The following is a 143,236-nucleotide window of genomic DNA, read 5'->3' as shown; positions in this document are numbered from 1 at the left end:
GAGGACATTGGATGGTATATTAAGGACTTCCATGACTTTGAAAGGGCATAAGAACAACTTTTACGACCGTTTCAGGGACATTATGTGGCTGCACTACAAAATCATAAATGGGTGGTTTGATGTCATTCTAGGGAAATTCAGATGGTGCGAAACACCCATGCATTATAAGTCGTGTCGCATCCCATGATGGTTTTCGGAGAAAAATATGATCGGGTCCGGTGGAGCCATAAAACGGTCAAAATTATGTTTGTATGGGTCTTGTAGGACCCGTCCCAGACCCAACCCATATCATCCCTATTGTAGAGGACATAATGTTTTTTCGGGCTCTGAAATGTTATTGGATCACAATTCTAAATTTGGCCAGGCAACGGTTACTAATGAGCTTAGAGGAAGGAAAAAATTTGGCTTTGTTATTTTGGATTTACATTCAGTTTCAATTCAGTTTACTTCATTTTAGTCCAGTTAAGTCTTGTCTAATATTTTAATTATTATATTTGTTTTCAATATTACTATTAATATTGTTATTATTATTAGTATTAATTTGTTAATTACAATAACAATAATTTTTTTTATTTTCATTATTAGTATTATTTTATTTCATTTCAATTGAATTCAACCCCGTTCAGTCCAAAAAAAAGGCACCTTAGGAAGGACTAAGGGAAAATTAGGAAATTCAATTTCCAAAGGGATTTTCGTTTGAAAAGGTATCTGGTCCCTAGGAATAAGATTCTGGTTTTGTCAATCATGAACACGCAAACAATAACTAGCTTTAAACCATATTCCTATAACACGCCAACAACAGGCAAAAGATTCCTATTATTATCAAAATTTATGACCATATTCAATATTTAGTGGAGCAACAAGTGATAGCCTAATGGTGTTGACTTCACCTTCGATCCTAAATATTCTAAGATCATGTCTCACCCCTTACAAGTAGGGATCTCTAATTTCCCCCCTTTACTTGTAAGGGACTTAATCTTACCTTAAAAAAAATATATTCAATAATTAGTAGATACATATAACGTATAATTTGTAAGTGAGAGCTTATATTATATTAATTGGTAGTTCGTAATCGATTACATTAGCTATACTCATTAGAGATCTACTCATACGAATACTAGATACCTCTTATCTCCAATTGTTAAGCTGTCCAAGAATTATTTCAATCTTTAAATTCTATGTTCATATTCCACAGGCAAAAGAATTTTTCGGATATAACAAAACATCATACCATGTACAAAAATGACCAATTGTTGTGTAAGGCTGTAAGCTAATGAGATACTCCAAGTTAAGTGGATATATGCATCTTAGGGTGCGTTCTGTTCAACTTAAAAAATTAAGTTTCAGGTCCAATAAGTTTAGATAAGTTCTGATAAGTTCAGATAAGTTCAGATAAGTTGCAATAAGGTCTAATAAGGGCAATAAGTTCCAATAAGGTCTAATAAAGTCCAATTAGTTTCAATCAGGTGCAATAAGTTCCAATCAGATGCAATAAGTTTCAATCAGGTCTAATAAGGTCTAATAAGTTCCAATCAGGTCTAATAAGGTCCAATAAGGTCCAAATAGTCAATGTTTAATAAACATTTGTTTTATTGTCCATAATTTTGTTATTCATAATTTCATATCACTGTTAGCTGATTATGTTATTATTAGAATTTTAATTAAATACCACAATGATTATATAGTATTATACTTGTATTAGTGTCTATTATTTTATTATTTATTTGTATTATGTCTATTATTTTATTATTTATTTGTATTATTTCTATTATTTTATTATTCATATTACTATTAGCTGATTATGTTATTATTAGAATTTTTTATTAAAGTACCACAATGTATAGTATTATATTTGTATTATTGTCTATTATTTGATTATTCATATTGTTATTAAATATATTATAATCATGGTCAAATAATTAAGGTTAACAATAATAATAATAATAATAATTATAATATTTTGCAATTAAATAACTAGAGATAACATGTTAAATATATAAATAGTAAATTTTTTTTGTTAAATTAATTATCATAAGAGATAATTAATAATAATTTTTTTAAAGGATGAATTTTATTAATTATTACTTCATAATAAATTTTGAGGGGTAGTATTTACGTTAGGGGTAATATTTATATTACTAATAGTCAATTTTTTTCTCTAATAATGTCAAATAAGTTTCAATCAGGTCTAATAAGTTTCAATCAGGGCCAATAAGGTCTAATAAATTTCAATAAGGTCAATAAGTTCCAATAAGGTCCAATAAGTTCCAATCAGGTTCAATCAGGTCCAATAAGTTGAATCAGGTCCAATCAGGTTTAATAAGTTCCAATAAGTTCAGTTCAGGTTCAATAAATTCAGTTCAGATAAGGTCCAATAAGTTCAGGCAATAAGTTGAATAGAACGCACCCTTAATTATACACCCCAAAACTTATCCTTGATTAATTGCATGATTTGCAAAAATAAAACCTCAAATAGTCGTGTTATGCATTACATGTTTTTTAATGGCTAGCAAATACTTATTCAATTTATTGATCGGACACATTCATAATTTTGTTCGAAAGGAGGATTTCGTAATTTTGCCCTTTCTTCCTACCCCTCACAATAACTAAATGTAATTGGATTCGGTCATTGCCATCCCCAAAACTTTGCATGGATTTTCTTGAATTCTTTGCCAAATGCAGCCATTTAAAATAATCATTTTGTTAATTGCAGTCCTTTCATTTAAATCTCTTCAATTGCAGTTTCAAAGACGCTTTTAAGTTACAGCTCAAATCCAACCTATCTTCACACATTTTGGATTGCAATTGAAGAGATTGAAATGAAAAGACACTAATTAACAAAGTGAACACTTTAAAAAGCTGTATTTGGTAAAAGACAACCCTTGTTATTGCAAATTTGAGGCGCTGCTAGGAGCAATATTGAACTATGTTCTCCCAACTCCATTCACATTTTCTTATCTGAAATGCTAAACATCGCCTCAAAATTCTTCCGTCCTAGTCCAACCAAACATTTTCAACTTGACCCTTCCTTTTTTTTTTTTCTTTTCTTTTCTACAATCATCACCTTCGTCCCCACAAGTCCACAACTACCACCAAGGCACCAAGGCCAAGCATACCACCAACAAGACCCAAAAAAAATTTAGTCTCGTTCACCAAGAAATGTCCGACTAGAGGAAATATTTAATAGGATCGGAACGATTTCAAGTAATTTTAAGGACAGGTTTAACAATTCTCGTATACCATAATTTGTGACGTACTTTTCCCAAAAAGTATAATGTGCAAATATAAAATAGTAAAAAAAGTAAAATGTGCAAATATAAAATAGTAAAATAGCAAATATTTGTCTAACCCTCATCAGCATTCAGCAGTGTACCAGTATTTTGCTCTCGGCTCTCGCGCACAGTGCCATAGTCGCAGACTCCACTGACTACTGTATTGAAACTCTTGAAGAATTTTGGTAATTTTTTGCTTTCATTTCCCAATTTATTTAGTAATGCTTGGATAGTTGGATGAATTAGAATTTACAAATTGAATGATTGAAATACCTGGATAGTTGGATGAATTACAAATGTACAAATTGAATTATTGAGATGCTTGGATTATTGATTGCCATGAGATTAGTTGGGACTTTCAATTTTGTTGGGTGAATTTGCTTATTGAAGTTTGATTTGGATTTTGGGTAATGGTTATTGAAGTTTATTTTGCTCAATTTAATTATTCGTCATTAGAGTATAATTTAGTGGTGCCAATTGCCAAGAAAGTTGGTTAATTTAAAGTAAATCTGTCAAGGATCGATGAAAAATTTGGAACATTTTTGGAATTATCAAAAGTCATCTGCTTGTTTTTCACCAAATACAAGGGAGTCTCCAACTGAAGATGATGAACTTCAGTCCATCTCCCTGGCCCTAGTTAGAATGATTTTTTTAGTTTTTTTTTCCTTTCTTGTGATTTAACAAGTTATTTCCGTAGTTATCGGTTGTAATTCCAAACTTGAATTGATGTATTTTGTTTTCTAATCAATTTGAATTGGTCTTTTTTTGTTTAACGTCTCCTTGATTCCGAACCCACGTGGGTGAAATCCTGGATGCGCCATTAGGATACCTATTGGAATCAGTTTCTCTTGATTCGATATTCATGCTTAAACCCTAATTTGTATAGTTGATTAATGATTAATAAGGATTTTTGATAATATTTGTTATTTCAATGAAATCTTACTACCAGAATTATGGGTTCAAGACAGGATTGTATATTAAGTGCTCAGTGCTTATAGTTTTGATAGGGAGAAATGAAATTAGGGAGCAGAGAGAATAAAGCGAATGAGAATACTTAGCTGACTTATATCAAAATGGTGTTTATTTAACTAAAAATAGTTTTGGATTGCAGAGTGTCCTCTACCTTGTTTGTTGCTGTTATAGTGATGGAGAAATTTCAAATTTCTGGGAACATCTCATGACTTTGGGTTATAAATCTTCCTGGTAATATAACCCATTATTTTCCTCCTTTCACCTTCTTTGCTTGTTTTTCTTGGGTTCCATTGTTTCTCCTCCTTTTCCTAGTGCTACTGTGACCACCTGGTCTTTTGATATTTCTATGAGTTGATATTTCTTCTGCGAAGATTTAGTTTCTGCTGGCTGCTATTGTCAAGTTTATAGAAGCTTGAATTGTTCTGGTGTAAGATTATTTATAAGACATTTTCCAGTTCTTTGTAGGTTTAGTTTTGGATACCATGTGCAACGATGGCTTGTTTTAAGCCCTCCAGTGTGCATTGTGGATAAATTTCTCCAACTTCTATGATGAATTCAGTTATAAAAGATTAAAAATGTACTAAAGAGGTATCTATGACTTAAAAGTTGTCAAATCTCAGAAAAAATCAGGTTAAAGTTACCATACTTGAAGAATAAGAAATAAATCCTACCTCTATGATAGTAGGTACTACTCTTAGCTCTTCCGTCTTACGAAGTGACCCCTAATCATACAAAATACTATTAGTACAATATTAATGCAGGAGATCCTAGATTTATCTTATACTCAATATGTCCCAAAATTAGTTTTACACTTTCATTTTTGGGATGCTCGAAAATAAACCTCATACCTAAATTTCAAGTAAACTTTCCAAATTAGAAGTTTATAGCTTCATTTCTCTATCTTAGTCTGAATAAATCTTTTTTCTGTGGTATGCATCCTACAATTCAGAAATATTTTGTTCGCTTTTAACAACCTTGAAGTATCTTCTTGCCAAACCAATGTTTGAAGTTTATTTTGGGATGGAGAAAGTATTTCCTCTCCTAGTAATCTGTATATTTCCCCCTTTTGTTGTCCTGTATACGCCTCCCCTTTATTCATTTGGTGATTTACAACCCTTTCATGTGATTTTTCAGGAATTGCTTAAGAAACTTGACAAGCAAACTTCAGTTCTCTCAAAGGTAAATATTGTTATTGGCTGATACTTAATTTTAGTTCCATATTTTGATTGCTTTCCTAAACACCTTTTCTTAACTTATGAACTTCAAGTCAAAATCTAAGTTTCAACTGCAGAAGATAGTTATCTGTATTTTGCTTAATTTTTTTTTTTTAGCATATGGAATATCACATAATTTCTTTATATTATCTTCCCGAGTCGAGCTAAGTCACACACAACGTCTTTCTTCATTATTTTTTCTTTTGCTTTTATTTGTTTGATTTTAGACACTCATAATTCTATACTCTGTATCACGGTTGTAAACTTGTAACTGACTTTTTGAAAATTGGTGTTTGACCTTTTGATTTTATTGGTTCCATTTCACACATGACATCCATCAAGGTAAATGAACTGGATGCATATTTTGTTCTAGACATGTGCATTTTTTGTTGTTATTAATGTCTCTTGTGCACTCTATCACTGCATGCCTGAAGGGATGTTATTTCTCGAGGTTTAATCATAATCTGTTCTTGGGCTTGTGCAACATGTCAAAAGAAATAACATATGGGGCTAACATGCCATTTTATTACACTGTCATCTATGTTAATAGTCTATATATATGGCTTTTAATTGTGGGGCTTCTAGGCTTCTTAGTTTGTGTGTTTACCTCATTTTCTATTAGATCTAATGCCTTTGTATTAGTTATCTAAATTTTGCTACCTGGCTCTGTTAGTTGTGTTTATTATTGATATAATTTATGAGGCTAAATATTCTTCTGCAACAAAGCTGCCAACCCTTGTTGGTTTGTTGATACTATTCCTTTCTTTGCCTTAGTTAGACTTCGCATGTGATCCATCACAAGGTACCTTTTTTCCGTCTATAAATTTAAATGACCTAGCATGTGTCCTAATGATAAGTTTGAAGTCAGCTTTTCTACTGCTTGGTGTTGTACTACTGTATCCTTGTATACTGGTGATTTATGTGTTCTATTGCTGTCCCACTTTAAGTTAATACACACTCTTGATAAATTGTGTTATGTGCTACCAATTTTGTTTTCTCTATGTAGATTTTCCCGCCAATAAGTTAATTGAACTGATCTTTGTTTTTTTTTAAGCTGCATGTTGACTGTAGTTATTTTTACTCTGATGTCTTTCTTCATAAATACGTGCTGATTTTTCATCATGGCAAACTTTGAATATAATGTGTACACAAATATACCTTTATCTGTCTATATTAATTTTATCATACTATCTTTTAACAAGTTCTCCAATCTATTATGAGAAAAATTATTGGTCTATTTATGACCTTTGTCAATGCTTAGTGTTCATACAAGATTTCTCTATGTTCATCACAATCATACAGTTAAGTACCTTAATTGGTCAATTGGTCCATCCTGTTATCACTGCTGCTTTTTCTTAATGATCTGGTAACTTGGATGGTTACGTTAGCGGCTTGTTTGGTTACCGATAATAAATGTGGGTAATGTAGTGAATTTGTATTTAATTTCGTGAGAAAAACACTGGTCTGATGTAGTTCTTTGTCTTTTTCTTTTTTCTTCTTCTTGTGAACAGTTTCTGTACGATTTCTGCTAAGAACATGGCGGAGGGTAGTAAAAGCTTTGTGAGGAGGGATCGCCTTCTAGAGATTGAGTTAAAGGTCCAGACCTGGTGGGATCAACATGATGTATTTGTGTCCGAGCCTGGAGAGCAGCCACCTGGTGATGGAGAGAAGTTCTTCGGGAACTTTCCATTTCCATATATGAATGGGTATTTGCATCTTGGACATGCATTTTCGATTTCTAAGGTAGAATTTGCTGCAGCCTACCACAGACTGAGAGGCGCCAATGTACTCTTTCCTTTTGGATTTCATTGCACTGGAATGCCCATCAAGGCTGCAGCTGATAAACTGGCAAGAGAAATTCAGCAGTTTGGAAATCCGCCTGAGTTTCCATCTGCCGAGGAAGAAGAAGCTACCCAGGCATCAGTGCAAGAGGTCGCAAATGCAGAATCGCAGCCAGCTCCTGATAAATTCAAGGGCAAGAAGTCCAAAGTTGCGGCCAAAACTGGCACACAGCTGTACCAGTGGCAGATCATGCGAAGTTTTGGCCTTACGGATGAAGAAATCTCAAAGTTTCAGGATCCATCTATGTGGCTGACCTATTTTCCACCTTTAGCAGTTGAAGACCTTAAAGCTTTTGGCTTAGGTGTCGACTGGAGGCGCTCTTTTGTCACTACAGACATTAATCCGTACTTTGATTCTTTTGTGAGGTGGCAAATGAGGAAGCTTAAAGCAGCTGGTAAGATCGTGAAAGATAAAAGGTACGCAATCTTCTCTCCACTCGATGGCCAACCGTGTGCAGATCATGACAGGGCTTCTGGTGAAGGGGTCCAGCCTCAAGAATACACTATAATCAAGATGGAAGTTGTTTCACCATTTCCTGCGAAATTGAGCGCTTTAGAGGGGAGGAAAGTTTTTCTTGCTGCTGCTACATTGAGGCCGGAGACCATGTATGGCCAAACAAATGCTTGGGTATTGCCTGAAGGAAAATATGGGGCCTTCGAAATTAATGAGACAGATGTTTTTGTAGTCACTGAGAGGGCAGCCCTTAATCTTGCATATCAGAACTACTCAAGGATCCCAGAGAAGCCTACTTGCTTGGTAGAGCTTACTGGTTACGACTTGATTGGTTTACCTCTGAAGTCTCCGCTTGCCCAAAATGAAATTATTTACACTCTCCCTATGTTAACTATCTTGACAGATAAAGGTACTGGGGTTGTTACCAGTGTCCCTAGTGATGCACCTGATGACTACATGGCCCTGCATGACTTGAAAGCAAAACCTGCTCTGCGGGCGAAATTTGGTGTTAAAGATGAATGGGTACTTCCCTTTGAAATCATACCCATCATTAATATCCCCGAGTTTGGGGATAAGCCTGCTGAGAAGGTTTGTACTGATCTGAAGATCAAGAGCCAAAATGAAAAAGACAAGCTTGCAGAAGCGAAGAGACTAACTTATCTGAAGGGTTTCACTGAAGGAACAATGCTTGTTGGTGAATTTGCTGGGGAAAAGGTCCAGGATGCAAAGCCAAAAGTCAGATGTAATCTTTTGGAAACAGGTGAAGCCATTATGTATAGTGAGCCTGAGAAAAAGGTAATGTCTAGATCAGGTGATGAATGTGTTGTGGCTTTAACAGACCAGTGGTACATCACTTATGGTGAATCTGAATGGAAGAAGTTAACTAAGGAGTGCTTGGATAATATGAATTGCTACTCTGATGAAACTCGCCATGGTTTTGAACACACCTTGGGTTGGCTTAATCAATGGGCCTGCTCAAGGTCGTTTGGCCTTGGGACTCGCATCCCGTGGGACGAGCAGTACCTTGTGGAGTCCCTCTCTGATTCTACCATATATATGGCCTATTACACAGTTGTCCATTTTCTGCAAAACGGGGACATGTATGGAAGCCACACTGGTTCGATAAAGCCAGAACAGATGACTGATGAAGTTTGGGATTTCCTATTCTGTGACGGTCCATATCCACAGTCATCAGATATTAATTCAACTATGCTAAGTCAGATGAAGAAGGAATTTGAATACTGGTATCCTTTTGATCTTCGAGTGTCTGGCAAAGACCTCATCCAGAACCATCTGACATTTAGTATTTACAATCACACAGCAATTATGGACAAGCACCACTGGCCTCGTGGATTCAGATGTAATGGACATATTTTGCTAAATTCTGAAAAGATGTCCAAGTCCACTGGGAACTTCAGGACTTTGCGTCAGGCTATTGAGGAATTCTCTGCAGATGCCACACGTTTTGCTCTTGCTGATGCTGGTGATGGTGTTGATGATGCAAATTTTGTGTTCGAAACTGCAAATGCGGCCATTCTGCGCCTCACAAAAGAGATCGCATGGATGGAAGAAGTTCTTGCTGCAGACACAACATTAAGATCAGGCGAGCCATCTACCTATGCTGATCGGGTGTTTGAGAATGAGATTAATTTGGCAGTAAAGCTGACTGAGCAAAACTACCAGAACTATATGTTCCGAGAAGCTCTCAAGACTGGCTTTTACGACTTGCAAACTGCGAGGGATGAATATAGATTCTCTTGTGGTGCTGGTGGCATGAATAGGCATTTGGTGCAGCGTTTTATGGACATTCAGACACGACTCCTTACTCCGATCTGCCCTCATTATGGAGAGTACATTTGGAGGGAGCTTTTGAAGAAGGAAGGATTTGCTATAAAAGCTGGATGGCCTGTTGCTGATGCACCTAATTTAATCCTCAAGAGTGCCAACAAGTATTTACAAGATTCAATAGTTTTGATGAGAAAACTACTTCAGAAGCAAATTATGGGTTCAAAGAAGGGTAACAAGAAGGGAGCCCCTGTTCAACAGCTTACAGAGGACAAGCAATTAGTTGGCTTGATTTACGTGAATGAGACATATGATGGATGGAAGGAAGTGTGCTTGAAAATACTCAAAAGCAAATTTGACTCAGAAACTCGCACCTTTGGCCCGGATAGTGAAGTTATGGCAGCACTGCAGAAGAGTGAGGCTGTGCAGGCTACTGATTTCAAACAAATCCAGAAGCACTGCATGCCATTCTTGAGGTTCAAGAAGGATGAGACTCTGACACTGGGCCCACATGCTTTGGAGTTGAAGCTTCCGTTTGGTGAAATGGAGGTCCTTTCAGAGAACGTGGATTTGATCAAGAGGCAGATTGCAGTCGAGCATTTGGAGATCTTGTCGTTTCGAGATAGCAATGCTGTGTCTAAGGCTGGATCACTAATGTCGGTGCTAAATCAAAATCCTCCAACCCCTGGTAATCCTACTGCCATCTTTTTAACAAGATGATGGAAAGTGGAATATATGTGGTTTTGTTGTTTTGGCGTTTTTTGACTTTTTGTTGTGCAACTTCTTGAATCCATCATTGACTGTACAAACTTCCTGAAGTACATTGGTTTCTTACTTTTGAGTTCTTATGAAGTTTTATTTAGTTTCGACGACGGATCTACCTTTAATAGTAACATGGTTTCTCCCCGTCCAAAAGAGCAGGACCTAAATACACTATATTACATCTTGTATTACAAAATTTTGCAAGTAACATAAACAACACGTACTTCCTATTCGCCTAAAAAAAAGTTCTTGTTCATAGGCGGGAATAAATAGATTGGGGGATTATCTATAAGCAGTTTGCATAGAAGTGTTGAAGAGAAATTTGGTAATTTCTAACAATGTGAGTGTAAGAAATGACCAATAGAAACTGATATATAACAAGTCTTATTTGGTCAATAACATATATTCATATGGTGAGTCAATAACAGGGGAATTTGACATACAAATATCAAATAATTAAAATAACATTTACACCAATAATATCATAGACAATGATTTAGCATTTATGTACGTAACTTGATGATACATACGAATATAGTATATATTCTTAAATTAGATGCAAAATGATACATATTTTAGCTCGAACTTTTGGACCACATAATGACCTAGTAGGATATTTCACGAGAAGTTGTGGTAATAAATCCTTGGGAGCACTTAAACGTGTAGAACTAGAGCTGGCAAAAAGGTCGTTTTTGTGTTGTAGTCGTGTTTGTGTTATATATAAGCGGGTTGGAAAACCCTTAAAACTAACCCAATTTATTTAAGAAACGTGTTGTGTTGTGTTGGGCTATTCAATTAAACATGTTGAAATACCTCAACAGTAATCTGTTTTTTTCGTGTTTGGTTCGTGTCGTGTTAAGCCACTTTTTGGTAATTCAAAACGATTTTTCTATATAAATATCCAATATTTGTGTAGCAATTGCGTTAAGCGGGTTCAAACGTGTCATTCTTCGTATTGAAAACCTTAATAATAATTAACCCAACCCAATTAACAAGACAAGCTCAATTGTGTTGACTGTGGACTCGTCCAACTAAACGGGTTAAAAATCCTCAAAACTAAACCAAAGCTAAACCATTTTTCCGTACCCGAGTAGAGATTACAGAGTTTTATTTTATTTTATTTTATTGTCTTTTTTTTTGGGTGATTCCATAAAAAATATCTCTAATTGAGTGTGGAGTTAAGTGGGTCAAACAAAAATTATCTCTAATCAACCATTTTTTCCATCACTTTTCTTTATTCTATACTAGTCTTGTATGCACGCGATGCGTGCGAAAACAAACAAAAGGTCAATTGCGTAATAATATATACGAAAAATTGTTTATAAAATTCATTGAATATTTTTCTTCTGTTTTTAGAAAACCAATAAATCAAGAATGATGTAAATATTTTGTTAATTGAGGGTGTAATGGTAAAAAGATGGTGAATCTGTATTTTAGTACTTATTAAGGGTATAAAAGGGTTTATCATTGTTGGTGTCCCCCTCCTCTTCCCTTATATAATAGAGATTTACATTACTTTCATCTCGACCCCATTGTAAATCCGATAAAACACTGACTAGGTCAAACTTAGCTTCTTCAATAAGCTACTCCTATTTTTCTTTCCTAATAAAAAAAAACTCATAACTTTAGGCTATGTTTAGTTCACCTGAAATTTTCTGATCTGAACTTATCTGATCTGATCTTATTTTTTCTGATCTGATCTGAACTTATTTTTTTTTATTACAAGATATTATCTTTTAGATTTTTCTCAATATATAAGAAAAAATATAGTCATGTGTGGTCTTGTTTGATTCGTCTCAATGAGTACTTTATTAATATTCAATTATTATAATTTTTTACTAATATGTAATGAAAGATATAATGATTTTTAAGTATAAGCATGATCTGAACTTATTTTTTCTGATCTGATCTGATCTGAAATAAGCAAAAATAAGTGAACAGAACATAGCCTTATACAAATTATACTATATAAATATTTATTGAGATTGTGAATTGTGAATTGTGATTTGTGATCCATATAACCAACACTTATTAATCAATTATCATTAAATTACTATACAAACAATTTCCCCGCCTTCTTTCCTTTAACTTTCTAAAAAGCCGACCCCATTAACAAAACATATCATTAATACTTTATACTCCTAATACTAATACTAATACCATTCAATCTCTTAACAAGATTCACACCCTAATTAGCAAAAGATTAATATAATCTGATAATCCCCAAAATTATATCCACATGACCAAGTTTAATTAATCAAAACAAGTAAGTTTAACTTCTTTTTTTTATCAAACCCAAAAAAATATCTTATTTTAAAACGCAACTTCCTTCTCCTATCTCTACGCTATCATCACTGTTTATGCAACTAAACAAAATTCTACTAACATCACACTTTTTCACCCTTATTATTCTCCTTCTTTTTTATTATTCCATATTTTAGCATCGTTTCACCACAAAAGTTCACTCCATAAAAATCATTACTTTTTCTTATAAATTCCCAAACCAAATTTAAAGTGAAGAAATTTCACAAACCCATCATTAAAAAACAAAAACAACAAAAACCCAGAAAAAAAGACTTGTTTTTTCTGTCTTGTTGAAGTAATGGGTGCTTTGATTGATCATTGATCTTTAAAAAAAAACCCAGAAAAAAAAATCATGGATTTTGATGTTGGAACTTCTCGATGTCGTATAGTGGGTGATTATATAATCGGGCCGAAAATCGGGTCGGGTTCATTTGCAGTAGTTTGGAAGTCAAAGCATCGTGTTTTGGGTACTGAGTTTGCTATTAAAGAGATTGATAAGAAGCATTTTAATGAAAATTTAAGGAAGGAGATTTCTATTCTTAGAAATATCACACATCCCAATATAATTCGTCTTTTTGAAGCAATTGAGGTTGTGATCTTTGTTTTATACTTTAATTTTCTGTCAAAAGATTGAATTTTTTTGTAAATTTTTGATGGGTTTTTGTTTTTGTAGACAGAGGAAAGGATTTTCTTGGTGTTGGAGTATTGTGAAGGTGGTGACCTTGGAGCTTATATTCATAGACATGGAAGAGTGTCAGAAGATGTTGCTAGGCACTTCATCAAGCAGCTGGGTAAATTTTTTTTTTTGGCATTTTTTGTTCTTAATTTATTCTATTTTTACTTTGAATTTTACCATTGTAATCATTATTTAGTTTGGTTTTACTTTGAATTTTGTTATGTTTTCAAATGTGTATATAGTCAGTTTTGAATAACTATCATCAGATGCTGTGAATTATGATAATTATTGGGTTGAATAGAAAGAGAGGCAAATAATAGTAATTAACATTGCTGAGATTAGATTGTAATAGGATAATGTTTGTGTGAGTTGGGTGTATATAATAAGACGATTCGAGTGATTGTTAATATCATGATTAATCATCCTAATTCCTAATATTTTTAATGTCACCCATCAAATACATATGGCCACCCTAGTCTTCTAGCTGCAGGATTGCAGGTGCTGGCTTACAGTGAACCAAAGTTAATCTGTTAAAATTGCCAATGTAAAGGTTATTTATGTTTATTCTCTGATATCGAAATTGTGGTTGTCGGTTCAGCTGCAGGATTGCAAGTGCTTCGTGAGAACAATCTTATCCATAGAGATTTAAAACCTCAGGTATTAAATGCAAAAAATCTCAATCTATTAATGCCCATTACATCTTTGTAAAGATATGGAACAATTTAACAACTTGTCCTAGTTATAACTTGCCATCATCTATGATCTATTTATTATGCAATGGCAAGATTTGGTGGAGCTAATTGTTCTGGTTCTACACTCCGAATTGTTCAATTCGTTTCCATTATCGGAGATGCTGTCTTTATGATATGGGCTGAAAACTTTCCACATTCATTGCCATGAAGTCCTATATGTTCTGATTCTAAAATAAGATATTTTTATACTTGCAGAACCTACTATTGTCTGGAAGGGAGGTAACTCCATTGCTGAAGATAGGTGACTTTGGCTTTGCTAGGTAGGATGTTTGTACTGAACTACTGGCTTTTGGAAGCATTTATTGCATATCTCCTTTTCTTCAACAGCTGGCGGCAGGAACTTTGATAGTTTGATGTGTTCTTTTACTTCACATGTTCATGTATGACTTGTGCACTTTTCTTGTACTGCACGGACACAAGAATTGTATTACTTGACATACTTGTCCCATGCAATTGCTGCTCAAATGAGCATTATTGCACTAAAGATTACTTTGATTTAATTGACTGCATCCCTTTAGTCCTGCGTTTTGTAGGTATATGATGGCTATATGCTTGGGAAACATTTTAAGATTTCCATGAATGCTCATGTTCACGCTGTCAATCCTTTATCCTTGCACCATTTGCATTTTACTCCCTCCTATGAGTCCTACCTATTAATAATCCCATATTAAGTTCGTGTCTTACACGTACCTGTTTTTGGTTTTAACTTGGGCAACTTTTTTATGCTTTGTCTTTTTAGCTTATTTCCATTGCTGTTGTTACTACTACTTTGTTGTTTACTGATAAATTAACTTTTATTAACCTTATTATTGCTGTAATTTTCTGCCTTCCTTGGCACTGTGTTTTTGGAATAACTGATTTTGAGGAAGTGTTTATCTTGTAGATATTTGACTCCTCAAGGCTTGGCTGATACACTTTGTGGTTCACCACTGTATATGGCTCCTGAGATAATTCAGAACCAGAAATATGATGCGAGAGTATGCAAGTGATTCTAATGACATTAAGTTGCAGAATTCTTTGCCATTTCTATAAATAATGTAATAATGTTGTTTTTCCAGGCTGACTTATGGAGTGTTGGAGCAATATGTTATCAGCTTGTGGTCGGAAAACCACCATTTGACGGCAATAGTCAGCTGCAGGTATCACTGTATTACTATGGTGCATATCACATTGATCTTATATTCTTATCTATTGACTGGGTGTTGTATAACCTCTGGGAGGTCATCTTCTCAAAATAATATAGTTCCCTGCTACAATTAAATTGAGTTAGGAATTTTTTTCAATGTACAGCTTTTTCAGAATGTTTTGAGAGCCAAAGAGCTGCAATTCCCGGAGGGCTCTCTTCAGGTTCTGCATCCTGACTATGTGGAATTCTGCAGAAGCCTCTTGCGTCGAAATCCAGGTATCAATGTGCAAAATCAAACGACTAACCAATTTGTGAAGCTATTTCTATTTTAGCATCCTTTCATTTTAACAAAGAAACTTTTCAAATCCTAAGTATGGAAATGAATACAGAAATTAAATGACAAAAGATATAGTTTGTATGTGCACAATGCAATATGCATGACGACTTTTCCAGTTAGAAGGGAAATTTTCTTTATGATTGTAATGTTTTTAATTAGAAGTGTAGCTTGTAGCTGTAGGTTTTGTGAAGAGGAGCTATGAAAATTGGGACTTGTGGGATAGTTTATCATTGTTGTTTGGAGCTGGACACTGCAGAAACAAGAGCACTACATTTGGGTCTCTAGACAAAGGAAAGGCGGTATGAAGTGCCTGCAAGATGATTTAGGTTTTTTATGTGTTGAAGAGCTGACAAAGAACTGGGCTCTAATTCTTTTTACGAGGCTGAAAATTCACCGACTAGTTGCAGTATCCTGTCTGTCATAAACTCATGATCTAAAATTGTTTACTTACTGCATTCTCCTAAGCTGAGGTGGAAATTTTACTGGGTTGTGGTTGTGTTGTGTTTTATCTTAAAAAAAGCATTGTGCTATTCTTCCCCTAAAAAAAAAAAGAAAGCATAGTGGTCTTCCGATTAGGTGTCTTATCCTTGATTTCAAACTATTTAGCATCTCTGCTGATGAGGTCAAATTTGGTTAAAGTTATTGGTTATGCTAGGGATCATAGGCTACTATGGTGGATGGTCATGACATCAGGGCTTTTGTTTGCCACAAGTATTTGGTTCCTCAAAAGTTTTCAGAGAAATTGATGTACTAAGTTTCTTTTGAGAGAATTGTAGCATCTTACAACTCTCACTATCTGTAACAGTACATTTGGACTGTAAGGCTGAACTGCACCATTAAGAAGATATAAGAAGAAACTACTCGGAGTTAGGTCTTTCTCTCAGGAGAACTGGATGTCTGAAGTTATTCAGAAAAACCCGACCGAATGGAGCTTGAACAACCCAAATTCGATTCAATTCGACCCATTTTTCACATTGTGCTATTATTATATAGCGTTTTTACGTAATTTTTTATATATTTTGAGCATAACTCGAAATTGGCTCAAAAACAAACCCGAACCCGAGCCATTAATCTGAACTGCCAATTCTAGTCTAGATGTGAATCTCTTAGAGTAACTGGAGACTGGAGTATGAGTGGACATGGTTTTTTAGCATCAATCTCTCATTCACTTTAAGGGAGCAAACATTTTGGTGTTATGATTGTGATTCTTACACCCTCGCATAGCCCTTTTTTGGTGTTACTATGTTACTCAGACATGGTTGAGTGTCAAGTATTTGTATATCAAAACATCGGGGCATAAAAGATCTTATAAGGAAACACTGTCTTTAGTTTGGACATGTGTCCAGGGAAACGCTTTGTTGATAAAACATACATCTGTTTTAACAAGCGGTCTTTGTGTGCTTTTCATGCTACATTTTCTTGATTTAGAAAGTCAAAATAACACATCCTTGTCTCTCTTTTTTTAAAAGATAAGTTCAACTTGCAATTTCTTATTAGCAGCGTCACAGCAAGTTTGTTATGATCTATTGCTGGGTATATTGCTTGCTGGCTTATAAGTTCATATTATTACTACCAGAGCTTCATTCCTGGAAGCGGCTCCCTATCAACTAAGATGTCTGAATGACTGTGACTGTATGTGTTGGGGAACGTCTCCATTTAATTGAATTTTTAAAACTCTTTAAGCATATATGGTGCAATTAGCAATTGTTTCTTGTTCTAAAAAGTTTATATAACTTGCTAAATCCTGAATTGTAGTGCTGTTTGTGGAATTTCTTCATTTTCTGCTCTCTATTCTCTTTGCAAAGTTGGACTTTGTAAAGGGTGGGGGGAGAAATAATGTACTTATAGTTAGTGTAATTGGCATGTGCTTGCAGTTGAAAGACTAACATTCGGTGAATTTTTCAATCACAAGTTCTTGATGGTTCCCAGGTAATTTTCTTGGTGTGAACTTATAACTCCCCTTTACCCCTTTTTCTGTTTCTAGAGTTTAATTTATTAATATTATTAAGTAACTTCTCAGAAGCTGGGTCTGGGGAGGTTCACATTATGCAGCCTTACGGCCTTATCCCTACTAGTCGGAAGGCTGTTAAAAGTTATAAATCTGATTCAATTGCAAGAGGCTGTAACTCTACTATTTAAATAAGATGCAAGTTTCTGTTCATGGATAGTGAGATGAGTAATCTTCTAACTATCTGCAGGGTTGGGGTCAAAGCAGATTCGTCTTCTCAGATTTCTCAAGTTGAACCTCTGGTTCGAGGTGATGATCAGGGTCCTCGTTTGCATCATGAAGATGTAGTGAAAGCACCTGAAGAGAGTGTGAAACGGGGTTGTTCTTTGAATGATGAGAATAGGGAATTTGGCAAGGATCATTGTAGTACATCTCGTGGTAAAGATGTCTCCGAAGTTGTGCCTGATATCTCTACTGATAAAATTAGGCACTCTGTTGAGGATGGCTCACACTCATTGGGTCAGACTCGAGGTCAGTGTCTGAAGCTTGCTCAATTTACTTCCCTTGTTTCAGTCCGTTGATTATTTTTCTTCTCTGTTCAGTTGCTTATTCATTGGATTCTATTGAAGGAGAATATGTTCTCGTTCATTCTAATTTTGCTTCAATGGAAATTCTCACTTCTTCTCTGGGAATTTCCCTGAAAGAAGGTTCAGCTATCAAAGCTTCTGACTTCGGACCAAAGAATAATGACAAGCACTTGCCTACCATGCCAGAGATGAACGAATTGACTTCCAAACTTGTTGGTGGCTCTGACAATAGTTTACAAAGTGAAATGAATTTATTAACTACAAGTGGTGCACCTTGCTTATTAGGGGAAGCACAAGAACTACCTATATTACATCCTTCAACGAGGCTGCAACTTATACACCAGTATGTGGGTGCTCTTTCAGATCTTGCACGAGAGAAGGTGATAGCTTGATTTATATTTACTTTGCTCTGTATTCATGTCACAGTAAGTGGATGTTAGTGATATTGTCATGTACACATTAACCAAGTGACCTTACAAATTGTAATTTCTGCAACATAATCTTAAACAGACTAATATTAATCAAAAAGAATTAGTATACATCATATTGCTCGACATATCATGAAATATATATGTGCTATTTGTGTATTTCTGATTTAGAATATAGCTAAACTTTTGGAAACCTCTTGTTGCAGTTCAATGCAGAATTCTTTCTGGAATCATTTTCAGTTGAATTGGTAGTTTTGGCTCTGTGGAAGAAGGCATTACGAATTTGCAACTCTTGGATGCTACAAAGTGGTCTATCTGATAGCTCTTCAGGAAAGAAGTCCGCTGGTGAAGGAGCTGCAAGTTCTTCCTCAAAAACGGAAGACACCACAGACTTCATGAATCCTTCCTCGGTATCTATCTGGGCCGAGCAAGGCTTTATTGATGCATATGATGGAACAGAAAAATTATCCAAGTATCTGCAGGATGTTGATGGTAAGATGGCTAGACTTTTTGTGACTTGCAAACATTTATCAGTTTTATGTCAACTTCAAGTTGAGATAGCATCCTAAACTCACTTGCTCTTTCTCTTTCTTCTCTTTCTTTCTTGTATATACAAGGTGGGGAGGAGATGCCAGATGCTATGGAGATTATATTTCAAACAGCTATTGCTGCGGGGAAAGATGGAGCAGTATGGAAAATATATCTTATATACTTCCTTTTCTAACCCCTGTTTCATTATTTGTTACTAAATATGACGTGATGCTTGTTCCATGTATATTTGTTTCAGGCAGATGAATTTGTTGGGAATCGAGATAGTGCTGCAGTGATGTACACCAGAGCTCTGCTTTTGTTTTCTTTCATTGTTACAGAAGCTCCATCTTTACCACTGAATCCTCCATTTTCTCTAGCTCCGGACTGTAATCAACGCGTCCTCAAATATATTAAGAGCTTAGAGTATCATCTGAGTCACTCACGGGTCTCAGGCGTCGGAATTAAGTAAATACAAGATAATGTACAGAAATTCTTAGACTAACATTGGACAGGTTGCTGACTCCTGACATGATTTCAGAAGGCCATGACCAAAGAAGGTTACAGAGTCATAAGAAGTTTGGTAATGACATCACACAAGAGATGCCACATTTTTGCTCTTTTTAATCAGAGTAAAACATAGGAGCGCATGTACATATTGACTGTCTATTCTTTACCTGGACTGTAAATATCAGCAGCAGGATTATGTGTATATTTGGATTTACATGCAAAGTATGGATTTGTACTTTCATTGAAATAAAGAGGGTAAAAGCTGACCTGTCATTGTTTAAGACGCATCTATTATCGTGATCAAGAAAAAACTCCAAAGCTTACTATTATTTGTTGTTTTCACTGCATAATAACACATATTAGAATGATACCTTTAGCTGTTTTGCAATTTACTAGTGGAAGACTGCATAATACCGGGCCACTGAAGCAGCAGAATGTATGGTATTTGCACTCTGATGAGAAACCTTAAATAAGTTTATTTTAATATGAGATTCAGAATTTATAAGCACAATGATTTTAAGTCTATTCTTGGAGATTGCAAACATCTGAGGAAGTCTGAGATATGAAATAGAGGAATGTAGTCTTTTATAGTACAAACACGAAAAGTCTCGTGAACATTTTAGGACTGAAATTAAGCTAAATGGAATAAAGAACTTGATAACTGGGGAGCACTTGTAGTGAGCAAGGTTTCCCTTACAGAAATGGCTTGCATCATTAAACATCAAATTGAAGCCTCCCCTTCAAGGCGCAATCTTTTCGAACATTTTTCTTGCTCCGGAGCACTGGAGTTCATCACCCTGCTCTCTCTAGCCTCCATAGAACACCTCTTGTATGGCTTAAAACCTGTTCTATTAGTCTTCAGCTTCCCTTGCTCATAACTAAATATCAGGAGTCCATTTTTGCAACTGTCCTCTTGTCTTGTATCATTTTTCTCTATGCCTTGATTAACGGAGCAAGATTCCCATGTGTTACTGTTGAGATCTAACTGTGACACATCATTACTTCTCTCTACAATTTGCCTATTCCCCTCAATACATAGTTTCTTATCTAACATCTCAACATTACCATTTTGTGGCGGTGAAAAACTTTGGGGCAACACCTCTCTGGAGAAAAGTGCTTGAAATGCCAGACGACCCTGAAATGTAAATTACACGACATACATTAACAAATGAACAAATGACAATCGAAAGAGGGTCTTCCCTTTATGGTTTAACATAGATTTTTTTGGAAAAGGAAAGATGCAATTACCCCCTCGGAAACCTCCTTCCACGAGTCATATATGTTGCAAACGACTCGATTGCGGCGACTATTAGGTTCACTAGTAGGACGATTTATATCAGGTTCTTTGGCTTCTTCTTCTACTTTATCATTCTTTCCCAGAGCATCAGTCTCAATATCACTACCTGAAGGTGTGTTGGAACCACAAGATGAGCGATCCACTTGTTTCTTGCTCTTCCCTTTGCTTGTGTCCTTTAGCTCACTTGAAGCAGGGATCTTGTTCTCATTATTGTTGGCTGCCACTCCAGTATCCATTTTTGCACTAGATGTGTTACCAGAGTCAGACGATGATGCTGCTGAAGATTTCGATGCTAAATGCTCCTGATGTAAAGCTTCAGATAGTTCTTGATTGGGTTGCTGAACTTGTGATCCATGCCTTTGGAAATTTTTCTCTTCCTTCTCTTCATTAGCAACCTGAGTTTGGGAAACATTAGCTAATGGAGTAGTCCCTGAGGCAGGCGGAAAAGAGTAGCCGGCATGTAGTGGAGCACACAAGGGCAGCAGTCCATGTGCTGCCCACCAAGCAGTAGCAGCTGCTACGGTAGCAGCAGCAATTGCTGCCACACTTGGAGCTGGGTTCATTGGTCGAGGTGGGAGACCTCCACTGGATACTGCAGGAGAATTGGCTGAATTTTCTAGATTCCCACAAGGCCAAAATGAAGCTGCAAAAGTTGCTGCGGCATGTGCACCTGGATTCTGCAAAAGAGCAGAGATAATCATGCTTGAAAAGGTCGAGGACATCTGCAGAAACGAAGAGTAGTCTTCTTGAGTGTTAGGGTATGGACTAAATGGAGGATGGAAACTTGGGAACATTTGGTGATTAGTGGATCTTGAAGTGCTAGTTTGGCTTTCTACAGCAGCAGAAACTGTTGGATTGCTAAATAACGCAGGCAGGCTTGGGATCCCCATTTGATGAAATACAGGTTCTTGATATGATACATCTGAAGAAAGACCCTGACTGCATGATACCAAACTCCCATCAAGAATCTGAACGGGAGCATGCTTGGGAAATGTTTTAGCTGCATTTTTTTCATTTTCTGGCATAGACCAACACTATCAGATTCTTGTTCTAAACATTAGCAATTTTTTACCATGTTAGATTAGTTAAAAATCAAAATCTCACCTGAATCATTTTGAACCATCTCCACAACATCAGGTTTCTCGGGCTTCTGATTTCTGTTATGTACGTCAGCAGCATCAAATCCTCCTGTATCATCGTTGACCGGCTTCTTCATTGGCATAAACTCCTTGAAGTTAGATAACTTTCTTGCTGATCCCACAGTTGTGGAGGGAAATTCACTAGAAGGTACTCCCAAAGCAGATGGCTTTTCTTTGAAAAGTGTGAAGGCTTCAGTGCACTTGTCACCACCATCAGTTTCATCAGGGTTTGAATCCCCATCATCACAACCAGATTTCTGAAAATTTAACAGCCACTTTTATTATATTAAGCAAAATATGTGAATGTCAGGAAACTAACATGTCATGACAGGAAGGTGCTGAATAAAACATACCTCAAGAAGTTGCTCCTTCTCCAAATCTACAACTTGTTCTGTTGCATGTGTATGTGGTATTTGCTTCCCATCCTTTGTGCTGACTTGCGTATTTGGGGAACTTATAGACCCAGTCTTGCGAGGATAAGGATTGCTCGGTTTTCTCTTAGGGCGTGGAGGAGGAATTTCTATGTCAATTGCTTGCGCTATTGGAACACCTTTCACAAGAGCCTCCTTTTCCAACTGAATACATAATACACAAACATTTCAATAAAAGACCATCTCAGTTGAACCAATAAAAGAAAAGTACATGTGTCAAATATGTCCTGTTTTCAATTGAATAGATATTTAAATATATCCAAACCATTGTAGAAGCATATAATATTTTTAGACCAAGATATCAGCTTTTAAAACATAAGATATTGCAACGCCTTGATCATTTTGTCCATGTATTACCATAACCAAAACCCCTTCTAAAAAACCTTCTAAATATCCAAATTCCAAAAAATACTTGATATATTTAAAACAAAAGGAATAGTTAAGTTTGCAATCAAATACAGGAAGAAAATACAGATATGAAGTTAGGTATCATGTCGCAACTAGCAAGATAAAGAAGTTGAAGATAAGTTTGATACTTGAAAGAAGGATCCTTCTGGGTCATGTCCAATATTAGCATAGATGGTGCAAGTCAGGTACTTGTACACAAATCCCCTAAGTGCAGTATGATATTTGGGATCTCCTATATGTGGCCCTTAAATATTTGTTACACACTGTCATCTGGTGAACTAACAAATATGTCAAACAAGATGATGATGCCATGAATAGCATCTATGTCAAATAACTGTGTGGGAGGTGCACATTGCGTAATATTATACTATTATCCCTCCAACTTCAAGAGATGATACAAGCTTTTCATCCATTCACATGTACTTCCGAGTATTATTAAACTAGTATCAGGCATTTTCTTAGCCTTATCTTTTTCTTTGTAAGCCTAATAACCATAGGAGACAAATTTAACTCATGTACCATGTCTGCTCATCAGCACTTTCCCAGTTTCCTGCTTATTGTAGCTAGATAAACAAATTTCGCCTAGAATTTTAAATCTTCAGTTCTCCAAATAAAACTGGTAACTAATTCCCATTTTCAGTCCATTCCTTACATATAGCATCCAAGGACATCAAGAAGTAATGTGATTTTGAGCTTATTACAGGAAATCAGATAAAAACAAAGGGAAAACTCCACTATTAGAAGAAAAAAAAGAGCTAGACTGAGACAAATCCGCATACATAAATCCCATGAATGTATCATCTTTGAGCTTTATCCAAACAAAAAAAAGGGGACTGGTTTGACCAAGCTATAAGAGCTCAGCCAAACCAGCCCCCTTCTTAGTTTGTAATGGAAAACTATTGATTAATGCATAAGATGTTTTTGCTAATATCCAGTAGTTAGATGCCATACATAAATTCTTAACAGGGAAGAGGAACTGCATATTCAGTAGCATAGGACTCAGCTACCTAGAAACTCAGACTAACACCTGAAATTTCCAACGCTGGGCTGCTGAGTAGGAAAAGATTCTCTCTCTTTTCAGTTGGGCTCAATATCTGGGTCAACATATCCATCAAAAGATTTTCAAACATCCATGTTTGGGAAGCAGAACTAAACAGCCAGCTTAAAGAAACAAAAATTGACAAACAAGGAATTACATTACTAAATACAAAGAAACTAATTTTGAAAATGACACATGGATTTGACCATAAAAAAAACAACACAAATTGTCCCTTATTAAAACAGTGTCCTTCAATCTCAAAAAGACCTCTACACCAAGGAGTTGCATAACAGCAAGCAAAGTTTTGAAAATTATACTCCAACTAATAAAAGCACAAGTATTTCTATCTATCCGCAGTCTTTTTCTTCAGATATCATGCACTGAGATCCTAGTGGTGCAGTACTTCAAAAGTTGCTAGTAAAAGTCCAGTGCTTAAACATAAATCAACTATCAGCTACCTCACCCATGCAAACAACTTTCGTAACGTGCAAGCAGTTACTGCCAGACAAGAAACCATGAAACAAAAGGGAATGAAAAAAAGAACCTTATTGTCATTTTCAAGAAGCATATATCTTGTAGAGGACATAGAGTATAGTTTTCATGAGCTTTAACCTATTTCCCGACATGTTGAAATGGATCAAACATCATAAATTCTATCTAGCATCAGAATATAACATTCATTAATCCTAATTGCAACAATGAATCCAACTTCTGAACGACATATATAAATTGGATAACTATATATTTCTATTAGTTGCCTACTCAGTAAACCAAAGACCCCATAAAGAGTTCCAAATACAAAAAAATATCACAAATCTTATGGGCTACATCCTACAGCTTGCAAAAACTTAAATGGTAGATTGATTCAAAATTGTGAAAGTCAAAACCCTTGTTATGTCGTATTTTAAAGACAATCTTGTCTGCTAGAGCATAATCTTCTACAAAATTATTTGTTTAAAATGCGCCTAAAATATCAGAAAATTTGAGGGGTAGCATGAATTAGGAAATTAAGTGATTCTTCTCTTCCATTACCTCCTCAGTGGGGCTCATCAACACATATCTGAGGTGATGTGGACTACTTGTAAGATTCTTTGGGCTAGATAGTGTCTTCCCAAATTCCCTGGCTTTCCCAGACCCTAGAGTAGACTATAGTTCACCCACCTCCAGACCAGCCTAGAATAAACATTTGAGCTAGCATGCAACAGATCAGAAAAGTATAGGTCACTCAAAAACCATCTGCAACTCTGTCCCATATATGAATAAACGCCCAGATAAAGGTCAACTAGATGGGGTCTAAGTTGTTATGCCCTCCATTGCAAGATTCAAAACTCATTTAGCTAGAAAATCCACAACGCTTTTAAAAGAGTGTACCATCAATCTCCACATCGCATTAGCATAAAAAGGCATCTCAAGAACTTCTTGTATTTAATGTACCCTATTGAATCTCATTGATCACCACATGTGAGTGCCCTACATTGGAGAAAGAGAGAGACTTAACCACTTTATAAGCTTAGGAGTTACTCCTCCTATCACCAATTGGTTTTAGGATGGAACCTCCTTGGGCTTGTAAGTGGGCTTAAACTCTCCTTCTCTCTTATTGGGTTACCTAGGCCCATTTCATATAATCTGAAAATTAACATACCCTTTGTGTCATAGTGATGTTCCTAGTTCATTTTCACAAAGATAAAAAAACTAGAGAGAATCAACTAGAATGACCTTACATATAGGGCACTACATGCTTAAAGCCTAGCGAAATAGGCAGTCAACAAAATATCCCATTGAACTCTATTCTCGCATTCCCTCTTTCATTAATCTTTGCTCTCTTTGGAAATCCCTTTACTTAATAGGTAGTTCTAAGTTCGCATAACGATTTTCACGCAACAATAGCCAAATAACCAATATATAGATCGAGGGCCACGCAAATTAGGCTTTTGCTAACCAAAAAAAAAATTGAATTTCAAAAGGCTTCCCCTTGGATCCACCACCACCAATTCTAATATCCTAAAAAACAATTAACATTTCAAAAAAATCTATGCCCAACTATTAGGAATCATGAGCATTACAATCCTAATTGGGGCATAATTATATGTTAAGACTTCAGAAACAAAGGAGAATAGAGAAGCATTGAGTTTGGAAAAAGGTTTCATGAAGGTGTCACCAATGAAGCAGGGCAATGGCTTAATAGTGTGCTAAAGACAAGAGCCTTGACTGAAGCCGCAAACATAATGTTGCATGTTTCTTAGCATATTCATATAGAATAAGATATTTTTTTAACTACACTATGTATATAAGATGGAATGCACGTCACTGTCTTGTAATGTATCTTTTGAAGAGGTCGTGGATAGCATATCAAAAAAAAAGTTTACAATAAGACCAAGAACAAGAGTAATAATGTCATCTATGTGCTACAACAATGGCCCTCCCTTACTAGGACTTTTGAAATGGCCTAAGTGAGCATTATGTGCATTAACATGCCATAAAGAGGGCATTGACATGCCAATATGTTTCCTTAACAAAGTTAGAGACATGCCATGGTTAAGTGCCAACAAAACATGTACTGATGCAATTGCCTTAAGTAAGCATAATTATATGTGCACAATCATGTCACAAAAAGTGAATAAACAAGTTAATATATTTCCTTAATAAAGTTAGGGTTAAGTCACGGATAAATACCAAGGAGACCATGGACATGCTTTCAACTAGACCATGGCATGTCCATGGCCACAAAATTGGTCCCAAAAAGAGGTGGTAATTCTTAGATCCAACCTTAACTTAATAATCCCCACCCAACAAGGTTATTGGTGCATTTGCCTCAAACCTTAACAATATGATCAAAACATATTGGGAAAATCAAACATTAAGGGCAGCATGTCACTCCTAAGGTAAGGTCATGGAGTAACTTCCAAAAAACCTCAATAAGTGAAGCAAAAACACAAGTCTGTGAGTATTACATAAGTCAATGGAGGAGTTTGTTGTGCACAAGTATTAATTGAACCATGAATTAGCCCAAACATAGAAGGTGCGCTCTAATGGGCTTGACATAATACGTATCAAGGCCGGGAGGCCACAGACCACCTATGTGTAGGAACTAGGAACCGATATATGGGTTTGTATATTTATGCTTCTATGAATAGGATAGATCATAAATGTGATATATGGGCAGCCACTGGTTAGAAACTAGGGCTTAAACAATGTTTCTGCCTAGAAACTAGTTAAAACAGTTATGTGTTTAAGGTGAGAGTCAATTCCCGGGTTAGGTTATAATCCCGAGTCCTGTAACTGCCAATCCTGCAAAACAAGGAAAAACTGGCCCGGGAGTGTTCCCAGAAAAGCCCCTCCGACGCTCAAGTCAATTGAGATTGAGGTAGAGAGAGAAAGTAAGCAAGTCTATAAAGAGATGCTTTGTTTAGTTAGGTGAGAATTGAATACAAGTTCATTGATGAGACTGTTGGTATTTATAGTGTTGGGAACCCCCCAGATAGGAAACCCTTTTGGGGAGCATCCCAATCCCAAGGAAAGCTGTCACCTTTTTGAGGTAAAACTTTTTTACTTATAAAAAGCATATGGGCCCTTTTGGTCCCAAGGACCTAGACCTTGGGAGGGGTGTCTTCCGATAATTATTGGGCCCAACACCTAGTCCAAACAATTAGCCCCAAGCCAAGTAATCGGAGTCGGATCCTTGATTCAGGACACGGTTAGTTGGCGGAAGTTGAATGTACCTCAAACTTGCCCTTGGGCCATAATCCTGAGTTGGCCTGGGGTTTGCAATGGACATGCCATGTAGTCAGCGTGGGCCTTTCTCGACTCGAATCCCGACGTGAGAGTACCGCAACCCGACTTGGTCAGGGCCATGAATGGAGGATCTCAAGCCAGACCCCGAGAAAGTTGGGAGTTCGCGGTGGCGACCCCGACAGCTCCTGCAATGGGCCTCCGCAGTCCCGGCCCGAGAGGGTTCGGAACATTAGGCAGCGACCCCAACATGCCTCGAGGTGGGCTTCTTTAACCATGACCCCGAGATGGTTGGAGGCTCCAGGGAGGAACCCCGACAGCTCCTTCAATGGGCCTCCGTAACCCCGGCTCGAGAAGGTTCGGAACATTAGGCAGCGACCCCGACATGCCTCGAGGGGGCTTCTTTAATCCCGATCCCGAGAGGGTTGGAAGCTCCGGGGAGGGACCCCGACAGCTCCTTCATAACTCTAAGCCACGATCCTGCAGCACCCAAGGTGCACTCCCGTTATTCTAACCCCGACAGCTCCTTCAATGGGCCTCCGTAGCCCCGGCTCGAGAAGGTTCGGAACATTAGGCAGCGACCCCGACATGCCTCGAGGGGGCTTCTTTAATCCCGATCCCGAGAGGGTTGGAAGCTCCAGGGAGGGACCCCGACAGCTCCTTCATAACTCTAAGCCACGATCCTGCAGCACCCAAGGTGCACTCCCGTTATTCTAACCCCGATAGGGGTATTTCGGTCTTTAAGCGGCGATCCCGACAGCGCCAAGGACGTGTATTCGTGGCCTCGACCTTGGCACTTTGGATGCATGGTCAGGTCCCAAGGATTTTAGAAATCCTTGATGGCGTAGGCCCGTTCCCGAGAATGTTGGATAGGCTCAAGAGCCAATGGATCTCTTGGCCTGACCCGGTAGTTGGGGTCCGACCCGGGGGTGCCTAACTCGGGGGCTAATGAGTCCTTCCCATGTGATCTCGAGTTGTTCATGAGTGTGCTTAACTATTTTTTAGCCAAGTGTTAAAGCCCCTTGGATTGACCAAGAAGGGGTGCCCAACTCGGGGGCTAATGAGCCCTTCCCATGTGATCCCGAGTTGGTCATGAGTGTGCTTAGCTATTTTTTAGCTAAGTGTTGAGCCCCTTGGATTGACCAAGAAGGGGTGCCCAACTCGGGGGATAATGAGTCTTCCCATGTGATCTTGAGTTAGTCCTGAGTAGACTTAGCCATTTTTTTAGCTAAGTGTTGAGCCTCTTGGATTGACCAAGGAGGAGGGCCCAACTCGGAAAGGATTGGGGGTGATCGAGATTTTGGTCAGTGAAGAGCAATGGGTCATTAACTTTGGACTGTTGACCAGGGTCCTTTGTCCGTTGACCTTTGACTATCCTCTTGCTGGACTTTTGGGCCTCAAGCTAAGCTGGGCCTTGTTCCCTGAATTGTCTTTGGGACTTTTCCCTTTTGGCCTAGACCTTTTAGGACGCATTACGTGGTCCAGAGGTTGTCGCGACGCGGAGGGTAAGAAAGCGACTACATATAGAGGAGAGAGAGATGATTTTCGTACCCCAAATTATTTGCAATCTCTCTCTCTACAATCTCCTCTTTCTCTCTCTCTTTCATCGCCCTCTCTGTTCCCGAGTCTTCCGAGCGCCCGCACAAGTTCCGTTCCCTGACTGTGATTTTTCGAGAAGGTACGCCTCTTAGTAATCACCTCTTGTTCCTATTTCTTTATTTACTTTTAGGTTTCTAGGATGGATCCCGAGATGGATCCTGAGATGGACCCTGCCGTCCCCGCCTCCCCTCCTATTAGACTGTCCGAAGAAATTCGAGGGTAGACGGTTTTTTAGTCAGCACCCGGGTGCCGTGTGAGGACCCATCTAGCGTTCCTGAGGATGTTCCCCCTCCCTAGCCCTTCAGATTCTTTGAGTGAGGAGGATGAGGGAGTGGATCCCGGGCCTTTTGAAGTCTCGTTGGCGCACAAACCTTGTAGTTCGAGTTATTTGGACCGACTCCTCTCAGACAGGGTGATTACGGTGTCTGAGGAGGCCGAGGACGAAGCTCCTACCACCTTGGGACAAGAGTTCCCTCCTCTAGATCCCGAGGGTGGTCCTCATTCTTATTATCCCGACACTACTTTCATGAACTATATGGAGAGGAATGCCAAGTATGTTGGCACTAAGTTTTTGGTCCAGGATCCCTTTTTTGTTGTCCGGGCCAAGAACGTTGAATCTGTGCTGACCCCTCCAATCGGGTGCGTCTCCGTCTATCACCAGAGCATTCAAATGGGTTTAAGGTTTCCATTGCACCCTTTTATTAAAGACCTCCTTAATGGGTATTAACTGACCCTCACTAACCTTCGCCTTCTCTTCTCGGGAATGTTCGATGTATCGATTTAGCTTTCCTTGATCAGCTAAGTGATCCAAGGCCTTCTTCAATTCCCGACAGTCTTTTGTGGTATGATCGCACTCCCGATGGTACTCGCACCATAGCATCTGATCTCGCCTGTCTTTTGAGGTTCTTATGGGTGGAGGGATGGGCAATACCGACTTGTGTTTAAGATCTAAGTAGATCTCTCGCCGGTTTCGGTTAAAACGGGGGTCATTCCCATTATCCGCTGCTCTCGAGAGGAGTTGTTGGGTGTTCCTCGCGTTCTTGTTTGATTCCCGATAAGGGATCTCTTCCTTCTTCTTCTTGAATTTCTCCCCGACAGGCTTACATATGTCGGAGGCTTGGATGAACTTCTGAGCTCGACTCATAGCTTCAGTAAAAGTTGTGACCTCGTTTTCCAGCGAGAGACCACATAAATTTTCCCGGCCATAACCCTGACATCAAGGCGGTAAATGCTACTCCATCCTGAAGATCTGAAATCTTCAATGATTTCTCGTTGAACCTCTTGATGTAATCAGCGAGGCTCTCGTGCTCTTTTTGTTTGACTGACATTAGATGAATGTTGGTCTTCTTGTTCCTACTCCCAGCTATAAAGTGTTGATGGAACAAAGTTTCCAGAACTGAGAAATTGATGATGATGTTGGGTGACAAGCCCGAGAACCAACTGAGCGCTAACCCTTAGAGGGTTGTCTGGAAGTAGCGACACCATGTGGCCTCACATCCCGTTTGTACACTAATCTGGGTCTTGTAGGCTGCCATATGGTCCTCAGGGTCACTCCTACCCGAGTACTGCTCGACGGAGGAAACCTTGATCTTTCCCGGGTTATGGACATCTCATTCAGCTGTCGAGCTATCCTTTCTATTTCCGCCATTGTGACGGGAGTTGGTTCCTCCCGGGGAACAGATGGTTCGTCGTTTCGGGGGGTCGATCCCTCATCATCTATTGCTAGGGATTCAACAAAGACAAGGGGTTGCTGAGATTGGAGGGGTGTTGGTTGGCCAGATAGTGAACCTCGGGTTGTTTTCCTTCGGGGTGCAATGTTACTCTCGGTATGTGACTTTGAGATGTAGTATCCCCACAGACGGCGCCAAGAAAAAAAAAAGTTCTCATCTTTGAAACTGCTTCAAGTGACATTAGATTCACTAGGCTAAAACATTATGAAACGTTACTCCCTCTTACTTCTTCACACTTCTCCATATAAAAGTCTACATTTCTTGTTTGGGGAAAGAGATCCCAATTCCATTTCCAACCCTTACCGAGCATTGTTTAATTATATTTGCAATGATATGGTCGAAAACTATAACAATTAACAACAATACCATAAGTCTACAACAATTCAATTTCATAGGAAAATATTTCATGATTGAAAACAAATAATATAGTTTAAATGTTTAATTAAGAAAGCTTAACAAGTGTAGAAATACTTAGCATACAAATCTTATACTACTATATCTTTGAAAAAAAAATATTATTTTCAAAAAATTATCTAATTGATCTCTCGTTTATTTCTGGAAAAAAAAGAAAGATTTCCGGTGTTCTTCCTCCTGAAAAATATATATCAATTGCACATATGAACACTCACTCTCCCTCCAAAATACATACATAACTACATAAGATTCAATGAGGTACATCATTATGAGTTGTGTCTACAATGTTATTGTATGCATTAGAGTTTTGGGACATATGTCGATTAATAATGTGTACTGCAGTCTGCATGTATGTAAATTTGATTTAGGGTGCATTCTGAACTTGACTTATTTAAAATTAACTTGTATTGCAAGTACACAACTTTCAGATTGCAGTTACATATTTTCTTAAAAATTAACCACCAGAAAAACAACCCATCAGCTCACTTAAAGTTCTTTTCTTGAAACGTCATCAATTTTATCAAAAAAGGCTTACCCCCATTGAGCAAACAAACCAGGCTCCGGCTATGCAGATCTGATGACAACTCATGACACCTTCTGAAACACTTTCTAGTTTCTAGTCACCGAACCAAAAGAGAGGTATCAAAGCTCTCAAGCAGCCTGACCAATCTTCGGGAATGAGCGACATGAGGGAGAAACTAGTTTCCCATACATGGGGAAGACTAGTCTTTACTCTTTACGTTACAGGTTAGCTCTAATCTTCAAGAGGTTCCAATTGTTGTCTCTAGATATGCCCACTATTTCTTAGTCACTTAGGAAAATCATTTGACAAGACAAAAAAGTGACAAGCACCCCCTCACAAGAAATGATCTTATTCTGCTCTAATGCTAAATGACAGCTTTATAACGAGCTACCAGGGGCCAGGGGCCAGGGAGCAGTGATATCATTACAGAAATATAGCTTGCCATGTACGTTCTACACAGACTAGCTTCAAGTTCTCAAGTTCTCTATTAGTCTCTAGAATATTAAACTAGTGGCAAGAGTAGATAGAACTTTATCAAAGCATGAGACGAGAGATACCGATGGACCTTTGAAAAGAACTTCTGTGCATGGCTTCTTATCTGGACAGCGGTCTTTGTCCCGATATGTTCTGCACACCACCAAACAGAAAATAGAAAAAAAGAAGAGAGGGAGCACCTCTTCAAGTAAGATAAACTATAAGAAAAAATAGCACTACGAGCCCATTTGGCGAGGCAGAGAACAGAACTGAATAGATATGAGGCCAAACTGAAAGCAATTCCACTGTTTGGCAAACACTACTTCCAAACCAAATTTGTTTTGGTAAAGGTTGAAACGTCTTATCACGGATGCAACTAAATCAAAGGCCTAGTAGCTTCATTCATAGCAGCACTCTCCTCCTCTATACCACACCACTCAATATCTAGAACATTGAAGGATCAGTTAAATGAGGAAAAGTGGAAAACATAGCCACGGCTTAAGATCTAGAGGGACCGTATTTTAATAGTAACAATGGTTTTGGTGTGAGCCAAACAACAGAATTGTCGAAGAATTTCAATTCAATTCTATTCAAATACTATACTCAAAATCCTCATTTGAGAGAATGCCAAGTGGACTGCTATGCTCTTTGGCAACAACACACAGCAAAGAAACTCAAAATTACATACCAAATTCTAATCAACCTTTCTTAAATTAAAAATCTATTTTAGGGGTAAAGATTTCAGCTTTGTTTTATAACATCCAATACTATTCATGAGTTGTAAAGTAATAAAGATGATTCAATTTAGTAACACAACCTAATGTAAGACTAACCTCATATAAACATAACTCAACAAGTAACAAAGGGTAAGTTCAAAGCAAAGTAATACCTTCAATACGCTGCCAAGCTCGACCATAAAGTTTCAAGGCCTCAAGAAATCTATTGTGTTCCTCCTCGGTCCATCGTTCACGTTGCTTTGTGATAGTGTAAGGTTTTCTAGTCTTCGACATCCCAACAAAATTTAATTAGCAAAAAAAAAAAATCTCTCTCAAAACCATATACCCCTTGTGATCCAAAATATAAGTTGTTATAGTCCTTTTCTTTTTGTACCAGACTACAAATCCGCCTACAATATCAATAAAAAATCATATGAGAGTTCATAATTTCAATCAAACATCATGTAATTCAATCCATAATGTCCATACAACATTAAATTCCACTTACAAGTTACAAATACAAAAGCAATTAGATTTAGATTCGAGCTCGCAATATATACCAAAACAGCTCTATTAACTTTACATTTTGGATCAAATGGAGTAAAATCTGTTGAACAAATAATGTAAGAGGAAGGTAACAAGCACCTTAACAATTGGTTCTTCACCAGAAGAATAATTGTCCATTTAACAACGGACAACAACAAGCGGTATACCGCCGCTTTCGGATCCTATCTCACAACAACCAATTGATACTCAAAACCTCCTGTCATCTTCCCACACAGTAGTTATATGAAACACACTCAGCTGAACACCTGGGTAAGTAATATACTACTGCACAAACACAACCAAGTACCAAAAAAACAACAACTATATTCAAAGATAATCCGCCTTTCTCTATACCAATTTAAATTACAAATTCTTAAAACAAAATCAAACATAATTCACAGTATAAACAAATAAACTTCCTTTTTCTCCCATTTTCATCTCCTTAATTTTATTTTCCTTACAATCACAAGTTCACAAAATTCTCACCGGAATAATCGCGTCTTTGCACACCTGCATAATCCAAACAACAACAAAATCAAAATCAAAATCAAAATCAAATCAAACTTTAAAACCTCAAGATTCAAAAAAATGGAGATTTAATTTACCTGTTGAAGACGCCATAGAAGATGAAGATAATCTTTTACCCCATTGATTTGAGGAAAAAATGAATAAAATTAAAATCTATGATAAAAGAATGAATAAAAATGATTGAATTTAGTTGGAAAAAACTTATAGGAGAAAGACTATATAGTGAGATTAAAGAGATAAGTGATAGAAGAAGAAAAGAGGAGAGAGAAAATAGAAGGTGAAATTTAGGTAGGAGAGAGAAAGAGAGAAAAACACAGAGTTTGGTGTGAGAAGACAGCACATACAGAGGAAGGAAGAAGAAGAAGGAAGAAGATGAACAAGGAGGCCAAACTTTTTGTTTTTTTTTTTTTTTTTTTTTTGGAGGGGAGATGTCAAATTGAAAGCAAGAGAAACCAAGAGTTTTTGAGAATGAATATGAGCCACAAATTTTTTTTGTGGATTTGATTAATTATATGTTTTGAAAATAATTTTTTTGAGGGAGGAGAGAGAAGAGAGTATAGGATGTTGACAAGTGGCGAGAATTTAGTGGGTGATGTTGAGACTTGGTAGTGTGATTTCAAATACTGCGTTTTAACTAGTACTCCCTCCGTCCCAAAATATAGTTTCCATTTCCCATTTTTTACGATAATTTATGCAAGTAGAATATAAGAGGGATAATAAAGATTTTTTGTTTATTTAAATAAATGTTGTATGGGAAAAGATGATTTTAGGAGAGAGAATGGAGAATAATTGGTGAAAGAACATTAATTGTAACATTTTGGTTGAATAAACAAAGGAAAAAAACAAAATTCAAGAAGCAAATAAATGATGGGACACGGTTTTTCTAGATAAAATACGGAAAAATGTGGAACTAAATATGGAAATGGGAACTATATTTTGGGACACCCAAAATGGAAATGGGAAATATATTTTGGGACGGAGGGAGTACAAGGCTACTAGCCTGTAGGAAACACCAATACATTGGCTGGTAAGGCATGCTACAGAAATACCCAGCATAATGCTGGGGTAAGGATCGAACCCCCCGACCGTAAGGGTCAAGGGGGAGCGCTTTACCCACTCGAGCTAACTCCTATTCTTATGAAATATGACCTTACGGACGTTCTAAAAATATGAAATTAAAGTTTATGATAATCTGTAAAAATTGAAGTAGAATATTATTTTATAAGTGTTGTTATTAAAGTTTGTTTAGAGTAAATCCTTATTTTTTAGGTACAATTTCGATTCGATTTAACTCATTTCAGTTCAATTTAACTATTTTCGCTTATAGTCCATTTCACTTAAAAAAAAAAAACAAGATCTAAGATGTAGAGTTGAGACTTGGATTAATATTTAAGAGGACTAATGTTTGATATGAGTCACAAATGTGGATAAGAGTGAATGAAACTAAAAAAAAAAAAGTATTATAAAATAAATAAATATTTTAGGGAGGAGAAGAAAGGAGGCAAATGATGATGCCAAGTGGCAAAATATTATTGGGTAAAGTTGAGACCTACCATTGCACTTTTTGGTATAGTTTAACTGAAGGGGGGAGAAAAGTGCTTGAATCTTAGCCACAAACTCGGAGGTGAGTTGACTCAGGAAACTCGAAAGTGGTGAAGCACAAAAGCAAGTTACACGAAGGCAGTGGGTCCCATAAGAGACTATTGTGGAACTTGTGGTGATTATTTGTTGAGGGAAAAAGAGCACCATCGGATTCTCCCAACGTGGCAAAAGTGTATGCTACGTGGCACATTTTTAGGAGATCTTGCCATCTTATGTTTTTTTGGCTTCTGTTTTTTTTTTTTTTTTTTTAACTTAGGGGCTTTTTTAATCATATTAAGACATGTTCTTCCTGGTTTATTATCAATTCAGTTCAGTTTAACTCTGGACAATATTTTTACTCTCACATATCACTAATCATTTCAGTTCAATTCGTCTCAATTCAATTCAGTTTTATTTAGTTCAACTGTTTTATGTCGAAGAGAACAAGCCCTAACTAGACTGAACTCTGGAGCAATGTCTAGTATCATCTATATATATATATATATATATATATATATATATATAAAGCTAGAAAAATTTGCCTATGTGTCAAGCTATTACTCATTTCGCCACATGTCATCACTATACTTATTCTCATTTTTTTAGTGCCATGTGTAAAATGGATCAATTACAATCTTATAAATTTGGTAAGTTTCACTCAGCAAATGGAAGTACTTTACAATCATATTATTTCGTATATAATTCCAGCACAATTGCTAACTAATAATAAACAATGTTAATATTGATGTAACTTACCATTTTACATTACCATTTACGTAACTTACCCGTAGTCGTAGATTTTGATTTATAATGTAGACAATTTATTTTGGAATTGCGGGATTGATAATTTTCACAACTTTTTATATTGCTTAATTATTACTCCAGTAAGAATACATTATTATTAGATATTATTGTAGTATACAATAATTATCTTTACGTGTCATTTGTCTATATTAATAATGTAGGGTAGCAATAAGTTCGAGTTGGATTTATTTCAAGTTCACCTGATTTCTATTTCGGGTCACTTACCCCTAATCCAAACTTGACTTGATTCTGATTTCAGGTCGAAAATTAGAATTTGAACCCGACCTTTCGTTCATTTCAGGTTGACCCGAAACCAACCCAAAATGACATGATTTTAAATTTAATCACTGCAATAATTCAACATATTGAGTGAGTCTTGAATTCAAATGCCAACTTAATCAAATTTAGAATATTCAAGAAACGAGTTTGGTCTAATACAAGTTAGATAAACATAGGTTGCCTGCCTTGAATTTGACCCCACTTCAAAGCAGATATTCGGATTGTTTTGAGGTTCAAAAATTCAACCTGAACCTAACCCATTATTTTTTCTGGTCGGGTTGGGCTGACCCATCTTTTTTTTCAGGTTGAAAATTTTAACCCAAATCCGAAATTTTCAGGTTAGATTCGAGATAGGTTATCATATTGGATCAGCTTTAATTTTGACAGCCCTAATGAAAAGATTATATCATGAAATATAAATTTACAATTTATAATCTTTCAATTTTAAATGTAGTCATTCCAATAATTTTGGAATTAAAAAAACTATTTGAGAACTAAAAAAAATCCATGTGCATTATGCACGGCCGATAATCTTAATATAAATTATTTCTCAAATAGTCAAGATGTAAATTATTTCGCAAGTCAATAGTAACAAATTTTAAAAGCCATCTAATCTTTTTTTCTCATTATATCTTTCTTAAATTATTTCAATATTTAGTTGTGTATGATCACTTCATGATTCTAATGTAAATATCACAAAATATTCAATTTCTAAATTGAAATATTTTGGGTTTTCATATTTTTTCTTAGATATATGTTATTAATATTAATTATCAGCACATATTTTGCTGACCCGCAAATGAAACCATGCTATCTAGGGGGAATAGATATTTTTTTTAATATGTAACAATATTGATATAAACAATTAGATTCATTGTAAGAAAATTTATGTGAGCTTAAAGCGAGTTTGAACAAGTTTGACCACTAAATGTTACTCAAAGTTAATTAAATTAACCTAAGCAATGTATGTGCTATTAACTTAGTACCATTTAATCATTTATATGGATAATAATAATAATAATAATATATATATATATATATAGATAATTTATATTTCAGTATAGTGCATCGCACGGGTTGTAAGCCAATTTTAGACTATTCTTAATACAATATTATATCATTTTAGATAACAAGCCCATTTAGTTATTTTGTTTAAGGTTAAACCCATTTTAATTTATACAATTCTCATTACAAGATCATAATATCGTGTAGGATATTTCTATATTCATTTCTTAGGTATATATTAGAAGAAAAATTTATACATTACAATAATATTTCATTTATATATTACAATATACATGAAATTTTTTGTATAATAATATTATGATTAAATGGGTTAAACGGTAATTCGTTTATCAAATAGGTCGGGTCAGGGTTGAGTATTTCAACCTGTTTATTAAATATTTAGTAAACCCAACGCAAATCCAACCAAACCTGAATGATTGCCAGCCCAACTTGGTTGCCTACTCTACTTTTATGTTTATACTATTTCATTACATATTTATATAAATATATATACCATGATTTCAAGGGACGTATTATATAATTTTAAATATATATTGTCATATCAAGAGTTATTAGCAAAAAGGGTTTGATGAACATTAATAACTGATATTTCTATATTCATTTCTTAGGTATATATTAGAAGAAAAATTTATACATTACAATATATATTTCATTTATATATTACAATATATATGAAATTTATTGTCTATTTGATAAGATGAGTTACATGTTATTTTTTTAATAAATAAATTGAAAAATGTATTTTCTCTTTAATTTTTTTGTTAATTTACATTTACTATACAGTGTAGATTATAATGTCACTACTTTATGTAGGGTTTGCAAAAGCTAACTCAATACGAAATATGACACGAACCTAACCCAAAATAAGCAGGTTAGGGTTGGAACTTTGACCGATTTTCTAACCCATTGATTAAACAGGTAGGTTGAGGTTGACATTTTGACTCGAAATTGACATGCTTTGACTTTATTAACTTACATATATGTAGAAAATTCTCGAAAAATATATTGATAAACTAAAATTTGGTTAAAAAAGTAAATATTGCTAAAATTGGTCACAATTATTATAAGAAATATTAAACATGCATACTTTCAAGTTAACAGTGAACTCTCTCATATATACTTTTAAGAAAATAATTAATTTTGTATAATACTAATTATATTAAATGGGTTCAACGGGTAATTCGCTTATCAAATAGGTCGGGTCAGGGTTGAGTTTTCAACCTGTTTATTAAATGTGTAGTAAACCCAAAGCAAATCCAACCAAACTTGAACTAGTTGCCAGCCCAACTTGCTGGTTGCCTGCTCTACTTTTATGTTTATACTATTTCATTACATATTTATATAAATATAGATACACCATGATTTCAAGGGACGTATTATATAATTTTAAATATATATTTCATATCAAGAGTTATTAGCAAAAAGGGTTTGAAAAACATTAATAGCTGATAAAGAACGTGAAAATCAAATGTTACCACAAATGTATAGTACAAAGACGTGGTTCAAAATGTTTTTAAAATACTCTTATTATTATTGTCATTTAATAATTCATTTGTGATGTTCATTCACTTCGTTGAGATAAAAGGGTTTTTTCGTGTTTCCTCTTCAATAAATGCTACATGCAAACCTGCTGTGTTTTATTACCATGTATAACATAATATATACACATTCTTATTTGATATTAAAAATTAAATCAAAAAAATAAACTTCCCGTGCATTTTTGCATGGGTGGAAAACTAGTTTGTTAATATAAATTTAAAGTTTTAAGTCAAACACTTGACGGAAGTGAAAAAATAATGTTATAGATATTGGATTATCATAATTAGATGGTGCTTGATTAAATCTTAGCCACTTGACTGATGTAATTAAATGGTGAGATAGTATTAATCATTAAAATTATATCGTACCACCTAGGAATTATTTTTCTTGTCCAATCAAAGTACCTACATTACTAATAATGGATTAATGGTATCCAAATTTTTTTTTCTTGAAAATGAGAAATAAAATAAAAAATAGAGTTAATTTTATGCGAGTCTGAACAGTAAAAAGTTAGTGTAAATTTGATGTAGTATGGTCTTTAACTTAGAAGATAAGAGTTTTGTCTTGTAAGAGACCACCTACTTTTAAATTTAAATTAGACAATGATAAACTCAATATTAAAAAGAAAATTAGTCCAATAGACTAGGTTAACTAGTTTAATACATTTATTGAATATGTTTACTTTTATATTAAAATTAGACCTAATATGAAGGATAAATATACCCTTAAAGATAACCACATCTTTTTACTTTTACACCCAATACATTTGATGATTTAATTCCACTTCTTTTCTCTCTTCTACTAATTCCAATCAAAATTTCAAATAGAAAATTCAACCCAATAAAACAAACAAATCAGAACAAAAGAAGTATATTTTGTTTGAGAGACATTTCATCCAATTCAATGAACATTGAGGCGAGGACTATTTTTGACGCGTGCAACAATCCTCAAAAATTTGAGGATTACATCTAATCAATTGATAAATGAAATTTAACATTGTGAAGTACTCCTATAAGTGTATAACTAAGGGTCAGCTTATCCCTCAAACTCAACATTACACTTCAGACTCTGCCACATTAGTTTTTCACTAATTCAGACTCACATCATACTCTTTATATTTTTATACTTTATCCTAAGACTCTAATCAAGACTCACTTATTCATCAAAACATAATCTGATTTTTTTTATATATATACTCCCTCCGTTTTCTAAAGATCTTCCCACTTATTGTTACTACAGATACCAAGGAAAATCAAGTTGTGTGGGGCATGGTGTGAGTAAAGTAGGAGAGAGAAATGGGTTAAGATAAATAAACAAATAAAAAGGGGTTAAAGTAGGAGAGAGAAACGGAGTAAATTGAATTAATAATGTAATGGTGGACCATATGATAGTGACATGAGAGGGTAAATAGGGAAATTTGTTTTGTCAAATAAGGAATAAAGCAAAAGAGGGAAGATCTTTTGGAAACACCCTTAAACGGAAAGAGGGAACATATTTAGGAAACGGAAGGAGTATATAATTGGTTTGATATTTTAAAAAAACTCACCCGATCAATATTTGACATTTGGCAAGGGTGAGTCTTAAGTTGGGTTTTGGAAAACAAAACTCAACTCAAGACTCTCCCTAGTCTTGCATTAGTTTATCCCTAAGACCCATGAAAAACTTGTCTCAAGACTCCCTCAAGATTCCCCCTAAGACTAGGGATATTCACACCCTAAGTGTAAAGTTAGAAATCAAAAGTTAACGGAGTCAAGAATATTTTTAACAAATTTATAAAAAAAATTATCTTTACTCATTGAACAAAATATATCTTAAAAACCTATAAGGACCGCTATAAATATATATGGACTGAACGTTGCCCATGAGTGGCCCTACCAGTTCCCCTTGTAGCTTCACTCTTGTATATACTCCCTCAGTCCCTCTGTTCTAAAATACAAAGCATTCACGCTTTATGAAAAGTTTTTGGTAAAAAAAATATTACTCGCAATATAATAAATAGAAATTATAGAAATTATACATTAGATTCGTCTTGAAACTATAATAACATTATTTTAGAAATTTTCTATCAACATAAATTTAGAGTAATTAACTGTTAAAGTTCAACCTCGAACATCGTGCGCGTCTTATATTTTAAAATGGAGGAATAACTTGTTTTCTATGAATTACAAAAGGAAAAAAACAAAACAAAACAGGTAATGTTCCATATTAAGTTTTTTACTTATTATATGTGGTCTTTGAGACCTTGTACTGCCAGTACTGGTGAACGGTGATGATAGGAGAAGACCCCACAAAATCACTTCCATGATACTAATGGTCGACGCTTAAAATAATTTTCGCACAATTGAAATGGGTCATTGATAGACAGGATTTCATTGGGCTTGACCCGTAAATTTTCACGCCCATGAATCCAAGATGGATATGGTACTCAAGTTGGATCCTAGGAGACTCATGCATCAGGCCCACACCACGATTCAGGCCCGTCTTTCATAATAATGTTAAGTATGATTAGTCAATTTTTATTTTTTTTGGTAGAGAGAATTACAAGAACGATTGATGTAAACGATATTAATTTTAGGTTTTGGACGTCATTTTTTACCACTTTAACTAACTAAACTAGTTGGCACAAGTATAACTAGTATACAAGTATGTAGTAATTTTATGGATTATATTATAGAACAAGATATTATGGGTGATATATTTTCAAAATGATCCACAGATCTATGATAATGGGGTATTTTATATGGTGATATGTGAAGAAAAAAAATAGAAGATTTCCCGTATAGTAACTCCATCACGTGATAATAAGACAGGTTTACAATCTATAGGAAAATTAGAAGAAATCTTCTTGATCTACAAAAATAATATATAGATTTTTGGAATTTTTAAAATTGGTTGAAAATAATTAATTGTATTATATAAATAATCTGCATCTTTATACATAATTTATGTTGTTAGCGATTCAGCATGTGTATTACACAAGTCATCCATATGAAGTACTACGAGTCTATACAGTGCATGTGTTGCAAAATATGGCTCAGAGATCGCTCTAGGACTATTTTTTCAAGTATCCTTATTATTAAGGGTGTGTTCGACAATAATAACTGCAATAATCAATTTTAGTTGTGAGAGTTTTTGAAAGTTATGCTAGTAGCTATTAGTGATTGGTGTGTAGCTGTTAGCTGTCCTACTAGTTGTATAAGATATTGATGTTCGGTAAAAGAAATTGTTAAAGTAGTTGTTTACTAAATTAAATAACTAATCAAAAACTCAAACGAAATTGTAATGAATAATTTATACACTACTAAAATCTACTAAAAACACTAGTTATACCACTACCTAACCAAACACTAAGTTTTTATCTTAATTAGTGTAAAGCTACTTCAAAAGCTTGTGGCGAGCACGCCCTAAATCAATTACTACGCATACAATTTTTCTTTAAAAAACTATCTATACTCCGTTAGTTCTGAAATAAATGACACATTTTTCTCTTTAATATGAGAATTTTTTGAGAGAAATATTTCACTTATTTCAAAAACTTAAACCATTAATATCTTTAGTTATTGAAAAACAAAAATATAAGAACATTTATGATATACAAAAACAAATCTAATGAAATCTTGCTTCTTCATATTTTTCCTTACATATATATTACAAATGATGGTCAAATTAAACTATAACATATGAATACAGGTGTAAAAAATATAGAGATTAATATGAAAAAGGAAGAAGACCATGTTCTTTTGAGTACAATATTAATTAAATTCAGTTCAACTACTTTTCTTTTACCGTTTTACTTTAATTCAATTCAATTTAATTTAGTTCTATCCAAATAAAAGGACTAAAGTGCTACATATTATCAGTTTAATGCTATTATAGTTTTTTTTTACTATAATGTTATTATAGTTTTTTCCTATCATAGAATTGGTTTGGGCCCACCAAAATATTGTACTCCCTCTGTCCCACCAATTTAGTTGCCACATTTGTTTTATCACAGTTTACGAGATGCAACTTCAAACACGAATATCTTGAGTTACATATATGAAAAAAATTTAAAAATTATATATTCGAAAAATACAAATTGGGACGAATCAAACAAGATCAAACATAACCATGTTTTTTCTTATGTATATGGAGTAAGAGATAGTCAAAGTTATGACATAAATAATACCTACGTTTAAAATGTAACAACTAAATTGAAACGGAAGGAGTACTCCCTCCGTCCCATAATATAGTGCTCATTTCTCATTTTTCACAAAAATTAAGGACAATAGAAAGAGTTTTAGGATTTCACAAGAATTTAAGTACATGTTTATTGGGTATTTTTATCTTGGAACTAGTTATTTTCCTCTTTTTCCTTTAAAATAAAATGAAAGAGCAATAAATATATCTTGGAATGGTGTAAAACAATAAATAGGGGCACATATTTTAAAAGAAAGTAAGAGTATTTTGGAAAGTTTTAGGTAGAAATGAAGGATAATTTAGTCCAAACAAATTGATAAAAAAAGAAATAGGTACAATATTTTGAGACACCTAAAAAGGAATGCAAGCACTATATTATGGGACGAAAGGAGTACTTAATAAGGATCAAACCACACACTCGTGACTCGACACGCAGTGCGCAAGGATAACAAGGTGAAGATTAGTGTCTTGGTGATTCATCCTCCCAAGTCCCAAGTCCCAAGTCCCAAGTCCCAAGTCCCAAGTCCCATCATCCCATGCATAATGCATTCATTGCCAGTTTGCCACATACTTTTCCGTTACATTCCACACATGCGGCGCCATTAAACGTAAAAAACATAAGTAAACATGTTGAGTGTTGACTATAGTACTCCCTTGGTATTTTTTATCTTTTTTATTTTGACTTTGTACGTTTATCAATGCACTTATTCTATTAGTAAAAATTATAATGATTGAATATTAATAAAGTACTCGTTGGAACGAATCAAACAAAACCCCCACATGATTATATATTTTTTTTGTATATTGAGAAAAATCTAAAAGATTCTCTCTAATTGTGAATATTATCAAGATTCTAAGTGAGAACGATGAAAAAAAAATACAAAGAGAGTATTATTGTTTTTTTTCTTTTAACCAAGACTTGTATGTGGATATATTAAAGATTCATTATTATTTTTTTATATATATTTTCTTCATCTTATAATATTTGAAACATTACCTTTTCAAGGGCTTAATCTCTTCCACATAAAATAATGGAACTGACTTGAACTGATTGCAATTGAATTGAATTAAATTATACTCCATAGTGATGATAATAAATAATTTAGGAATCGAATCGAACTGAATTGATTGAAATTAAAATAAAGTAAATTAAACTAATTACAACTGAATTGAACTGAATTAAAAATAGGTGAAAATAAAATGTGAGAACTTAACTATCAACCCACAACAATTTCAATGTTTAATATTCAACGTCTTATAATTATATCTAACTATCTAACTATAAACACTTAGACAAGCTTTTTGATGTATAATATTTCAATTAAGTAATAACATTCTCTCACTCCGATTCCGTTGAAATTATTATTTTATCCCAATTTCTTTAAGGTGTTTTCTCAATATGCCATAACACCTATTTTTTTTTTTTTGGGTACATAATGAAAATTAGGACACCTTTCTCTCAAAAGAGACTCCTAACAAATCAAGCAGAACTAATTTATTTAACAAAGGTTCTACCTATTTTTCTATTTAACACTAAATAAAAAATTACGAAAAGCTAATAAAATCACTTATAAATTTATGAATAGAACACTAACCCATGACATTACCCCTGTCAAAATGCTAGTTCTAGTATAAATTGTGTTATATCCTACAGACACTGGCTTTCTGGCTATACCTCAATAGAGAGATCATAAGACAAACTAAGAAGTGCGCAAGCTAGGAAGATTAACTAATGGCAAAGAGCACGAAAGATGCACATACACCCGCAAGCCTGAAAGAAAGCGAAACAATTATAGCAGATACGGAGCCTGTTAAAGGAGGCAAGATTGCTGAATCTGAGCCAGTTGATTTCTTCTCAAGTTCCCACAACATTGACATGGCTCAGCAGCAACAACAACAACAAAAACAACCAACACCACCTAATGAAGGCGGAGGCGAAACCGGTTCTTCGCAAGCGCCGCCTGATTTGTCTAAGTCTAACACCCGGAATCCTTAAGCCCGTCAACAAGGCCACTGGCCTGGAAATCCTGCGGATGGATTTTACCTTCACTTGTAGAGTTTATAGTTAGCTATATTACTATATATGTTAGGCATGCATGCAATAGTTGAAGTGTATTTTATGAGTTTGTGCGATTAATCCTTCCACTATCTCAATAAAATGAATTGCCAATCTTCATTAAGTAGGAGATTGCAAAATATAGTACTATAGGTTCGATCTAGTAAATTCTACTTCTTTCGTTTTTTTGGGAAAAGCTACATGCAGTCCTAAGAGCTGTATATAACAAACTAAAAATGGAAATAAATTGCATTAATTGATCATTTATTACATCGGTTGATGCAAATTTTTTCCATAAATTCACAACTTATTTCCATTTTAAGGAGTGTATTTATCTCTATCATATAAGGGAAGGGGGAGCAATGGTGTCCTTTTTTGAAATGCCTATTTTGCCCCCCTTCCCTTTCTAAATTACAGAAGGAATGTCAAAATTAAAATCGACACTCAAAGAAAACTACCGAAAATTAATTTACAACACTCACTCACAAATCACTTAAAAAAAGAAATTTTACAAATCACCCATACAATTGAGAAAATCACGTTATAAAAATCACGCAAATCACTCAAATAATCAGGAAACATTATTAAAACTTAAAATTTACATACAAACTAAAACTAATAACTTAGAACGCCAATACATACAAAAACATTTACAAAACCTTACTTACAAATCACTATTCTCAAGAACCATTCACAAAATGGTGGGTCATGATAAAAATTAGAGGTGTATTTGTAGTGAAATCAGAATTTAGAAGTTAGACAAGAAAAAACATTATTTACTTTTTTATAGTGTTTCCTATATATAATGAAACTTTTACATATATTTGGACCTATCTTTTTCTATTATATGATAGCAATTAATTATCAAGGTAAAAAGGTTTATGTAAAATATCATTCAAGAATTAAAGTACAACATATTTCTATTATATACGGGAATGGGGGAGCTATGGTGTCCCCAAATAAAGAGACTATGTTACGCCCTTCCCATTCTAAATTACAAATTCACTTACAAATCAAAAGGGGCTTAAAATACCAAAAAGATAATTATAACAATCACTCACAAGTCAACTAAAATCATAAAATTGCATAATTTGCGTTATGCAAATCACTAAAATGAGGAAGCTTTACAAAAGCTTAAGAAAATTCACTTACAAACTATAACCTATGAAAAAGTTAACTTGAAATCAAAGTGTCCACTTTCCTTACAATTTTATGAAGTACTGTACTTAATTCAAAAATCAACTAAAAAATTATTATAATATTAGAAATCATAAATAAATTCAATAAAACATGTATTTTGTTCATAGAATTTAACTTTGAAAAGTAAAAAAAAAACAAAAAACAAAAAACAAAAAGAATGGTGAGAGACTTAAGTGACAGAAACTAAATCAATCAAATTTCGCAACGTAAAACAATTATACTTCGTATGTCTTATGTTTAAATTTTGACTCTTATGCCGAAGAAAATCGAGTTTCTGTTTCGAAAAAAATTCAAGCACGCATCGCGTGCAAAAAATTCTAGTGTCTTATATGCAACCCTAAGGGCTGCATATAGCATAACCCTTTTTTTAAAGATGTCACATGGAATTCTTCACATTTGTCGAAACATAATTTTGGTCGATAATATCTTTAATTTTATAAAAGTAAAAATTATAAAATTTATATATTTAGAAAGTGTATATCGTGATGAATCAAACAATATCCCATATGATTATGTTTTTTTTAATATATATAAATAATTATTAATGGTCAAAGTATATAAGATAAATAGTTCCAAAAATAATATGTTATATCTATAAAATGAAAGGAGTACTTAATAAATGATGTTTAAATGAAGTTGCATTTTTTTCTACACTCTTCATATATAGAGGCTATATTTGTTTCTTACTAAATTACTAGTGGTTTTTTTTTTTGGTCTAAATGAAGTATTTTACTTCAACTATTAAGTGTTGTGGCTTGGGATGGCTATTAGCTATTTTAATATTGTGTTAATTGTTCAATATTATGAATTATTGGTATTTGGAAACTGGTGAGACTAGTGGCCCTTAACCAATCAAACCTGTGTTTCTTAACCTCAACCAATGTGGAATACAAAAGAGGAGGTGAGAAAAGCTCCGTAAGTTTCTCTGATCTTTCATAAAGCAATAAATGACGCATAAACACTAGTACAATACTCTATCGTTTCAAAATATAATACATTCACGTTTTACGAAAATTTGTTTTGACTATAAATATCTCTCGCAATATGATAAATAAAATTATAAAAATCATACTATGAGATTCGACTTGAAAAATACTATAATAACATTATTTTTTAATTCTATCAATATAAATTAGAGTAATTAACGGTCAAAGTCTTATATTTTAAAACGAAGGAAGTAACCAACTTACAATAAAAATTAAGCAATAATAAAAAGATAGTGGTGAAACTTGAGCATTTTCACTAACCCACTATCTGCTTCTTACTCAACAATAAAAAAACACATGCTAACCTTCGTTTTTTTGTATAAGTGACGTTTCCTTTTAGGGAACACAAACTTTTATATGAGGCGGGCCACACCTTCAACTAATGGTGTGGCCACCCCCCTTCCTCTAACTAACCCCTCCCCTTCTCTCATGTTGTCACGCCCCCTTTCCCTTTTTCTCTCATTTTTTTTAAAAACTCTTTTTTTTTTCTTTTTTATTCTCTTTGATGTGTCTTGCATTTTGTCCTTTTTTTTGCCTCATTTTCTCTCTCCTCTTTTTTCCCCTATTTTTTTCCTATTTTCTCTCTCCTCTTATTTCCTTTAGAATTTTACCATTAATTCTGCTCCCCTCCTCTCAAGCACGCCCCCCCTTCTCTCATTTTTTTTAACTCTTTTTTTTTTCTCTTTAATGTCTCTCATTTTTCCTATTTTTTTGCCTCATTTTCTCTCTCCTCTTATTTCCCCTATTTTTTTTCCTATTTTCTCTCTCCTCTTATTTCCCCTATTTTTTTTTTCCTATTTTATGATACGAGAAACCCGTTACTTCATAATAAGTAATTATTATTATTTGTACCCTTATTTTATCATACGAGTAACTCATTTATTCTACAAGTAACCCTCATATATATTTTCAAATGACCCATTATATTATAAAAGTAACCTCATTAGTTAATAAAAGTAACCTTAATTAAATGTATGAGTAATCTTATTTATTTGTTCGAGTGACATCATATGTTCACAAAAGTAACCCAATTATTATATAATAGCTTGAAATATTTATAAAAATAACCATAATAAATGTACAAGTAACCTCTTAGTTCATAAAAAGTAACCCCATTATATATTTAAAGTAATCTAATTTATTCGTAAAAAGTAAAACGCGTTACTTTCCAATGCTAAGGTGTTACTTTTAGTGAATTATAGATTACTTTATCGAATTTTAAGGGGTTACTTTACTGACACTAGGGATTACTTTTTATAATGTTAAGGGGTTACTTTATTGAAAGTATAGTTACTTTTTGTAACTATAAGGGGTTACTTTTTTATAATAAAGGGTTACTTTTACTATAAATAGGGTTACTTTTACTGAAAGTATGGTTACTTTTGCTATAACTAGGGTTACTTTTACAAAAGTATAGGTTACTTTTGTAATTGTAAGGGGTTACTTTTGCTATAATAGGGATTACTTTTACTGAAAGTATAAGTTACTTTTTGTAACTGTAAGGGGGTTAGTTTTACTATAAATAGGGGTTACTTTTACTTAAAGTGTAGGTTACTTTTTTGTAATATAATGGGTTACTTTTATTGAAACTAGGGGTTACTTTTTGTAATTATTAGAGATTACTTTTGTAATTATAAGGGGTTATTTTTATTTTCATAAAAAAAGTAACCCTATTATATATTTAAAGTAATTTCATTTATTTATAAAAAGTAAAACGCGTTGCTTTCCAATGCTAAGGTGTTACTTTTAGTGAAACTAAGAATTACTTTTTCGAATACCAAGGGGTTACTTTACAGAAACTATGAATTACTTTTTATAATGCTAACGGGTTACTTTACTAGAAAGTATGGGTTACGTTTTGTAATTATAAGAAGTTACTTTTTGTAATTATAAGGAGTTATTTTTTGTAATTATAAAGGATTACTTTTGTAATTATAAAGAGTTACTTTTACTAAAAAAAGGGGTTACTTTTCTGAAACTATGAGCTACTTTTTCTGAAATTAAGAATTACTTTTTATAATTATAAGGTGTTACTTTTATTGAACTTACGGGTTACTTTTTCTGAAATTCGTTCAATATGATATTGTAAGCATGTGATCATATTATTCGGCTTTTTTTAGTGTGTATGTAAGTCAAATTAAGGAAAAAAAAAAGTAAGAAAATGTATATATTTAAGAGTTTTCTAGTGAGTTGTAAATATAGTATACTAAAATTAACTAGTCAAATTGTATACGTATACTAAAACAAATGACAAACTTCTTCTAAAGTCTTTACTCACTCTGTTTTTCATTTTTCTTCTTGTTCTTTGTTGCAACCTCCAAATCATCCAATCCAGTCTAAGAAAAAAAACAAGAAAATGCGAACCGGATGTTGTAGTATACAACAATCTCTTACACCGGAGGCGGCTACCATTGTTAAGCAGGCAATAAACCGACTTCCAACCACCACTACAACACCAATCCTAGGTCCAATCTCTCATTATCCCGCTCTTGCTAACTCCCTAATGGCCGCCTTCAAGCGAGCCCAAGCCCACATGCGGCGCACGTGAGAGAAGTGGGGTCCAGTGGGTTTGCTGTGGGTTTTGGTGTTTTCGCGAAGAGGAATTGGGGCGGTAGGAGGGAGGAAGGAGGAACGAAGGAGATGGTGGTTGCCGTTGGACTTTTCGCGAAGAGGAATTGGGGCGGGAGGAGAGAGAAAATAAAAAATGTAAGGGAAGGAGGAAATGGGCGGGGAAGAGGAAGCAGTATACTAGTATGGCCGCACGATTTGAGTTTTGTGTGGCGGGTTGCACCAAAAACGCTTTGTTTAGGGAAATGTCACAATAAGTGACATGTCGCTCAAAATGGTAACAAATACTTCACATTTTTGGCCATGGGGAGTTTACACCACGAGCTGCGCATGGGGATATATTGATATATTTAATCTACTCGTACACAAAAGAGTGAAAGACCATATATGGCCTTGCTTAAAATACTCTCCCACCCCACTAAACTAATACACACCAAACACCTCTATCAAACCCCTTCAGTTCTCAAATCTTTTATTTTACAACAATGGCTGACTCATCTTCTCCTGATATCAAAATCAATAAAGTTACTACATCTACCATTCTTGGTAATCCTAAACTTGAAATTGTTGATGATGATGATGATGCACATTTCCTAGCAGCAGCACAAATTATGCAGTCAGGAGTACTACCTATGGCGTTAAAGGCTGCTGTGGAGCTCAACATCTTCAAAATTATGGCAAAGGCAGGCCCTGATCGCCTGCTTTCGCCAAAGGAGATTGCTGCTGAGCTCCCAGCCTCTCACAACCCCGACGCCTCGTCAATGCTAGACCGAGTACTCCGCCTGTTGGCTTGTCATTCCGTCGTCAGCTGCTCTTTCGAGCACACCGCCACTGTTGGTGGCGGTGTCGAAAGGCGGTATGGGTTGAGTCCTATATCCAAGCTGTTTGTTGGAGATGAAAATGGGATTAGCCTTGGCCCCTTCTTGTCCTTGGTTGAAGACCCTATCGTCCGTGCTAGCTGGTTAGTTGTTAGTTCCCTAAAACAAGGATAATTACACTCGATTTGGTAGGGCGTAAAATATTTTTTTAAAAGATTATTTTCCTCTATTTTCAATTATACATTGTTTGGTTTGCAAAGGAGTGTAAGATCATTTTTCCTTGGAGTAAAATTGCTCTATCAATAATGGAAAAAACCATTTTCCTTCCAAAATGAAGGGAAAACTGTTTTTCTTATCTCTCTTGATTCTTGTACACTCCTCTCACTATCTCCTTACTTTCCCTTTCATTTTACTCTCTCTTTATCATTTTTCTTACATGCAACCAACACAACGGAAAACTAATTTTGGAAATGTGTTTTCCATTGTAAATTGTTTTGTACGAAAATCATTTTACACTGAAAATGTTTTACGCTCCACCAAACGGAACCTTAATAATTGATATTCTGAATACGAAAAATATAGTTGATACTCGGAAAATGAATTTGGGACTATTAGAATATTACTGATAATAAAAATATGATAAAATACACTACAAGAAAAGGCCAAAACAACGACGGCTTCACTGCGACGGTTCTAAAAACGGTTGTTATTCTTGTAGTCAGCGACGGTTTAAAACGGTCGTTGCCACCGACGGCTTTTAGAGTGATCAGCGACGGATAAACCGTCGTTGTTTATCAACGACCGTTTAGAACAGTCGTTAGTTTTATTATTATAATTTTTAGATTTTTTCAATTTAAGGAACTGTGTTAAACGGTCGCTGATGAGTGATGACAAAACAAAGTTTCGTGTTCTTCAGATCTGCTCTCTCTCTCCTCATTCCTCCCTCTCCTTACTCAACCGGTCAACCCTAATCCCTCATCTCTCTCCTCTTCAGATCTGCTCCTTCCTCCTCCCTCTCAATCCAACAGAGCAACGAACGCTTATTGAAGAGATAGAGACTGAGGAGAGAGAAAGTGAAACGGAAAAAAGAGAATCCAAAAAAAGGGTTTCAACTCCATCTCTAAGAAGGTAAGGGATTTTGATTTCAAGTTTTTATTTTATTTTTCATCGTCTTTTTTTTAATTTCTCGAGTTCTAGGGTTTCCAATTTTCGATTTTTTTGGGTACTGATCTGAAAATCTGTCACATTGTCGGCGGAGAAATCGAAGAGATCTACTCTTGTTCTTGAGTTGAAATTGTAGTACGTTTTTGTTTTTTCACTAATTTGATTTTCTTGTTGCTATTTTATCATGTTCCTTTACGTTTAGTTTTGATTTTTTTTTTTAGAAATTTTCGATTGTTTATTTTTTCAGGGTTTAGGTGGGAAATTCATGAGTCCCTCGGCTGTGAAAATGGAGGAATCAAAGCCTGCAATTTTGAACAGTGAGAACGGTTGTGAAATCGGAGCTCGATTCACTGAAATCTGCAATGTTCAATGTCTTCTTATCGACAGCACCACCTGACCATCTCACCAAGTAATTTTTTTCTTTCTCTTGTATCCAAATCTCCCACTTTGAAGTGCAATTCAAACAAATTATCGTTACTTACAGAAAATACACTATATCTATATCTCTTTTGTTAATTCATTTGTTCCTACAATTTTAGATTATACTTGCTCACTTGTTCTTGTTGTCAAATCTACAAATTGATAAATACTCTGCTTTATGGTATTGAAATTAGAAGCAACTCACGCTCAATGTCTCTATCACGCTGAACTGCTAGTTTAGAATTGGAGAATACCTCTAGTTGTGAGAAGTAGAAACATGAAACATACACAAGCTGATTTCTTTTCCACTCAAAACAAGATTTGAAAAAAATGATATTTCTGATCTTTGAAAAAATGCAATGGAAGTGACTTTATGTGCTGAAATGAGTTATAAACTAGCAGCATTTTGCTCTGTGGAATCTGAATTACTTTTAAATGCTTTAAATTGATACATGCATTGTTAAGTCATATTTTATGCATTGATCTTGTGGCTTGGGAGGGTCTGGAGTTTGGCCTATGAATTGAGGAGTGACTGTAGTGTATAATGGGTTTTTTTTTTCCTACCTCTCTCTTTTGGATTGACAAATGGTGATAATATCCTCGCAGTATTGGTGGATTTGTTCCAGTAAATTTTAAAAGTGAAGGGACTTCTATTATCTTTTACATCTAGAACTTGTTTTGTAATAGACTAGGCCTATCTTACTTATCCAGAATGTTGGGTTGCTTCAGTACTAAATGTCCAGATGCTCGAATGGAATGGTTTAGTAAGATTACCACTCTTTTTTCATTCAAGTCAATTTTGCGATAGTCTATAAGATAATATATATTTTGTGCTGCATTAGTAGTTCACTAACCAAACTAAACCAAGCATCAATTATTTCTGATAAGGTTAAGGCTCCTACAAAAGTATATTGCTCATTTTACGTTTTTTCTCATTAACTTTTTATGCTCATTTTAACTTGTGTTGTCATAATTCCCAAATTCGGTTATGTGCTTGAATGTGATTTGTTACCGATTTATTGATGGTTTGACTTATGCGATAAACTCATCGGATGATTTCAACTTTGACAGGTTGTACATACACAAGCCCATTATTTATCTGATGATGCAGCAAGCCATCAAGGAAGGAAGTTAGTCCCTGCTGCAAAACATTTTTGTAATTTATGAGAGTTAGAATATGTGAAGAAATGTGACTTTGAAGCTTTTGTTGTCACAACATACTTATGATCTTTGTGGTCATCTTCAATCTTGCGTCTTCTGACTTTTAGGGTTTTTGTGTAAATTAGTTATTTAGTTTATAAAGTACTTTGACCATACTGTGGAATGGCAAAAAAATTATGTCTACAATTTTGCTTTGTGATATTAATTTGTTCTTCCATCCTTTTCTTCTTGGTTGAAATAATTTCAGTGAGTTGAATTCTCTAATTGAATGGTTATTCAATTGTTATTCTTCATTCTTTTCTATTCTCAAGTTTCTTCCATTGCATCTTATTCTTTGTGATATTAATTTGTTATTCTTTAGCCTGCATTATAAAAACTTGAATTAACGACCGCTTTAAGCAGACGTTAAACAATCAACGACTGTTTTAAACCGTCGCTGATTTAACTACTGTTATAAACCGTCGTTGATTTAACGACAACTTAAAGCGATCGTTGGAATGAAGTCAACGACGGCTTCAGGACGCAGTCGGTGATTGGGTGCAGAACGGTCGGTGATACTTCACCGACGGCCGAACCGTCGTTGATTACTTAATCACCGACCATTTCTCCAACGTCCGACTTTCAACGACGGCTGGCCGTCGTTGATCATAATAGCGACGGCTTTTTTCTCATTAGCGACGGCTTTAAGCGGTCGTTGTTGACGTATTTTCTTGTAGTGATATATCTTTAGGATACATTAGTATGTTAGGATATATTATTGGAAGGATTCCTAACATATTAATATATCCTAACGACATTATTATTATTAAATTTTTATTATCCGTAATATTTCTGATAGGAGTAGGGACAATGCTTTCCCAAAAGAAAAAAAAAAATAAAGCAGGAAACTCTATGATTTACCTAGTTTATGCACTTGGTGCAGGGGAAAGTTCAATGAAGCTATATTAGAGGGAGGGATACCCTTCAATAAGGTCTATGGAGTACATGCATTTGATTATCCCGGATTAGACCCAAGATTCAATGAAATTTTTAATGCAGCAATGTTTAATTACACAACAATTATCACCAAGAAGATCCTCCAAAAATACATGGGTTTTGAGGGCATCAAACAACTTGTTGATGTAGGTGGTGGTCTTGGACATACTCTCCATGCTATAACCTCAATGTACTCTTTTATACGAGGCATCAATTTTGACTTGCCTCATGTTATTTGCGATGCTCAGTCTTACCCTGGTATGCATTTTTTGAATCACTTTATGATTTGTCCTCAATTTTATAATCCCTACTATAAATGATACGTAGTGGTTTCAATTATGTTATTATTACTAAATTTAGTTATCACTAATAGGGGATAATGAGCCTGACAAGCTCGCGAGTAGATCAATCTCGGCTCGGTCAAAGCTCGGTCTCTCGTTGAAGCTCGGCTCGAGTATTAAACGAGCCGAGCCGAGTTAGGCAAAGCTCGTGAACAACTTGATTATTATTTTATACTAAAGCAATATTTTATGATAAAAAAATATTTTATATTAAAAAATATTTTATATTAAAAAATTGTTTATATATTCAAAAATTATTTATATATATTAAAAATTATATTAAGCCGAGCCTGAGCCTAAACGAGCTCACGAGTCGAGCCTAAACGAGCTCACGAGCCGAGCTCGAGCCGCAAATTCTAATCACGAGCTCGGCTACCCAAGCTCGGCGAGCTCACGAGCCGAGCCCAGTGTTATTCGGGCTCGGCTCGCTCGATAAGCACCCCTAGTCAATAATTCTAATCATAATATCAACATGATTTTAATTTCAGGGTGTTTAGCTATAGGTTTTGTAACAAATTTTTTGGGATCCAATAATCAACCACCAACACCGTTTAATATATAAGTATAACATATATATGATTTCGGTATGAAACAACACCTTTTGATTAACTCATGAACCATATAAATATTGTAGGCATAGAGCATGTTGGTGGAGACATGTTTGAAAGCGTTCCTCAAGGTGATGCAATTTTCATGAAGGTAAATATAGTTTTCTCATAATATCATTTCTTATGCAATATCGGCCTAATTGGTACACGGTTATAAACTATAGATTTGCTAATGATTTCCAGTATACTTTTGTTAAGAGAACTCCCATGCATGTTAAATTTTGCTATAATACATTTCCTAATGCGATTAATCTTATTAACTATGGTAATGAACATGTGTTAGTTGATGGATGTATAAATTATTTATAATCGCTGGTATAATTCTGCAGTGGATTCTTCATGATTGGAGTGATGATCATTGTTTAACAGTATTGAAAAATTGCCATAAAGCAATACCTGAGAATGGAAAGGTGATTGTTGTGGAATCAATTGTCACAGAAGAACATGAAACTACAGTTATTGCAAAAACAGTCAGCCAAATGGATGTGTACATGATGAATAAGAATCCAGGAGGGAAGGAAAGAACTCAAAAGGATTTCATAGCTTTGGCAAATGCAGCTGGTTTTACTGAGATTAAATTTGTTTGTCGAGTTTGTCAATTTTGGGTGATGGAATTTCACAAGTAACTGGACATCTTTAGATCCAGTACAAGTGGTAAATTCTTGATATACCATTTGATATATATACTTCTTAGTTTCTAATAAATGCATCATATTGACTTTTTACAGCGTAGATCAGAGCTGATCATTTTGGTCTGGCTCGACTCGTTTTTTTGCTTTAGGCGGGCTTTGGGCAAGCAAAAAATGACTTTCTAGTCTATTTTTTTGCCATGCCTGATTTTTGCCCGAAATAGCGGGCTTTGGGCACAAAATTTTGGCCCGCCCATGATCACCTCTACAATGTATGTATATGTCAACTTTGACCATCTTTACTTACTAATCTAAAAAGATAAATGACATAATTTTGATCGTTGACAGGTTAATCTCAATGTATATTTTCAAAATATTATTTTTCATAATTGTCAAAAAAAGTACATCGACAAGTGTGCCATTCAATCTTTAATAAGTATATAAATATTTTTAATTTTCATTTATTTAAGTACAACTTTAATGTAATAGTTGTATATAAAAGGACTCAGAACATCACCCTCTCACAGCTCACATGAGGATGGGGTCAAGTACGTATAAAGAGACATATCTTTATTCTTTATATAATTAAAGCCATTAATAATTAGAACAATAATTACTTGTGAAATTCCATAATCCAAAGTTGACAAACTCGACAAACAAATTTAATCTCAGTAAAACCAGCTGCATTTGCCAAAGCTATGAACTCCTTTTGAGTTCTTTCCTTCCCTCCCGGATAATTCATCATACACACATCCATTAGGCTAATTGTTTTTGCAATAGCTGTAGTCTCATGCTGTTCTGTGACAATGTAATCCACAACAATCACCTTCCCATTCTCAGGTATTGCTTTATGGCAATTCTTCAATACACTTAAACAATGATCATCGCTCCAATCATGAAGAATCCACTGCACAATACCATAAATTATATCAACCTTTCGTCAACAAATGTTAGACGATAAATCAAAAATTATTAAAAAAGACGGTTTACTTTTAGTATAAAAGTAGACCTAATTACTAAATAGATTAATTAAACTAATTCCCAAAAGAAATTAATCTAATCATTGTTGAACTAATTCTCTTTTTAATATTGAGCCTAACATTGCCTAATTTTAATTTAAAAGTAGGCGGTCTCTTACAAGACAAACTCTAGATAAATTAACGAAGTTGGCATAAAATCATATAATTATGTCAATGTTCATGATAATGAAGGTCCCATGCAAAATATGTGTGTTTTTATATTTTTATGAACTTTCATTAAACACCCGTTAATATTTCCCATATCATATCATAATGAAACCTTTAAAATAAACAAAATATATAGTTGTTTGAAGTACATAAGCATCACAAATAATAAATTATTCATGATGAATATTAACATGAACTTATTTACAAAATTACACTGAAATTCATTAACATTGTTATTACTACTTATTATACATGTACCAATTGGGATGTAATTACAATAGAAATAAGATTGTGATAAAGTTTATGTTACCCTCATGAATATGGCATCGCCTTGAGGAACGCTTCGAAACATGTCTCCACCAATATGTTCTATGCCTGTAATACGATCCATGAATATATATTCGAAAATATAATTTATTTTTAACAAAAAAATAAGTCTGAGTTAATGACCAAATAATCCATACCAGGGTAAGACTTAGCATTGCAAATGACATGAGGCAAGTCAAAATTGATGCCTTTAATGAAAGGATACATTGAAGTAATAGCATGGAGACTATGTCCAAGACCACCACCTACATCAACAAGTTGCTTGATATCCCCAAAACCTTTGTATTTTTGTAGGATTTTTTTGATGATAATAGTTGTGTGATTAAACATTGCTGAGTTGAAAACTTCATTGAATCTTGGATCTGATCGAGGGTAATCAAATGCATGTACTCCATAGACCTTGTTGAAGGAGATCCCTCCTTCTAATATTACTTCGTTGAACTTACTCCTGCATTCAGTCAGTTTCATCTGCTAAGTTTAGGTAACTTTGAGGACTTGTGCATGTGAAGGAATTGTACTGTGTAAGTGTAATTACTATTGTGACTTGCATTGTGAGGTAATTTCATAGTTACATGGAGCTAGGCAGCTAGCAATAATAGTTCTTTGTAATATCTTTATGCTCTCATAATTTATCTTTAACTCATACCAACTAAGTCATTACACTTCATCCGTTTTTCACTACAGTCTACACATCCTCCGTTTTTCTTTAGGAATACCATTTTTACTTTTTGAACCATTTTTTTTATCCATATGAGTTACGAAGGCAGTATAAAAAAGGGGAAGGGAGATTCAAACCTGCGATCTATTGTTCACAGCACCTCAATTTTAACCACTAGGTCAAGACATCCTTGGTTACTTTTTGAACCGTACCATTAGCGTATACTTAATTAACTTTGCTAATATTATATTATTAGAAAAATAATTATATGAGATCTTATTTAATTCTTCTCAAGATATATCATTAAATTTGTTTATAAATACACTTTGCCTTTAAATGAAACAAAATAAGAGTGTAATAATTAGGTCCAACCAATCCCATCTCAGTACACTTCTATTCCTAAGACCAAAATTTAGATTCATAAACGAGTCAAAATTATCAAAACTGCTCAAATCAATCCCACCTCAAGAACATTTTGGATTTTATTCCTTCAAAAAACAATTCGGGATTTTATTAATAATAATTATAATTAAGGAACTAACCAGCTTGCACGAACAATAGGGTCTTCAGCCAAGGACAAGTAGGGACCAAGGCTGAACCCATTCTCATCTCCAACAAACAACTTGGACATACTTCCTCCGTGTTTTTATTCTTGCTACATAGAGAAAGTGGGGGGTTTTTAAGAATGGTAGAGACCAAGTAAGTGTTGGCCTAGTGGTGATGGGGACTGCCTTTGGTAGGACGGACTCGTGTTCGAATCCCCGCAACACCCTTGGGAGATGAATGGAACCTAACCACCCCGAACTTGGCCTCGATCCGGATGTAACCCGAAGGGTGAACCGGGTGCAAACACCAAAAAAAAAAAAAAGAATGGTAGAGAGAGAAAGTAGGGGACCACCACTTTTTGAATAAAAAAACATTTGTTAAGGAAAAAGTATGAGTATTTTAAAAGAGAAGGTGGGGACCACCAACTTTTTAATAGTATTTTAAGATTTTTATGGTGAAAAGTAATCCATTTATGGTATGTAGCATCTATTATGACATTTCCATTTAAGGGAAATGTAGCATCTATAAAAAAACGGAGGAAGTAGGACTCAACCCATACCGCCTTTCGACACCGCCGCCAACAGCGGCGGTGTTCTCGAAAGAGCAGCTGACGACGGAATGACAAGCCAACAGGCGCAGCACCCGGTCCAGCATTGACGCTGCGTCGGGGTTTTGTGAGGCCGGGAGCTCAGCAACAATCTCCTTAGGCGAAAGCAGGCGATCAGGGCCTGCTTTCGCCATAATGTCGAAGATGTTGAGCTCCACGGCCGCCTTTAACGCCATTGATAGTGTTCCTGATTGCATAATCTGATAGAATATGTCAATATTCCCATATTTTGTGTAACTAATATTGTTGTAATCTTCCTGTAATCTTGCCTTTTGGTTAGTTAGTTTCCTATTTTCTAGCTTTGAGTATTGTATAAAGTTAGGGCTGTACAATCTCTTTATTCAAGGAATGAATCCTCTATTATGGTATCAGAGCCTAGGTTTTCTTTTTCTCTCTCAACCTAGCCGTCCCTACCTCTCGTCCCCTACCTTCGTTCGGCCACCATGACCAACGAAGCAGAAGCTTCTAAACCGCCTACCATTCTGCCCTCTCCCTCAATATCAAACAACATCTTCCCCTTATTCTAAGCATGGACAACAATACTACTCCTCCTGGGCCGAGCTCTTTAAAATCACCGCCCGTGCCAATCAAGTGCTTCATCAATCATACCTCCTGCGACAAACCCGCCATTAAAGACACTGAACTATGGGGACGTCTTGATGCCGTCGTCCTTCAATGGATATATGGGACTATCCACGAGGATCTCCTCCTCACTATACTCGAACCAGACTCCACGGCCCAACAAGCGTGGGAACGTCTGCGTGACATATTCCAGGATAACAAACATTCGCGTGCTGTGTACCTCGAAAATCAATTCTCCAACACCCACCTTGAAAATTTCAAAGATATTTCACCTACTGTCAACGGTTGAAGATGCTCTCGGACCAGCTCGCCGGCGTCGGGTCTCCGGTGTCCGACCAACGCCTGGTACTGCAACTTGTCGCTGGCTCACCGATGCATATGACAACGTTGCATCGCTTATCAACAACGGGATCCTCTGCCGCCCTTCTACACCGCCCGCTCCATGCTCACACTCGAAGAATCCCGTAAGTCACAGCAGCTTGGTTCTCCTCTAATGTCTTCTAGCCTCCACCGACTCCCTCCTTGGCGAGTCCCATGATGATTCAGCGGCAAAATCGTCTCCTCCACCGCGGCACAGCCAACCGCCGCCTTCCCGCGGTCGTGGCCGTGGTGGCCGTAGCGGCCGGCACACTGGCGCACGGGGTCGAGGTCGCGGCCGCGCCCAGCCACAGCACTCGGTTTCTCTCCCCCTCGGTATGGGCCTCCTCCTCCATATTATTACGGGCCACACTACCTTCTTACGGCACTGCTTACGGGACCCTCCACCCTACGGGTACCCCCGCCCTGGAGTCCCGGCGCCTGCCCGTATCCCACAGCCTCTCCCAGGGCCAGCCCGCGGCCACCTGCCACGCCTGGTCTCCTTGGGCCGCGACCTGTTCAAGCGTATGCCGCCTCTGTGGAGCCCAGCCCCGCACCTTATGAGCTCACTGATATTGATTCTGCCATGCACACTATGACTCTTGCTCGCCTGATGAATAATGGTACATGGACACGGTGCCACATTCATATGACGGGTGATTCAGGTACTCTCTCGTCCTTTTTAATTCTGGCATTAGTAAAAATATTTTGTTGGTAATGGTAATACTATTCCTGTTCATGGTCATGGTCACACAATTATTCCTAGTACATCTTCCCCCTTAACCTCAAACATGTGCTTCATGCCCCTCAAATTATCAAAAATCTCATTTCTGTGCGAAAATTTACCAGACAATAATGTTTCTGTGGAATTTGATCCGTTTGGTTTTCAGTGAAGGACCTTCTGACGGGGACTATTATTCTGAGATGTGATAGCACAGGCGATTTATATCCTATCTCTTCTCCTGTCCCCCCTGCACAAGCTTTTGCTGCTATCTCCACCACCACTTGGCACAACCGTCTCGGCCATCCTGGGGCCCCCATTCTTAATTCTTTAAAATCCACTAATGTTATATCTTGTACTTCTGATAGTGGTGTTTGTTTTTGTCATGGTTGTCAACTTGGAAAACATATTAAGTTGCCCTTTTCCCCTTCTAATAATGCAACTATTGCTCCTTTTGATATTGTGCATAGTGATCTTTGGACCTCTCCTACCTTGAGTTCCTTGGGTCATCGCTATTATGTTTTATTTTTGGATGATTATACCAATTTCTTATGGACCTTCCCTCTCAAAAACAAATCTCAAGTTCTATCTACATTTATCACTTTTCGCGATTTCATTCAAACTCAATTTGAACGGAAAATTAAAAGTTTTCAATGTGATAATGGTCGTGAATTTGATAACTTACCCTTTCATAAACAATGTGCTCAACACGGCATGTATTTCCGTTTCTCTTGCCCATACACTTCCTCTCAAAATGGTAAAGCGGAACGCAAAATCCGCTCTATCAACAACATCACCCGCACTCTCCTTCTTCATGCCTCGGTCCCTTCTTCTTACTGGCCTCACGCCCTTCAAATGGCTACCTACCTCCACAACATTCTCCCTTGTAAGGGTCTCTCCCTTCAATCCCCCATGCAAGCTCTTTACCACCGCCTCCCTTCCTACTCTCACCTACGCACCTTTGGGTGCCTCTGCTACCCTCATCTTCCCTCCACCACTATAAACAAACTCCAAGCCCGCTCCACTCCATGTGTCTTCCTTGGTTATCCCTCTAACCACCGTGGCTACAAATGTCTTGACCTTAGTTCACATAAAATCTATATCTCCCGCCATGTCACCTTCAATGAGCAAGTCTATCCTTTTGCCACTCTTCATTCCCCTAAACCCCACACCTACTCATTCTTGGACTCCTTCACAAACCTTCCGCTCGCACCCCTTCCGCTCGCCCAATCTACCTCTCCACCTCCTCTTACTCCTCACGCCCAGCCCACATCCCCTATCCCTCGCCCCCCACCTCACGGCCCAGATAATCCCGCCCCGTCTCCCCCACCCAACCCACCTCTCTCTTCCCCTACGGCCCAAACCCTCTCTCCTACTCCCTCATCTCCCTCTCTCGTCCAACCTCCCTCCCCTCCCACCTCCTCCCATATGTCGCCCAGCGTGCCCCGCGCGCCCATCCCCCTCTCTCCGCCTCGCCAGTCCACACCCTCCCCTCCTCCACCCCCTCCTCCTCCCGTCTCTCATGCCCGCACACGTGCTAGCAATGGCATTTTCAAAATAAAACGGCCTCTCAACCTCTCGGCCACTACTACATCCCCTCCTCTCTCTCCTCTCCCTAAATCCCCCCTTCTTGCTCTCCATGACCCTAATTGGAAAGTTGCCATGACTGATGAGTTTAATGCTTTAATTAAAAATGAGACATGGGAGCTTGTTCCCCGCCCCCCTGATGTTAATATTGTTCGCTGCATGTGGCTTTTTAAACATAAGTTTCGATCTGATGGTTCTCTTGAGCGGCACAAAGCTCGTCTTGTTGCTAATGGCAGGTCTCAGCAAGTTGGCATTGATTGCAGGAGACTTTCAGCCCCGTGGTCAAACCAGCTACTATCCGCACTGTTCTTTCACTGGCTCTCAGTAAGTCATGGTCTATTCGCCAGCTTGATGTTAAAAATGCTTTCCTTCATGGCCACCTTCAGGAAACAGTTTACATGCACCAACCGCCTGGTTTTCGGGATCGCACTAATCCTGACTATGCTGTCGTCTCCGAAAATCTCTCTATGGCCTCAAACAAGCTCCTCGAGCTTGGTATCAGCGGTTTGCCACCTATCTGTCATCTTTTGGGTTTCAGCATAGCCAGTCTGATCACTCCCTTTTTATCTATCATCATGGCTCTGACATTGCTTATTTATTGTTATATGTGGATGATATCATCTTGACTGCTTCCTCAGACACTTTGCGTACCACTATTATGTCTCATCTCAGTGCTGAGTTTGCTATGACTGATCTGGGTCCTTTGAGCTATTTTCTTGGCATTGCTGTTACTAAACATGCAGGTGGCTTATTTCTCTCACAACGAAAGTACGCCGAGGAAATCCTGGCCCGTGCTAACATGTCCTCCTGCAAGCCCTCTGCTACTCCCGTTGATACTAAGGCCAAACTCAGCGCCTCCTCTGGCCCTTCTGTTGCTGATCCTACACTATATCGCAGTTTGGCCGGTGCTCTCCAGTACCTCACTTTCACCAGACCTGATCTTGCCTATGCTGTCAACCAGATTTGTCTCTTCATGCATGACCCACGGGAATCACATTTTCATGCCCTTAAACGCATTCTCCGATACGTTCAGGGCACTCTACACTTGGGTCTTCATCTTTACTCCAGTCCCTCCTCTAGACTGGTCTCCTACACTGATGCTGATTGGGTGGGTGCCCCGACACCCGTCGCTCTACTTCGGTTACTGTGTTTTTTTGATAATCTCATCTCCTGGTCCTCCAAGCGCCAGGCACACTATCTCGCTCCGTGCCGAATCTGAATACCGTGGTGTAGCAAATTTGTTGCCGAAACCTGCTGGCTTCGCAACTTCTCTTGGAATTACATTGTCCCGTGCGCCGTGCTACTCTAGTATATTGTGACAATGTCAGTCCGTCTATCTGTCTGGTAACCCGTTCAACATCAGCGCACAAAACATATCGAGATGGACATTCACTTTGTACGGGAAAAGGTTACCCAAGGCCTTGTTCGGGTCCTTCATGTTCCCTCCCGGTTTCAGTACGCTGATATTTTTACAAAAGGCCTTCCGCGCCCACTTTTTGAAGAATTCCGGTCCAGTCTCAGCGTCCTCCCTAATCCCGCTTCAACTGCGGGGGTGTGATAGAATATGTCAATATTCCCATATTTTGTGTAACTAATATTGTTGTAATCTTCCTGTAATCTTGCCTTTTGGTTAGTTAGTTTCCTATTTTCTAGCTTTGAGTATTGTATAAAGTTAGGGCTGTACAATCTCTTTATTCAAGGAATGAATCCTCTATTATAATCAGTGCTGCTGCTACAAAGTTTGCATCATCATCTTCTTCAACTTCAAACTTAGTGTTATTATCAACAATACTAGTAGTAGCAATTTCATTCACTTTCATCTTAGGTGAAGATGAGTTAGGCGTTGTATATCCATTGACTTTGATCTCACATGAAGAAGAGTTAGCCATTGTTGACGATATTCAATTCCTTTATTATAGTTAGGAGCTACAAAAAGATTTGCAAAGCTTAATGATTTCATACTAACCAGAAACTAATAAGACTATATTTATAGGCTACGTACACATGACTAAGCAGGCTAAACTAGCAACAAGATTTCATCAAAATAAAGTATTTTTTTGTTCCAAACTACCTTTAACTTTTAAGTTATTGCGAGAAACTAACTTATAAAGAATGTGTTGTCTAACAAATTACCTAACTTTTGTCATTTTGTTGCTTACATCTATTTTATGCCGAATTCTGGCATCACTTCTAATTTTTTCAGTTTTTTTAGTGTAACATAATATTACTTGACCTCTTCAAAGTTCAAATCCTTTTTCTTCCATTTTCCTCACTCTATTTTTCCTATTTTCCTTGTGCACACTCTCTCTATATTTAAGTCGATATTTAATCCACCATTAAATTCCTCTTCTACTTAAACTAAAATTAAAACAATCACTCTCTTAATTATTTAGTCTTCCTTGAATCTCAAGCAATTTCCACAAACATAATTTTTTTTCTCCCACAATTTTGAACTGAAAAAAAAAGTTAACGCCAAAAACTGGCATTATTAGATAGTTGTCAACAACAAAATGGAATAAGTAAAATAGCTTGGGACAACAAATTATTCATAAGGTAGTTTCGCGCAAAAACTTGAAAGTTAAAATTAATTTGTAATAAAAAAAAATAATTCAACAGGATTTTATTGGGGAATGATAATTAAGGGTAGACATTGCAGATTAAGAGAATCATGTAAGATTTTTCGTGTAATTAGATTTTGAAATGCAAACCTTTTGTATAATGATATCTTATATAAAATTTGTTTTTTTCTTTTAATTTAGAAGAGGAGAAGATCTCCAACAAAGAAAAAAAACAAACTAGAAGAAAAAATAATCAACCAAACTACTCTACATAAGGACCAAGCGTGATAAAGCCACACCCCTACAATCCTTCTCTAAAATACGACCAAGTTCTTAAGGAATACTGTTTAATATAAAAATATGGTTCAATTGTGATACACCGTGGTTAGTAAGTCAATCTATCGCCCTTGTCACCTACGCTTATGGGAATTTGTTGGTGCTTCTTAAATCTTAACTAAAGCTTTTGGTATTAGAAAAACCTTTATAAAAATTAGAAAAAGATCATTTCCTAACCAGATTCGTTGCCTAACAAATGAAAAGATAATTTCCTAACATGAATGATATTTGCCCAACAAGAAAGACATTTACCTGACCTACAAGTGTAAAGGCATCTAAGGATGAATGCACAACTGATAAGTTAACTGAAACTGATAAGATAAAGTTAAAACTGATAAGGTGCTAGAACATATTAGGTAACTGATTAGTTTAATTGTTTGGCAAAATTAGTTGATTAAATTGATAAATTATTTTAGCAAAATTACTTGTTGTCAAAATTTTGAAAAGATTTTCCAAAATTTTAGTCACCTAATTTGAAAAGGTAAATTTTTTAACTTATAATTTAAGTCATTTTAGCCACCTAAAATTTTATTTTAGGTGCTCCCTAAACACTACTAATTATTTTAGCACCTTAAATATGTTAGCACCTTATCATTTAAGATAGCTAAAATGCTTCCCCAAACAGCGACAATAAAGTAAAAATAGCAAAAGAGTATTTCCTAAGAAGAAATACACTCCTACTAGCTACTAACTTACAGTTGTTGGACAAAGCTAGCTGTATAAAAACAATTTTGGTTTATAAGCTAGCTGTATAAAAACAATTTTGGTTTATAAGCTCGCTGTATGTGACCAAGCTAAGGTTCATTGTTAAATAATAGTGCCTTATGGAATTTCAATGTAGAGAGGAACTCTAAGTGAGATATGTTTGGCTGGGGCCCTGGGGGTAAAAGTTTTTCCTAAAAAGTTTTTTTTTCATGTTCATTTTTTTGTTTTGTAAAGGATGGAAAACTAAAAACTTATACGAATTCGGTGCACACTAATTAGTGTACACCCAATAGATGTTATGTAGGTTGTAATAATTACAATTTTTATTATTTTGTCTTTTTATCTCCTCAAATTTTCTTGTCTTCTCATTTTCTCTCTTATAACCGCTTCATTTTTTCTCTCTTCAAGTTCTTATTCAGTTTTTTTTCAGTTTTTGTGATATAGTTGATTGTACAATTGAGCCTATTATAGAAGATTAATATTGTATTGTCAGTTTCGATATAGTGTGTTTGTGTAGTATAGTGTGTTTCTCTGTGTTATAGTAAGTTGTGATAGTGTTTCTTTATGCTATAGTGTGTTTGTTTGTGGTATAATGTATTTCTTTCTGATATATAGTTTATCTGTTTGTGATATAGTGTTGTTTCTGTGTATTATAGTTGATTGTACAAATTGAACCTGTCATATAAGATTATATTGTCAGTTTTAATATACTATATGTTTGCATGTTGTATAGTATATTTCTCTCTTATATAGTGTATCCGTTTGTAATATAGTAGGAGTATGTGTATTAGATTAGCGCGTGTCCCCAATCATCTGTGTGAGCCTGTTGTGCACTAATTTCACTAAAAACCATATCCACATAAGTCAGATTGGAAAAACTGATGATAAATAAAATTCCTTATGGTGGAAAATATTTCCCTTGTCACAGGAAAGGAAACCAAAATTGTTTTTTTACTTACACTTGTAGGTCAGGTAAATGCCTGTCTTGTTAGGCAACACTAGGGGAAAAAACATAAAGGGCTGCGCAGGAAGGGCTGCGCTTTTCGTAAAAGCGCAGCCCTACTAGTGAAGGGCTGCGCTTTTTTAAAAAAGCGCAACCCTTCACTAGTAGGGCTGCGCTTTTTTAAATAAGCGCAGCCCTTCTGTAGGTAAGAAGGGCTGCGCTTTTAAAAAAGCGCAGCCCTACTTAGTGAAGGGCTGCGCTTTTTTAAAAAGCGCATCCCTTCTGCTTAGTAGGGCTGCGCTTTTTTAAAAAAGCGCAGCCCTTCCTGAAAAAATTTGAAATTTCGGAATCGCGGGCTTTGAAATATTGAGCGGGGATTCGTCAAATATATTATCCCTCATTCTCTCTCCTCTCTCACGTCCCTCATTATTCCTTTCCTCCTTCTCTCTCATCCTCTCTTCTCTCTCAAAAACTCCCATAAACATTTGCGACAAAAACCTTGAAATGATTTGCACTAAACATGGCGACGGAGTCCGATTGCCTATTGTGATACCATTTCGGAAGCGGAACGAGCCAACGAGTCAAACTCACGGCTATGCCGTGATGTTTAGGCTTTTTAAGCCATCCGAGTTCGTTTAAGCCTCCAAATACCCATTTTAAGTTTTTCCGAAATTTTTTTTTCCTTTAAATTATGTATTTGGGTTTTGTTTTATGTATTTAAACATTATTAGGTTGTAGTTCTTGTATTTTTTCAGATCTATAATGTTCTTGCATACTTCTCTTTGTTTATATATTTTGATTAATGTTCTTGTATACTTCTCTTTGTTTTGATTAATGTTCTTGCTTGTATACTTCTCTTTGTTTTGATTAATGTTGTATACTTCTCTTTGTTTTGAATGTTATTCTTGTATACTTCTCTTTGTTTATTTTGATTAATGTTATTCTTGTATACTTCTCTTTGTTTATTTTGATTAATGTTCTTGTATACTTATTGTATACTTCTCTTTGTATATTAGTTTTTGTTCCTTTTTTTCATTTTCGTTTCATTCTTTTTATTGTTTTGGGTTTAGTATTTTCGTTTCGTTTCTCTTCTCTTCTGTTTAATTTCAGAAAATGTGAGATTATGAGTAAAAAAATGACAAAAAAATTTTTTTTTTTTTTTTTTTTTTTGGTAGGAAGGGCTGCGCTAGTTAGGAAAAAGCGCAGCCCTTCTAGCCCAGAAGGGCTGCGCTTTTTCCTAACTAGCGCAGCCCTTCTGGGCTAGAAGGGCTGCGCTTTTTCCTAACTAGCGCAGCCCTTCTAGCTTAAGGGCTGCGCTTTTCTAGCGCAGCCCTACTTAAAAAGTGAAGGGCTGCTACTGAAAGGGCTGCTGTCAAAAAGCGCAGCCTACATGCCTTTTTTAGCGCAGCCCTTCTTCATTTTTCCACTAGTGCAAATATCATTCATGTTAGAGGACCAGAAAAAGGGGATACCTGGTTCCAGACCCGGAACCAATTGAATTCGATGGGTCTGAAACTGAAACTGGTCCTATTGGGATCGGGTCTGGGATACCAAATCTAAGGACGATTGCAAGTGATTCCATTTATGAGTAGTAAAATTTTGGATAAGGTACCCACTGGTTACCCAATAAATGTAGATAATTGATGAAATCAGGTCTCGGACTAAGTACCTAATGAAATTTATTGATCTATGATGACTAATCTAGTCTTAAAACTTATTAGCTCGTCAATAGCAGTTTGGTCGAAGTTATATCAAGGGATACTAATACATATATGTTATGTTTCTTATTTTAGTTTTTATTAAGCTTAAGAATATATAAAACAATTTAGCTTTTAAATCTCATTGGGTACATGATACCCAATACTAAAATCGGTTCCTACCGATTTCAAAACCAATTCAGATTGTCAGCTTCAGTCAAAATCGACATTACATCACACTTACAGAGAACTGGGTACCCGGTGTTGAAATTGATATCGACTGGCCAATACCAATTCCAGAAAATGAGGACCTGGTCCAACCAATTTTAGTTCCGGTTCCAAATTTCAGGAACCGGTTACAATTGGGTCCGATTTTCGGTATTTTTACTGGGTACCCGGTTGTGCTCACCCCTAATTCATGTTAGGAAATTATCTTTTCCTTTGTTGGGCAACATATCTTTTGTAATCCCCCACATTTTTAAAGGATTTTCATAAATATATTAAGTTATTTATGTAATTATATTAAATCCAAATGAGTTTGGAAAATGATTTGACTTTTGAAAAGGGTTGACTATTTTAAAAGTCAACTAAAAATATTTTTCTTAGTTTAATAAAGTTTGTAATATTTTAATTAAGCGTGTTTTAAATAAGAGTTTAATTATTAAAAGCATGTTTGAAAAGAAACTTAATGGAATCGAAAGCCCAAAAGGAAATAAAAAGGGAAAGGATAATTTGATGACTAAAGTCCTAACAAGCCCATCTTGTTAGTCATCAAAGGTTTTAATTATTGAATTCCTTTTCCTAAGCCCAATAGGATTAGCCTATTGTTTTAATTATTGAATTCCTTTTCCTAAACCCAATAGGATTAGCCTATTTAAATATCCTAAAACCCAAAAATTTTGCCCTACACTTTATTTTCTCTCTCCTCCCTTGCACGTGATCTTTGAGCCTCCTCTTCCACTCGACATTTTCTCTCTCCTCTTCCTCTTAAGCGTGACTTTCATTATTTCTCTCAAAAATCGTTTCTTCTTCGCTAAGTAACGTTTCTTGTTGAACAAGAAACGTCACAAACCTTTTCTTGAAGCCGAAAAACGTGATTTCCGCCGGTCCTTGCTGCTGTCCAGCCTCGGCGCCCTCTTTCCTCCTCTTATTTTGGTTGTTTTCTTTACTTCTCCTTTAAGATTCCATTAAAGTTCTAATTTTTATTGTTATTTTATTATTATTTGCATGATTTCGATTTGAGTTATTATTTTTATTATGAAATATGTATTTTTCGGATCATATGTATAAAAGAAAAATTTCAGATTTATTATTTTTAGTTTTAATCATGAAAGATGTGATTTTTAGGGTTTTAAATCACTAGAAATCGTATATTTAAAATATGAATATGAATTTTGATTGGAATACGATTTTTATATTCATTTAAAATATTTTCAGAAGGTTTAGAAAATTTTATAGTTGCTGGAAATTCAGAAAGTTAATATTTTAAGGTTTTTAATGGTTTTTAATCACTAGAATAGTTGATCTATACTAGGGATTAAAAATAATGAGAGTTTAAATTAAAAAACGATTTTTAAAGAAGTTTAAAAGGGTTTGGGACGTTTTAAAGTTGCTGTTTTTTTTAGTACAAGTATTTACTCGATTTCTTGGTTGTTTTAGGCGGAGATTCATGTAGGGGACTTTTAGTGCTTAAAAGTGGCCTACCGTTACGTTTATACGAGGTACGTACATAGTCTACGTGCTAAATGGTTAGAAACATGCTCTAGGGATGTTTTTAATTTGTAGTATCATGTATAGGACCTTGTAGTTCATATATATGATTACTGAGATGCTTTACATGTTATTTGCTTGTATGCTACATGTAAACTAAGAATATGTATAAGTAGATTGTTTGTATGGAAGTTTGATGCAAGCAATAAGTTTAGTTTGGTATTAATTCGTGAGTGAATTAATGTAAGTAAATTGGAATCATGGATTCCTTGAGATTATCTATTTATCTTATAAGAACCGAGGATCTTATTTGGTAATTTTGAGTTATACCTATAAAGGTACAGATTACTGTTGGCTAGGTTCAACAGGCAAGTTAGTAAAGAATAAAAGAAGTTAAAAGAGTCTTGAATGCTAAGTTGTGAACACTTATTGATTCTAAGATTAAAAAGGAGTTTTGTGATGTTATGTGATTATTAGTTGTGAGTATTATGTGCTTGGTTGGTGTCAACACAAGTATAAAATGAATGCAACGTAAAGTGAAACGAGAATAGGTTATAGACTTTAGACTGGTGCACGTCTAGAGTTGGACACTAAGGGTTGGAGTACATGGTGGTAGCCCATGGCTTTCCTAGGATTGGATTGATCACCTTTCCTTTTTAGCTCAAAAGTTCCTCGATATCGCAGGTCAATTGGAATATGTGGTAGCTCTCATATCTCCTACTTCAGTAAAGTCAACTCGTCCCAATAACTATTCCATTTAAAGAAGAAATAAAAGTTAGAGTCTAGTTCAGTAAGAGTCATCTGCAGTTGTTATGTTATTATTAATTTATTCTACAAGTTGTGTTGTAGTATCATGTTTAGGATTATTGTTGTCTGATATGTAGTACTCAGCTTTGCTGATTACGTGCTTGTCTGTGTTTGTGATCATGGCTTTGCCTATTGATCCTGTGGTGATCCTTCGGGGGAGCAGAGTCGAGAAAGCATTGACATTACAGGTTCGGAGATGCATACCATTGGGGAATCTGGAATGGAGAGGCTTTTGTGACACTAGTATCATTTAAGTTGTTTCTAGGAATTTATATTTTCAGATTTTAGCTTTAAGTTAGTGTGTTTCAGTTCAAACTTTGTTTGACTCAGATTTCATAAGTTTAATAAAGTTGGTTTTGTTTTAGTAAGTTTTCCGCTGCAAAATTCTGAGTAAGCCGAAACGTTATCACACGGGCGATAATGCCTGGGTAATTCTCTAAGTTTTATATTATAAAGTATTTTCTAGAAAGAGAGAATTATCGGGGTGTTACATCTTTCTTGTTAGGAAATGATATTTTTTTAATTTTTATAAGGATTTTTATAACTTATACCACAAAGCATAGGTTAAGGAACATCAACAAATTCCTATACTACAAGGCATAGGTAACAGGACGGCGGATTGATTTGAGAACCGTGATTTTTATATTTGATAGTATTCACTTATAACTTGGTCGTATTTTAGAGGAGGATTATAAGGGTGTGGCTTTACCATGCTTTTGGTCCCTTCGTAGAGTAGTTTGGTTGTTTAATTTTTGCTTCTAGTTTGTTTCTTTTCTTTGTTGGAGCTCTTTTCCTTTTCTCAATAAAAAAAATTCCTATGTAAAATATTATTAAACTTATTTCGTTTTTTTTACATGTTACACTTTTTAAAAATTACGGTTACCTAGGGAAAAAATTGATCGGGGATTAAGTAAACGTAAGGGTGGGGGATTAAAGGAGTGGGGACCACCAGTGAGCCACCACCACCACCAAATGGATCACCAGTGAGCCACCGCTGTGACCACCACAAGCAATTAACACCACCAATTTGACACCACACACCATCAAATCGACCACCAACACCCTCCCTTTCCCCTTCCCCTTCCCATTCCTTTGTTGTCGCACAACCTAGTAGACAATTTTGAGGGGCGGGTGGGGTTTTCGAGGGATGGGGTAGGGTTTTCGGCAGGTGGGGTGAGGCTTTCAAGGGCTGGGCGAGATTTTCGATGGGTGGGGTTTTCGAAGGGCGGGGTAGGATTTTCGAGGGTTGGGTGGGCTTTTCGGCGGGTGGGGTACTGGTGTGTTCGAGGACTGGGTGGGATTTTCGGCAGGTGCGGTGGTGTTTTCGAGGGCATGGGTGGGGTTTCGACAAGTTGGGTTAGGTGGGATGCGGTGGTAGGCGGGGGTGGGGGAAAGGGGTTGCGGGGGAGAAGGGAAGGGATTGGGCTGCTGGGGTGGATGGGGGAAGGGTGGTGGTTAATTGTTAATTGTTAATATGGTTAAATTAAGTAGGTTTAATATTGGTTTTTATTATAAGTAAGGGTAAATTGGTAATTTAACAGGTCAAAACTTGCCAATTTGGAAAAGAAAAAAGTGTTACATATATTTTGCACCATTTCGTTTAAAGAAAGTGTAACATGTAATAAAAAAAGGGGAAAAAGTATAAAAAAATTCCCCTTTCAAAACCTAATCACATGAAATATCTTACATTCTTTTTCATTTTTTTTTTTCATTTTTTTTTGATAAGGAGAACAAGCTTAGACTAACACCTTAGTCCGGGGGCCAGCCTAAAACATCCTTTCGGATGATAAGGGAGAAATCCATACAATAAGGAGGAAACCAATATAACAGGGAAGGGAAGTCATGCGCCTTCCTAGCCATGAAATCAGCAGCCTTGTTAACTTCACGAAAGCAGTGACGAAACTCGCACATTTGGAACCGAAGAGCATCCATACCTGCATCTTTAACAATGTTAGAAATCTCCCACGGAATACGCCAAGAATTTTTCATAGAATTGATGACTCCTAAATTATCGCCTTCTACAATGAGCTGAGAGATATTAAGGAAAGAGGCTCCCTTAATACCTTCACTAAGAGCCCAAGCCTCAGCTTGGATAATAGAAACGTGAGACCCCAAAGACTTGGCACCAGCTAGAAGAACTTCTCCATCACTATTTCTAATCACAAAGCCCAAAGAGGCATTACCATTACTAAGCTTAGAATCATCAAAATTTAGCTTGCAAAAATTGGAAGGAGGGGGGGACCAGATGAGATTAGTTCCCGCTCGAGAAATGGGGGGAGGATTATTCTTGAGAGAGGAAGAATAAATAGAGGATGAGTCGCCTACATCAAGGTCCACTCTAGACCACTGAACAAAAAAACTATTAATTTCGAAACTAGCACGACGAGGGAAAATGCCTTCATCATTAAAAATCACTCTATTAAAGAACCAGATAAACCACCACACAAAAGAAAACTTTTTGATTACTTCCAAAGAGAGCTCAGAATGACAATAATCTAACCAATAGCGAAAAGAAAATTGACTAGAAAAGTTAATCTCTTGAGGGAGATTTGGCCAAGCACCATTGTCATGAAGACATTCAAAAACATCTAAAGTAAAGGGACATCCAAAACAAAGGTGAGAAAGGGATTCAGGAGCATTACTACATAAAACACATTGTTGAGGAAGAAAAACCTTACACTTTTCAAGTCTATCCTTTGTAGGAAGACCATCATGACAAGCTTTCCATAGAAAATTTTTTATTTTGGAAGGAACATGAAGCTTCCAAAGCCAAGCAAATTCAACTTTTTCAAAGTTCGGGTTATGAAGACCCTGAGCCAAAATGGACCCTGACTTGACTGAATACTCCCCATCAGCTGTCAGACCCCACACAAGAGAATCTGGCTGAGGATTAGAAGGAAGGAAAGAAGAACAAATAATTGAAGCTATATGGGGAGGGACAAGAGAAGCAATTTTCTCCCGATCCCAAAGCCCATGATCATCAATCACATCACTCACTTTCAAGTGCTCCGACTCATAAGTGGGAACAATAATTTTTCTAAGGGGGTATTGGAAGATCCAATTATCATCCCAAAATTTGATCTTTGTTCCGTTCCCTACTTGCCATCTCAATCCCTGCCTAAACAGGGGTCTAAGGGACATAAGTTTTTTCCACTGCCAAGAGGCTACTGAAGAGACTTTATGAGATAGAATATCCTGATTTTTACTATACTTTTTCTTAACTAAATTACCCAAAATTGTCTTTTTTTGTATAACAATTTTCCAAGAAGTTTCATTTGAAGAGCAATATTATTAACATTGCCTTTAATTCCTAAGCCCCCATATTGCTTGGCAACAAATTTTATCAACCTATCAAATTAGCTGTTTTATTTAGATTATCTTTATTCCAAAAGAAATTCCTATAGGTTTTATCTAAACTAGAAAGGATTTGATTGGGAAGATGAAAACTTTGCATTGGTAATTGGCTTTAGTAGCCAAATTAGCTTGAATTAAAACCATTCTACCAGCTTGCGAAAGAGAATTGGCTTTCCATTTAGGGAGTTGATTAACAGCCATACTATATACTTTTCCAAAAGTTTTTTTAGTAACCCTTGAATCTATAATTGGACAACCCAAATAATCCCCTAAATTGGAAGTTTCACTCATGCCTAAAATTCTAGCAAAATTAGCTTTAGCAATATTTGAAACGTTAGGAGAACATTGGAAAGCAGACTTATGAAAATTGACTAACTGACCTGACATTGAACAATATTTATCCAAAATGGCCTTAATAGTGGAGCAACTATGATCTGTTGCCTTGGCAAAAATCATTGTATCATCTGCAAAAGTAAGAAATGGGATTCTCACTCCGGATTTACCTATAGAGACTCCAATAGATTTATCTTTTTGCAAATTTGCAAAAGAGAGTTGTCTAGCAAGTAACTCAGCACAAAGAATAAAAAGATACGGGGATAGAGGGTCACCTTGGCGGATGCCTCTCGAAGGGAAAATCTATCCCTGGGACGCCATTAACTAGAATTGAGAAAGACGGAGTAGAAATACAGGTATTAATCCACGCAATCCATTGAGGACAGAAACCCAACTTTTTAAGAGAGGCTATAATATAATCTCATTCTAGTCTATCATATGCTTTTTCCATATCTAACTTGATTGCGATCCAGCCCTCTGAACCTGATTTTTTACTAAAAGAATGAAAAACCTCATGCGCTATTAAAATATTGTCCTGAATGAGGCGCTCAGGAACAAAGGCACCTTGAAGCGGATGGATAATCTTCCCCATAACCGATTTAAGGCGATTGCAAATAACTTTTGAAATTATCTTATAAATGGTAGAGCACAAACTAATTGGACGAAAATGATTTGCATTAGAAGGGTTGTCAATCTTCGGGATTAGAGCAAGAAAAGTGTGATTAATCTCTTTCAAAATATTTCCCGAGTGGAAAAAAGCTTTGACCGCTCTTACAAATTGCCCACAAGGGTCCAATATTTCTGAAAAAAGAACGGTGGAAAGCCGTCTGGGCCTGGGGATTTGTCAGGAGCAAGATCAAAAGTTGCAGCTTTGATCTCATCAACTGACACTATATCTGTGAGAAAAAAATTGTCTTCCGGGGAAATAATAGGAGAGAGGAGGGAAAATCACCTTCTCATCAAAATAACAATGAGGATTCGAGATAAATCTTTTATTAAACTCCCTCGTGATTTCAATTGATATAGAAGCTGGGGAGGAAATGACTTGATTAGTGTCTGTAGTGAAGTGCTTAATTTGATTTTTACTCCTTCTAATAGAGGCATGAGTATAATAGAATTTAGTATTTGCATCCCCCAAATGGAGGTAATTAGTCTTACTCTTTTGTTTCCAGTACTCACGACTAAAAGATAGTAGTTTTTCACGTTTTTGAAGAAAACGTTCTTGTTGCAGAATAAGAGAAGAGCATAAAGGATTAGGATTGAGCCTCTCCTGAATGTTTGCCAATTTGGAATTTACTAAACGAAGTTGCCTAAAAATGTTACCGAACTGAGAAAGATTCCATTTCTTAGAGTTTTCTTTAAGAAGTTTGCATTTTTTAACAAGATTGAACATATGTGAACCGTTAAAACGGGTACACCATGTCTTTTTAACCAACGTGTCATAATCCTTACGTTGACACCACATTTTCTCAAAGCGAAATGGAGGGGCTTTCGAGCTCTTAGAAATCGATAAATCTAAAGACACCTGACAATGATCCGAAGAAGTAAAAGGGTGATGTTTCAGCCTAGCTTGAGTGAATTTACTAATCCATACAGTGCTAGCTACACCTTTATCAATACGTTCTAAAATATTATTCGGGCCAGCTTTTTTTCTTTCTCCAAGTGAATCGAGATCCCATGAAAGGAAGCTCCACACACGAAACCTGGTTGAAAAGATTATTCATGGTATGGGTTCGAGAAGAGTTGAAGATAGCACCCCCCACCTTATCTTGTTCACAACTAATTTCATTAAAATCACCAAGTATAACAAAGGGAGAAGTAATACTATTAACATACATAATTAACTCCTCCCAAAATTCAGCTTTATGTTCTTGTCTAGCAGGAGCATAGATAAAAATCGCGATAAAAGAAAGATGGTCATTGAGAAGAGTTATAGAGCAAGAAATAAAACGGGCAGCTTTATGTAATACTACTAAATTAAATGGACAAGTATTACGATCCTTCCAAAAAGCCATAAACCACCTGCTAGTCCAAAAGTGGGAACATAATCAACATGTTGAAATCCACACTGGTTTGTTATGATTTGAGTAGGGGGAGTTCTAGTTTTCACTTCACATATCATAAATATCTTAATGAAATTACTTGAGCAGAAATCTCGAATATCAGTCAATGCATTCTTCTTAGAAACCCCTCGAATATTCCAAAAACCAATAATCATAATAACTTAAAAAATATAAGACCACCCATTTTTAGGTGGCAGAGGGGCTGTTAATCTCAGAATCTCCTGAAAATGAATGCTGTAAAAATTACTGGACCACATACTAACATGCATCCAAACTACAATCAATTTTTTCATAGTATCTATCTTTATTTATTATCCTGGAATAAAATTTTGTTGGATTATATTTTATTTTAATGAAATCTTGTTGTTAGGTTAGCGTTGCTTAGTCTTGTGTAGCCTATAAATCTAGCCTTATTAGTTTCTGGTTTATAGACGAAATCATTAAGCTTTCTAAATCTTTCATAGCTCCAAATAAACTAATAAAAGAATTGACTATCAACAATGGCTAACTCGTCTTCATGTGAGATCAAAGTCGATGGAGATACAACGCCTAACTTATCTTCACCTAAGATGAAAGTGCATGAAATTGCTACTACTAGTATTGTTGATAAAAACACTAAGTTTGAAGTTGAAGTAGAAGATGATGATGCAAACTTTGTAGCAGCAACACTGATTATGCAATCAGGAACACTATCAATGGCGATGAAGGCGGCTGTGGAGCTCAACATCTTCGACATTATGGCGAAGGCAGGCCTTGATCGCCTGCTTTCGCCTAAGGAGATTGTTGCTGAGCTCCCGGCCTCACAAAACCCCGACGCAGCGTCAATGCTGGACCGGGTGCTCCGCCTGTTGGCTTGTCATTCCGTCGTCAGCTGCTCTTTCGAGCACACCGCCGCTGTTGGCGGCGGTGTCGAAAGGCGGTATGGGTTGAGTCCTATATCCAAGTTCTTTGTTGGAGATGAGAATGGGGTTAGCCTTGGCCCCTTCTTGTCCTTGACTGAAGACCCTATTGTTCGTGCAAGCTGGTTAGTTCCTTAATTATACTACCTCCATTTCAAATTAATTGTTACACTTACACTTTTTACGCATGCCGATGTACTGCTTTGATCCTTTATATCTCTAATTTTGAATTTGTAAAAAATATAAAAACTACATATTAATAATAAATACTAATACGAATCTAACAAGATCCTACATGACTATGTTTTTATTCACGTATAAATCACAAACGAGGGTCAAAGTGCAATTTGGGAATAGTGTAAAATGTCAAATTGTAGCAATTAATTTGAAACGGAGGTAGTATTTATTATCAAATAAATCTGAAATTGTTAATTTTTGGGTTGATTTGAGCAGTTTTGGTAATTTTGACTCGTTTATGAATCTCAAATTTCGGGCATAATAATGAAGTAGTACTGAGACAGAATTGGTTTGAGTAACTATTACATTTCGATTTTGTTTCATTTAAAGGTAATGTGTTTTTCTTTTAGACAACCTTTGATGATATGTTTCCAAACTAATTAAATAAGATCTTATATGATTATTTTTCTAATAATATAGAACCAACAAAATAAATTGAGTACGCTATAATTCAAAAGCCAAAACAATATTCAATTCGGTATGAAGTCTTATAAGTATAAAGTTGGTATGAGTTGACATAGAGAAAGTATGAGAGCCGTAAGATATCACAAACAACTATTGCTAGCTCCATGTGACTATGAAACTGCCTCACAAGTCACAATAGTAATCACAAAACTACATCACATGCACTCACTTAAAACAAAACCTCGAAATTTCCTAAACTTAGTAGATGAAATTGACTGAATAATGCAGGGGCAAATTCAACGAAGCGATATTAGAAGGAGGGATTTCCTTCAACAAGGTCTATGGAGTACATGCATTTGATTACCCTCGATCAGATCCAAGATTCAATGAAGTTTTCAACTCAGCAATGTTTAATTACACAACTATTATCATCAAAAAAATCCTCCAAAAATACAAAGGTTTTGGGGATATCAAGCAACTTGTTGATGTAGGTGGTGGTCTTGGACATAGTCTCCATGCTATTACTTCAATGTATCCTTTCATTAAAGGCGTCAATTTTGACTTGCCTCATGTCATTTGCAATGCTAAGTCTTACCCTGGTATGAATTAGTTGGTCCTTAACTTGGACTTATTTTTTTGTTAAAAATAAATTATATTTTCGAATATATATTCATGGATCGTATTACAGGCATAGAACATATTGGTGGAGACATGTTTCAAAGTGTTCCTCAAGGCGATGCCATATTCATGAGGGTAACATAAACTTTGTTACAATACTATTTCTAACGCAATTACAACCCTACTGGTACATGTATAAGTAATACTCCTTCCGTTTCATTTTAATCTACACACTTTGACATTTTACACTATTTACAAATTTCACTTTGACCATCAATTTGTGATTTATACGCGGATGAAAATATAGTCATGTGGGATCTTGTTAGATTCATCATAACATGTATTTTATTAATATGTACTTTTTATAATTTTTACAAATACAAAACTAAAGATATATGTCCTCAAAGTTTTGCATTGGCATAGTGAAAAGTGTAAGTGTGTAGATTAAAATAAAACGGAGGGAGTAAATAATAAGTAATAACAATAATGTTAATGAATTTTAGTGTAATTTTATAATAAAGCTGATGTTAATATTCATCGAGAATTTGTGAGAGAATGAAGAATAATTGGTGAAAAACATTAATTATTGTAACACTTGGGTTGAATTAACAAAGCAAAAAACTAATTTCAAGAAGCGAATAAATGAAAAGGTCAAGGTTTTTCTAGGCAATTACGAAAAAATGTAGAACTAAATATAGAAACAATAACTATATTTTGGGACATCCAATAAATGGAAATAAGAACTATATTTTGGGACGGAAAGAGTATTATTTTATGCGAACTTCGTTAATCTAACTAACATTTGTTGACGAAAGGTTGATATAATATATGGTATTGTGCAGTGGATTCTTCATGATTGGAGTGATGATCATTGTTTAAGTGTATTGAAGAATTGCCATAAAGCAATACCTGAGAATGGGAAGGTGATTGTTGTGGATTCAATTGTCATAGAACAGCATGAGACTACAGCTATTGCAAAGACAATTAGCCTAATGGATGTGTATATGATGAATAAGAATCCAGGAGGGAAGGAAAGAACTCAGAAGGAATTCATAGCTTTGGCAAATGCAGCTGGTTTTACTAAGATTAGAATTGTTTGTCGAGTTTGTCAAGTGTGGATCATGGAATTTCACAAGTAATTGTTCTAGTTACTAGTGGCTCTTTCTAAAGATCTGCCTTAATATACGTACCTATTATTCTATATTGGCCCCGACCTCATGTGAAGCGATGATGTCCTGAGTTCTTTCATGTACAACTATCATATTAAAGTTGTACTCAAATAAATGAAAATAAAAAATATTTATGGTTTTTTTTGTAAAGTAAAAATGTATCACTTAGTAAAAGGGTATAATTATACAAACTTAGTAAAAAAGAATCACTACAAAAATGAATAACAATAAAGGAACAAATTAAAGGTTATACATACAGTACTTGGACACGCACGTGTGGCGTGTTGGCCGTTGGGTGCTTGGGTTGGTTGGGCTTTAGAAACTTAGTAAGACTTGCGTGGATCTAGTAAACAATAACGTTATTGGGGATCATAAGGTCAAGCATGTAAAAATTGTACGCGGAACACATAGTGGCCTATATATAAATATATTCAGTAGTCACCTTTTTTTTGACATAGTGACCTTTTTTATAATATATTTCATTTGTTTCTTAATAGATGCATCATATTGACTAAACATATTTGTTGACGTATAACTATGACTATCAATATCTTTAATTATATATTATTGAAAATTATAAAAAATATTTTGAACATATACATTGCGATCAACCCAACAACAATTAAAATAATATCTTTTTTTACAATATAGTAATTAAATATGGTTAAAGTTGATATCTAAATAGTATCAAAAGTCAATGTGATACATCTATTAAGAAACGAGGGAAGTATACCCTAACTCATAATTAAAGTATCCGTTTAGACATAGCCGACTTTGTGACTTTATTAACATATAGTTATTCCTTGTTATAGATACTTTTACAAAATAAAGTCAAATTTATGATTTATACATTTGCCCTCAAATAAGCCTTCTTTATATCATGTTAACCTTTGTTTGAAACTTATTGACCATTTTTTTAGATGCATTAAACCAAATACATGCATTATTTTCCTCCACTTGCCATTATTTTAAGAACTACCTACCACCTCAAAAAAAAACTACCTACCACCTTGTAACCACTTAAAATGTTATTTTATGGGTAGAAATAATATGTTAAAATGTTTTTTTTCTATATATATATATAAAAAATAATTAGACATGTTAATTTTTTTTATTAAAATCATATATCGTTCCGTCTTTATAATCCACTAATTAGTAAGTTCAAACAAATTTCAATCATCTGACATTTTGCTTTCGTATGAAGCGTATGGAGATACAAGAGTGATAAACTTCAATTAAATTTTAGGAAATAGTTACAGCACACGCAATGAAAGAAGGATTGGAAAAGGATATTAAGATCCTTATAAGGTATTCCCTTCGCCATTTATTAGTTTACTCGAATCTTTTGCACAAAGTTTAGGAAAAACAATGTTGTTGGACATAATTATTATTTTATGTTAAAGTTGAATGTATGTGTGATGTAAAGTTAGTCGTCACATTCCAAAAATAGAAATAAAAGAAATAGGTAAACTAATAAGGAATATCCCAAAAAAAAAATACGGGTAAACTAATAAAGACCAGAGGTAGTATTAATGTAATACTTTTCATGATTGATTTAAATGTAGTTTAGCAGAGTACTCAAATATTAGGGGATAGATCTGACACATGCAATGAAAGAAGCTTTGGAAAAGATATTAAGGTCCTCACAGAGTATTGATGTAATACTACTCATGATTGATTTAAATATATTTTAGCAGATTATTTATACCGATAAGATGCATTTTTCTTATAGGGATCTCATTTCTTAAGTTATTTCAAAGTTAAACGTGCTTGGCCAAATGGGGTAATAAACAAAACTACAATAACTTTCTATGCAACAATAGTTATTTAATCCTAAATTTTGTGTTTAACGAGAAATGAACAAATGGGGTCTTCAGAGACTTTTTCGAGGCAACACAAATGTGCCAAGCACCCGCGCAATGTTACAAGTCACATCGGCTTTCCTAGGAATGTCTCGGAAGAAAAATATGACTAGGTCCGGAGAAGTCCAAAAAATGTCCCAAAAACAACCAAAATTGAAGGTTATAATACATGCTTTCGTACTTTTCCATAGCCCGAGATCCGGACGGCATGGGGTGCCTTCTAGGGACATGAGATTTCATTGGAAAGGAGTCAAGTGGCTTGGAACGAATATATGGATGAATTTACGTTCATTTTAAGACAATTTTGGTTTTCACTAGAAATGAACAAATTGGGTGTTTAGAGGCGTTTGGAGGCAACACTAATGGTGCCAATCACCCGCGCAACGTTACAAGTTACTTCGGCTTTCCTAGGAACGTTTCGGGAGAAAATATGACCAGGCCAGAAGAAGTCCAAAAATTACCCAAAAATAACCAAAATTGAAGGTTATAATACACGCTTTCGGACTTTCTCAGGGTTCGAGCTCCGTGTATTGTAAGTAATCCGAACCTGCCCGGAGCGAGCCTCCCATAGAGGCAAGTGAAGTTGGTGAGCCGTATGATGGGAAACTATCTCCTGCGGTTCGGAGAGGACTTAGCTGTTAGTTAGTACCCTCTTGGTTTCGGAGTGGACCCATTGGAAAGGAGTCATGTGGCTAGGAACGAATATCTGGACGCCTTTTACATTCATTTCGAGGCAATTTTGGGTTTCACGATAAATGAACAAATGGGTTGTTTAGAGTCTTTTTCAAGGCAATAAAAATTGTACCAAACACCTGTGCAACATTACAAGTCACGTCGGCACTCTTAGCAATATTTCGGGTGAAAATATGACCAGTCCCGGAATAATAAAAAATGTCCCAAAAACAGCCAAAATTGAATGTTATAATACTTGTTTTTGGAATTTCCCAGGGTATGAGCTCCGAACGCCACGGGATGCCTCCCAGGGAATGCTGGGAGGTCAATGGAAATGAGTCATATGGCTTGGATTGAATATGTGTGGATGTCTTTACGTTCATTTAGAGTCAGTTTTAGGTTTCTCGAGATAAGAACAAATTGGGTGTTTAGAGGCTTTTCGAGGCAACACTACTGGTGCCAAGCACCCGCACAACGTTACAAGTCACTTCGGCTTTCCTAAGAATGTTTCGGGAGAAAATAGGGGCAGCCCGTCAGAAGCCAAAAAAATGTCCCAAAAACAACAAAAATTGAAGTTTATAATACAGGCTTTAGGACTTTCCCGGGGTCCGAGCTCTGAATGCCACAGGATGCCTTATAGGGACATGGGAGGTCATTCGAAAGGAGTCATGTGGCTTGGAACGAATTTGTGGATGCCTTTACGTTAATTTTGAGGCAATTTTGGATTTCACGAGAAATGAACAAATGGAGTGTTCAGAGGCTTTTCAAGGCAATGAAAATTGTGTCAAGCACCTACGCAACGTTACAAGTCACGTCGACACTCCCAGGAATGTTTAGGGAGAAAATATGACCAGACCCGAATTAGTAAAAAAAAAAGTCCCAAAAACTGGCAAAATTGAAATTAAAATACACGCTTTCGGATTTTTTCGGGTCCCGATCTCCGAACGCCACGAGATGCCTCTTAGGGGAATGGGAGGTCACTGAAAAAGAGTCATGTGGCTTGGAACGGATATGTGGATGCTTTTACGTTCATTTCGAGGCCGTTTTAGATTCACGAGAAATGAGCAAATGAGGTGTTTAGAGGCTTTTCGAGTCAACACAAATTGTGCCAAGAACCCGCACAATGTTACAAGTCACGTCGGCTTTCCTGTAACGTTTCGGGAGAAAATATGACTAGCCTGGAAAAGTCCAAAAATGTCTCAAAAACAGGTAAAATTGAAGGTTATATAATACACGCTTTCGGACTTTTCCGAAGCCCGAGCTACGGACGCATGGGGTGCCTCCTAGGGATATGGGAGGTCATTGTAAATGAGTCATGTGTCTTGGAACGATTATGTGGATGTCTTTATATATGTTCATTTCAAGGCAAAATTGGGTTTCACGAGAAATGAACAAATGGGGTGTTTAGAGATTTTTCGAGGCAATGCAAATGGTGCCAAGCACCCGCGCAATATTACAAGTCACGTCGGATTTCCTAGGAACGTTTTGGGCGAAAACATGGCTAGGGCCGGAGAATTTCAAAATTGTCCTTAAAACAGCCAAAATTGAAGGTTATGACACACGCTTTCGGAGTTTCCCAGGTCCCGAGCTACGGACACCACAAGATGCCTCCTAGGGACATGGGAGGTTATGGAAAGGAGTCTTCTGGCTTGAAACAAATATGTGGATGCCTTTACGTTCATTTCGAGGCAATTTTGGGTTTCACGAAAAATGAACAAATGGAGTGTTCAGAGGCTTTTTAAGGGAATGAAAATTGTGCCCAGCACCCGAGCCAGGAAATGTTACAAGTGATGTCGGCACTCCTAAGAACGTTTCTGGAGTAAAATTATGACCAGCCCCGGAGAAGTCCAAAAACAACCAAAAATGAAGGTATAATACACGCTTTCAAACTTTCCCGGGGCCTGAGCTCTGAATGCCACGGGATGCCTCCTAGGGCCATGGGAGGTCATTGGAAAGGAGTCATGTGGCTTGGAACGAATATATGGATGTCTTTACGTTCATTTCTAGGCAATTTTGTGTTTCACGAAAAATGAACAAATGAGATTTTCAGAGGCTTTTCGAGGCAACACAGACGGTGCCAAATACCTACGCAACGTCACAAGTCACTTCGACTTTCGTAGGAATATGTTAGGAGAAAATATGACTAAGCCCGGAGAAGTCCAATAATGTCCCAAAAAAAAGCCAAAATTGAAGGTTATAAGTAGTAAAAACTAAAGGTGACTAATACTAACTCCATTCTTTTTCAATTACAACAATGTGTTTGGAAACAATTTTTAACGATTTAGAACAAATGAGTAGTTTAGCATAAAAGTATCTCTTTAATTAACTAGAGTAGGAGAGAAATCATCCTTAGAAACAATTTAATAAGACAAAGTGAGTAATTAATGATGGTTTTAATAAGATAAAATAAGAGCAATATTGTCAATTAAAGTTGCTTTTTATATCAAAATTGGAACCGTTGCAATAGATGTGAAACTACCCAAAATAGTAACTATTGTAATACAAAACGAACATAGAAAGTATATTGTAACCTTGTCTCATGTACGAATCTATAATATGTAAACTTTTGTGTATTATAGGAGTTTTAGTGCTTTACCATTTAATAGTACCATACATCATCTATTCTAAAACAAGTAAGATGTTGATGGAGACTGTGGAATTAAAGAAAGCAAAGAGATAGAAAAAAAAAATGTGATCTATGTGCTGCAAGAGTCGGTCTTAATTATAAGAGACCATCTAATTTTAATTTAAAATTCGGCATTTTTTTTATATGATAATATGAAGGGGACTCACTTGAGGGGGGGGGGGATATGGGAAATTACTCAAATGAATCCTATGAGGTTAATTTGATCCCTATATCTCAGCCCTCAGGGATAACAGATGGGAAGCGATACCACTACTCCACCACCTCAACCTCAATTAGGCAACTATTCAAGTTCAATATTATAACATACCACATTAATCATGCTTTAAGTGTCGATTAACAAAAGTAAAATTAGTTTGCAACAAGATTTGAACCCATGACCTCTTGCTATTAGAATACGACACAATCAATTACCATCTCAACAACTTTTAATAATCATGCTTTAAGTGTCCACATTATTATATTTGTTTCTTTTAAATGTTGAGTTTTCCTTAATATATTTTGGTGGAAATGAAAAAAAAATGTATATTAAGTTTGAAAACACAATACCAACTCGGCGCAACGTCCGGACCCAAATATTAGTTTTAATTATGAATAGCACAAATTCCGTAATGATAAGCAGCACCGCAACACGCGAAGTCAATTTCCTAGAAAATTTACAAGAAAGTCCCCCGGCACAAATGAAACTTAAATTATCATGAAATCCATGTAAAAGGAAACAAAGTACACAATACATGAGCAATTTTAATTGATTCCTAATCCAACTAACGTGACAAGAACTGAAAGAAAACTGTTCGTTCGTACCTATATAATATACGATTGATTCCATACGATTTAATAAGAAATTATGTAATCATTTGTACGTGTTGCTTTCATCCAACTACTAGCATTACCTTGATTCCATACGATGTCTTCCATCCTCCATTATAAATATATACCTCAGGCTCACCTAAATAAAGAACTAAAAGAAACAGACAAACAAATAAATTCGGGTCGAACAAATGGGTGACGTACGAGGACTAGCCGATGGTTGCACTATTCCCTTGGTTGAAGAAGAAATCGAAGAAAACTATGGATATGCTTTTCAGATAGCTCAATCGATGGCGCTTCCTATGGTAATTATATAGCGTCTACACTTGTATGTACTATATACATCACATGTTATTACGTTCTATTTCTTTTACTTTTATTCTTATCATACTTTCATGTCAAGGATCAACTGAACCAAAAATATAAGCTGATGGTTGAACCTCACGAATTATTTCTATTATAAGGCGATAACTAAGGCTTGAATCAAGGCTAACAATATACAAAGAATATAACTTATCTTTACCTTTAGGTTATGCATACCATCGTTGAGCTTGATGTCCTCGGAATCATTGCAAGGGGTGGTCCTGGCTGTGAGCTCCTAGCATCGGAGATCGTGGCAAGTTTGCCGGAAGTTCGAAACCCTAGTGCTGCATCTATGTTGGATAGGATGTTGTGGCTCCTTGCGACGTACAAAGTTGTTACTTGCTCAATTGTTAAATCTGAAGATGGTGGTGTCAAGAGGAAATATGGGTTAGCACCAGTTGCTAAGTACTTTGTTCCTAATGAAGATGGTGTATCATTGGCTCCTCTAATGAGCTTGAATCAAGATACCATTTTTGTTAATAGTTGGTGAGTTGTTATGAACTTCCTCTAGTGTCTTTTTTTTTTTTCTTTGGATCAAAACAAGTGATAACATGTTATTGCCACAGTAAACTCATAAGATGGTTTTTTTTGTCATATTACCTTCGTATTTTTTAGTTGCAATATCTGGTTTTGTATCACTATTCATTAACCAATTTTGTTAAATTATCTCGCACTATTATATAAGAAAAAAATATAGTCAAGTGAGATCGTGTTAAATTCGTCTCAAACAAGTATTTTAAATATCAAATTTTTATAATTTTTACTTAACATTTAAATAATCGTCTTAATCAGATATATACCAAGTGGGATCTTGCGGGTAATTTTAAGAGGTCATTTCGAAAAAAAAGTAACTTCACCGAAAAGGTGGCTCCGCAAAAACAAGGATAAAGCCTATTTTTGGGCTCTCAGACTAATTTAAGTCTAAGCCTTAAATGAGCAAAAATAAATACAGTTATTTTTGTGCATGCATCATTTATGGCGACAGTTTGAAAAAGTTGCCTTATAGTCGAGTATGTCTATAATGGCTTCCAAACTCGGACTAATAATGTTGCAGATATATCATACATAGACAATACATAGTATCTTATTATCACTAATAGTAAGAAATTATATAATTGACTTCTCCCCATAATTAAAAGATACTTACCATATATTTCCTCCATTCCATAATATAGTGCTAGTTTCCTTTTTACACGAATTTTAATACGTAACTTTGACTTTTAATAGTACCTTTAATTCTGTAGATTGTATTAATAAAAAAATATAAAAAGTTGATATTATGAAATTACATGTTGAGACGGATTTAACAAGATCACACATAAGTAGGTTTTTTATGTATATAATAATAGCATATTTGATCAAAGATTTTAAAGTTTGACCCACCAAAAATGAAATAGGTATTATATTATGGAACGGAGGGATCGGAATAGTATTAAACAATGTGTATAATATAAAGGTTGAGTCGACCTTGTTAAGAAAGAGTGTTGTAAATTTAAAAAAAAATGTAGTCACTCTCATAATTAGTAGGTTTAGACAGTTTTAATTTTCTAAACCTCAATTAGCATTATACTAATATTTATCTAATAGTAGTTTTAAAAGTTGTTAGGATAATTGTAGTTTAATATATAATACTATCAGAGATGATGTATTGTACGTCATTTTCCAAATGTTAGTCAAATTTTTTTTGGACTATTGGTGAAATACTAATTAATTCTCATGATTATTTTAGGTGCAAGTTGAAGGAGGCAGTGTTAGAAGGAGGGATCCCATTTAACATGATACATGGAATGCATGCATTCGAGTATCCTAGCGTAGATCCAAAGTTTAATGAGATCTTCAACAAGGCAATGTATCATCAATCCACATATATCATCAAGAAGGTCCTGACAGAATACAAGGGTTTTACAAACATCAAACAACTCGTTGATGTAGGTGGAGGTTTAGGGCATACTCTTCGCATCATTACATCAAAACATCCTAACATACAAGGGGTTAACTTTGACCTATCTCATGTCATCGAACAGGCACCTACATATCCTGGTATGCTCATTTGATCTTAACTAATGTATAATTTCTAGATAGGTGTGCGCAAATTTGAAAAAGTCTCATTTTTTGCAAAGTACTATCACAATACAGAGTTGGTTTTGTAAGAAACCGCCTACTTTTAAATAAAAGATTAACTAGTCGACTATAGAATAATAAAGTCCCACTTACATAAAGGATTACACTCCCTCCATTTTTTTTAGATGTAACATATTGACTTTGGGCACTATTCATCCAATACACTTTGACTACTAATTGTTATTTATACATACATAAGAAAAAATATAGTCATGTGGGATCTTGTTTGATTCGTCACGGTATACACTTTCCAAATATATATTTTTTATAATTTACTTTTATACAATTGGAGATATTATCGGTCAAAGTTGTGCCTCGGCAAATGTGAAAAGTCCAATGTTACATCTAAAAAAACGAAGGGAGTATCAATTACTTCCTCTATTTTTTAAGAAGTAGATCAAGTTTTTGAGAAGTTACATCACTTCCTATATATACTTTTGAATTTATTAATCAGAATACCATTATAAAAAAAAAAAAGGATGTCTTGGCCTAGTGGTTAAGATTGAGATGATGTGAATAGGGATGACAACCCAGTCCGGATCCGACACTAGTCTGCTCCGATCCGAAGGAAAAAATTCGAGTCGACTCCGACAAAAAAGTAATCTGACCCTGATTAAAAAGTCTGACTCCGAGTCGGAGGAGGGTCAGAGTCGGATCTCATAGAATAATCCGACACCGACTTTGAGTCAATCAATCTTTTTTTCTTGTTTATGTTAATGTATAATTTATGTATAACCCGATTTCGACTTTCAACCAACTGTATTATATAGGATTTTTCCATTGAAGAAATGATTGTTAAAAAATAGTAATATTTGGATTATTTGTACTATATAAGATTTTCATATGATTATAAGAATAATTATAATGATTAGATTATTTTATTATAGAAGACTATTCTATTATAAAAAATGAGCAGAAAAATAAGTTTGATTGGGTTCGGAGTCGGATGTTTGGATTTTAAGTCGGATCAGATTTAGATGTTCGGATTTAAAGTCGGACTCGGACTCGGGTTTAAAATCCGACTTCTTGTAGGATCGGAATCGGATTATGCATAATCCGCTCCAAGTTCGACCCGTTGCTATTTCTAGCTGTGAACGATAATTCACATGTTCGAATCCCCTCCCTTCTTTGTACTTTGTACTGCCTTCGTGGCTCATATGGATATAAAAAAAATCACTTGTGCATTTTTCAGGAATTGAGCATGTTAGCGGAGATATGTTTGAAAGTGTACCTAAAGGAGATGCCATCGTAATGAAGGTTCTTATTGCAATTACCACATGATTTATAAGGTATCGGTTCAATTTTATTCAAAAACCAAGATAATAACATCAATTTTTTATTTTCCTTTTGATAGTGGATACTTCATGATTGGAACGATGAATGTTGCTTGAAATTGTTGAAGAACTGCTACAAAGCTTTGCCTGAAAATGGAAAGGTCATTATCATAGAGGCCACCATGGCAGATGAGTCATCAGAGATGACATGTATTTCAAGAGCCATCAGCCAATTAGATGTAAGCATGATGACACAAAATCCAGGTGGAAAGGAGAGAACTAAGAGAGAATTTGAGGAATTAGCTAAGGCAGCTGGATTTGCTGGTGTCAAGTTCGAATCCTACATCTTGCCATTTTGGGTTATGGAATTTTATAAATGACTTCGAGTATAAACTTAAATTTCAGACTTTCATTCTGTTTATTGCGACTATGAAAATAAGAACATAATGAACTTGTCATGGAAGATTATGTTGTCATTCTATATTATGAAGCTACACATAAATGTAAAGGGACTCTTGTAAAATTTGATCCACAGACGTTGTGGTAATTGTGAAATACAAATGTTTAATATTAGTGTTTGGTAATACATTTGATCACTGGCAGATTCGAAATTGAGTCACGTGGGTTCGGAGTTTTTCGAACTTGAAACTCAAATATATTGTTGTTTCAAGTAGTTATACACTTATACTTTTACATGCTATTTTGTTTTTTAAATTATTTTTTTAAAAAAATAACTACTTGCTTGTCCCAACAAAAGACTCTTAATTAAGAGTGTTTTTTTTAAAAAAATACTACTTGGATACTTGTCCGATCCCAACAAAAGACTCTTAATTAAGAGTGTTTTGGTCCTTTTTTTTGTTAATAGTAGGAAATTCAAAACAAGAACTTTTACTAATTCCATTTTAGAAAACATGAAGAATAAAAGAGAACATAGAAAACCAATGAGGTCTAGCCTAATGAGTAGGGATTGGAAATGGATCGGATCGGGGCGGGTGGAACATCACCAGCATCCACCACCCGCAATTGTTTACTACACCCGCATCCATCCATCCGTCATCAATCGGGTGAAACGGGTGGGTCGGGTGCTAAATGGGTGATGATATTTAGTATATTTTTAAAAGAAATTAGTGACATAATATAAAATAATTATATAAAAAACATAAAATATAAGTAATTTACATGTAAAATTTAATAATTGGGTAATGAGTTGGATGTTAAACGGGTGATGAATCGGGTTTTCATCCATTTAAAATGCCGGGTTAAGCGGGTGATGGATCATCCATCACCCATTTTCATCCTTACTAATGGGTAAGACCAAGGGCATGTGTACAACAGATCACGATTTTGAACCCCCCTCTCATCTGTAATATGTACGATCCTTGTGGCTCATTAATAAAATTTATGTAAGAGATAGATATCAAAGTTTTTAATTATAATACAAGGGGAGAATTAAAAAAATAAAGAAAATAAAAGACTAAAACATAAACTCTACTACTTTATGCCTCTATAAGTATATACATTATACAATATAAACGGAAAATTCATGCCAATAAATAAATAAATAGTATCCTGATCAAATAAAGGCACACAACCACGTAAGACGAACACCTAATTAAATTCCATTATACAATTATAGAGATAAATTAATTATAACTTTGACTATATAATAATAAAAAAAAATCACAAAGGAATAGTACAAAAATAAAAAAGAGGAACACTCGAGAAGTATATTAAATGAATGAAATCTCAAAGAATTTGAAATATTATGGTGCCAAATCCATTATAGATTACTTCGTGGTGTTTGTCCAATTTTTATTTTATTTTTTTATTTTTTTTTGAAAAGAAGACATCGAATTATCCAAAAAGAACACCCATATTTCTTTTATCAAAGCGTTTTTGGTGCAATCCGCCACATAAAACTCAAATCGTGCGGCCACATTAGAATACCTCTTCCTCTTCCCAGCCCATTTCCTCCTTCCCTTACATTTTATTTTCTCTCTCCTCCCGCCCCAATTCCTCTTCGCGAAAACTCCAATGGCAACCACCATCTCCTTCGTTCCTCCCTCCTCCCTCCTGCCGCCCCAATTCCTCTTCGCGAAAACACCAAAACCCACAGCAAACCCACTGGACCCCACTTCTCTCACGTGCGCCGCATACCTTTGAAGTTGGAAGTGGGAGTTGGGTGATGAATTGTACGAATGTGAGGAATTGGGGTGTTTGGGAGAGAGTTCACGGTGATATCTTTCCAGACTTCTTCCATGGTTTTGTTTTGTTGGTGGAGAGAGAAACAAGGAGAAAATGGAGATGGAGAATAAGAGGAGGATGAAGAAAGTGATCTACACTCGGTAGATGTCATGTTGAATTGTTGATGATGCCAACATTTGAAAGGACAAACACTCAAGAGAGAGAGAGAGAGTGTGTAAAGACTTTAAAAGAAGTTTGTCATTTGTTTTAGTATATATACGTATACAATTTGACTAGTTAATTTTAGTATACTATATTTACAACTCACTAGAAAACTCTTGAATATATACATTTTCTTACTTTTTTTTTTCCTTAATTTGACTTACATACACACTAAGAAAAGCCAAATAATATGATCACATGCTTATAATATCATATTGAACGAATTTCAGAAAAAGTAACCCGTAAGTTCAATAAAAGTAACACCTTATAATTATAAAAAGTAACTCTTAACTTCAGAAAAAAGTAGCTCATAGTTTCAGAAAAGTAACCCCTAGTTTTAGTAAAAGTAACTCTTTATAATTACAAAAGTAACCCTTTATAATTACAAAAAATAACTCCTTATAATTACAAAAAGTAACTCCTTATAATTACAAAACGTAACCCATAATAGCATTATAAAAAGTAATTCATAGTTTCCGTAAAGTAACCCCTTAGTATTCGAAAAAGTAATTTTTAGTTTCACTAAAAGTAACACCTTAGCATTGGAAAGCAACGCGTTTTACTTTTTATGAATAAATGAGATTACTTTAAATATATAATAGGGTTACTTTTTATGAAAAAAAAATAACCCCTTATAATTACAAAAGTAATCTCTTATAATTACAAAAAGTAACCCCTAGTTTCAATAAAAGTAACCCATTATATTACAAAAAAGTAACCTACACTTTCAGTAAAAGTAACCCCTATTTATAGTAAAAGTAACCCCCTTACAGTTACAAAAAGTAACCTATACTTTCAGTAAAAGTAATCCCTAGTTATAGCAAAAGTAACCCCCTTACAATTACAAAAAGTAACCTATACTTTCTGTAAAAGTAACCCCTAGTTATAGCAAAAATAACCTATACTTTCAGTAAAAGTAACCCTATTTATAGTAAAAGTAACCCCTATTTATAAAAAAAAGTAACCCCCTTATAGTTACAAAAAAGTAACCTATACTTTCAATAAAGTAACCCCTTAACATTATAAACAGTAATCACTAATGTCAGTAAAGTAACCCCTTAAAATTCGATAAAGTAATCTATAATTCACTAAAAGTAACACCTTAGCATTGGAAAGTAACGCGTTTTATTTTTTATGAATAAATTAGATTACTTTAAATATATAATGGGTTACTTTTTATGAACTAAGAGGTTACTTATACATTTATTATGGTTATTTTTATAAATATTTCAAGCTATTATATAATAATTGGGGTTACTTTTGTGAACATATGATGTCACTCGAACAAATAAATAAGATTACTCATACATTTAATTAAGGTTACTTTTATTAACTAATGAGGTTACTTTTATAATATAATGGGTTATTTGAAAATATATACGAGGGTTACTTGTAGAATAAATGAGTTACTCGTATGATAAAATAAGGGTACAAATAATAATAGTTACTTATTATGAAGTAATGAGTTTCTCGTATCATAAAATAGGAAAAAAAATAGGGGAAATAAGAGGAGAGAGAAAATGAGGCAAAAAAATAGGACAAAATGAGAGACACATCAAAGAAGAAAAAAAAAAGAAAAAAAAAAGAGTTTAAAAAAAAATGAGAGAAAAAGGGAAAGGGGGCGTGACAACATGAGAGAAGGGGAAGGGTTAGTTAGAGGAAGGGGGGTGGCCACACCATTAGTTGAAGGTGTGGCCCGCCACATATAAAAGTTTGTGTTCTTTTATATTAGTGTAGAGAATGACGTGGACATAAGTCGGTTGACTTGAGAATCATGTGGGAGCCCAATGGTTAGAGCTCCCACCTCCCAATCTCATGGTCGGGAGTTCGACTCAGATCAATCCCATATTTGAGGTGTTTGTGTGGGTTTATGCTTTTTGGGTATAAATCTCCTGTTTCTAGTCTGAAGTTTCTTATGGATTGAGATCCCTTCTTACCCCCTACTTCATAAAAACTGACCAGTTAATTACCGAATAATTTTTTTTTAAAAAAGTCGGTTGACTTTTTCCTGAAATGTGTAAAAGAAAAACTCGACACATTACCACAGAATCTCAAATTACCACCATAGCATCATCGAACATTCTAGAATTGTTTTTGCAATATTGTGAGATACTGTGTCAAAAATTTGTAATTAGGCTTAATGGAATTTGGGCCATAAACCTAACATGTAATATTGTCTTTCGAAGTTACACTCACCCAGCTGCCTACCTGTACTACTATATAAAGCCCGCTCAACGGCCCATATTCCTGTTGCGAAGCCGCTAAATTACCAGACATGAGATAACCCTCTCATAACTTCTTTTCAAATCAACCTAGAATTGGTGTAAGTGAATTGGATTGGACTTTGCCAAATTCAAATTCAGTTTAAAGTTTTTTAGACTCGAAAAATTGAGTCTAAGTACGATTTAAAGATTTTTTGAATCCAGTCCAATCCAGTCTGATAATGTTTTCTTGAGTCCGAATCCAGTCCAGTCCAATGCGATTATTATATCATTTTCTTTTCCCGATATAGATTTAATTATTTACAACGTTTTCTCATAATTAAATTTAATAAATTAAACTCATTATATATATTCCATAAAATAAGTCACATACACATTTTATATTATATATTATAAATATTACATATATATACATTATATATATATATATATATTAAATATATATTATATATATAAATATTTTTAGATTGAACTGGACTTTCAGAGTATGCTTACACCCCTACCTACTAGAATAGTTTGCTTGCCATTGTTGGCAATAACATAGAAAATGTATGACCACACACAAGTAGGGTTGACAAAAACTGACCCAACCTGATAACCCGACCTGAAAATTTCGGGTTTGGGTTGAGATTTTCGACCTGAAAAAAAAATGGGTCGACCCAACCCGACCTGAATATATAATGGGTTAGGTTCAGGTTGACCTTTTGAACCTGAAAATAACCCGAAATGACCTGATTTAAAAATAACTTATATTATGTTAGGTTAGCCCTTAGCCGATTAGGTTATAATATTGGGCCTAGCCTAACTCACTTCAACCTAAAATTCCGGCTTTGAATGTTGAAACTTAAACATGTTACATGTACAGTACCTTTCTAAATTAAGTTGGCATTTTTTTGATCATTGGATGTTTAGATTTATATTTCAGGTCATTTTGGGTTGGTTTTGGGTCAACCCAAAAAATATAAGGTCAGGTTTGGGTTGAGGTTTTCGACCTGAAATATAAATCAGGTCGGGTTTGGGTCAAGGGTAAGTGACCTGAAATATAAAACAGGTCAACCTGAAATTGACCCAACCCGACCTGATTGCCAGCCCTACACACAAGCCCAATGAGGTTCCATCCTAAAACCATATGGTGATAGGTGGAGTAACCCATTAGCTTATATATTAGTCATATACTTTTAATTCTTCCAATGTGGGACACATGTGGATTACACTCTCAACATTTTTTTTTTTAAGGAGAAATTTCATTAATTGAAAGTCAAACGACATCTACAATAGATATTAAAGAAAAACAAGATACAATCAAACAAGGTTAAATCAAATTCGTCTTTGAAAAAACTACAATTAATGAACTAGATCGAGCAATACAGCGCAACCCCCTTGTATTTGCTGAATCAAATAGCTATTGATAAGAAATTCTATCATTCTGACATAGTTTGGGAAGAACAATCTTGATCGAGCCATGTTTACCGCATCTGAGATTCCAATACCTTCATGTTGAGTCTCGAACTTCAACCAATGAGAACAATTTCTCATACCTAAAAACAAAAAAAATACTCACAACTCCCATAGGGGAGAAGGACATCTCACAGTAGAGAGTACTAAAAAAATCCCATAAAAAGAAATACTAATTTATTCAACAAAAATAAAAACTGAAAATAAAAGAGGGATAGGGGCTTACCATGGATGAAAACATCCATGGCAGCCCCCAAACTGATGAAGAAAGAGTAAGGGAGGCTAGGGTTTAGAGAGAAAAAGAGAGAGGGGGGGAAGGGAGCGGCTATTACACACTCTCAACATAGTTGGTTAGTAAATTGACCATCATTCAATGTCACCCCAAATATAAAAACCTAGATTATAAATGTTAATTAACATTTATATTATTATAGCACAAAAATAGCGATTGATAATTAATAATGTCTTTGTCTAATGATTAAAAATTGAGGTGATGTAAACAACATATTACACATTCGAATACCCCATCTCCTTTTTTGTATAGCCTTTGTGGCGATAGATCCCGTGCACATTTTTGAACGTCGACTAGGAGTTCCAATTTCAACAACTCAAAGCCGCCCAACTTATGATCAAGTTTAATAGCTACTCCCTAGAAGATTAGGAGAATGTAAGACTTGTAAAAGCTTTATGAATAATTTAAAAGTTATATACTTCCTCCGTTTTTTTATAGATGCTACATTTCCCTTAAATGGAAATGTCATAATAGATGCTACATACCATAAATGGATTCTTTTTCACCATAAAAATCTTAAAATACTATTAAAAAGTTGGTGGTCCCCCACCTTCTCTTTTAAAATACTCATACTTTTTCCTTAACAAATGTTTTTTTTATTCAAAAAGTGGTGGTCCCCTACTTTCTCCCTCTACCTTTCTTAAAAATCCTCCACTTTCTCTATGTAGCAAGAATAAAAACACGGAGGAAGTACAAGACAATACAAATAATACCCAAATTTTCCATCAAAAACAATATCTAAATCTTAGATCCAACCAATGCTAATTAAGATAAGATTGGTTGGTGTGGAGTTGGTCAAGTGCTCTACTGCTCTATCAACTATCAAGTACTTTCTCTATACTCCTAAACTAACTACGGTTGACTATTCCTCACTATTCACATGCCTACGGCTACAAATATATTAAAATAATTATTATAATTTTTTTAAGTAGGTTTTCAAATTATTACTCTCTCCGTCCCATAATATAGTGCCTATTTCATTTTTGGTGGGTCAAACTTTAAAATCTTTGAGCGAATATTCTCATTTGTATATATAAAAAAACATATTCATGTGGGATCTTGTTAGATTCGTCTCAATGTGTAGTTTTATAATATCAATTTTTTATATTTTTTATTAATACAAAATTGAAGATATTAAAGGTCAAAGTTATGTCTTGAAGACCGTGTAAAAAAGAAACAAGCACTATATTATGGGACGGAGAGAGTAACTTTCATAATATTTATACTCAAATATTTTTATAATAATTAATTGTAAAATAAATATATTAACATGTAGGAAATTCAAGTTGTTGCAAATTCAAAAAAGCATTAGAGAATTACTTTATACGATCATAAAACTTCAATTCAAATACCTAACCTATTCTCGGTAAGACAATCATAAAACATCAAAATTTCAAGAAAATACCATACGTATAATACAACTTTAATTCTAATCCACAATCTATATTCACTCTAAGACTGTCTATAACTTATGAAGTAGGATTGGAACACACCATAAAATATCACACACACGATAAATATAGGAACTTTATGTTGGGTATATGGCGTGATATGGAGCTCATGGAGGTGTATGGGTGTGGAGATGAGGTTGCGTAGAAGAAAAACGTCATTCGGGACATAAGACTGACTTTGAATGCACATATCTTTCAATCTATAAATGATTTTGAGGTAATTCAATTTGGAGGTGATAGCTTGTTCCGAGAGCTTTCCAATGATAGGTCATATGTCCAATTCCGGTGAGAAACGAGAAAATTATGACTGTTTTACGAAGAACTGACGAAACTGACGGCAGAAGCTTCTGTCCGCCCGCACGTCGGGCTGGTGCGCCCGCACCAGAAGATGGTGCGCCCGCACCTATCGAGGATGCGGATTTTTTCCGGTTTCGTTTAATGAGGGTATAAATAGGTGCCCTAATTACGATTATTGTATTATTCATCATTATTCACAGATTAGAGAGAGAAAAAGCTACAGAGGGAGTTCTTGAGTGCTTTTTTGTAATCTAATTTCTTGAATATTCATCGATTGCTAGTGCAGATTCGTGGTTTTTCTCCCAGTTCTTGGGTTTCCACGTAAAAGTTCTGGTGTGTTCTTTCCTGCTTTATTATTTGATATTCTATTATTGTTTGCTATTATTTCTAGATTGATAGTCAATAGAACTTACACTTTATTTTTCAATAGATTTGGATTGGAACATGCCATAAATTTGATGACCAACATTAAATTGAAATTTCAACAAAATGATCAGCTACCACTACAACGATGGATTATTAAGTTTTCTTTACAACAATAATCTACATATAAAAGAATATGTAATTTCGTACCCAATTGAAATTGTGCAGCCCAGAGCTGCAGCCGCTCCTCCTGCTCATGCTAAGAGCTAACATTGTATGTATTCCATTTGATATAATAATCCTTTATATTACGATATAACATGACCATACTTTTTACGTGGACTGTAAATTTTTGGAAAATCAGGCTACAAAGGAAAGATATTTACATATCTAAACCAAACTATATTACTTATAATTAAAAAGGAATAATTAATTCGAATATAACTTGATTCTAATGAATTTGAAGTGAATCCAAATTGAGTTCCTGACACATCTACCTACTGAGTAGATGATTCGCTACAGATGCGATATTAAATATATATATATATATATATATATATATATATATATATATTATATATATATATATAATATTATATATATTATCTATTATATAAGCCAAGGGAGGAGGTGTGGTGTCCTTTTTTGAAGTGACTAAAATACCCTTAATGATCTAATTAATAGGATGAAAAAAATTACAAAAGCAAATCATTTAAAAATTCTCATTCTAACTTGCCATCTAAAACAAGTTTAAAATGGTATATGCATCAAATACTTCAATCAAAAATTAAATGGACAAAATATTTATACCTTATAGAAAAAGATGGCATACATAACGTGCACATGAAAAGTCTGAACATTCACTACCTTTAATACTTTTTAATTCAGTTAAACCAACTCATTATTTTTGTTCTTTCTGTTCAATATTCATTCACAAAAAATTAATGTTAACAATCACTCACAACCTTTTTATTTTTTTACATTAGCGAATTAATATATCTAAATTCATCTAACTGTTGAATTTTTCACATTTAAGTTTAATCATAAATAAAGTACGAATGGAGTATCTAATAGAATAACAAATTTTGAAATTAACGCACGCATCGCGTGCATATGAAGGCTAGTATATATATATGGGAAGGATCCGCTAAAAATCACTCTTAGGCTGAAAACTGAAAATAAAGTAACTTTTAACCCATTTAGGGTAACTTTTAACACTTTTAGGGTAACTTTTGTCAGTTTTGGGGTAACTTTATTATATTAAGGATAGTTCTATATATTTCAAGGGTAACTTTATTTATTATAAGAGTAACTATTACCACTTTTAAGGTAACTTTTTACCTTGAAATATATGTTAGTGAGAGGGGGTAACAAATAGCTTTAAAACAGCAACTAATCACAATACTTTGGCAACTAATAACAATACTTTGTATGAATTTCGCCAAATATATGTTAGTGAGAGTGGGTAACAAATAGCTTTAAAACAGCAACTAATAACAATACTTTGGAAACTAATAATAAAAAACTTTTAAGTTTTCAACAAATTTACACCAAAATCTACCAAAAATTCACAAGTCAAAAATCAAATCACCGACAACAATCACGTAATTTGACAAATAACACTGCATAACATCTCCCTCATTTGCCCAGCAATTAGAGTCCAAAAGTTCGTTTGCAATTACACTAGATTGCTCTTTTAAGTTTTAATGATTGCTCTTTTTTTTTAAGCATCTGATCGGGTCCTGGTTCATCTCTTTCAGGCCATACAAACTCTCCAGCAGTCATCACACCATGACCGAAATCTTGTTCAACATCTCTAACATCAAAAAGACTACAAAAAAGAAATGCTCAAGTGTTATGACATAGCAACTATACAGAGATGAAGTTGATACGAGTAAGCAACAATATAAACAATAAACATATAAAATAGACTAAGATGGAGAAAAAGATAAAGAAACATATTCAAACTCTTCTAGATCTAACAAAAAGTTGAAGAAAAAATTTCAAACCACCGAACGAAAAACTAAAAAATGAAACATAATCCAAATATCAACAAATTCGGGAAGAATATGAAACATAAAGAAGAATCGCACAAAAAATTGCAGATGAACATGAAAGAAAATCACAATTGAGCATAAAACCCTAGAAAAATTGGGGAAAAAACTCAAGTAGAGCAAAATTGAATTTCGAATCAATGAAATTCTTACCGGAATTTCGAATCAATGAAGGATTAACAATGATTGAAAGAGAGAATTGGGAGTGTGCGTGGAAATCGCCATTTTAGGAGAGAGAAATAGCGTGAGAATTGAAAGCGTGATTGAGAGCTGAGGAACAAGAGAGATAAAATCAGGTAGGAGGAAAAAAAAAATGGGCACGCAACGTGGCTAAATCATGGCCATCTAATTTTTTTCTTCTAAATCCGATGGCTAATATTGCTTGTTTTCAGTTTTCAGCCTAAGAGTGGTTTTCACAAGATCCTATTCCTATATATATATATATATATATATATATATATATATATATATATATCTAAAATTCAAGACGGACAAATGTCATGTTGCCACATGTACTCTCCCCTCCCCCACACAATCAAATGAGACATTAAGTAATAAAAAAGTGTGTTTCAAGACTCGAACCCATGACCTCTCATTTGATATGCTGATGCACTAACCAACTAGTGATACAATATTCATGTTGGTCTTTTTGAAGGAAAAAAATCATTTAAAGACAAGCTAAGATACTGTTTCTATTTTTTAAAACTTCAAATGCGCGCTGTTAAATAATCCGGGACGTATCACCCGCGACAAGAGCTAGTTTATATTGATAAATTGTGCTCCACTATATATTCATGTTTATTTCTAATGAGTAATGAGTAATCTATTTAATGAGTTCATGAGTAGGTTAAGTTTTTTCCATTAACTATCACCTAACAGAATTAACCCAAATCAAATCCTATCCAATCCTCAATACATCATCACTTGTTTAACACCACTAACTTTTTTTTCTACTTTTTCAATCAAATAAAATATCTGTTGGAAGGTTATTCTCTCATTAAATTTGGACCCAAAGAGTTTGTGGCCAGTGGCCACAATCATGTTGCTTGATGGGTTGGTTGGCGGAAGTGGGTTGGTGGAAAGTAGAAGCATTTTTCTAAGAAGGAACATTTTTCTGTTTTCTAAGTATTTAGGCTATGTTTAGTTCACCTGAAATTTTCTGATCTGATTTGATCTTATCTGAATTTATTTTTTCTGATATGATATGATCTGATCTGATTACAAGATTTTATCTTTTAGATTTTTCTCAATATATAAGAAAAAAATATAATCATGTGGGGCCTTGTTTGATTCGTCTCAATGAGTACTTTATTAAATATTCAATTATTATAATTTTTACTAATATGTAATGAAAAATATTTAGTAGTATAATGATTTTGAAATATAAGTATGATCTGATCTGAACTTATTTTTTCTGATATGATCTGAATTTATTTTTTCTGATCTAATCTGATCTGATTAAATCTGAAATAAGTATAAATAAAGTGAACTGAACATAGCCTTAGCTAGTGAAGACCATTCACCAACTATACAACTAGTGACAACTAGTATTGTATGTGTAGGATTAAATACTACAAAAAGTTGGTCATCAATATTGACATTTGGACAACACAGGCTATGTTCAGTTCACCTTATTTTTGCTTATTTCAGATCTAATCAGATCAGATCAGATCAGATCAGATCAGATCAGAAAAAATAAGTTCAGATCAGAAAAAATAAGTTCAGATCAGATCAGATCAGATCAGATCAGACCAGATCAGATCAGATCAGATCAGATCAGATCAGATCAGATCAGTTCAGATCATATCATGCTTATATTTAAAAACTTATTATTATTAAATATCTTTCACTACATATTAATAAAAATTATAATAATTGAATATTAATAAAGTACTCATTGAGACGAATCAAACAAGATCCCACATGACTATATTTTTTCTTATATATTAAGAAAAATCTAAAAGATTATCTCTAATTGTGGATTGTGTCAAGATTCTAAGTGACAAAGATAAAAAAATACAAAGGGGGTATTATTATTTACTAGTACATTTGTTCAAAAGAATTATTATTGTTGTTGTTGTTGTACTTATTAATTATTAATATTGGTAATTATTATTAATCTTGTTGTTACCATTATAAATGTCATTGCTATTATTATATTAAGTTATTTTGTTGTTATTAAATAATAGAAAATTAAAAGCCACATGTTAAGAACATAAGATTGACGCAAAAATAAGAAATATATAAAATATGATATCTCAAATTCATGACAACGAAACTACTAATTTCGGATTACATTTCAAAATAAGCTAAGTGTGAGATACAAATTATAAATTTAGATTCGGTATACCTTTTCTTACCGAATTCCAAATCTCTCTAGCTATTTGAAGTTGCACGATATTTATTTATTTTTTGCTCAAGTCATAGTTGTTTGTATATCTTGTTCTATTTTATTTATTAAAAAAAAAGAGTTCAGTTTGCCGACTTCTCTATGTGAAACTTTTTTTTAAGGGAAAGTGTGAAACATTGTATAAGTGCTCTTATAAAATAATGACTTGAGTTATATAATTATTTTTAGTAATAATAATAATTATGATTATAATTATTATTGTTGTTCTTATAATAATGATAATAATAATAATTATTATTAATAATAAAAGTTGTATAAAAGTTGTAATAGAAATAAAATGATAATAATAGTAACACTATAAAGAAGATCTTATAAAAGATAAGATCTTGTTGAAAAAATAAGTTCAGATCAGATCAGATCAGATCAGATCAGATCAGATCAGATCAGATCAGACCAGACCAGATCAGATCAGATCAGATCAGAAAAAATAAGTTCAGATCAGATCAGATCAGAAAAAATAAGTTCAGATCAGATCAGATCAGATCAGATAAGTTCAGATCAGAAAATTTCAGGTGAACTGAACATAGCCACAATCAGTACTAGAGTTAGGTAAAACATTTTTCTCAAATATTTTTCCAAAAAGTGGACCTAGATGGATGGCTAAGGGCATGAATCAACTTTGACAACCAATTAAAAGCACAATCATATTCTTCCCTCTATAAAATAAAACCCTTGCTTCCTTCTTACATGATCAAACTACGTACCAAAAACATATCCTTCACAAAAAACTAACACAATCACACATTAAAAATGGCACCTTCATCAGAAACCAATGTTACTTATGCAAAAGAGCCATTGAATAATGAGGAAGAAGAAGAAGCTCTTTATGCAAATGGAATTCAAATAGCAAATTCTTGTGCACTTCCTATGGTACTAAATGCAACCATTGAGATGGGTGCGCTACAAATAATCTATGATCAAGCAGGAGCCGAAGGGCTCTTGCCTGCTGAGATAGCAAGCCGGGTTCGTGCTCGAAACCCGGATGCTCCAGCCATGTTGGACAGGATGCTTAGGCTCCTGGCCACATTCTCTATCGTCGGTTGCACCACTATCTCTACCGCTGACGGCGGTGTCGAAAGGCGGTACAAGTCGACACCATTGACTAAGGTTTATGTTCCTGATGAAGATGGAGTGTCATTGGCTCCTAACTTGAAGTTGTTTACTGATAAGGTTTTTCTTGCAAGCTGGTTAGTTTTCAGTTTAGCCTTTTCTTTTCCCATGAAAAATTTGATTTTGGAGATGTGTACTTCTATTATTGAATATTACTTCTTATAACAAAACCATTTTTTTAAGGTTGCGTTCTCTTCACTTGAAAAAACCTAAACTTATCTAAACTGAACTTATTAGACCTGATTGACTCTTATTTGAACTTATCTTTAAGTATTGTGTGAGACCTGATGAAGCTTGATCTAAATTTATTGGATCTGAAACTCATTTTTTAGGATTTTTTTTTTTGTTAAAAACCACCTTATAAAACATGAAATTTGTGAGAAACCACTTTATATAAATTTCTTTGTGAAAACAAATCTTAAACAAATTTCTTCGCAAGATCAAACCTTATCTTATTCCGACCGTTGATCCAAGGTTCCGGTATTCGCATGTCATATGCAAGACAGTAGTGATTTTTTAAACCCAACAAAACCTTATGCCTTATGCCTTATGCCTTATGCATATTTCATTACTCTTAGAAATGCATATATAAGCATTACTCATATAGTCATATCATAAAATGGTATCCTTTTAAAATTTTATGATAAAATCTTGTGTCCATAGATATTACCAATACCAAGTTATAGCATAGATAAGATCTAAACTTGTACAATAATATCATGGAAACACTAGAAGAATTGTCTTCAAGCAACATCCAATATTACTTAATTTTGATCAGATTCATTGTATGGGACATGGGACAACATTAGCCACTACTTTTGAGCAAGCATACTCGATGTTAGTTTGACATATTATTTCTTTACTATTTGTCGTTTACTCATGATTAACACTCGTTGCTCTCTATAAAAGCTACTCTAAAGAAGATACAATTATTCACCAAAGAAAAAAAAGAAGAAGATACAAATACAATTACCTCCCATAATTGACCATTATTGGAAGCTGAAAAGAAAAAAGATAGTACGCCATTGGTCGCTTTCGGTTGTTAACCAACCCATGAGTAACTGTTTTTTCTAAGGAAAATGGAGTGCTAGTCTACTATTATTATTGGTCCCAAAAGTTACCAAAATAATTGAAACAAAAGTAGTTGGTATAATACAACTAGTAAAGATAGGTATTTTGAGAAACACACCTAATCACTTATTTTTCACTCCTTTCAACTTTAAAATAAGGATCGGTTATGCTATATGCAGTTCTTAAAGTTTCATATAAGACATGAATACACTACTTAAAATAAAAATAAATAATTGTGAATTTATGGAAAAATTTTGCATCAACCGATGTGATCAATTAATGCAACTTATTTTCATTTTTAGCTTCTTATATACAACCCTTAAGGCTGCATATAGCTTTTCCCTTAAAATAATAGAGTATATGACATGTGCTTATTAGTTAATTCTATACAAAATTAAAGTTAAAAATTCTATCCAACTTAAAAGATTATGTGTTCTTTAGATAGAAGTATAAATTATAAATATATATATTCTTAGCTGGTCATACAAAAAAAAAATAGTGATAAAGAAGGATTTTAGAAATATAGAAAATGAGTTGGTTATAATTGGTCTATAAGCGTTCTAGTGTTAGATTTTCATAGTCGTATGTTATTACTCTAATATATGTAATAAAAGTTCTCCAAAAATAATTACATCACATCTTATTCAAATTAAGATTTTTTCTCAACAAACTAGTATATTTAAAATGAATAGAAGAAGAAATTGTTTTAATAATCATAAAAAAAATCGTATCATTATTACTTAAATATAGAAGCCTCTGACCTCTGTTGACGCTAGACTTAACTTATACGAACTCATCTAAATGTATTAGCAACAACCTTGATTTATCTATATGTGGCTCTGTGTGGCATTACTAGATGAAAATAAACTGAAACTGATAAGTTAACTGAAATTGATAAGATAAAGCTGAAACTGATAATGTGGTAAAACTGATAATGTAATTGATTAAAGTGACAATAATGTAAGATTAAATTTAAGTCTCTATAAAATACAAAGCAATAACTAGAAAAGTGAAATTTGTATTTTAGGAGCAAGCTTAAAGAAGCAGTGTTAGAAGGAGGGATACCATTCAACATGGTATATGGGATGCATGCATTTGAGTACCCAGCTGTTGATTCAAGGTTCAATGAAGTCTTTAACAAGGCAATGGCTCAATCAGTTATGTTTGTGAAGAAGATTTTCAATAAATACAAAGGTTTGGAGAATGGCGATGTCAAATGTCTTGTCGATGTAGGTGGAGGTCTTGGTCATTCTGTTCGTTTCATAACATCTCACTATCCAACCATCAAAGGCATCAACTTTGATCTACCTCATGTCATCGAAAATGCCCCTCCAACTCCCGGTAATGTATCTACATATACTAGTCTTATATGCACGCGCGTGCGTTAATTTTAAAACAGTGTCTTAAAATGCAAAGTTAATATTAAATTGTTTTCTTTTGTAACTTTTTTTATTTTATTAGGTCATTAAAAATAATTTTATATTTTTAAACGAAGACACCATCTTCCTCCCTCTTTCCCTTATATAATAGAGATATAGTCTATAAAAGTATATATGTATTAATGTATATGCTACTTCTTCCGATCTATTTTTCTTAGTTACGTTGTATGATTCGACTAATCATGTTTCATGTTAATGTACCAATTTGACATTAATATTCAAACTAGTAAGTAATATAGATTATTAAAAGTTGATATTTAAAAATATATTGAGACGAATTCAATAATATTTGTTCTTAAATAATAGGAGGGTAAATAAGGTCAAAACAAGTTATGCATGTAAAAAGCGAAAAAAGTCAATATAATAAAAAATAAAGTATTCCTCTCGGCTCTCATGTGTGTAATACACCCAATGTTGAAGATCCACAAATTTATGGTAATTTCTACTCTTATAGGTGTGGAGCATATTGGTGGAGATATGTTTGAAAGTGTCCCCAAAGGAGATGCCATCTTTATTAAGGTAAGGTCATAAAGGATTATTTTTACATTTATTATCTCTATGACGCATCAGATAATGTAACATTAGAGCTGACAATCTTTAATTTGACACGATAATATGCTAAAATGCCCTAATAAAACATTAAAAAAGCTAATGTTACAGTGTGATTTTTGTTTTTTCAAAAAAAAATAGTGGATTCTCCATGATTGGAGCGATGAACGTTGCTTGATATTGTTGAAGAATTGCTACACGGCGTTGCCAGAGAACGGAAAGGTGATCGTCGTGGAGGCGATCGTTAACGACGAGCCCGAAACGACGATTTTTGCACGGGCCATTACCCAGGTGGATCTATTGATGATGACACAAAACCCAGGAGGAAAAGAGAGGAGTAAGAGGGAGTTTGAAGCTTTAGCCAAAGGAGCTGGATTTGGTGGCATTAACACCCATTGTTGTGTGCATGGTTTTTGGGTTATGGAATTCTACAAGTGAGATTAACAAATGACATTGATTTTGAGGGTTAGCAACTCTATTAGGCGGTGTAATACTTCAAGATTTGTTAAATTGAACTTTTCGCTCCTACTAGGATTGGTACTTCATCCGTTCCAAAATATAAGGCATTTACAATTTACGAAAATTTGTTTTGATCACAAATATTTTTCATAATATGATAAATAAAATTATAAAAACTATATAGTTGGATTTGTTATGAAAAATACTATACTACATTAATTTTTTATCCACGTAAACTGAGAGTAATTAACGGTCAAAGTTCGACCTCGAACATTGTGCGTGCCTTATATTTTGAAACGGATAGAGTAACTCTCAAAGTGAACGTTGTATACTTTCCCAGTTAAAATGTATGTGTAACATTTGTAATGTTCTCATGATTTGCCGCCAAAAAGTTGAAAAGAATATAATCAAGGGTATTTGTGTTAATTTTTATGTGAAGATAGTACTCTATGATCAGTAGTTCTGCACAGTCTCTAATGTATATTTTTAATTGTTAATATTTTTAATTAGGTTCATTAGTAATAATTATGAAAAAATTAATACTTTAAAGACAAAATTGACTTTAACACCACAAATTATAGCGTGGGTGCACCCAACACCACCAACTGACTAGTAGCCAAAACATTCCAAACTATTGGCTTGGGTGCGGCGACGGCGAGTGTCATAAATGACGTCATAGCTAACTTTTCTTGCCGACAGCAGGAAATCCGTGTTAATTTTTTTTCCCATTTTCCCCATATCCTTTTTTTTTTCATTGATTAGAAGTGTAAGTCACATGAACATGTTCGAGAAAAGTTAGCTTCAATGTCATTTATGGCATTCACTGCAGCTAGCAGGCCAATAGTTTGTGGTGTTTTGGCTACTAGTCAAAGTTGGCGGTGTTGGGTGCACTCGCACCATAGTTTGTGGTGTTGAGACCAATTTTAACCTATTTTAAAACTATAGATTGAAAACCAATCCAATACTATCTCACATGATTATATTTATTGTATGCAAAATTTCCAAAACCTTGACAAGAATATTCCAAGTGAGCAAAATATATAAATAGAAATAGAGGCTTATTTATGATTTTATGAATATGCTTAGTTATCATCCCTGTCTTCCTTATAGCTTTGGAATCAATTGTATATTGTGTTGTTTACCCATTAATCATGTGACAAAGGGAAATTTGGTCATTACTCCTAATCGTCAAACAAAATCCAACTAACCACTAAACTATGTAAAGTGATAAGTAAGGGTTATTCTTTCACTAGCACTAAGCAACATCGAAATGTGTTGATAAATTAACAAGCTAGGCATAAAACGAGTCGGAAGGTGTAAACTACCAACTAAAACCTATTAAACTAAACTAACTACCAAATAACAAAAATATAAGTCCTGATTCTGTTTTTACACGGGAATGAAGGTAAACTAGAATCTTGTTTTATTTAAATAAAAAGATTCATTTTTATTGGGAAACACTTACATTGTTTTTTCTTTTTAACAAAAAATAAAAACTTAACATTAATATTGCATAGTTTAATGTGTATAGGAGTTTAATGGGTTATGAGATTCTATTTTATCATTAATAATGGTGCATTGGAAGCTAAAATTATGAGGACTTTTTTGGAGTTAAATTATTTTCATGAGGGTATTTTGGGTATAATTATTGATTGAAAATAGAAACAAGACTTATATTTTGGGACACTTTAAAAGGAAATAAGACTTATATTATAGGACGGAGGGAGTAGTAATCATGCCATTAATCAAGTAAGAAGTCTAATTAAACCCCTAAGTTCATATTTAAACACCAAACCCTAACCAACAAACCACTCCATAAATCCAAAAATGGGGACTTTAGATAAATTACCAACTAATACCATAATACTAAACATTAATCTAACAATAAACTAAATAAAATAAACCACAAATAATTAAACTAAACAATTAACAACTAATCTAATGAAAACAATAAAAATAAAACAAATAAAAGAGAAGATAGAGTAAGAAATGCTCATTGATTGGTTGTAGAACTTCAATATAAGTTGTCACTCCTTAAATTTCAAAATCTCCAATTTCTCTTTAAATTTTCTCACTTTTTCCCTCTAATCTAAATTATGAAAGTTAATCCTCCTTAAAACCTTAAAAAAAAATATTCTAAGACTAAAAAATGGTTAGTAAAATATTGGCTAAAACCTTAATCACAAAAGTGATGGTAAAAGATATTTACTACTCCTAATAAATAAAAGAGAAAAAGAAAAAGGAATAGAAAATATAAATAGGTAAAGGGAGGTAAAAGAAAAAGGAAAAGAAAACAAAATGAGAAGTTGAAAACGGTCGAAAACGTTGCAGGTGCAACTGTGCAACAGTGCAAGTGTGCAACAGAGTAAACAAGGGTTTAGAAAGAAAAATAAAAGGAATTTACATCCACCATATGTGGTCAACGGTATCATGGGTTTCAACGGTGGAGAATTCTTCATCATCATCATCAAGCAGCAGGCCCATCAATCAATCATGGCCGTCTGATATTTTCTTCAATTCAATTTCTTTTACTGCTCGGTTTTCTCCATGGATTTTTCCCTTTATTAATTAAATGAGTGTTTGAGGCTTTGAGCACGTTTTCTTTGAACGTGGTGGCTCCATGATCGCTCATATTTTCTGCCTAACATTCTGTTATGATATTGAATTATTAATTCACTAAAAATAGAGAATTAAAAAATTATTAAAACTGATGAGTTGGATTCTACTATTTATTTATTTCTATTTATAGTGGATTGTTGTTGATCAACTAGATAGATAAAAAAATTTCCTGACACTAATATCGTGGTTGAGGCGAAGGTGCTAGAGTGGAGGTGGTGCTGATGTTTGGCGAGGTGAGGGAGGCTGCTTTGGTGATGTGGGTTAGGGAGGAGTGCGGTGTAGAGTAGAACTAGTGTGCTGGAGGTTAAGGAATGGTCAAAATGCTCACCGATACATATACCAAAATACGGAGGGAGAAACTAGACAAATAAAACAAAAACAATATAAAAATAAATAATATAAATCAGAGTAATTAAGATGAAAAAAATAGAAAATAAATTACGAAACCTTTTTTTTTTTAAAGAGAAATTTCATTAATTGAAGGCCAAACGACATCTACAATAGGTATTAATGTAAAACAAGATACAATTAAACAAGACTAAATCAAATTCGTCTTCGAAGAAACTACAATGAACCAGATCGAATAATACAGCACATCCCTCTTGTATTTGCTGAATCAAGCAGCTATTGACGAGGAAGTCTATCATTCTGATATAGTTTGGGAAGAACATTCTTGATCGAGTTAAGTTGACCGCATCCGAGATTTCAATACCTTCATGTTGAGTCTCGAACTTCAACCAATGAGAATAATTTCTCATACCTAAATACAAAAGAACCATACTCGCAACTCCCATAGGGGAGAAGGAGGTTTCCAAAACAGAAACTAAAAACCCCATAACAGGGTTTGAGAAACTCTCATAAAGAGAGACTAATTTATTGAACAAAACAAGAAAATGAATTAAAAACTGGAAATAAAAGGGGAAAAGGGGCTTACCATGGATGAAAACATCCATGGCAGCCCCTAATTGATGAAGAAAGGGTAGGGGAGGCTAGGGTTTGAGAGAGAGAAAAAGAGAGGAGAGGCTGGGGTTTATAAATTACGAAACCTAAATTAACCTATCTATAAAATTACTAAAACAAAGGAAATAAATAAATTATAAAATTAAGAGCTAAAAACTAATAAATAACTCCAGTTAAACAATTAAGCTACAAAATATAAAAAGAAGAAATAAGGGTTAAAATAGATGAAATAAAATGAAAATAAATTACAAAAATAATCTAAAAACTACCTATAAAAGTGACATAAATGTCACTTATTATCATGATAGTAATCTCACTTGTTCTTTTTATTGATAGAGAGCATAAAAAAATATTTCCAATGGTCTTTTGTAGATAGAGCATTATATTTCCATTAATCTATTTGAATTTTAATTTGTTGAAATTTTAACATTTGAAGTGATATCCAAGTGAAAAAAAATTAATAGTTCTCTTCATTAATAAATGTGTACATCTGGCACAATGTTATTAGCAAGCTAAATATCCTACTAGTATATATATATATATATGCATACTTATATGAGAAATGAGAATGAAATTTTACACGCTATAAATATGCATTCTCATATGAACTCATTTATATATATATATATATATATATATATATATATATATATATATATATAAAAGCTATCACATGTTGCTCAACCTACTAGTATATTGCTAAATCTGAATTCGCTCAAAAAAATTCATTTCCCTCCTCACATTTTCTCTTCTACATGCCCAAAAGGTTTCCTCATATATTCTCTCCATGCATTTTCCAAAAGTGATTTATTTTTATATTATAGTAAGGTGTCAATGTCTAATTCGTGGTGAATGAAGCTAAGATATTTCCCTATGTGCATGAAGGTGCTTCTTGCATTAAATTCAGATGTCAGAGATCAAGACATAGAATGTTCAATGTTGAGTAGTGCTAAAACCCTTATCATGAGCTGTTATCACTGTTCACTCACAACTATATATTATTAAAAAAGATTGATGTAACACTTCTATTAGAAAAAAAACAAATTTATGTTTGTGTATTTGAAACCCTGATTATTGTTAAATCAACTCATGCTTATGTGTTTGAAATTCATATTTTTGTTAATTCAACCTTTGTTTGTGAAAAAAGTAAACATATGATCTATGTCATAAAACAAAAAGTTGCATTGATTTACGTGTCTCATTCACCTTCCCCCCCCCCCCTCCAAAAAAAGTACATTTGATTATTGATATGAATCCATGTTTGTGTATTTGAACTCTTGTTATTGTTAAATCAATCCATGTTTATGTGTTTGAAACCCATATTTTTGTTAACTCAACGTCTCAACCTCTGTTTGTGTATCCTTTTTCCCTTCTATTCCCTAGTTAATTTCCTAATATTATATTAACTTCATTTAATTATTAAATTACTATTTTACTTTTTTTATATAATTGTTAAATTATACATAGTGATAGCCGCTAGCCTTTTATGAGTTTATCACTCCTTGTTCAATGTTAGGTAGAGTTTGTGGCAACAATTATATTGTTTTCGTGCAAGTACCAAGCACGTTGTTGCGAAAGTATAAATATCATTTTCTCATCAATGTTGTTAGACTAACGAGTGAAGCTCATCAACCGGTACTCAGTAGAGTGGCCACGTTGTTAAAGTAATTCGAAGGGGGCAACTACCACTGTCCTAGTGTCCTAGACAGCTACTCCCTAGTCTCTCCAAATGAAACTGAATTGAAATTAACTAAATTTGTCTAAATTGAACTGAACTATTAATTCAGTCTAAAAGAACGGAATCTAAAATCCTAACGTGGCCAAGATTTGACAAGCCTTGAACACTACTCTCTCCATTTCCTAAAGATCTTCCCTCTTTCCGTTTAAGAGTGTTTTCAAAAGATCTTCCCTCTTTTGCTTTATTCCTTATTTGGCAAAACAAATTTTCCTACTTACCCTCTCATATCACTATCATATGATCCATCATTACCTTATTAATTCAATTTTACTCCCTTTCTCTCTCCTATTTTAACCCCTTTTTATTTGTTTATTTATCTTAACCCCTTTCTCTCTCCTACTTTACTCACACCGATCCCCACACAACTTGATTTTCCTTGGTATCTGTAGGAACAGTAAGTGGGAAGATTTTTAGGAAACGGAGGGAGTATTACACTATAGCATGTTCTCTCCTTATATAAAAACCCCTTCTTTCCCTCTTACATGATCAAATTACGTACCAATAACATATCCCAAAAATAACCAACCAAGAAGCCAATATGACACCTCCAGCTTTAGAAACCAAACTCGATTATGGTAAAGACTCATCAAAATATGAGCAAGAAGAAGAAGCACTTTTTGCAAATGGAATTCAAATTGCAAATTCTTGTGCCCTTCCTATGGTCCTAAATGCAACCATTGAGATGGGTGCGCTACAAATAATCTATGATCAAGCGGGCGAAAAGGGGCTCTTGCCTGCTGAGATAGCAGCCCGAATCGAGGCCCGAAACCCGGAAGCTCCAGCCATGTTGGACAGGATGCTTAGGCTCCTGGCCACATTCTCTATCGTCGGTTGCACCACTATCTCTACCGCTAACGGCGGTGTTGAGAGGCGTTACAAGTCGGCGCCATTGACTAAGGTTTATGTTCCTGATGAAGATGGGGTGTCATTGGCGCCTAACTTGAAGTTGTTTACTGATAAGGTCTTTCTTGCAAGCTGGTTAGTTTTTCGATTTTACTCTTCTTTTTGCCTTCCTTTTACTCCCTCGCTCTTTCTCAATTACTCGCTACACTTTCTATATATGGATGTTCTACCTTACTTAGCTTGCTACACTCTCGTCTATTTTCTTAATATAGTAACTTTAAAGGTGTTGTTTTACCAAACTATCCTTACTTACACAAATAAAATCCACCTATTAACAACTAATAATAATTAACTTTAAAGTGGTCTTTTCCCCCTTTTTCACCACATATGTACCTTATTTAATAAAACTACAAGTGGTCCCCTCTTTCATAGTCACAAACTCTTAATCCAACTAATTCAACACTAAGAAAATTTGCATCGAAAACCGTAAGAAAAGAAGTGTAGCAAGATTTTTGAAATAGAGGAAGTATGAGAGATCTCGCAACAAAATTTGATGATACGATATATCGAGAATTATGAATAAATTTTTAATATATATATGTAACATATCTAGGTAGTAGTACTCTAAGTAGAGCTTCTAAAAAAAAATCAAAACAAAAAGTCTCATTATTTATATCTCCTAGGTCGATACATAACTAAATTTACCTGAATATATAACCAATTGGGGTTGGCATAAGTGGTTAAGGGTCTCTCTCTTCTTAACCAAGATCTCGAATTCGAGTCTTGGGTATGGAAAAAATCACAACTGAGAGGGATGTTGGCCTTTGAGGTATCCATACAAACTCACGCAGGAGATTAATCTTCGCCGAAATATATCATTGACCACTGATCGACTTAACTCATTTGAACTCGTCTAAATTTACTAGTCTGATTAGCCCTTAACTTATATCAATAATAAAAGAAAATATATGTGAAGAACAAAGCCCGGATCTATATTTTCAATCATAAAAATTTGTATTATATTAACTAGAAAAGTCAAATTTGTAATTTAGGAGCAAGCTGAAAGAAGCAGTGTTGGAAGGAGGAATACCATTTAGTCTGGTACATGGGATGCATGCATTTGAGTACCCAGCTGTTGATTCAAGGTTTAATGAAGTCTTTAACAAGGCAATGGCTCAATCAGTTATGTTTGTGAAGAAGATCTTCAATAAATACAAAGGTTTGGAAAATAGCGATGTAAAATATCTCGTTGATGTAGGTGGAGGTCTTGGTCACTCTATTCGTTTCATAACATCTCAGTATCCATCCATTAAAGGCATCAACTTTGATCTGCCTCATGTCATCGCAAATGCCCCTCCATCGCCAGGTATCTATCTAGTACTATGACTACTATCTATATAGAAGTATCGAGTTGTATAATTCGACTTTTCACGTTTGTCAATGTATCACTTCGCCAACATAATTTAACTAGTAAGTAGTGTAGATTATTAAATGTTATTTTCAATAATATTTGTTCTTATATATTACGGGGAATTATAAGGGCAAAACCGGTAATATGAAAAGCGTAGAAAGTACATATAATAAAAAAAATTGAAGGATGCTCTCATGTTTCTTATACTCCCTATCTTGAAGATCTAAAAATTTGTGCTATTTGTACTTTTTGTAGGTGTGGAACATATTGGTGGAGATATGTTTGAAAGTGTCCCCAAAGGAGATGCCGTCTTTCTTAAGGTAAGGTCATAAAAGATTATTTTTACACAGCAAGACCAATATCATGGCATTTATGTAATTTTTATGACAAAAGTAATACTTCCTCCGTTCTGTTTTAAATGAAATATTGGATGAAATGACACTATTCATTGATCAATTTTGACTCCAATTTATCGCTATTATATAAAGAAAAATATAGTCAAGTGGGATCTTGTTAGATTCGTCTCGATGCATACTATCAAATTATAACTTTTTTATATTTTTTTACTGTACACAACTATAGATATTAATGACTAAAGAAGCGTGTTGGGTTGCGTGAAAAAGCAAACGTTTCATTTAAAACGGAACGGAGGAAGTATTAAAAAAATTATAAATTTTTTGTTTCTCATTTTTTTTTTTGGGGATTGTTAATTGAAATCTTATATCAATATCCTAACAATATCTTATCATATCAGTTAGCTATTAAATCATATCTGAGCTACATCTAATCATATCAAGTAAATGGTATGGGAGAAGTTTCCCCATACCAGATATGAGAGTATACTTTCTCTATTTTTACACTTATTATCTCTATGACGCATCAGATAATGTAACATTAGAGCTGACAATCTTTAATTTGACACAATAATATGCTAAAATGCCCTAATAAAACATTAAAAAAGCTAATGTTACTGTGTGATTTTTGTTTTTTCAAAAAAAAATAGTGGATTCTCCATGATTGGAGCGATGAACGTTGCTTGATATTGTTGAAGAATTGCTACACGGCGTTGCCAGAGAACGGAAAGGTGATCGTCGTGGAGGCGATCGTTAACGACGAGCCCGAAACGACGACTTTTGCACGGGCCATTACCCAGGTGGATCTATTGATGATGACACAAAATCCAGGAGGAAAAGAGAGGAGTAAGAGGGAGTTTGAGGCTTTAGCCAAAGGAGCTGGATTTGGTGGCATTAACACTCATTGTTGTGTGCAGGGCATGTGGGTTATGGAATTCTACAAGTGATGTTGCCATGTTGGGTATCTAATCTTTAGCAACTATCACATTGTGATTTCCATATTGTTACAATGATCTTAATCATCTAAAATAAAGTTAATGGAAGTGTAATGAAAAATCATTTATCTAAGATCATTCACGTGTTTTTGTGCTTCCTTAGAATGAAATTGACAAAAAAATGGCTTCTATATGATGGGTACCATTTGGAAATTTTCACACATTTTTTCCCTACTTTTTTTTTTCTCCTCACATGTGTTTTATACAATTTTCAGTGTACATCAATATCTTTGACCATTCTTTTATTGTTTTACCGTACTTCTTACCGTTTCATAATATAGTGTTTATTTTTTTTTTACACGATTTCTATAATGAAACTTTGATATTCGATATCTTCAATTTATTAATAAAAGATATAAAAAGTTGATATTATGAAATTACATATTAAGGCGAATTTAACAAGTTCACACATGAATATGTTTTCTTGTTTATATTAATGAGAATATTTGATTAGAGAATTTAAATTTCGACCCATGAAACAAATATAATATTATAGAACGGATAGAGTATTTCCTAAAATTAATAAGCTCAAACCTTGATAGGCCTTGGATTTCTAACCTTGCCGAGTATGGATTTTAGAATTAGGATTTTTTTTTTATCTTCCCCTATTAATTCTAAGAACACGGCGTACTGCCAAACCAATAAACTATGAGAATTGAGGTATAGGGATCATTTTCCTTACCATAACAACCTACACGGAAATATCCATAATGTAGTTCCTCATTTTTAGTAATTTAGTTAAACTTTTGGAATACTGGTCTTAGATGGATACATTTTTTAATGTTGTGCCACTCAGCAGGTCAGAGTTGCATTATATGCATTTGACCAGTGACTATTCTACGTAGCGCCCAATAAGATTGACTTTTATAAGTTAGATCACCAGTGATAGACGATACTAGAGGTGGGCATGGCCGGGCGAGCACGCGGGTCGACCAGGCCTGGCACGAGCCCGCTGGAGGCCCGGTCTTACCCGTTGTTCGTTACGTGGGCCGCGGGTTTGTCATGGTCAAAAAAATTTATGTTAGGCCCGCACTGGCACGAGCCCACGTGGGCTGGCCCGCGAGCCGAACACTCCTTTCCTTTGTTTTTTTTTGCCTAAAACTGTCAAAGATACAAAAAAGTAACATAAAACACGGGTCAGACCCGCAGGAGGCACGACCCGCCACTCGCGTGACCGGGCCGGGCTAGGCCGGGCCGCCATTTCCCTAAACCCGCGGGCCGAGCCTGTGAACAGGCCCATCCCGGCCCATGCACAGGTCTAACCAGTGATAATGAGGTTGTTTGACAATCGGTTGTTGGCTGTTGGCTTTTAGCTGGTTTAGTTGACTTGTTTGACTGCCTGGAAGCATTGGCGGTATGTATTGGCTTTTTAAGTTGGTTGTTTAAGTCAGCTGTTTGAAAAAGTATTTAGCAAAATTAATTGTGGTTGTTGGTTGTTTATTAAAGAGTTTGTGGGCCAAAAGCCAAACCAAAAAGTTGTTGTAAGCAGCTTTTTCATTTGGCTTAAAAGCCAACTTTTTAAGCCAGCCAAAAAGCCAATGAATAATCAAACACTTTTTTTGGTTGTTTAACCAAATTGAAAAGACAAAAGCCAATGACAAAGCCATTTACCAAACATGGCCAAAACCTACTATGGAATACATAACATTTCCTTCTTCATGCTCTCTTATCTCTCTACTCTCTTTAATTCTCCTTCTTCGTTGTGTTAATATTCAGCGCTATAATAAGAGATAACAACAAAATGGAATATATGGAGAATTTCGATTATCTAATTCTTAATTCTTGATTCTTAATTCTTAATTCTTAATTGGGTATTATAGAGGATTCAGACTCCTTTCTAACCTATACCACAAATCATAGGTTAATTAAGAACATTGAAAATTCTATATAAGATATGATTATTTATTATACAAAAAGTTTCATTTCAAAATTATCCAACCAAAAAAAAAAAAATTACATGATTATCTCTATCTTAAAATATCCACCATTATTTATCATCCCCAAATAAAATCTTGTTGTATTATTTTTTTAAAAAAAAAATCTTGGAATTCTTAACCTACACATTATGACATAGGTTTAGATAAATCCTTCTCAATTTTCCGCAATTTTATTAGGAAAATTATTTCTAAATTTGTGCCATAAGAAAGAAAAATCCAAGATTTGACATCATCTTATAAAGATCTCAACAATAATGTTGTTGATTATCGTCTGTTTGAACTAACGATAATTGATAAACAGTTGATTTTTTCCAATAGTTGAATGCGGTAAAATCATTGAAAAATACACGAATACTGACTTTTAATAGTTGGGAATTGCGGCTTGTCTTTTAATCTTTTACACTATTCACAAATTTCACTTTGACCATCATTTGTGATTTAGGGCCTGTTCAATTCAATTCAATTCAGTTCAGTTCAGATCAGTTCAGTTTAGTTCAGTTCAGTTCAGCTCTTGACAATACTTTTACTCTCACATGTCACTATTCGTTTCAGTTTAATTCAGTTCAATTCAGTTCAATTCATCTCAGTTCAATTCAGTTCAATTCATTTCAGTTCAATTCAGTTTAGCTGTTTTATGCCGAAGAGAACAGACCCTTATAGGCGGATGAAAATATAGTCATGTGAGATTTTGTTAGATTTATCATAACCTGTATTTTATTAATATGTACTTTTTATAATTTTTACAAATACAAAAACTAAAGATATATATCCTTAAAGTTTTACATTGACATGCATAGATTAAAATGAAACGGAGGGAGCATTAATTAGATTTGAACATGTCTAGCTTTGAACGCTGACATATACTGAGAATAAGAACTATAACTCTATAAGAACCTCACACTCCCTTCTACTTCTTACACCACATATCCCACGAAACAACTAACCTATATAACAAAAGTAACATAACTACAGAAATAAAAATTCAAATGGCCAACGAATCCAACGTCCAAAACAAAAACACAAGTGTTATTAGCAACGGATCACTAGCTCAAGCTCACAATGACGAGGAAGAGGCCGAGAGCTATGCTTATGCGGGTCAAATTCTAAACTCTTGTGTGCTACCCATGGTCTTGAATGCCACCATTGAGTTGGGTGTGCTCAAGATCATCTGTGGCGAGGCCGGCTCGGCCGGTCTCTCGCCTACCGAGTTGGCAGCCGCGATCAAGGCCACTAACTCGGAAGCTCCGGTCATGCTTGACAGGATGCTGCGTGTCCTAGCTACATACTCTGTAGTGAGCTGCGACGTTGTGTACGACGCAGATGGTGGAGTCGAGAGGCGCTATGGTCCAGCGCCTGTGACCAAGTGGTTCGTGCCTGATCAAGATGGGGTGTCATTGACCCCCATGTTGAATTTGGCTATTGATAAAGTCTACCTCTCCAGTTGGTAAGTTCGTTCAATTCCTTCATTTTGTGGCCTTGGTCTTTTCGACTTATGTTTGCTTATTTGAATTTATCTGAACTTAACTAAATTTTTCTAAACTTGTACATATTAGACTTTATTTGACTTATCTTAACTTATCTGACATTATCTGTAACTTATCTAAAATTATATTTTCTTATCTAAGATTATCTCTTCGACATAAAACAACTGAACTTAACTGAATTGAACTGAATTGAATTGAACTGAACTAAATTGAAATGAACTGAATTGAACTAAACTGAAATGAATAGTGATATGTGATAGTAAAAGTATTGTCCAGAGCTGAACTGAACTGAAAATAAGCTGGGGGAGAACATGCCCTGAAAATAAGTTGAACGAAACATATTGGCCTGGTTCTATATGTCCACCAGATTTATCGTAAATGATAAATTTATAGGGTACCTCTCCGATGAATTTTAAGTCATGTTCTCCCCAACTTATTTTCAGTTCAATTCAGTTCAGTTTAGTTCAGTTCAATTCAGTTCATTTAGTTCATTTCAGTTCAATTCAATCCAGTTCAATTCAATTCAGTTCAGCTGTTTTATGCCGAAGAGAATATGTCCATAATTCCTCTCGTAATTTATATTTTTGGAGGTTGTGCTAATAAAAGAACCCTGTATGCATGCTAGGAGAGAAAGAGAGAATACAATCATATATTGATAAAAATGTTAAAGTTGTAAGTAATAGAAAACTTACTAAAATAGAAATGTGGTGTATAATCCCTTCATTCCTATTTAGAAGCGAGATAAACTTTGACCATAAGTTTTCCTATTTAGGAGAGAGATAAACTTTAACCATAAGTTTTGATCTACATATATGTAACAAAGCAAACTAAACACGAACAAAAATGAGGAATAGTGGGAATATTAAAAAAACAGAGGATGTATTATTTATCCGATATAGATGCACTGGCAACTTGACAAGCTAATTATTTCGTTATATTCCCGTGCAGTCTTCAATGCACATCTTGCCTACTTTTAATTTCTTATATTGAGCAAATTGTTTATCCAATATATCTTGCCTAATTTTAGTTTGCACAGTCATGCATATTTTTTGCCATTAATATTCCTAAATAGGTATTATTAAATACTACCTCTGTTTTTATTTAGTTGCAATATTTTGATTTTCACGCTTGCCAATGTACAATTTCAAATCGTTTTATCTCTAATTGTATGTAAGTAAAAATTATAAAAATTTGATATTATGAAAGCTTACATCGAAACGAATCAAATAAGACCCCACATGACTATATTTTGCTTAACATATAAATCAATAAATGTGGTCAAATAAGAGAACATGAATAGTGCAATTTGTCAAACGTTGCAACTAAAAAAGAACGGAGGTAGTATTATGAAAAGTTGATATCATTGAACAAGACATCTAGACGAATCTGACAAAATCATACTTGACTATATTTTCTCATATATTACAATCACTTTATTTGGTCAAAATTATCTAACCTTGACTAGAATATTACAAGTGAGCAAGACAAGAAAAAGTATAGAAGTACTATAATTTAACCTTTTTAGTTCTCATATGAGATTTCACTTGTGTCCGTTATTATTAGTGCAACACTTTGATTAATTGACCATCCATCAATATCTAATTATATATTAGTAAAATTATAAAATGCATATTTTGATAATATATAATAAGATAAATTCAAAAGCATCAGAATTACTAATATTTATATTTATATTAGTCAACAAAATTCTAGGCAAAGGTCTTACAAAAAAGGTATACAAGTCCAATGATGTCATAGGAAAAAAAGAGAGGAAGTAAGATCATAGGTGTAGTTGTCTAAGTGAAGAAAATTTGTGATTGTGTGAAATTTATAGACTTCTTCTTTTCTTTTATAATTACAATATTTTGCCTTTCACGTGTATCAAGAAATAAGTTTAAACATTAAAATCTCTAAAATTCAATTAGTAAAAATATTTAAACATAGTTTATATTTTGAAAACAAATTAATTAAATATGAAAACTAATCCAACAATATACTACACGATAACATTAATTTACGGTCAAGGCTAGTATATCATTAGTATAAACATCAAAGCTTTTCAATTTTATTTTAAGAACGGGAAGAGTATTAAGTTTTATATATATATATATATATATTGTATGGGGGCTGACTAAGTTCCATACCGGTTCAGTTGATACCGGTCTAATAGCTATTGGGCTTACGAGCCTGGGCTAAGGTCCATTTTACATCTGCAATGCCTACGGGCCTAAAAGATATACTTTCAGTAAAAGATAAGAATATATCCTAAGGGAATATTCTTAGGAATCTCTCCCGTGATTCCCGGGCCAACCAAGAGATGGGCTTAATCAAGTCCCTATATATACTCCGTTGATATGAGTCATAAGGTACGTACACGAATCCCAATACAATATACTTAAGAGCTACCGGCTTTAAACCTGATACTGACTTAGGCATCGGAGGGCGTTCCTCGGATCAACCCCCGAGGCTAGTTCACTTATTCTATTTTGCAGGAATCCAACCCGGCTTGAATACAAGGACATACCGGTTCAGAACCCTGTGATTTGTCCCATACCGGAACAATTGGCGCTAGAAGGAGGGGCGAACAATACCTTGTAGTCTAAGCCATCCCCTGCATCCAAACAACCCTCATGGATCCTAAGCAACCATTAGGGATGCCGGAGACGGACGAAAACAATGTCCCCGTGGACAAAGCACCCCCGGGGTACACGACTCCCTTACCGGCCGCTAAGACGAGTCGGCCCCCTGCTGGTACGACCAAACAAACCCCTGAGACCCCCCAGGAAGACATCTTCCATACCCTGCAGCATATGTTCACCCCAGAACAGCTGAGAAGCGCGGCAGAGGTATTCCAGGCAATGGCTAACGGAACTCCACCGACCGGTCCCCGGCCAAAGCGACCCTTGAGCAGAGCCCACAGTCCGGTGAGAAAACTTCGTACACCATGGACGGGTCGCCAAGGTGAGCGAGACCGACATGACCAGGATCAGGTGGCATATTCGAAGACCCCCACAGAGCAGGTGGGGAATGAGGAGGAAGAAGAGGAAGAGGCGCAGGATACCGAAGTTCAGCAGCGATCCTCCCAGCCGAGAAGCCGGAGTGAGTATCGGCGTAGAGCGCAAGTGTCATTACGGAATTCCCCCTTTTCCACGGCAATCCTGCAAGAGCCCATGGAAAAACTGAAAATGCCGACATGCAAGTATGACGGTAAGACGGACCCAGAGGACCACCTATCGGCTTATGAGGGCCATATGATGTTATACACTGATACAGATTCAGTATGGTGTAAGGTGTTCCCATCCACCTTAACCGGATTAGGTCAGACCTGGTTCAAAAGCATCCCACCGGCAACTGTGTTTGACTTCCGACAGCTGACATCCATGTTCGTGACACATTTTGTTAGCAATAAGCGTCGTGAACGAACAACCGGTGAGTTAATGTCTATTAAACAGGGAGAGACAGAAAGCTTGAGAGACTATGTCGGGCGTTTCAATGCCGAAGCCGTCACTATTCTACGCTACAGCAGGAGGTAGCCGTATTGGCCTTAATGACGGGGTTGAAAGAAGGTACCCCCTTTCGCAGTTATCTCGGCAGAAAAAAGATGACATCCCTCACAGAAGTCCTGGGAAGGCTAATGACTTCATCCGGGGGGAAGAATTTGACAAAGCAGCTAATGCAAGAGGCCAGTGGCCATAGAAAAAGATAAGGAAAAAGACAAAGATAAGGACCGCCGGGATGACAAATACCGGAGGGACAAAAAATCCGAGTCAACTGGCAGAAAAGAGGAAAGCAACTCCGTGAAAAAGGGGTTCGAAGGGAGGCCAGACAAATACACCAATTATACTCCACTAACGATATCTCGAGCCCGAATTTTTGAACTTCATAGCCAGGACAATAAGTGGCAGCGACCGAAAAAAATGTACTATAAAGGCAGGGATAAGTCCAAGTGGTGTGAGTTTCATGATGATTACGGCCACAAAACAGATGATTGTAAGGACCTTAAGGACGGGATTGAAGACCTCGTTAGGCGAGGGTACTTTACCCAGTACCTGTCAAGGAACGACCGTAAAATCCTCCAAGAGAGGACGACAACGGCGTAGAAGGCCGGTAAAGGACAGGATCACTGAGATCCATACCATCAGCGGAGGACCAACTAGAGGCGGTAGTATCCACGGGGCGAAAGCCAGCCTCAAGGAGGTCCGTCACCAGGTGAACTATAACAATGCCAGAACGTGGCCAACACCCCCATCTATGCCGTCTGTAGCATTTACCTCAGAGGACGCCAAAGGAATCGTCTACCCCCATGACGACCCTTTGGTAGTATCTCTGCAAATTTCCAATGCGATGGTTCACCGGGTTCTAGTGGACGGAGGAAGCTCCGCCAATATCCTCTACAAAGAGACATTTGAAAAGATGGGATTTGACGAAACATGTCTGAAACCAGTCTCTTACCCAGTTATCGGCTTCACAGGAGCATCTGTCATCCCAGAAGGGACGGTAAAGTTAGCGGTCAAGATAGGAGAAGGGTCCCGGTCAAAATCTCATGGTGGAATTTCTGGTTGTAGACGTCCCGGCGGCATATAATGCCATCATTGGGAGGCCGCTAATTCATGACGCGCAGGCTGTGGTCTCAACATATCATCTTACCATGATCTACACCTCTAACGACGGTAACCCGGAGAAAATCAGAGGCAACCAAGAGTCGGCAAGGGCATGCTACCTTACCGCACTAAAACACTCTGATCATAAAAGGCCAGCCGACACGCCGCCGTCGGAAAGAAAACGGAGAAGATTAGAAAATAAGGCTAGGAAGGACCTGTCCATGGAAAATTTCGAGGGAAGGCCGGCAGATCAACCAAGGCCTAGCCCTGCGGGTGAAACAGAAGAAATAAGTTTGGAGGAAGACAGACCTGACAGAACAGTGAAAATCGGATCTGACTTGGGTGAAGAAGTGAAAGTCAACTTAATTTCCCTGTTGAGGGGGCATGCCGACATTTTCGCTTTCTCGGCAGACGAAATGCCGGGCATTGACCCGGATTTCATGGTGCATCGCCTGAATGTGAACGAGGAGGTAAGGCCGGTAAAGCAAAAGAAGCGAAACTTCTCAGCAGAAAAGAACGCGGCTATTAAGGTGGAAGTAGATAAGTTGCTGGCAGAGACTTTATCGAACCTGCGACTACCCAAGTGGTTGGCAAATGTGTAATGGTGAAAAAATCCAAGGGACATGGCGCATGTGTGTAGACTTCACGGACCTCAACAAAGCTTGCCCAAAGGACTGCTACCCCCTGCCGAGAATTGACCAGCTAGTAGACTCAACTAGCGGCCATGCCTTGTTGAGTTTCATGGATGCTTTTTCAGGGTATCACCAGATAAGTTTGCTCGAGTCCGACAGAAAAAAGCGGCCTTCATTACAGATGCGGGGTTTACGCTACAAAGCAATGCCGTTCGGGCTCAAAAATGCCGGTGCTACCTATCAAAAGCTGGTAGACAAGATCTTCGAACACCAAAAAGGCAGAAATGTAGAAGTGTATGTGGATGACAGTATAGTAAAGAGCTTAACTGAAGAGGATCACATAGTTGACCTAAAGAAACATTCGAAACACTCCGGCAACACCAAATGAAGTTAAACCCAAAAAATGCGTGTTTGGAGTACGATCCGGCAAGTTCCTCGGCTTCATGGTAAGCGAAAGGGGGATAGATGCCATCACGGATAAAATTAAAGCCATCAGTGACCTCCCGGAGCCAAAAAGCATCCGGATATTCAAAAGCTGACAGGGAGGATGGCGGCCCTAACAAGGTTCGTTTCCAAATCAGCAGAGAAGGCCTTGCCGTTTTTCAAGATTCTCCGGGGAAATAAGAAGTTTGAATGGGGAGAAGAGCAGAAGCAAGCCTTCGAAAAGTAAAGGAGCACTTCCAACGCTGCCCACCATAACCCGGCCAGATTGGGGGAAAAGCTACAGCATATGTGTCGGTAACCGAGAAGACGGTCGCGGCGGTATTACTGGTGAACCGGAAGGACAGCAAAGCCCCATATACTTCGTCAGTCATGTACTTGCCGGGGCAGAACAGAGGTATGAACTGCTGGAAAAAATGGCCTATGCCGTCTTAATTGCAGCTCGAAAGCTGAGGCCATACTTTGACTCCCACACTGTCCAAGTCCTCACAAATCAGCCTTTGGAAAAAGCCCTCCACAAACTAGACACCACAGGGAGATTATTGAAGTGGGCAATTGAGCTGTCGGAGTTCGACATAGAATACCGGCCGCGTACCGCGATCAAAGCCCAAGCTTTGGCAGACTTCATAGTAGAGACAACTTACTCTGAACCCGCAGAATCCGCCGGCAGGTGGAAAGTTGAGGTGGATGGATCAGCAGCCCAGAGTGGAGCCGGAGCCGGAGTGGTCATGACATCTCCGGAAGGGGAAATCTTTGAACATGCCATCCGCTTCGGGTTTAAGGCCTCCAACAATGAAGCTGAATACGAAGCAGCCCTGGCCGGACTAAGTCTGAGCATTGCGGCTGGAGCAAGAAACGTATCATGATAACGGACTCACAGTTAATCTCAAGCCAAATTGAGGGAACATATGAGGCCCGGGAACCGGTAATGCAGAAATACCTACAACTGGTAAAGAACATGGTAAAGGGACTGCAAAGCTTCGAGGTGCAATTGGTCCCAAGAGCGGAGAACATGGCGGCGGACGCCTTATCAAAACTGGCAAGCTCCAGTCTAAGCGACAAGAAAAGGAAGTGTCAGGGTGGAGACTTGGTAGAAAGAAGTATCGAAGTTATCCCGGCATCCGTTAACACAATTGCTACCGAACCGGAATGGTATGAGGGTATAATGGCATATAAGCTAAAAGGAGAGCTCCCGGAAGATAAGATGGCGGCACAAAAGATGAGAAGGGATTCTGTCTGGTATTGCATCTTTCAAGGACAGTTGTACAAGAAGGGTTCTCCCTACCTTTTACTAAGGTGCGTCACGGCCTACGAAGCGACGAAAATAATTGAGGAAATTCATGAAGGGATATGCGGGAACCATATCGGTGGAAAAACGTTAGCACTAAAAGCGCTACGAGCAGGATTTTACTGGCCTACAATGCTGACGGACGCCCAAACCTACGTAAAAAAGTGCGACAAGTGTCAAAGGTTCGCGCCAGTGATCAACCAGCCAGCAAATGATCTCCAGCCGATTTTAAATCCAATCCCTTTCGCACAGTGGGGGATGGACATTATAGGGCCCTTTACGCCGGCATCAGGGGGAAGAAAATTTCTGATAGTGGGTATTGACTACTTCACGAAATGGATAGAGGCAGAGCCAACGGCAAAAATAACGGCTAATCAGGTAAAGAAGTTCATCTGGCAGAACATCATCACTAGGTTTGGCATCCCAATGGGAATAGTAATGGATCATGGCGTCCAATTCGATTGCGGCCCGATACGCGACTTCTTGCGTCCTTACAGCATCAAGTTTGCTTACTCTTCAGTCTGCCACCACAAAGCAACGGTCAAGCGGAAGCCGCTAACAAGCAAATCCTCAATGCTCTGAAGAAAAGGTTGGATGAACTGAAGGGGGCATGGGCCGACATGGTACCGGCAGTACTGTGGTCCAAAAGGACCACCGAAAAGGAGGCCACCGGAGAGACACCGTTCAGACTAGCTTTCGGGGCAGAGGCGGTACTCCCGGTGGAAGTAGGGCTACCCAACTGGCGGATTCTGAACTATGAACCCGTTTTGAACGAGCAGATACATAAGGAGGACTTAGACCTCTTACAAGAGATCAGATTGGCTGCAGAGCTGAAGTCGGCAGCATACAAAGACCGGATAAGTAAAGCCTACAATAAAAGAGTAAGAAGCCGTCCGATCTCCAAAGGAGACCTCGTCCTCCGAAGGACGGCAGCAACAGGAAAAGCCCACGTGGACGGAAAGCTTACGGCCAATTGGGAAGGACCTTACTTGGTCAAAGAAGAGATAGTACCAGGGTCATATCGGCTCGAAGACATGGCAGGCAAGCTGTTGAAAAATAGTTGGAACGCCAGTGTCCTTAAGAAATACTATGTTTAGTTAGAAAATGGGCAATGTTGCCAGTAGGAGTGAATAATCAGGCTCTAGAAGCCGAACAGATTTATCAGCTAGTATGTAGGCAATAATTCCGGCACAACCGGGAAGAGCCGTTTTATTTTAATAAAATGAGCATCTTCAACACACCAGTCAATGCTGCCCCATCCTATTAAACATTATTGATTAATCAGTCAATGACCTTCGTGGATCTGCTGAATTAATCAATAGTGTGAAACCGGTCAATGACCTTCGTGGATCTGCCGGTATAAAATAAATTAAACAGTATTGATTAATCAGTCAATGACCTTCGTGGATCTGCTGAATTAATCAATAGTGTGAAACCGGTCAATGACCTTCGTGGATCTGCCGGTATAAAATAAATTAAACAGTATTGATTAATCAGTCAATGACCTTCGTGGATCTGCTGAATTAATCAATAGTGTGAAACCGGTCAATGACCTTCGTGGATCGGCCGGTATAAAATAAATTAAACAGTATTGATTAATCAGTCAATGACCTTCGTGGATCTGCTGAATTAATCAATAGTGTGAAACCGGTCAATGACCTTCGTGGATCTGCCGGTATAAAATAAATTGAACAGTATTGATTAATCAGTCAATGACCTTCGTGGATCTGCTGAATTAATCAATAGTGTGAAACCGGTCAATGACCTTCGTGGATCTGCCGGTATAAAATAAATTAAACAGTATTGATTAATCAGTCAATGACCTTAGTGGATCTGCTGAATTAATCAATAGTGTGAAACCGGTTAATGACCTTCGTGAATCTGCCGGTATAAAACAAGTTAAGCACTGTTGGGTAATCAGTCAATGACCCTAAGCATTAAAACCGCCAATAAGATGGAAATCGGTCAATAACCACAATAAACATAGTGTAGAATAAAAGACGACATGAAAGTCCATCAAAAAGCTATACTTCATTAATCAATGAAAAATTACAGCCCTAAAGCTAAGCAGTCAACCACATGCGGTATGACCGCCAAAACAAAAGCAAAAGGCCGATCACAGGCGAACGGATTTACAGAACGGTAGAGATAGTTTGGCTGCCCAAGGAAAAATACGGTATGGTCGCATAAAGACACCACCACAAAGTTACCCAATACAAGAAGGGCAGGGCGGAAGGCTGAGAGTCTACTTGGTCTGCTCTTCCCCTCAGAGCCGTCAACGACAACCACCGTCTCCTCCACAGTAGGATCGGCATCAGGGTTGGGAGTGTCAGCGACATCGTTGGCGGCCTCCTGCTCCTCCTCAAACTCAATCCTGGGGTCGGCATTGGCAATATCAGCTTCAGTCACACCGGGATCCAGGTCCTCACCCTCAACTGGTAGGCCATGGACGAGGTTGGTATGCGCCTCCTCGATCTTGGACCAGTCAAGCTCCGGGAAGGTGTGACGAACGCATCTCATCGCCGCAGACCAGCCACCGTTATACCGGTTGAGTAAACGGCTCACGAAGTCCATACCCTTCTGGTACTCCTTAACGGTGGCGCGCTCCAGCTCTCTGGCCTCAGCAATTTGCTCCCGGAGAAGCCTAATCTCCTCATCCTTGTTAAACAGAACAAGGGAGTGATCTTCCACCGCCTTAGTAAGGGCGGCATCGGCCTTGCTCTCCGCGGCCAGCGCGTCATTCTTCTCGGTAATTGCCGCAAGCAGCTCTTGCTCCTTAACGGCCATCCTACCTTTCAGCTCCTTACTCACCTTAACTTCGTTGAAGTAAGAAGTCTGAAAGTACCGATAGAAGTCGCAGAGCTCCTTACCGGACTGGGCAGACTGCAAAAGGCGCAAAGAAACAAAGGAGTCAAGACAACAAATAGATCGATAGGAAACTTGCAAGAGAAAGGATAAAGTTTGTTAGTCTTACCAGGGCCAAGTTATGCGCATGCGAGGCGGCAAGCGTATAAACCTCGTCCACCGGAATATCGTATTTAAGCTGTGTAGCTTTCAAAATACGATACCCCAGGTTCCCGCCCTCAAGAGGACGGTCCAAGAGCAGCGATTCGTCGTCCAAAACGGTCATCTTTGGATCGAACTTCTCGCCGTTCTTCACCGGAGAACGAGCCCAGCGCCTCTTCAAGAGATCCGGCATCTCCATCCGATCTCGCTCCAGATAGCCTTGCTTTCTGGGCTTGGCGAAGGGCTCAAGACCGGGAACCATGTCCGGTAGAGTAAGCTGTTTATATATCTTGGGCCTCAAAGAGGAGGTGCCCACCTCGGCACACGACCGGAAAGAAGAGGAGGAGCGTTAGGAGCAGGAGCCTCCTTATCCTTGCCGGTCTTTGAGGCCACCCTTTTGGCCGCCGGCTCGGCCACAGAGGTCTGTTCCGGTTTCCTTTTCCGGGCTAAGACCTCCGCCTGACGACGCTGCAGGGGGATAGTATCCCTGACGTCGTCCTCGGCACCGGACTTCCGGCCGGATCCTCGACCGCCGCGGCCTCCACGACCGCCACCAGCCGGCATTTGTATGGGGACGTACTTGCTTGCAGGTTTAGGAGGCATATTGCTTAATGGCCGGTAGGATCTGTCGACGTGAAGGGCTTCACGGATCAGGAAATCCTTGCCTACAAAGAAGACGAGATAACGGTCAGAAAACAGAAATTAAAGCAGAAATATAGCAATAAAAGCAAAAACAAAACACACCGTATGGGTCAGCCCGGCAGAAACCTAAGGCCGACAAAGCCGGGTTAGTAAAAATATAGTTGGTATGGGGAAGCCAATACTTGGGGACCGGTACCCTCTTCTTGCCTCTCAAAGCCGGGATAGAGTCCGACGCAAAGTAGTCAAAGGCCACACGTTCCCGGCGGGTTAAACCCCTATCCCTGATATGTTCCATGCGAGAACGGGGCTTAGTCCATTGACGTCTTAAAGGAAAGTCGTCAGGAACACGCACCCAGAAGAATCGGCCTCTCCAGAGCTTGAGGGAGCTAGGTTTGGGGTAAACCGTTAGCTTACCTGCTTTCGTGTATATCGACATCCATCCGCCACGACCCTCAAGCTCGTCGTCACGGGACTTCCTCTTCTTCCCGGCCCCTTTACCCTTGGCGGAGCCATCTTCCTTAATCCAGTGGAGCTTTCGGAAGAGGTTCAAGGTTTCCGGAAAACCCTTATAACGGACAACCCAGGCGTAGGCCATTAAATTCCGCCATCCTAAAGGGGTCAACTGAGCCAAACATATGTTCCAGGCTTTGAAGACCTTGACGAAGAAGGGATCCAAGGGAAATCGCAGTCCAAAATCAAGCATGTGGGCATAAATAGCCACGTGACCGGAAGGGCAATCTGTTACACGGCTCCCTTCAGCCGGAAGTACTAATGTGTAATCATCCGGAAAAGCGAAGTATTGGGGACCCTTAATCAGAAATTTGCTTTGCCGACAGGTCTTCGCCCAGCCGATATCTAATTGGACACTACCAGCACAGCCCTCATCACTGGGAGGCATGTACAGTTCTGCTAGGGCATCCTCATCAGAATCCTCAGGGATTATCTCGGGAGGGTCCTCTTGGTCAGAATCCGACTCGGCTTCTAAGGTAGTAGATTCCTCATCCGTCCCGGCTACATATTTCTCCACGCTCTCCACAGCATCGGAGTGGACAGGAGAGGCCGGGATCTCCCTAGGAACCGGTCTATGGGATGTCTCACCCACCTCAAAGGTAGAGCGCCTGACAGGAGACGAGCCGGCAGGAATAATTCGGGGGAATGTTCAGCTAGACCTCTCATGGTTCCATACTGGCCTAAAGCCCCGGCTTGTCCCAGTACCATCTTTAAGGGGGAGGCATGAATGGCCGGCTCCACATCTTGTCTGCCGGAAGTACTACAACCATTTTGGCTATCTACCCTATGTTCAGAAGTAGGAGTAGCCCGGGGAGATGTGGTAACCTCTACGGACCTAATGGAGGTGTTATCAGACTCGGCATCACTCTCACTCAGAATAGAGGGAGACTTAGATATGTCTTGGGAATCAGAATTTTCAGAGTTGGATGACATTATAAATAAGACGGTATGAAAGATCGGAAAAAGTTTCGATAAAATACCTGGAAATAAAGACGCGAAGAGAAAATATGCCGGAATCAACTGGTAGCGTGAGGCCGGAATGAGAGATCAAACAAATGCCGTCAAGGAAGCGAAAGGATTTTTGAGAGAGAAAGTCCGATATGAGCGCGATCACAAGAGAGAGATTGCAAGAAGTGAGAAGCGGAAGTCTCGCAAGAGGTATTTATAGAAAAAGTCGCGGTCGAGATTAAGTGACGCTTCGTCTTCCCGACATGATCATGCCACGTGTTTTAGTAGTACCCAGCTGTGAAGCAATCACTCTTCGAAGAGCTCTCAATGCAGGTGCGCAGCTCGAGGTGACCGTTGGAATTCCCTGACAACGATTCGCATTCTCTTGCTAAAAGTAACTCAGCATTTCCCATAACGGTTTGCAACCTATTAAACCGGATGTGTCTATGATAGACATACCGGCTTGGGGGCTAGTTGTATGGGGGCTGACTAAGTTCCATACCGGTTCAGTTGATACCGGTCTAATAGCTATTGGGCTTACGAGCCTGGGCTAAGGTCCATTTTACATCTGCAATGCCTACGGGCCTAAAAGATATACTTTCAGTAAAAGATAAGAATATATCCTAAGGGAATATTCTTAGGAATCTCTCCCGTGATTCCCGGGCCCAACCAAGAGATGGGCTTAATCAAGTCCCTATATACTCCGTTGATATGAGTCATAAGGTACGTACACGAATCCCAATACAATATACTCAAGAGCTACCGGCTTTAAACCTGATACTGACTTAGGCATCGGAGGGGCGTTCCTCGGATCAACCCCCGAGGCTAGTTCACTTATTCTATTTTGCAGGAATCCAACCCGGCTTGAATACAAGGACATACCGGTTCAGAACCCTGTGATTTGTCCCATACCGGAACATATATATATATATATATATATATATATATATATTAATGAAATAGAAGATGAAAAGAAAAGAAAAAACACGTAAAATTCACAATCCTTACTAGTAATATATATCTGATGTTTTCCTTAACTTTACTATTTTTAGGAGCAAGTTAAAAGAGGCAGTATTAGATGGAGGGATCCCATTTAACAAGGCACATGGAATGCATGCATTTGAATACCCTAGTGTGGATCCAAGGTTTAATGAGATTTTCAACAAAGCAATGTATCAAACAACACACACTATCAAGAAAATCCTCCAAATATACAAAGGTTTTGAGAACATCCAACAACTTGTTGATGTAGGAGGAGGTCTTGGACATAGTATTCATGCCATTACATCTCAATATCCCTCCATTAAGGGAATCAACTTTGATTTGCCTCATGTTATTCAACACGCCCCTTTGTTGCCTGGTATGCATATATGTGGTTTTAGTGTTCTAGCTCATATACTTTTTGAAGCATCTATTTTTTTCATAAAGAAGACCTAACTCAGGCCCGAACCTTAACAAGTCCAAAGCAGGACATGGAACATCTCACTTTCAGAGGGCCAATAAGGGGGGGCAAAGATTTGAAGCTGGTAGTTAAAATGTCTGCAAGTTTCTTAAATTCAGCAAGGGCATCTTAAAAATTTTAAAGCCCCTATGCTAATTATAAAGTTGGGCCCTATAAAAATATTGCACATAAATTGTAAAATTATAAATAATGTATTCCACATGCAAATATATCATTGTTAAAATATTTTTGACAAAATGGAGCGCAGCAATAATATGACTAAAATAAGAACATTTAATTTAATATGTTTGGACCTTCTAAGAAGTGGGGCCCTGTGCTGTTGATCGCTTTACACATCCTATTAAACTTCCTGAAATTCAACTCTTCTTAGAATGTATCAAAAGATTTTGAAGAGAAAATCTTAGTTTGATGCATGTTTGTTTTTTGGTTTACTTTAGACCTGATCAACTCCATTCGGCCCGGTCCTGTTTTTGGGCGGTTTGGGCAGATTTTTTTGGCCCGTGGGCGGACACGCCCGACCCGTTTTTTGCTTTGGGTCGGGCTTTGGGCCAAGCCAAAAATGACTTGTTAAGTATTTTTTTGGCTTGGCCGAAGTAGCGGGCTTTGGGCACAAAAAATTGACCCGAATTTTGGCCCGGTCTGACCAATGGGCAAGACGCGGCCCGGCCCGAACCTGGCCTGGCTCATGATCACCTCTAATTTTCTTGCATATTTTGATGGTTTCGTTGAATTTTTTATATAGGGGTCTATTTTTCAATAATATTAGAACAAGGCCTCCATATTGTGGTGGTCATAGCTGACTAACCTGTCTTGAGAAAAACACTATCGAGTATCTACTGACTACTATCTAGTATCTACTATAATGTGAATCAACCACATGACACTGCAATTTTTCAGGTGTAGAGAACGTTGGTGGAGATATGTTTGAGAGTGTTCCAAAGGGAGATGCTATCTTCATGAAGGTCATTTTTCATCTTTGTACATATTTTTCATTAGTTATACTTAGGTTAATTGTCATCATTGAATGAAAAAATGTATGTGCTTTAAGTATGTTATATACTTGTACGTATTATACAGTGGATCCTTCATGACTGGAGTGATGACCGTTGCCTAGTACTGTTGAAGAACTGCTATAAGGCCTTGCCGGACAACGGGAAGATTATCATCGTCGAGACGAACATCACTGACAAGCCAGAGACGACGAGCATTGCAAGAGCGATCAGCCAGATAGATGTAAGCATGATGACACAAAACCCAGGAGGAAAAGAGAGGACTAGGAGAGAGTTTGAGGCCTTAGCTAAGAGAGCTGGTTTTGTTGGTGTTAAGTTTGATTGTTATGTTGACAAATTTTGGGTTATGGAATTTTGCAAATAATTTGAGGGATCCAATTGTAAAGTTTTCCTCTTGATCTTTATGCTGGGATTTTGTTTAAACTGTTGTTACAATGTAATGATTTAATCCAAGTGTACTTATATCTTGTTATAACTTATATCTATGGAAATAAGAGGTGTCGATCAGATGGGTATAATTTGGACAATTTCGTATATTTGTCTCAGTTTAGACCAATATGTTAGAGATACGAAATATAATCAGTATCGGAAAATATATACATATTTTTTCCGATACTGATTATATCTCGTATCTCTAACACAATACGACAACTAACATTTACTTTTGTCGAACATGATCCTATAAATTGTTTTCACGTAGAATCTAGAAAAGTTTGAAATTGCCAAGAGAAATTGTACCTTATAAATTTCGTAGTCATGACACATTACTCTCAAAAAAAAAAGCATGGATCATTATTGGTATTATGTGATGCTGCAAAGCAAAGGATTTTTCATAAGAATATATAGGTACAAGAGTGTCTTTTGAAGAGGGAAAGAGAGTAAATTACAAGAATAATTTACTTAATGTTAGGGGAAATATATGAGAACAAAAGAGAAGTAGGATTTTCCATTTCAAATGCAGAAAATAACTGCAGAATCTCTGTTCAACTCTTTTGGGCATCCCCAAATTTCATACTACCTTCTTTCATTTCTTTTTAACTGCTCCCAATTATATCCTTGTATGTGTCCTTGATTTTCTTTATCAAAGCTTCCCTGTAAAAATAACATATATGTCAAATTTTAGCAAAAGATTATAATGCTTGTTTGGTTGTATGTAAGAATTCTACTATTCTAGTAGTGCTTGTCGTGACGTTTCATTTCTTATAAAGTGGTAAAAATCGTTCGCTGATCATGGAAAGCTCTACTTACCTAGGAGACCTAGATAAGTAACTTTGAGAGGGAACTAGGACTTCCTTCATTTTCGCCAATCAAATTAAACAACTTTACCTGATAACTTGCTTTCTAAAAAGTTCTACTTCTCATAAATTTTTATGTCAACCAAACAACCCCTAAGATTTTTACGTGAAATAAAGAAGATCAAATCAAAGGTTTACCTCTCTGGCTTGAAGACTAAATTCCGGTATGCAAACCACTGCATATTAATAGATAAATTTAGAAAACTCTTAATTAAGGCTTAATATGATCATAGTTCAGTAATATGGTGAATCAAAACAGCAAATGAATTGGTTAATAGATGTGACCATACCCCTGTGTAACCAATGCCTACGAGCTCAAGAACACCAGGGATCAAAGGAAGCCTGTCAATTGCCTACAGAAATTTCAAAAAAAAATCATTCATAAATTTATTAGCATCAATACTATTATGTTGTTTCATAGTATTCCATCATACCATATTATGTCAATTTATAATATAATTATGTCAATTAAATTATTGACGGATCCAAAAAACGAAATCAATTACCGGTTCCCTTTTTTCTTGTTTGGTTCAACCTGTCATCAATGATCAATCCGTTACCATTACTTGATCCTAATTCCTAATATATTCCCCCAATTCGTTACCTTCCCCTCCCCCTCAAGTAACAAAATTCATCACTTGGCAGAATTGGTTACCATTCATTTCCATTTTTAGGCTTAAACCAGACACTTGATAAAGCTAACCAGTTTTGTTACCATTCCCCTCCTCTATTTGTTTCCATTCCATATCTTGAATCAAACGACCCGTAAAGATTAAACTAAGCAAAAACTACTCACACTGATCATGCCAGTAGAACCCCAAAGAGCAACAGCCCCTGCTGCAGCAAGTGTGCTCACTGCATACTTGTCTTCAACTTTGTCCCACTGTATTCACATCCATAAAACATTATAAAAATATTACAACTTGAAAAACTACAAATTTGCAATTATGTTGTGAAATGAAATACTATAACTACAACTAACAAAAAGAAGAAAAATTCTCACAGCTTCTTGGATAGTTTTCACAATCTCTGATGTGTCAAGACTATCAACTGCTGAAGAAGTTTCATCAGTAGATTCTGGTGTTGTCGCTGGTGCTACTGCTGGTGCTGCTGCTACTTGGGCTTCCCCTGTGGCCATGGCAACAACGTTCCTGGCAATCTTCCGACCTACGGTTGCGTATAAAATAACAAATAAGTAAGGGTTCATTCGGTATCACTGTCTGTGTCTGTAACTCAAAATTAGTCATATGATATTCTTTTTACTCTTGTAGGTGGTAATAAGTGGTAATGAAAATTGCTTCCCCTTGGAGACAAAAACACAAGTTTAGAGGTGAAATCGCTTGCCTATGGAGAAAGAAATGCCTCCCCATGGAGATTTTAAGGGTGCTTCCCTAATAAAATTACACTTAAAATTTATTCACATTACCGCAATTTATTAACGACTATCAATCGGGCCGTTAATGTATAAATTTTCACTAGGAAGAAAATAGTTTCTAGCGAAATTTTTGAGACATAATTAATTGGAATGACTTAAATTTGGCAATATAATCATCACAAATATAATAATTAAACTTTATAGTCTAGTGATGTAGAAATTTAGCAGTTTCATCAACTTGTTTTTTTTTTTTACATCGAGAAAATTTGCAGTAATTGAAAACTGAAGTACAATCTAATGATAATACAACCAAACAGAAACAACCATATACTAGTATACTACTATATAATGTTAAGGATCAATAAGAAGCATCAATAAAATTTGACATACGTACAGTAAGTAGTAGTCCTAGAGACACGGCCTTGGGATTGGACAGGCGGTGGAGGTAGGGTGGGAAGAGTGACACATTGCGGCGAGGCGGAAGCAGGCTGTCGGAGAGCCGCCTTGGCATCGACAAGGGTGGAGGAAGAGGAGAGGGAGAGTGCATTAGTGGCGGTGGTGGCCATTATTAGCTAAATTACTCCTACACTTTTGTCACAGAATGTACAAAAAGTTTGTTAGGCCACACAAACAACTGCTAAGTAGAATAAAAAAGAACATAAATGATTATTAATAGTCTTGATTTAATTTCAACAATTTTTTTAAGTGATTGGTGAAAATAGAAAGGGAATTCTTGATTTTTTGTTGGGAGTGAAAGGTGGAGATGCAATTGATTTCCTAAGGAAAGAACATCACAGAGCCACTCAAATGAGTTGAAGTGATATGGGTAGTGCTGATGTGGCTTTTAGGATAGGAGTTTTATGGTGTTTAATTGGGTGTGAGTTTAAGATGTTTGACAGATGGAGCCTTGGAATTGGTTGAAAAAGACCTTTGAACTTGTGGAAATAGTATTCTCTGGCCCATGCTAATTTATATTTGGTGAATTATGGATTTTTTTTCTTTTTCTGTTTATTGAACAATGGTAAATCATGGATAACATTAAACATGGTATAAATAGAATATACTTCTTCTGTACTTTCTCGTTGAGTTTAATATTTTGACTTTTGCATTATTCACATATTTCACTTGACTGTATTTTTATTGATATAAAAAAAATGATCATATAAGATGATGTTGAACTAAGTAGTACTTGGGGTATGTTCTCCCCCAACTTTCAGTTCGGTTCGGTTCAGCTCTGGACAATACTTTTTATTCTCACATATCACTATTCATTTCAGTTCAGCTGTTTTATGTCAAAGAGAACAGACCCTTGTGGAATCAAACCCCAAAGGAAAGTTAAAGAAACTTGTACCTTATTAATGGTTAGTACTTCACAAGTTCAGCCTTTTTTTTTTTTTTTGCAATATCTTAATCTACTTTGTGATACGAGCGTACAACAGGCAATTGGGCCAATTTAGTAGCTTTGAGTTTCTATGGGCTTGCTTTATTGATACGCAAATGCTTCTGTGTACATAGGCCCGTATTATGATCCAATCTTTCTTGCCCAATGAAATTCCATTGCCTAGCCTCCACTTTTCTTTTTCTTTTGGTGCTCTAGGCCTTTTTTTGGGGTGCTCTAGGCCTACCTTTCTTTTGGTGCTATAGCCTAGCCTACTTTGTGTTGTCTACCTCGCTGTTCTTTCAAAATTTGGTAGAATGATGTTAGACAAGTAAGGCCCCGTTCTTTTGAAATAAAAGAAATTGAATTAAATTGAGATAAACTGAAATGTAGAGAATGACTGGACTGAATTGAACTAAATTGAAAATAAGTCTAAAAGACTTGTCAAAATGGACCATCGAATTGGGTCGGTTTCGATTCGGATAAACTTGAGTCTGATCAATCTTAGTTATGGTCGACAACCCCTTCCAAAATGTTTTATTTCGAGTCAACCACGCTCTTATTATTTAAAATTTTGTGTTTATTCATTATATCAATGAAAATTCTTTTGAAAAATTGCATGATTCAACACCGAAAAGGAAAAAGGATCTCTATCTCTAAGCATCGAAGTTAAGATGATTTAATCTTGTTACAAGTTGAAACTCTAACCAGCTATACCAAGCTATTCATGAATAAAATTCAATTTTTAATCTCGTACTTTGACCAAAAAACTTTCACATTTTTAATCAAAATGTTGAAAGTAATTCAAAACGGAGGAAGTAATATATAGATTTATCCTTCCTCGCCACCAAAACATCCCCAATAGAGATGTCCTCTATAAATATGAACATGTGTATAGGGGTTGGGACATAATTATTGTAAGGGATTAGGACCTCACAATACTGAAGGTGAAAAAAGATGAAAATGATGGACTGCACAAAAGAACTGTAATTCTGTAAATGAAGATTTAAAGAGAGGATAAAAAATGGTAAAAATAATGAAAAAGTTAGTATTAGTAGAAATTGCAGAAATAGAATCGTAAAAGGTAATGGTCCTTGAGTTTTGGGTAAATAGACATTGACATTGAAAAAGAAAGGTATTAAACGAATTTCGAGGTGAATAATTTTGTACTGTAAGAGTGAAAGATGCTAGTGATAGATTTGTTGTATAGATGGAAATTATTGGGCCTTTTGTTTGGATCCCAAAGTCCAACAATGACCCCCCCAAGGTCAGGCCATGTGCCAAAAAGCCTTTTTAGCTTCTGTTAGTACCAAAAAGATACTGTATTTGTTATCATTGTGAGTATTCTTTTTATCTTTTATATTTCTATGATAAGTCAATTATTGAGCAATTTGCTAAAATATTTTTACATGGATTTTTTTTGCTATTTTAAGATTTTTAATGCTCCCTCCGTCCCAAAATATAGTTCCCATTTCTATTTTGAGAGTCAAATTTTAAAAACTTTGACCAAATATTCTACTGATGTATAAAAAAAAACATTTTCATGAGGGATCTTCTTAGATCGTCTCAATGTATAAATTCGTAATATCAACTTTTTATATTTTTTACTAATAAGAAATAAAAGATATCGTAGGTCAAAGTACGTATTGGAGACTGTAAAATGAAATGAGAACTATATTTTGGAACGGAGGGAGTATTAATATATTATGATTATTAAACATGTATATGTAAGTTGAAGTAAATCTCAGGTTTTCACTAAAAAAAATATGTAAGTTGAAGTACGTATTGTATGTATTTGAATGAATTCAATATGGTGTGTAATTATTGTAAGATACTTAATATGTAATAAATAGTATTTTGGCTAGGGCGATCACACAGGAAAGTTACAGATTTACAATTATCAAATATAATATTATATATAAATTTCATAATTGATTTTATTAGCTTTCGTAATATTGTGTCTAGTGTGAAATTGAAAAATGGAAAATATGCTATAATGAGTTGTTTTTTTACAAAAAAAAAACTTCGAAGAAGTTGGGGATTAAAATAAAGGTTTCAATTTAATTAGGGTAAAAGAATGTTATTACTTAATAAAAGTGTTAGAAATCAAAAAGTAAATTTGTTTGTTATAATTACATATAATTAAGACTTTATTATGTTTTACTTTGAAGTATTAAGCATTATAATTGTATTGGATTGGATTAGTAGTTGAACACTCATATTTCATTTCAAAGGTCTTGTGTTTGAATCCTAATAACTACACATTGTTAATATTTTTTAATTTGGTCCACATACAAGTTCAAAGGATGTTCCACATTAAAACCAATTGGCAATAATAGGAGTAGCTCCTCTAATTTATATTGTTGTACTTTCTCCAATGTGATACTCCCTCCGTTTCCTAAAGATCTTCCCTCTTTTCGTTTAAGGGTGTTTCCAAAAGATCTTCCCTCTTTTGCTTTATTCCTTATTTGGCAAAACAAATTTCCTTATTTACCCTCTCATGTCACTATCATATAGTCCACCATTACATTATTAATTCAATTTTACTCCCTTTTTCTCTCCTACTTTCACCTTTTTTTATTTGTTTATTTATCTTAACCCCTTTCTCTCTCCTACTTTACTCACACCATGCCCCACACAACTTGATTTTTCTTGGTATCTGTAGGAACAGTAAGTGGGAAGATCTTTAAGAAACGGAGGGAGTAATTAACATGTGCACAACATACATGGAGTTCAACGACATCAAACTACGTAAGTATAAATCTAACCAATAGTAGATCCTAGCCCCAAAAAAACCTAGTTAAGTTAGTTTATTTTATTTCTTTTGCTAGGAATTTTGTGAACTTAATGGCTTTTTTTAAGATACTTGTTAAGGGCTATTAGTGATAAAATCTCTAAAATGTTATTTTGTGTTCTATGTTTCTAGTATAAACAAGAAAAATGAGTAGAAAGTCAGCAGGTATGAATAATTACAAAAGTATATAAAAATACAAAAAAACATGGATGCATGCAATTGTTTGACCTGGTATTTGTGCAATTTGGTCTCTGTTTTGACATAGCAGAAAAATGATTTCGTCCCCCTAATTAAAGCATATTTGTCAACGGGTACGGTTCCATGAAGCGTGCGTTTGCTATTCATGGAGTACTAAATTACTCCATAGTTTTTCAGAACCAACCATATTTTTGGTTTTACGTATTCAGATTTTGACTGTAATTTATACTCATTCGTCTTTTTTTATTTGCTACATTTTGCGATTTAGGGGTGTTTCAATTTATTTGCTACATTTGCAAATATTTCCATATAGTACATAGGTCTCACACTTTATTTACAAATTTGCCATCACTCCCTTCTTGATTTTGTAAATGTTTCCATATATAATACATAGGTCCCACAATTTACCTATTTGTTTTTTTGTTAATTCCATTTATGTCAATGGTCCCCACTCCCTCCTTGATCTTTGTGAAAAAGTGCTTGTAGCAAATAAAAAAAGACAGAGGGAGTAATATACTTATATGAAAACACTACTATTTGTAGTATTATTATTATGTGAAAATTAAGATGAAATTAGATATCTTGAAATTGTATCTTTAGAACATCAACATTATAGTATATATGTAACCAGCGAGGTATGCATGGTCAAAACTTAAAATTAAAGACCACAAACATGTAAACTAAAAAAACCATTTGACAACGAAGAGAGTACATCATGCCTTTTTTTGAATCGAAAATTATTAGATGCGTAGACCGTAGTCGATAGAGTATACCAAGATAGCACACCACGAATTTTATGATCTTGGTTTCAGTTTGAATTCTCATGGTGTCAAAGGACCAACTCAATCAAAAGTTTAAGCTGATGGTTGAGGTCCCACGAATAGATTTATACTCTATCACGTCCCCTCACGCAAGAGCCCTTTAGGATTGAAGTGTGGATGCAACACAGGTTGCCCTTATACCTGGCGCTAAATATTCCATTGAGAAATGAGGGGTGGATGAGATTCGAACCCGTGACCTTTTTGTCACGCTGGCTCTTGATACCATGTCAAAGCACCAACTCAACCAAAAGCTATTATAATATTATTCTTGTGTTTTTTATGATAATAAATAATTAAGCTTCTTAAAACAATCCCCTAATTTAGTTTGGCTTATGAATCTCCAATATTCTCATAAATCTCTT

At 35.7% G+C, this 143,236-nt stretch overlaps 11 protein-coding genes and 1 long non-coding RNA gene across 21 annotated transcripts; 9 read left to right on the top strand and 3 right to left on the bottom strand.

Moving 5' to 3' along the window:
- The first annotated feature begins 3,307 nt into the window (after positions 1-3,307).
- On the top strand, positions 3,308-10,410 carry LOC104901177 (leucine--tRNA ligase, cytoplasmic). Of its 2 annotated transcripts, XM_010688753.3 has the most exons (4): positions 3,308-3,457; positions 4,384-4,475; positions 5,379-5,423; positions 6,970-10,410. In XM_010688753.3, the coding sequence occupies exons 2-4, from the start codon at positions 4,450-4,452 to the stop codon at positions 10,256-10,258; spliced, it is 3,360 nt and encodes a 1,119-aa protein (XP_010687055.1). In that variant the 5' UTR covers positions 3,308-3,457; positions 4,384-4,449; the 3' UTR covers positions 10,259-10,410. The 2 variants fall into 2 exon arrangements, with proteins under 2 accessions (XP_010687055.1, XP_010687095.1); XM_010688793.3 differs by lacking the exon at positions 4,384-4,475 and having other exon boundaries at positions 3,331-3,457.
- A 2,238-nt stretch (positions 10,411-12,648) lies between these two features.
- LOC104901286 (serine/threonine-protein kinase ATG1a) lies at positions 12,649-19,777 on the top strand. 3 transcript variants are annotated; one of them, XM_048645618.2, is made up of 13 exons: positions 12,649-13,193; positions 13,278-13,395; positions 13,879-13,937; positions 14,228-14,292; positions 14,916-15,009; positions 15,091-15,171; positions 15,323-15,434; positions 17,370-17,424; positions 17,694-17,974; positions 18,073-18,410; positions 18,665-18,950; positions 19,076-19,146; positions 19,246-19,777. In XM_048645618.2, the coding sequence occupies exons 1-13, from the start codon at positions 12,957-12,959 to the stop codon at positions 19,456-19,458; spliced, it is 2,010 nt and encodes a 669-aa protein (XP_048501575.1). In that variant the 5' UTR covers positions 12,649-12,956; the 3' UTR covers positions 19,459-19,777. The 3 variants fall into 3 exon arrangements, with proteins under 3 accessions (XP_048501575.1, XP_057251771.1, XP_010687166.1); XM_057395788.1 differs by having other exon boundaries at positions 12,650-13,193; positions 18,151-18,410; XM_010688864.4 differs by having other exon boundaries at positions 12,652-13,193; positions 18,046-18,410.
- Positions 19,778-20,040: 263 nt separating this feature from the next.
- On the bottom strand, positions 20,041-34,495 carry LOC104901408 (protein LATE ELONGATED HYPOCOTYL). 7 transcript variants are annotated; one of them, XM_048645451.2, is made up of 10 exons: positions 34,147-34,495; positions 34,028-34,051; positions 33,641-33,826; positions 33,169-33,405; positions 32,371-32,432; positions 23,797-23,865; positions 22,286-22,507; positions 21,898-22,189; positions 20,745-21,811; positions 20,041-20,631 (listed from the first exon to the last, which is right to left on the bottom strand). In XM_048645451.2, the coding sequence occupies exons 4-10, from the start codon at positions 33,287-33,289 to the stop codon at positions 20,218-20,220; spliced, it is 2,247 nt and encodes a 748-aa protein (XP_048501408.1). In that variant the 5' UTR covers positions 33,290-33,405; positions 33,641-33,826; positions 34,028-34,051; positions 34,147-34,495; the 3' UTR covers positions 20,041-20,217. The 7 variants fall into 7 exon arrangements, with proteins under 7 accessions (XP_048501408.1, XP_048501392.1, XP_048501429.1 ...); XM_048645435.2 differs by having other exon boundaries at positions 33,169-33,280; XM_048645472.2 differs by lacking the exon at positions 33,641-33,826.
- A 15,462-nt stretch (positions 34,496-49,957) lies between these two features.
- On the top strand, positions 49,958-56,506 carry LOC104901795 (caffeic acid 3-O-methyltransferase). The gene is made up of 4 exons (XM_010689448.4): positions 49,958-51,248; positions 54,773-55,083; positions 55,801-55,865; positions 56,104-56,506. The coding sequence occupies exons 1-4, from the start codon at positions 50,773-50,775 to the stop codon at positions 56,398-56,400; spliced, it is 1,149 nt and encodes a 382-aa protein (XP_010687750.1). The 5' UTR covers positions 49,958-50,772; the 3' UTR covers positions 56,401-56,506.
- On the top strand, positions 51,258-53,971 carry LOC125497953 (uncharacterized). Its single transcript, XR_007274739.2, has 3 exons — positions 51,258-52,233; positions 52,517-52,678; positions 53,761-53,971. It is a non-coding gene; the product is annotated as an uncharacterized LOC125497953 (long non-coding RNA).
- A 346-nt stretch (positions 56,507-56,852) lies between the features above and the next one.
- Positions 56,853-59,923, bottom strand: LOC104901641 (cathecol O-methyltransferase 1). Its single transcript, XM_048647982.2, has 4 exons — positions 59,656-59,923; positions 58,055-58,385; positions 57,901-57,965; positions 56,853-57,310 (listed from the first exon to the last, which is right to left on the bottom strand). The coding sequence occupies exons 1-4, from the start codon at positions 59,902-59,904 to the stop codon at positions 57,017-57,019; spliced, it is 939 nt and encodes a 312-aa protein (XP_048503939.2). The 5' UTR covers positions 59,905-59,923; the 3' UTR covers positions 56,853-57,016.
- A 17,879-nt stretch (positions 59,924-77,802) lies between these two features.
- LOC104901566 (cathecol O-methyltransferase 1) lies at positions 77,803-80,779 on the top strand. Its single transcript, XM_010689183.4, has 4 exons — positions 77,803-78,505; positions 79,311-79,621; positions 79,711-79,775; positions 80,483-80,779. The coding sequence occupies exons 1-4, from the start codon at positions 77,982-77,984 to the stop codon at positions 80,777-80,779; spliced, it is 1,197 nt and encodes a 398-aa protein (XP_010687485.3). The 5' UTR covers positions 77,803-77,981.
- A 6,164-nt stretch (positions 80,780-86,943) lies between these two features.
- Positions 86,944-91,128, top strand: LOC104901967 (cathecol O-methyltransferase 1). The gene is made up of 5 exons (XM_010689639.4): positions 86,944-87,102; positions 87,327-87,646; positions 88,890-89,200; positions 90,474-90,538; positions 90,636-91,128. Exons 1-5 carry the CDS (start codon positions 86,989-86,991, stop codon positions 90,933-90,935), a joined length of 1,110 nt encoding a protein of 369 aa, XP_010687941.2. The 5' UTR covers positions 86,944-86,988; the 3' UTR covers positions 90,936-91,128.
- Positions 91,129-104,085: 12,957 nt separating this feature from the next.
- LOC104902057 (caffeic acid 3-O-methyltransferase) lies at positions 104,086-108,559 on the top strand. The gene is made up of 4 exons (XM_010689755.4): positions 104,086-104,692; positions 106,714-107,027; positions 107,580-107,644; positions 107,816-108,559. The coding sequence occupies exons 1-4, from the start codon at positions 104,256-104,258 to the stop codon at positions 108,110-108,112; spliced, it is 1,113 nt and encodes a 370-aa protein (XP_010688057.2). The 5' UTR covers positions 104,086-104,255; the 3' UTR covers positions 108,113-108,559.
- A 5,363-nt stretch (positions 108,560-113,922) lies between these two features.
- On the top strand, positions 113,923-117,213 carry LOC104902142 (caffeic acid 3-O-methyltransferase). The gene is made up of 4 exons (XM_010689869.4): positions 113,923-114,428; positions 115,346-115,659; positions 115,960-116,024; positions 116,708-117,213. The coding sequence occupies exons 1-4, from the start codon at positions 113,989-113,991 to the stop codon at positions 117,002-117,004; spliced, it is 1,116 nt and encodes a 371-aa protein (XP_010688171.2). The 5' UTR covers positions 113,923-113,988; the 3' UTR covers positions 117,005-117,213.
- A 2,677-nt stretch (positions 117,214-119,890) lies between these two features.
- LOC104902234 (caffeic acid 3-O-methyltransferase) lies at positions 119,891-135,521 on the top strand. Its single transcript, XM_010689977.4, has 4 exons — positions 119,891-120,433; positions 133,594-133,901; positions 134,901-134,965; positions 135,081-135,521. Exons 1-4 carry the CDS (start codon positions 119,976-119,978, stop codon positions 135,375-135,377), a joined length of 1,128 nt encoding a protein of 375 aa, XP_010688279.2. The 5' UTR covers positions 119,891-119,975; the 3' UTR covers positions 135,378-135,521.
- Positions 135,522-135,814: 293 nt separating this feature from the next.
- LOC104902321 (protein CURVATURE THYLAKOID 1B, chloroplastic) lies at positions 135,815-138,457 on the bottom strand. The gene is made up of 6 exons (XM_010690093.4): positions 138,078-138,457; positions 137,312-137,475; positions 137,105-137,191; positions 136,599-136,661; positions 136,447-136,484; positions 135,815-136,105 (listed from the first exon to the last, which is right to left on the bottom strand). The coding sequence occupies exons 1-6, from the start codon at positions 138,247-138,249 to the stop codon at positions 136,048-136,050; spliced, it is 582 nt and encodes a 193-aa protein (XP_010688395.2). The 5' UTR covers positions 138,250-138,457; the 3' UTR covers positions 135,815-136,047.
- Between the last annotated feature and the right edge of the window lie 4,779 nt (positions 138,458-143,236).

The sequence above is a fragment of the Beta vulgaris genome, chromosome 1 (assembly GCF_026745355.1).
Source record: "Beta vulgaris subsp. vulgaris cultivar EL10 chromosome 1, EL10.2, whole genome shotgun sequence".
NCBI lineage: Eukaryota > Viridiplantae > Streptophyta > Magnoliopsida > Caryophyllales > Amaranthaceae > Beta > Beta vulgaris.
Note: the sequence above shows the minus strand (reverse complement) of the source record. Positions and strands in the feature narration are given on the sequence as shown.

What these genes read in the sequence shown, in the direction of transcription:
- LOC104901566 (XM_010689183.4), top strand. Translation starts at nt 77,982, where the DNA reads ATGGCTAACTCGTCTTCATGTGAGATCAAAGTCGATGGAGATACAACG. An exon ending in CCTATTGTTCGTGCAAGCTG is followed by an intron (nt 78,506 to 79,310) that starts GTTAGTTCCTTA and finishes TGAATAATGCAG; the next exon opens with GGGCAAATTCAACGAAGCGA. An exon ending in CAATGCTAAGTCTTACCCTG is followed by an intron (nt 79,622 to 79,710) that starts GTATGAATTAGT and finishes ATCGTATTACAG; the next exon opens with GCATAGAACATATTGGTGGA.
- LOC104901641 (XM_048647982.2), bottom strand. Translation starts at nt 59,904, where the DNA reads ATGGCGTTAAAGGCGGCCGTGGAGCTCAACATCTTCGACATTATGGCG. An exon ending in CAATGCTAAGTCTTACCCTG is followed by an intron (nt 57,966 to 58,054) that starts GTATGGATTATT and finishes ATCGTATTACAG; the next exon opens with GCATAGAACATATTGGTGGA. An exon ending in GCGATGCCATATTCATGAGG is followed by an intron (nt 57,311 to 57,900) that starts GTAACATAAACT and finishes GGTATTGTGCAG; the next exon opens with TGGATTCTTCATGATTGGAG.
- LOC104902321 (XM_010690093.4), bottom strand. Translation starts at nt 138,249, where the DNA reads ATGGCCACCACCGCCACTAATGCACTCTCCCTCTCCTCTTCCTCCACC. An exon ending in TGAAAACTATCCAAGAAGCT is followed by an intron (nt 137,192 to 137,311) that starts GTGAGAATTTTT and finishes ATGTGAATACAG; the next exon opens with TGGGACAAAGTTGAAGACAA. An exon ending in TTAGTCTTCAAGCCAGAGAG is followed by an intron (nt 136,106 to 136,446) that starts GTAAACCTTTGA and finishes TTATTTTTACAG; the next exon opens with GGAAGCTTTGATAAAGAAAA.
- LOC104901408 (XM_048645435.2), bottom strand. Translation starts at nt 33,679, where the DNA reads ATGGACAATTATTCTTCTGGTGAAGAACCAATTGTTAAG. An exon ending in AGCTTGGCAGCGTATTGAAG is followed by an intron (nt 32,433 to 33,168) that starts GTATTACTTTGC and finishes GGTGGTGTGCAG; the next exon opens with AACATATCGGGACAAAGACC. An exon ending in GATGGTTCAAAATGATTCAG is followed by an intron (nt 21,812 to 21,897) that starts GTGAGATTTTGA and finishes GGTCTATGCCAG; the next exon opens with AAAATGAAAAAAATGCAGCT.
- LOC104901795 (XM_010689448.4), top strand. Translation starts at nt 50,773, where the DNA reads ATGGCTGACTCATCTTCTCCTGATATCAAAATCAATAAAGTTACTACA. An exon ending in CCTATCGTCCGTGCTAGCTG is followed by an intron (nt 51,249 to 54,772) that starts GTTAGTTGTTAG and finishes CACTTGGTGCAG; the next exon opens with GGGAAAGTTCAATGAAGCTA. An exon ending in CGATGCTCAGTCTTACCCTG is followed by an intron (nt 55,084 to 55,800) that starts GTATGCATTTTT and finishes TAAATATTGTAG; the next exon opens with GCATAGAGCATGTTGGTGGA.
- LOC104901286 (XM_010688864.4), top strand. Translation starts at nt 12,957, where the DNA reads ATGGATTTTGATGTTGGAACTTCTCGATGTCGTATAGTGGGTGATTAT. An exon ending in ATAGAGATTTAAAACCTCAG is followed by an intron (nt 13,938 to 14,227) that starts GTATTAAATGCA and finishes TTATACTTGCAG; the next exon opens with AACCTACTATTGTCTGGAAG. An exon ending in ACCAGAAATATGATGCGAGA is followed by an intron (nt 15,010 to 15,090) that starts GTATGCAAGTGA and finishes TTGTTTTTCCAG; the next exon opens with GCTGACTTATGGAGTGTTGG.
- LOC104902234 (XM_010689977.4), top strand. Translation starts at nt 119,976, where the DNA reads ATGGCCAACGAATCCAACGTCCAAAACAAAAACACAAGTGTTATTAGC. An exon ending in AAAGTCTACCTCTCCAGTTG is followed by an intron (nt 120,434 to 133,593) that starts GTAAGTTCGTTC and finishes TACTATTTTTAG; the next exon opens with GAGCAAGTTAAAAGAGGCAG. An exon ending in ACACGCCCCTTTGTTGCCTG is followed by an intron (nt 133,902 to 134,900) that starts GTATGCATATAT and finishes GCAATTTTTCAG; the next exon opens with GTGTAGAGAACGTTGGTGGA.
- LOC104902142 (XM_010689869.4), top strand. Translation starts at nt 113,989, where the DNA reads ATGACACCTCCAGCTTTAGAAACCAAACTCGATTATGGTAAAGACTCA. An exon ending in AAATGCCCCTCCATCGCCAG is followed by an intron (nt 115,660 to 115,959) that starts GTATCTATCTAG and finishes TACTTTTTGTAG; the next exon opens with GTGTGGAACATATTGGTGGA. An exon ending in GAGATGCCGTCTTTCTTAAG is followed by an intron (nt 116,025 to 116,707) that starts GTAAGGTCATAA and finishes AAAAAAAAATAG; the next exon opens with TGGATTCTCCATGATTGGAG.
- LOC104902057 (XM_010689755.4), top strand. Translation starts at nt 104,256, where the DNA reads ATGGCACCTTCATCAGAAACCAATGTTACTTATGCAAAAGAGCCATTG. An exon ending in AAGGTTTTTCTTGCAAGCTG is followed by an intron (nt 104,693 to 106,713) that starts GTTAGTTTTCAG and finishes TTTGTATTTTAG; the next exon opens with GAGCAAGCTTAAAGAAGCAG. An exon ending in AAATGCCCCTCCAACTCCCG is followed by an intron (nt 107,028 to 107,579) that starts GTAATGTATCTA and finishes CTACTCTTATAG; the next exon opens with GTGTGGAGCATATTGGTGGA.
- LOC104901967 (XM_010689639.4), top strand. Translation starts at nt 86,989, where the DNA reads ATGGGTGACGTACGAGGACTAGCCGATGGTTGCACTATTCCCTTGGTT. An exon ending in AATCGATGGCGCTTCCTATG is followed by an intron (nt 87,103 to 87,326) that starts GTAATTATATAG and finishes CTTTACCTTTAG; the next exon opens with GTTATGCATACCATCGTTGA. An exon ending in ACCATTTTTGTTAATAGTTG is followed by an intron (nt 87,647 to 88,889) that starts GTGAGTTGTTAT and finishes TGATTATTTTAG; the next exon opens with GTGCAAGTTGAAGGAGGCAG.
- LOC104901177 (XM_010688753.3), top strand. Translation starts at nt 4,450, where the DNA reads ATGACTTTGGGTTATAAATCTTCCTG. An exon ending in TTGGGTTATAAATCTTCCTG is followed by an intron (nt 4,476 to 5,378) that starts GTAATATAACCC and finishes GTGATTTTTCAG; the next exon opens with GAATTGCTTAAGAAACTTGA. An exon ending in AAACTTCAGTTCTCTCAAAG is followed by an intron (nt 5,424 to 6,969) that starts GTAAATATTGTT and finishes TCTTGTGAACAG; the next exon opens with TTTCTGTACGATTTCTGCTA.